This window comes from Myotis yumanensis, unplaced genomic scaffold, assembly GCF_028538775.1.
Source record: "Myotis yumanensis isolate MYYU_CA2020_CCGP unplaced genomic scaffold, mMyoYum1.0.hap1 SCAF_3, whole genome shotgun sequence".
Taxonomy (NCBI): Eukaryota; Metazoa; Chordata; class Mammalia; order Chiroptera; family Vespertilionidae; genus Myotis; species Myotis yumanensis.
The window spans coordinates 91,024,938-91,152,239 of NW_027223754.1; the positions used below are offsets into that span (position 1 = coordinate 91,024,938).

The window sequence follows — 127,302 nt, forward strand, 5'->3', positions numbered from 1 at the left end:
AAAGGAAAGCATCTACAAAATTAAAAGTCAATCCACTGAATGAGAGAACATGTTCACCAATGATGTGTCTGATAAGATGTTAATATCCCAAATTTATAAAAAACTTATAAAATTCAACACCAAAGAGCAAACTATCAGTTAAAAAATAAGCAAAAGAGTTGAATAGACACTCCTCCCAAGAGGACATACAGATGGCCAGTAGACATATGAAAAGATGGTCATCACTAATCATCAGAGAAATGCAAATTAAAACCACAGTTATATATCACCTCATACCTGTCAGAATGGCTATCATCAGTAAATCAACAAACAAGTGTTGGCGAGGACATGGAGAAAAGGAAACCTAGTACACTGCTGGTGGGAATGCAGATTGATGTAGCCACTGTGGAAAACAGTATGGAGTTTCCTAAAAATAATTAAAAATGGAGCTTCCATATGACCCAATGATCCCACTTCTAGGAATATATCCTAAGAAACCTGAAACACCGATCAGAAAGAATATATGCACCCCTATGTTCATTGCAGCATTATTTACAATAGCCAAGATTTGGAAGCAGCCCAAGTGTCCATCAATAGGTAAGTGGATAAAAAAGCAGTGATACATTCACACAACGGCATACTACTCAGCTATAAAAAAGAAGGAAATCTTACCTTTGCAACGCCATGGATGGAGCTGGAGAGTATTATGCTAAGTTAAATAAGGCAATCAGAAAAAGACAAGTACATATTATTTCACTTCTATGTGGAATCTAATGAACAAAATAAACTAAAAAACAAAATAGAAACAGACTCATAGCTACAGAATACAGATCGAAAGTTGTCAGAGGGGAGTATTGGGGGACTGGGTGAAAAAGGTGAAGGGATTAAGAAAAAAACAAACTTATAGACACAGACTACAGTATGGTGATTTCCAGAGGGAAAGTGAGGTGGGGGAAGATAGAAGAGGGTAAAAGGGAGATAAATGGTGATGGAAGGAGACTTGACTTGAGGTGGTAAACACACAATACAATAAACAGATGATGTGTTATAGAATTGAACACATGAGATCTATTTAATTTTATTAGCAAATGTCACCCCCAGCACAAATTCAATAAATAAAAGGAACAAAAACAGAAAGAACAAAAGAAAAAAATTAAAAATGTATATAAAAGAAAAGCTTAGGAGATATTTTAGTAACAATCATGTATGTATTTATGAAATTGAATTCCTTCTCCTATGCCCAGCCTTGTTCTAAAAGCATCCATATGTAAAATCTCACTGATAAAAAAATTCTATTAGCCAAAGTGATCTTTTAAGTGCTTATATTAGTCATGATTTCACTTGTTTTTTCTTACTAAATTCTTTACATTTATCTAGGTTAATGAAGTTTAATTACTATAAGAAATTGACAGAAGCCCTTATAAAATTCTCAAATTTTAAGAAGAGTTTACAAATGGATGCATGTAACTTTTATTCAGCTAATCTGTTCTTGTTTTGGAGTATTGATCTGATGTCTTTATGATGAAAGAACATTATCACATGAAGTGGTTTGGTGGAAATTTTGTTTCCTTAACAACTGTTTCTTTTGGGTGAAAACTGAGTAACTTTTTTTCAGATTCTAAGGCAATGCAGTTCAACTACCACTACAAGTTTAATTTTAAATAATGACATTTTCTTATCAGACTATTGGCCTAAATGTAGTTTAACAAGATAGGTAAAAAAAACACTTTATTTTTATTCTCTTGATTTATTTGTTGTAGAATTTTTGGAATTTTGCTGGTCTTTGTGGATGTGTCCCTCGTCATTGCAGACCTACTTACCACTGATCAAACAATGGCATATCGTTTAATTTCTTTATTGATTGGTTTATATTTTTTCATGGATGTTCTTCTTCAAATATTTGTAGAAGGGTAAGTTTGATTAATTTTTCTAAAAGCACATCAAGCTATTTTGTACTGCTATGAAAAGCATCCCCAAATAATTGTCAGGTCAACCCAACCAGATGTGTCCCTCTTTATTAAAACAAGTCTCCTAGAAGGCATGGTCCACAAGAGAAACAACAATCCAAATCCCAATTTATATTAGACTAGAGGCCCGGTGCACAAAAATTTGTGCACTGGTGGGGGAAGGGGGATGAGGGGGGTGTCCCTCAGCCTCACTTGTGCCCTCTCACAGTCTGGGACCCCTTGGGAGATAACCACCTGCTGGCTTAGGCCCGCTCCCCAGGTGGCAGATGGCAGGCCCGATCCCTTGGTGCCTGACCCACCTCCCTGGGTTGTGCACACAGCAGGGCCGATCTGGGGGTCGGGGCACCGCCCCAGGCGGGTCACACACGGGACGCCCAGGCGGGCCAGTAGATCGCTGCTGCCGTGCTTGGCTGCCCCAGGTTGGGTCCCACACGGGATGCCCAGATGGAGGCCCGGCAGGCTGGCCGATCGCTGCTGCACCTCCCGGCTGCCCTGGGTTGGGTTGCACATGGACCCCCGCTGCCCCAGGTCACAAATAGCAGGCCCGGATGGTGGTGGGGCAGGCAGGATGGCGCTGTCCCGCCCTGCCTGCAGTATGCAAATTAGCCGCCATCTTTGTTGGCGGTTAATTTGCATATCACGCTGACTAGCCAATGGGAGGTGTGGCAAAGGTACGGTCAATTACCATGTTTGTCTATTATTAGATAGGATTGGGCTCTAAAATTATTGTTGCAACTGGTCCTCTAGTCTCTGACAGTGTATTCTAGATGGTTTCTTCAACAAGTAAAGCCCTTTTGGGTTTGCAAAATGGAGCCAGACAGGAATGTGTCTACAAACAAAATATTAAGAGGAACATGTATGTGAAACATTTGTATAAATATTCATATTTCATTAATAACTGAATCTAAATAAAAGCTGACAGTATGTTAAATAGAACAGTTAAAAGAAAAACTTTTGTCAAGGTCACAGGAGATCTGAGGCATGGTTATTCCATCAGCTTGGTACTGAGGCAGCAGCTGATTTTCTCTGCTTTCTGAGAAGGTGCATAGAGTGAGCCGCGCCTTGGAGTTTTATTGCTGTGGGAGTTAGGGACTAAATTCCCCAGCTTCTCCTTTCCTTGTGAACTGTCCTAATGCCTTTGAGTTAAGGACAGCTGCCCACTCCCAGGTCACTCAGAGGCTGAAAGGGCTACCCAGACTTGGGAAAAGCTTTCCCTGGAGCACCAGTGCCATGGCTGAAGTAGCCAATGTTGGGAGGAAGGTTCAGTGGATAGAAGTTCAGCATTGGTTAGGGATTGCTCTGCAGGTGCAAAGCCAGACGAAAAGTTTGCAGGCCAAAGTTGTAGACCCTTCTTCCTCTCATAAGCTCCTGTTGTGCATTCTTCACAGTCCCAGTTGCTCTAAAAGTGTGTCATGTTCAGCTTCTATTGCCCAATAGTACTGCCAAACATCCTACCTTTCTCTTGCACCTATGTGAAGGCAATGCTTGCCTCTTCTTTAATGGTTTGGTTATAGCCCATACTATACTTAAATGGACAAATTGATGCTTTTTACACATATATTAATGAATATTATACCCTTAGTCTAGTTTATAAAATGAATTTTAAATAATTTATTAAAGTAGAATGCTTAATGGGAATGAGTCAAATACTTTGTGTTCTTACAAATATCCCCAACTCTTCTTTGGGGGGCATAAACGTACTTTTTTGTTTTATACTACAGGATACTATCATATTTTTCTGATATACTTAATTCCATGGATGCTGCCATTATTGTAGTGACTCTAATAATTGATTTCAATGATATTTTTTATGACTATGAGATTTTTAAAGATATTCCCAGGTAAGAAACATATGATTCATCTCTCTCAAAGATTTTTTCTTCAATTTCTGTGGCTTTCATTTTGTGTAATCTTTTTAACTTTGAATGTCCTGATTCTGTGCCAGATAAGTTGCTTGAAAATGAAATGTTTAGACTGATTTCCACATACATGGAAACTAAAGACTTGGTAGGTCCAGCAAAGGGTGTACACACTAAGTATCTTTAGTTGAATGAAGAAGATGGAACACCCGAAGAAAAAACTAGGGACTTTACCTCCGTAGTAACTTCAACTTCTCCACATTTTTAAATTCACACTATTAGAATTTGAGCTTCAACCACAAATGACACATGAAATTCCTAGTTTTTTCTACCAGAGAATATTGATTTGAGCATATGCAAAATTTTAATGACTCCAATGATGACTCTCTAAAGAACAGCAAATGGAACATAAAACTAGATGACATGGGTAGCAATACATGGTAGAATTTTCAGGATAGTGTATTTAAAATTAAGAAAGCTGAGACAAAGTTAGAACTGTTAGGGATTAGAAAACTAAAATGTGTATGAGACACTGATGGATTTTTCTTTTTGTTCTTCCTCTTCCTACTCTGGTAATGAGGAAAAGAAGAGCAAATGTGTACTGGGAAGTAAATGTTGGGTTGGCTCACTAGGCTTATTCATTCATCAAATAGCTTGCTTCTTTCTGCTATCCAGCTTCCCAGGACTTCACTTCAGGTTCCGACATTATTTGACATTATCTGATAGGTTTTAGAGTTGTTTGAAAATAACTGGAGCCAGAATGGTCCTCTGACCAGCAACCATAGCATCACCTAAGCGCTAGCTAAAAATGGAAGAAGAAAAACACCTCAGGCCCATTCTAGACCTACGGAATCAGTATGTACACTCAAGTTAGGGAAGCACTAGTCCCCACCATCAGTTCTCTGCCATTGTGTTTCTTTCCGACGGTAGGCGGGACACCAGCTAGCCCATTGCGAAGTATCTCAACCTGCTGCCTGCCTGATGTGTTAGCAGCTGTAGAGAACCTCTGTTACTGATGGAAGTAACAGAGGTGAACAAGAATCCGCAGTTTGTATTGATGGGAAAAAGACTGAAAAATACTCATCTTAAACCACAAAAGTTAAATCTACAAATTCTAAGTGTCTATCATACAACTATTTCCCTAAACCAGTTTCTCAGCTTCAGTGCTATTGCTATTTGGGATCAGATTGTTCTTTATTATGGGGGCTGCCACTAGATGAGGGGCTGTCACACACAATTGTGACGACCAAAAATGTCTCCAGACATTACCAAATGCCCCCTAGGTGGCTGGGTGGGAAAGATGGGGTAGGAGGTGCAAAATGGTCCCTTGTTGAGAACCACTGCTCTATACTTAGATCACATTGAGAAAAACATCGTTTCCAAAGCAAAAATTGATCTTCCTAATTTATTGTTAGATTGGTAATTCTCCTTCGGTCTCTACGCCTTATCATTCTGATGAGAATTTTTCATCTGGCTTACGAAGAAAGACAGCTTGAAAAGTTGACCAGAAGGATGGTAAGTGGGCAAAACATGTTTATGGTTCAGAAAAATGTGTTTTAGGAAATACTGGCAAGGGTTATAGGTATCTATATAATGATCTTTATTTTTATGTTGATTTATGTTTTACAAATTAATGATTCTTTTAAATGCTCAGGTTTCAGGAAACAAACGACGATACAAGAAAGATGGATTTGACTTAGACCTCACTTACGTTACTGGTTTGTGAAATTTAACTGTTGATTTACTTAAATTGATTTCACTTTTTTTTGTGTGTAAGTAATTATGTGGGGTTTTTATTGTTGTTGTTCTTGCCTTCTCTAAGCCATGTTCTTTCAAAGCATTGTTTATCCATGAAGAAGTATGCCACTATGGTAGTGTGACATATTTGTAATTTAACCCTGACAATGTTTTTATTGTCATCTCAAATAAGGTCTACTTGGTTACAATACAGGACGTTGAATGGATTTTCAGATGACTCCATTTGTTTGGTTTAGAATTTATTGAGTAGTTATTCTGGGTCCAAAGGATTCCAGAGAAACCTCTTCTTTTCCTAGAACTCCAGAGAATAAGGTCATTGCTTTATAGATATCAGATTTCTGAGTCAGGATCACTGGAAAGCATCCTGGCAGTTCCCAACATCCCTGGAGCCCGGATCTCTCATTTTCCTTTGGTGTTTAAGTAAAAAATAAATTCCCACTACAGGGGGAGCTCCAGACTGAGGTCAACACAAATCTGTTTGCATATGGCTGGAACCAACTGAGTTGGGAACACAGGGGAGTTTAATGGTCATTGTACTGGATAATTTACTATATTATCTTGATTATCTTGAGGGTTAGTTAGTTTTTTCTATCATTTTCAATCCTGAAAGGTTTTTTTTTTTTCTATAAAAAAGGAGTCTGGTTATTAGTAAATTAAGTTGTCACATATTGTTTGGCATCTATAATGATATTCATAATAGTGACTATTTTGACTTCCAGAACGTATTATTGCCATGTCATTCCCATCTTCTGGAAAGGAGTCTTTCTATAGGAATCCAATTCAGGTAAGGGTATTGATCTAACAAATGCTCATATTTCTCAGTAACCATAGACTGTGGCCCAAAGATGGAAGTATTTTACTAAAAATTTACTCTTTCAGGTAAAAAATTATAATAGATTGACATTAATTAGCTTTTGCTCTGTTGCACACCAACCAAAAAATCAGTGACTTATAATAGCAGCCATTGACTTAGCTCATGATAATGTGGTTTGTGAATTTGCATTGGGCTTAACTGGGTAGTTCTGGTGATCACAGACAGGCTCAATTAATCTCAGTTGAGTTAACTCATTTATCTGTGGGCACCTACTGGGCATCTGAGGATTGGTTAAATGGCTCCATGTGATATTTCATTCTCTAGCAGGCCAGTGTGTGGGCTTTTTCATTGTGGCAGTGGCAAGGATCCCACAAGTAGCAAGCAAAAGATTGTAGAGCCCCTGAAGATCTAGGCTCAAAACTAGTATAATGTGGCTTCTACCTCATTCTATTAGAAAAGCAAATTGCAAATCCAGTGCAGATTCAAGGAGTAAAAAACAAACTCCATTTCTTGATGGCAGGAATTGTAACATATTGTGGCCATATTTTTGTAGTCTATCGTAGGGGGAAAGGGTGGGGATTCTTTAAAGTAAATAAGTAAAACATGTGTTCTTAGGTTGAGATCCAAAATTATAGTAGAGGCATACTGCTTTAGGTTCTGTGGATTAAGTAAACTAATTTCAAAGATAAAATTATGTGTACTATGAAATTTCAATTAAAAGTCATTGTTTAAGAAGCTTGCATAATGTGTGGGTATGTATACATTAGAGCAATTTACAGTATTTATATCTCAATAAAAATATAATATGTAATTATACATAATTATGTGTATGTGTGTTTGTCTATATTCATACATATATAATTATACTTTTATTGAGGCATAAAAAAACTTGTAAGATGTACTGATCTTAAGTGTTTATCTTGATGTAATTTTATATATGTATATGCATGTAACCAACACTTCTATCTAGATATAAAACATTTCATGCTCTTTTTCAGTCAATAGCCCAACACATTAAAAGTAATTCCCATTCTAACTGAGTTAGTTTTACTTCTTATTGAATTTCACATAGTGGAATCATACACTAACTACATCTTTTGTTACTGACTTTTTATGTTCAAAATAAGTTCTGTGAGATTCATCCAATATTGTTATGTGTAAGAAGTTCTTTTAATTTATTGCTTTCTAGAATACTGTATTGAAAGTCCAAGCATTCAGTTCACATGGAGAAATTATAACATTATACAGCACCTCACAAAGGCAGCAAATACATTACAGTTTATAAAAGCTACTTTATAAAATATTTTAAATTTGAATTATCAAAAGGTACAGCTGAAGAAACAGATATAAAACTGGCAACCAGTAATTTTGACTGTAGCTTACATGACTTTACATATGTGAATTTGAAAATACTGAGTTTAGGGTAATCACTATGCTTTGTGTCTATATGAAAACTGTTAAAGGCCCTGTGCATGAATTCATGTACTAGTGGGGTTCACCTGCGCCAATCGGGGCTGATTGGGCCGGGCTTGCCAGGGAAAGGGGATGTGGGTTGGGGGGATCAATTGGGGGTGGGGCCAGCCGAGGGGAGGGGCCAATGGCAGTTGGCCAGCCAACCCCACCCCCTGGTCGAACTCCCGATTGAGGGGACAATTTGCATATTAGCCTTTTATTATATAGGATAATACTGCCTGTTGAAGAATGAACAGTATAATACTGATTGTTAAAGAATCATGTTCAAAATTATTTAATTCACTTCAAAATGTCATACAAATTATTATTTGTTTTATGTGCCATTAAATCTTCACTCATTTAGCTCAAGTACATTACTAAAGTAATATATTAAATTTTCCACTGCAGTGGTCTTTCACACCATTGACATTTGCATACTTTAGTATAAATTAGAAAGAAATGTGTAATATTCACAAATGTTCAGAAAAGCAAGCAAAGGGTCAATGAACCTGCCAGGTTTTTTGAGATAGTGTCATGTCAGCTTCATAAACATTCATTCTGTAAAATAGTTAGCTAATGTTTGAACACCATTTGCAAGATAAAACACATTTTCTCATAAATAATGAAGTCTTTTTATCAAGCACTAAAAAGTATACAAAATAATTTGAATTTGAGCAAGTCCTGGAATGTGTTCAGCCTAATATTTAAACAGACTTGTTTCCAGAGTTTCACAAGGACAAAATTTTAAATTGCTCAGAAGAGTTAGAAACTGCCTTGAGAGAGATGAACACAATCATTACCAATAGAAAAAGTAACCATTGTGTTTATCTCTTAAGAGACAGAAAAATGTAACATTTTCCCCTTAGAATTATATGTATACAACTATATATAATATATAACATGTAATAAAAAATATATTATATATACTTTGGCATAAAACATATAACAGATAATATAGTTATTTAATAATATGTAATTATAAAGTATATAATTATAAAATAAAATATACTATATATTAGAATAATATATTTCCCTGTTAAAATAGCATGCTTAATTATATTACATACTAGTGGCCCAGTGCACAAAATTCGTGCATTGGGGGGGGGGGGTGGTGGTCCCTCAGCCCAGCCTGCACCCTCTCCAACCTGGGAGCCCTTGAGGGATGTTCGACTGCCGGTTTAGGCCTGATCCCACAGGGGACCCTCACCCATGGGGGCGTGGCCAGTGTGGGTAAGGGGCTGAGGGCCATTTTTAGGCTGGCCATGTTCCCCAGCTGGGACCCTCACCCCGATGGTGGTGTGGCCAGCCTGGGTGATGGCTGATGGCCTGGCGACCCAAGCCTCCTGTGCCCAAAGGCCTCTCCTTCAGCCCCCAGCTAGGGCGGGAGAGAATCTTGGGTTGTCCTCGGCAACCCAAGCCTCCCTGCACTCTGGCCTGCTCTGTGGCTGCCACCCACAGGCCCCTCGGCACTGGCCAGGCAGGCGGGAAGCTTGGCTTCCTTTGTTGCCTGGGTGACCCAAGCCTCCTGCCTGCTCTGGCTGGCTCCGTGGCTGCTGCTGTTTTTGTCCCACTAATTTGCATACTCACTCCTGATTGGCTGATGGGCATGGCTTGTGGCCATCGTGAAGGGACAGTTAATTTGCATGTTTCTCTTTTATTAGTGTAGATTATATATAATATATATAATTATGTATCATAATATATAATTATATATCATATGGTTGACTCTTGAACAACATGGGTTTGAACTGTGCAGGTCCACTTATATGCAGATTTTTTTCAATAAATACTGAAAGTGTATTTTCTCTTCTTATGATTTTCTTAATGTACATATCATGAATATGGTACATAATACATATAACATAAAAATATGTGTTAATCAACTGTTTATGTTATTGCAAGGCTTCCAGTCAAACTTAGTAGGTAAGTTTTGAGGGAGTCAAAAATTATATATGGAGGAGATTCTAAGATGGCTATGGATTAAATGAAAGCTACACTGACCTTCTCCCAGCAACAGCAACTAAAACATAGAAAAATCATCCTGAATAAGCAACTGAAGACTAGTTGGAGAGAAGCTTTATAACCAAGGACTTAAAGAGGAGGCCACATTGAGACTGGTATGAAGAGGAGGCCACATTGAGCAGAGGCATGAGAAGGTTGGTGGGAGCAGCTGAAGTTCTACAGGGTATCTCCCTGAGAAGTCTGGGGTCCAAATCCCAAACCTGGCTCCCCAGATCAGAGCACAAGAACTGGGAAAGGTGCCCACAAAACATCTGACTGTGAAAAGCACAGAGGGTTCTGTCCACCAGGGAGAGATGACTAGAAATGCAGGTACGCTCTTAAAGGACCAATGGAGAAAATTTTGCTTGTAGCCACTCCCCTTGGGCTCTGGCAGAGAAAGGGTAGAGTGGACTAGATCTGTGTGAGGAGAGCCTGAGGTTAGTGGCTCTGGGGAGAGAGCTGAGAGGAGAGCTGCCTGGATCCTTGTGCTGAGTCATTCCTCCATACTGCAGAAGCCATCTTTCTTAGGCAGATCTTTCCCATCCATGTAGCTTTAGCTTTGGGGGAAACAATAGCCCCATCTATTGGAATCCCTCTCTCCCCACCCTGTGGAGTTTATGCCCTGCTGAGGACTACAGCCAGAGACTCATTAACTGACTGAGACTAACAGACAGCTGGAGGCAAAGGCAATCCCTGGGTGCTTTGAATCTTTGCCTGACGTACTCCTGAGCTGGGGGCTAGCAAAAGCAGAACTTGGTGTGCAGCTTGGTTCTTTCCACATGAACTCAGGCCTACAAGAGGGAGTCATAAGCTGTGGATTGCTGATAGCTCCGAACAAGTTGCTCAGGGCCAATCACAGACAGTATCAGACACTGGCCTGCACCAGAGTCCCTCCGAAGAGGCCCAGAATCAATACACCCAGTGGCCAGCTTCAGACACAATAGAGCAAAATGCAACAAGCTTCACAAGCAGCATATCCACAGGGAAACATTGGCAGGCACTAAATCCTGCTGAGGTGAATTCTGTTTCATGTGATCAGCACCTAGATAGCAGCCTCCATACTGTGTTGGGGGTTGAGGCTCACTGTCAGCCAGCCTGATGGTAGAGCCCATTCATGAATGGGCCAATAGCAATCAAGACTCAACTACAGCCCTGGCCGGTTTGGCTCAGTGGATGGAGCGTCGGCCTGCGGACTGAGGGGTCCTGGGTTCGGTTCCGGTCAGGGGTGTGTACCTGGGTTGTGGGCATGTCCCTAGTGGTGGGTGTGCAGGAGGCAGCTGATCGGTGTTTCTCTCTCATTGATGTTTCTGACTCTCTGTCCCTCTCCATTCCTCTCTGTGGAAAATCAGTAATATATATATATACACACACACACACACACACACATATATATATATATATATATATATATATATATATATATAGAGAGAGAGAGAGAGAGAGAGAGAGAGAGAGAGAGACTCAACTACAACAGGAAAGCCCATACAATGCACACAAGGGGGCATTCATAGAGCACCCAGTTCTGGTGATCAGGGAGACTATGCCACTGGGTCCCACAGGTCACCTACTATATAAAGCCACCCTATCAAGATGAGGGATCATAGCAGATATACTTAATACATAGAAACAAACACAAACAGGTAGCCAAACTAGGGAAACAAAGAACCAGGCCCCAAATGAAGGAACATGAGAATGCTCTAGAAGGAGAGCTAAATGAAGTAGAGGTAAACAATTGATCAGATATAGAGTTCTGAGTAAGGATTTTAAGGATGCTCAACAGCATAAAAAAGGATATAGAAACCATAAAAAAGGACCAGTTAGAAATGAAGAATACCATATCTGAAATAAAGAATACACTGGAAGGAATAAACAGCAGGCTCTATGAAGCAGAGGATCATATCAGTGATTTGGAAGACAAAGTAAGAAAAAATATCCAATCAGAGCAGCAAAAAGAAAAAAAGATTTAAAAATGAGGATAGTTTCTTGTTGTTTTGTAAATGTTTGTATTGATTTCAGAGAGAGGAGGGGAAAGGGAGAAGGAGAGATAGATAGAAACATCAATGATGAAAGTGAATCATTGATCAGCGCTTCCTGCATGACCTCCACTAAGGATCAAACCTGCAACCCAGGCATGTGCCCTGACTGGGAATTGAACTGTGATGTCCTAATTTATGGGTCAATGCTCAACCACTGAGCCATACCCGTTGGGCAAAATGAGGATAGTTTAAGGGTCCTGTGGGACAACATGAAGTGTAAGAACATCTATGTGATTTGGGTACAAGGAAGAGAAGAAAGAGAGAGCAAGCGATCAAGAACCTATTTGAAGAAATAGTGTCTGAAAACTTCCCTAACATGGTGAAGAAAAAATACATACAAGTCCAAAAAATACAGAGACTCCCAGTAAGATAGAGCTAAAGAGGTCCACACCAAGAACATCATGATTATTAATGACAAATAATCTTAAAAGCTGCAAAAGAAAGGCAGTCAGTTACCTAAATTAACTTTCATAAGACCATCAGCTGATTTCTTAATAGAAACATTTAAGCCAGAAGGGACTGGCATGAAATATTCAAAGTGATGGAAAAGAAGGACATACAGCCAAGACTAGTTTGCCCAGCCAGTTTACATTTAAAATTGAAGGAAAAATAGAGAGCTTTTCAGACAAGAAAAAATTAAAGGTGTTTATTACCACCCAACCAGTAGTATATAATAAATGTTCAAGGGCTTGCTTTAAGAACCAGGAGAAGGAAAAAAAAGGAAAAAGAAAACAAAACAGAAGAATATAGTTAAAAAATAAAATGGCAAGAAATATGTATCTATTAGTAATCACTTTAAATGTAAATGCTTCAATCAAAAGATATAAGGTAGCTGAAGAGATAAGTAAACAAGACTCATAAATATGCTGTCTTCAAGAGACCCACATCAGAATGAAAGATACACACAGACTAAAAGTAAAGGGATAGAAAGTGAGACAGTATCAGACACTGGCCTGCACCAGAGTCCCTCCGAAGAGGCCCAGAATCAATACACCCAGTGGCCAGCTTCAGACACAATAGAGCAAAATGCAACAAGCTTCACAAGCAGCATATCCACAGGGAAACATTGGCAGGCACTAAATCTTGCTGAGGTGAATTCTGTTTCATGTGATCAGCACCTAGATCAGTTTCCTTTCCTTTCATGAAACTGGAAAGGAAAAAAGGCTGGGGTAACAATACTTATATTTGACAAAATAGACTTTAGTAAAAGACAAAGAAGGATACTACAAAATGATAAAGGGAACAATCCAACAAGAGAATATAATCTTTGTAAACCTTTTCTCCCAACATAGGATCATCTAAATATGTAAAGCAAATCTTGGAAATAAAGGGAGATATTAACAATAATACAGTTATAGTTATAACACCCCATTGACATCAATGGATAGATTTTCCAGACAGAAAATCAACAAGGAGATGATAACTTTTTTTTTTTTTAATTTATTTTATTGATTTTTTACAGAGAGGAAGGGAGAGGGATAGAGAGTTAGAAACATCGATGAGAGAGAAACATCGATTCAGCTGCCTCCTGCACACTCCCCATTGGGGATGTGCCCGCAACCAAGGTACATGCCCTTGACCAGAATCGAACCTGGGACCTTTCAGTCCGCAGGCCGACGCTCTATCCACTGAGCCAAACCAGTTAGGGCAGGAGATGATAACTTTAAATGAAACACTAAATCAACAGCATTTAAATGATATCTTCAGATCATTCCACCCATAGGCAGCAGAATAAACAATCTTTTCAAATGCACATGGGATGTTTTCTAGGATAGACCACATGTTAGGACACAAAACAAGTTTCTATAAATTTAAGATTGGAATCATATCAGGCATCTTCGTTGGCCATAATGCTATGAACCTTGAAATCAACCACAAGAAAAAAAAAACTGAAAAAAAAAACCCACAAAAAACACCACACAATGACATGGATACTAAATAACATATTGCTAAACAATGAATGGGTTAACAATGAGATCAAGGAAAAAAATCAAAAGATACCTTGAAACAAATGAAAATGAGGACACAATAACCCCAAATCTGTGGGAAGTTCATAGCATTACAGGCTTATCTCAAGAAATAAGAAAAAGCTCAATAAACAATCTAATTTTACACTTAAAGAAACTTGAAAAAGGGCAACAAAGCCAAGAGTGAGTAGAAGGAAGGAAATAATAACATCAGAGCAGAAATAAGCTAAGTAGAGTAAAAAAAAAAATACAAAAGATCATTGAAACCAAGAGCTGGTTCTTTGAAAAGATAAACAAAATTGGCAAACCTTTAACAAGACTCATTGAAAGAAAGGTAGGAAGAAAGAAAGGAAGAAGAAAGAAAGAAAGAAAGAAAGAAAGAAAGAAAGAAAGAAAGAAAGAAAGAAAGAAAGAAAAAGAAAGCCCAAATAAATAAATCAGAAATAAAAAAGAAGAAGTGCTAATTGACACCAAAGAAACCCAAATGATTATAAGACAATATTATGCCAACCATTTGGACAATATAGAAGAAATGGACAAATTCATAGAAGCCTACAACCTTCCAAATAAGTAAACCAGGAAGAATGAGAGAATCTGAACTGACAGATTACAACTAGTGAAACTGACGGAGTCATAAAAAAAAACTCCCCAAAACAAAAACCCTGATGGCTTTAGAGGTGAATTTTACCAAACATCTAAAGAAGAACTAATTCAGATCCTTCTCAAGCTATTCCAATTTTTTCAAAAGGAGGAAAGACTCCCAAGCTCATTTTCTGAGGCCAGCATTATCCTACTAGTAATTCCAAAACTAGATAAAGACACAACAAAGAAAATTCTAAGCCCATATCCCTGATGAACATAGGTGCTAAAATGCTCAACAAAATATTAGCAAACTAAATCCAGAAATACATTAAAAAGATCATATACCATGATCAACTGGGATTTTTTCCAGGGATGCAATATCTGCAAAACAATAAAGCAAATTCACATAAGCAAATTCAAAGATAAATACCACATGATCATACCAATAGATGCAGAAAAAACATTTGATAAAATCCAGCACCCATTTATGATGAAAACTCTCAGCAAAGTGGGAATAGAGAGAACATACCTCAATATAGTAAAGGCCATATATGACAAGCCCACAACCAACATCATACTCAATGGGCAAATACTACATCTTCCTCTTAAAATCAGGAACAAGACAGGGATGTCCGCTTTTACCTCTTATTTAATATAGTGCTGGAAGTTCTAGCCATAATTATCAGACAAGAAGAATAAATAAAAGGCATCCAAATTGTAAAGGAAGAAGTAAAACTGTCATTATTTGCAGATAATGTGATGTTATATATAGAGAACCCTAAAGATTCCACCAAAGTAATACTAGAACTGATAAGTGAATTCAACAAAGTAGCAGGATACAGAATATCCAGAGATCAGTTGCATATCCAATAACAAAGTGAAAAGACAATCCACTTAGTTGGAGAACATTTTCACCAATGATACATCTGATAAGGCATTAATATCCAAAATTTACAAAGAACTTATACACTAATAATGAACTATCAGAAAGGGAAACTAAAAAACAAATCCCATTCACTATTGCTTCAAAAGGAATAAAATACCTAGGAATAAATGTAACTAAGGATGTAAAGAAGAGCAAAAAAATGATAAGATACTGAAGAAAGAAATTGAGGAAGATACAAATAAGTGGAAGTATACACTGTATTCATGGATAGGAAGAATTAACATCATTAAAATGCCCATACTACCCAAAGCAATCTACAGGTTCAACATGATTCCTGTCAAGATACCAATGGTGTATTTCGCAGAACTAGAACAAATGATTCAAAAATTTGTATGGAACCACAAAAGATCTCTAATAGCAACAGCGATCCTGGGAAAGAAGAACAAAGTTAGAGGAATCACCCTGTCTGATATCAAACTAAACTACAAGGCCACAGTAATCAAAACAGCATGGTACTGGTATAAAAACATACATATAGATAAATGGAACAAAATAGAGAGCCCAGAAATAATTCCATAGCTTTATAGTGAATTAATATTTGACAAAGGAGGCAAAAACATACAATGGACTAAAGATAGACTATTCAATAAATGATGTTGGGAAAACTGGACAGATACATGACAAAAAAAAAAGGGAAATTAGACCACCTTCTTACACCACACACAAGAAAGACTTAAATGTTAGACTCAAAGCCATAAAAATCCTAGAAGAAAACATACACAGGAAAGTCTTAGACATTTCTTGTAGCCATATTTTTTCTGCTATATCTCTTTAGGCTAGGCCGCAGTGGTCAGCAAACTCATTAGTCAACAGAGCCAAATATCAACAATACAACGATTGAAATTTCTTTTGAGAGCCAAATTTTTTAAACTTAAACTATATAGGTAGGTACATTGTTATTAACTTAATTAGGGTACTCCTAAGGCTTAGGAAGAGCCACACTCAAGGGGCCAAAGAGCCACATGTGGCTCGCGAGCCACAGTTTCCCTAGCCGCTAGGGAAACAAAAGAAAAAATAAACAAATGGATCTACATCAAACTAAAAAGTTTTTGCACAGCAAAGGAAACCAATAACAAAATGAAAAGACAACTCATTTAATTGGAGAACATTTTCACCAATGATACATTTGATAAGGTATTAATATCCAAAATTTACAAAGAACTTATAAAACTCAACACACACACACACACACACACACACACACACAACACACAAAAAACAAAAACAAACAATATCATTTTTAAAATGGCAAAAGACCTAAATAGACACTTTTCCAAAGAGGACATAGAGATGGACAATAGACAAATGAAAAGATGCTCAATGTCACTAATCATCCAAGAAATGCAAATTAAAACCACAATGAGATATCACCTCCCACCTGTCAGAATGGCTATCATCAATAAATCAACAAAAACAAGTGTTGGCAAGAATGTGGAGAAAAGGGAACCCTTGTGCACTGTTGGTGGGAAGACAGATTAGTGCAGCCCCTGTGAAAATCAGTATGGAGTTACCTCAAAAAATTAAAAATGGAGTCTCCTATGACACAGCAATTCCACTTCTGGAAATTTATTCAAAAAAATCTGAAACACTAATTTGAAAGAATATGTGTACATCTATGTTCATTGCAGCATTATTTATAATAGCCAAGATTTGGAAGCAGCCAAAATTTCCATCAGTAGATGAGTGGATAAAAAAGCTGTGGTACATTTACACAATGGAATGCTACTCTGCTATAAAAAGGAAGAAAATTTTACCTTTTACCATGCATGGATGGAACTGGAGAGTATTATGCTAAGTGAAATAAACCAGTGAGAGAAAAACAAGTATCATATGATTTCACTCATATGTGGAATTTAATGAGTAAATTGAACTACCAAGCAGAATAGAAACAGACTTACAGATAGCAGCAGACAGCTCTGGTGTGTGTATGTGTGTGTGTGTGGGGGGGGGGGGGGGGGGGAGGGGGTGGGTGGGCGGGGGGGGGGGGAAGGAGGGAAAAGCAAAAAAGTAAAAAAGGAAGAGAACTCATGGACATGGACAATGGTGTGGTAATTGGGGAGTGAGAGGAGGGAGGTAGGTGGAGGTGGAAGAGGGCCATAGAGGGGATAAATGGTGACAGAAAAAATAAAATTAAAAAGAAAGTTATTCATGGATGTTCAACTCTGTGGGGGTTGGCACCATTAACCCTAATGTTGTTCAAGGTTCAAATGTATAATTACATATAAATTATATGTAGTACATAACTATGTATTATTCTATAAATATTTTACATATTGCTGTTATATCTATAACTAGAGGCCTGGTGCACAAAAATTTGTGCACTTCAGGGCGGGGGGGGGGGGGTCCCTCAGCCCGGCCTATGCCCTCCTGCAGTCTGGGACCCCTCTGAGGATGTCCACCTGCTGGCTTAGGACCACTCCCTGGGGGATCGGGCCCAAGCTGGCAGTCAGACATCCCTCTGGCAGCCCAGGAGCCCTCGGGGGATGTCCACTTGCTAGCGGGGAGCAGGCCTAAGCTTCAGTCAGATATCCTTAGCACTGCTGAGGAGGCGGGAGAAGCTCCCACCACCACCACTGTACTGGCAGCTGTCAGCCTGGCTCGTGGCTGAGCAGAGCTCCCCCTGTGGGAGCGCACTGACCACCAGGGGTCAGCTCCTGCATTGAGCGTCTGGCCTCTGGTGGTCAGTGTGTGTCATAGTGACCAGTCATTCCCAGTTGTTCTGCTGTTAGGGTCAATTTGCATGTTACCCTTTTATTATATAGAATAGAGGCCTGGTGCACAGGTGGGGGCCAGCTGGTTTTCCCTGAAGGGTGTCTAGGATCAGGGTGGGGGTCCTGCTGGGGTGCCTGGCCAGCCTGGGTGAGGGGCTGATGGCAGTTTGCAGCTGGTCACACCCCCTTCAGGATGGGGGTCCCCACTGGGGTGCCTGGCCAGCCTGGTTGAGGGGCTGATGGCTGTTTGCAGGCTGGTCAAGCCCTTTCCAGTGGGGACCCTCACCCCATGGAGGTTTGGCCAGCCTGGGTGAGGGGCTGATGGCTGTTTTCAGACTGGTCACACCCCCTTTAGGGTGGGGGGTCCCCACTGGGGTGCCTGGCCAGTCTGGGTGAGTGGCTGAGGGCCATTTTCAGGCTGGCCAAGCCCCCCCGGCGACGGAAGCTCCCAGCCTCTTCTTTTTTTTTTTTTTTAAATTCTGGGATTTATTTACCTTCTATAATTGAAACTTTGTATCCTTGAGAGGAGCTCAGAGCCGGCCAGGGCGGGTGGGAGGGAAGCTTGGCTTCTTCCATCGCCAGGGGAAACCCAAGCCTCCTGCTCGCTCCCGCTCCGTGGCCACAGCTGGCTGAAAGCAGGTATCTGGGGTTTATTTACCTTCTATAATTAAAACTTTGTTGCTTTGAGTGGAGCTCGGAGCCGGCTGCGGCAGGTGGGAAGCTTGGCTTCCTCCATCATTGAGGCAACCAAGCCTCCTGCTTGCTCCAGCTCTGTGGCTGCAGGCTGCTATCTTGGATTGGGTTAATTTGCATATAGTCGCTCTGATTGGCTGGTGGGCGTGGCTTAAGGCATAGTGAAGGTACGGTCAGTTTGCATGTTTGTCTTTTATTAGTGTAGATAATAAAAAGGTAATATGCTAATTGGACCGGACATCTTCTAGGCATCATTCCGGACGTCCTTTATGACAAAGCCAGGGCTGGAAGGAAGCCAGCCTGAGTCCTGGGTGCCTGTGGGTGGCCCAAGGGAAGCCAGCCCATGTCCCTGGTGCCTGCAGGCAGCCTGAGGGAAGTGCCAGTGGCCTGGGTGTTGGAGGGAAGCCGGTGCTGGCAGCTGGGGGAAGGAGGCCTACTCTTGCACAAATTTTCATGCATCGGGCCTCTAGTACTATATAATTACATATATAAATTACATATATATATAGTATAAATTGATTTCTTTTTTAAAATTTAAGTATGGTTGACATATAATATTACCTTAGATTCAGATGTACAATATTGTGATATGACAAATATATCTTATGATGTGATCATCACATTAAGTCTACTAACTGTCACTGCAAAGTATGATGTTAGCTATGGGCTTTTTATATATAACCTTTATCATTTTGAGGTACATTCCTTCTATACCCACTTTGCTGAGAGTTTTCATCATAAATGGATGTTAAATTCTGTCAAATGCTTTTTTTTAACATCTATTGAGATGATCATATGATTTTTGTATTGGTTTTGTTGATGTGATGTTTTACATTAATTATTCTGTGGATATTGAACTTTCCCTGTATCCCTGGTATAAATTCCACTTGATTGAAAGGTATAATATTTTAATGTATTGCTAAATCCAGTTCTCTAGTATTTTATTGAGAATTTTTGCATCTATATTCATCAGGGATATTGGTCTATAATTTTCTTTTCTTTTTTTTTTTTGCAGTGCCTTTGTCTAGTTTTGGTATCCTGGTAGATTGAGTTTGGAAGTGATCTTTCTTCTTCATTTTTTTGGAGTAGTTTGAGAAATATAGCTATTAATTCTTTTAAAAATATTTTCTGTGAAGCTGTGTAGTCCTGGGATTTCATTTGTTGTGGGTTTTTTATTACTGGTTCCATTTTATTCCTAGTAATCAGTTGTTCAGATTTTCTGTTTGTTTTTACCTAGTTCAGTTTTGAAAGATTGTGTGTTTCTAGAAATTTATCAAGTTCTTCTAGGTTGTCCAATTTGTTGGCATATAATTGTTTATAGTATTCTTTAATGATCCCTTATATTCTGTGATGTTGGTTGTAATCTCTTCTCTTTAATTTCTGATTTTATTTATATTGGCTCTCTCTTATTTTTTGCTGAGTCTGGCTAAAGGTTTGTCAACTTTATTTTTTCAAAGAATCAGCTATTAGTTTCATTGTCATTTTTTCTATTTTTTCATCTGTATTTTGTTCATTTCACCTCTGATCTCTATAATTTCCTTGTTCGTATTTATTTGGGGTTCTGTTAAATCTTTTTTTAGTTCCTGTAGGTATAAAATTAGATTGTTTATTTGAGACTTATCTTGTTTCTTGAGGTAGGCCTGTATAAATATGAACTTACCTCTTACAAAGGTTGTTGTTGCATCCCATAAGTTTTGGAAAGTTGTGTTTTCATTTTCATTTGTCAAAAGGTAGGTTTTTTTTAAAAAAAGAAATTTATTAAGATGTAATTCACATGCTATATAGCTTACCCATTTACAGTGTAAAATTCAATGGTATTTACTATATTCACAGAATTGTACAACCAACATCACAGTCAATTCTAGAACATTTTTATCACCTCAAAAAGAAACTCTTTAGCTACTGCCCCCTCCCCCTCCCATTTACCTCAGCCCTAAGAAACCACAAATTTGTTTTATGTCTTTATAGATTTGCCTATTCTTGGCATTTCATATAAAGAATCATATAATGAGTGGTCTTTTATGACTGGCTTCTTTCACTTAACATAATTTTCTCAAGGTTCACCCATGTGGGAGCATTTATATCAGTACCTTTTTCTTTTTTGAGACCAAATAATATTTAGTGTTGGTATACCACATTTTGTCTACCCATTTTTAAGTTAATAGGCATTTGGATTGTTTCCACCTTTTGGGGATTATGGATAATGCTGCTATAGACATTTGTTTCATTTGTCACATTTTTGCATGGACATATGTTTTCCTTTCTCATGAGCATATTAGGAGTAGAACTGCTATAGTATATTGTCATTCTAGATTTAATGATTTAAGAAACTACTGGACTCTTTTCAAGTGGTTGCACCATTTTATATTTCCACCAGCAGTGTTAAGAGTTCTAGTTTCTCATCATCCTCTCCAACATTTTTCTTTGCTTGACTTTTCATTCTAGCCATCCTAGTGGGTATGACATGGTATCTTGTCATTTTGATTTGCATTTCCCTGGTGACTACTGACACTGAGAATCTTTCCATCTGCTTATTGGTCATTTGGCTATCTTCTTTGGAGAACTGTCTACTGAGATAATTTTTTATTTTCAAATTGGGTTATTGGTCTTTTTATTATTGAGTTCTTTATAGGTGACATCAGGGGAATGGTGGTGTGAGAGTGCACTCCCCCCCCCCGCCCCAAATTTCAATAAGTTAACCAACTATAATTCAACAAAGAAATCCCTGCTCAACATAGAGGCACACCTGAGAGACCTGCGCACTGAAACATCGAAAGGCGGGCAACCAGGAATAGACAGGGAGACGACAAGGGAGGAAAGCACAGATGGCCTGCAGACACAGCCCTGCAGCCGGGAGCTTGTGGCTCAGCTGGCTGGAAGAGGGGAGAAAGCCGGAGGTAGCAAGTGCTTCCTTCAACTGGAAGAAACAGAGAGCTGCGGGGGACAGTCCAGCAGGGCCAGCCAAGAGGAGCAAATGGTGACTGAACCAGCGGACGCCTGACAGAGCATGGGGTTCTGCCATGTGGCTTTCTACTGTCAGGCCAGTTGGTGGTATTTCAGACAACAACCCTGTCCCTCCTTGGCCCCCCAAAAAACATGCTTCCTATTGCCATTAGCATCAGGCCTACAAGTATATTATCTTAAACCAACAGCTAATGCAGTAGAACCACTGTTTCCCTCTATGCCTGGTCCCCAGGTGGGGTGTTTGGAGTGGGACCCCACAGAGGTCAGGGGTCTTCATTACAGTGAAGGCAAAACAAACCCCAGCAACAAGCAGCATGCCTGTACTGTCTTATGGAAGCCAGAGGTTCAAGATGGGAGATCACAGAGATAAAAAAATAAAAAAATCTTGCGATTCGGCGCCATCTACTGGAAAATAATAGAAAGATCTCTTCAGAGATAAATGCATAAGCAAAGGAGGACATCAAATACCATGAAGAACCACAGTAACCATGATGACCAGAAAGAAAACAAAAAATCCCCAGAAAGCAAGCTGGAACACATGGAAATATGTGCTATAAATGATAGAGATTTCAAGATTGCAGTTCTGAAAATGCTCAACGAGATGCAAGAAAATACTGACAGACAGTTCAGTGCACTCAGAAAACAAATCAATAAACAAAATGAGTACTTTACCAGAGAGATTGAAACTTAAAAAAAACAACAACAATCAGAAATCCTGGAAATGAAGCATGCAATTAAGAAGACAAAGAATGAACTACTGAGCATAGAAAACAGAGCCAACCAGATGGAGGAAAGAATTAGTGATATCAAAGATAGGAATCAATAAATGACACAGAGGTAGGAAGAGAGAGAGAACTAAGCATAAAAAATGAAACAACTCTATGAGACCTATCTGATTCTATCAGAAAAAGCAATATTAGAATTATAGGCATTATGGAGGAGGAAGAGAGGGAGCAGGGAATGAGAGTCTATTAAAACAAAAAGTAGATAGGTTCTTCCCAAACCTATGGAAAGAACTAGATCCTTGAATCCAAGAAACAAACAGAACAACTAGTTACCTCAATCCAAAGAGTCCCTCTCCAAGGCACTTGGTAGGGATAAATAAAGATTATCCAAGACATACAGAAGCTAAGGAATTTTTTTTCATTTAAGTTTTTTTAAAAATTAAATATTTATTGTTCAGATTATTACATTTGTTCCTCTTTTTCCCCCCTATAACTCCCCTCCTCTCAGTTCCCGCCCCACCCTCCGCCCTCACTCCCCACCCACTGTCCTCATCCATAGGTGCACGATTTTTGTCCAGTCTCTTCCCGCATCTCCCACACCCCTTTCCCCCCCAAGAATAGTCAGTCCATTCCCTTTCTATGTCCCTGGTTCTATTATAATCACCAGTTCATTCTGTACATCATATTATTTATTCACTTGATTCTTAGATTGACTTGTTGATAGATGCATGTTTGTTGTTCATAATTTGTATCTTTACCTTTTTCTTCTTCTTCCTCTTCTTAAAGGATACCTTTCAGCATTTCATATAATACTGGTTTGGTGGTGATGAACTCCTTTAGCTTTTCCTTATCTGTGAAGCTCTTTATCTGACCTTCAATTCTGAATGATAGCTTTGCTGGATAAAGTAATCTTGGTTGTAGGTTCTTGGTATTCATCCCTTTGAATATTTCTTGCCATTCCCTTCTGGCCTGCAAAGTTTCTGTTGAGAAATCATCTGACAGTCGTATGGGTATTCCCTTGTAAGTAACTGAGTTTCTTTCTCTTGCTGCTTTTAAGATTCTCTCTTTGTCTTTTGCTCTTGGCATTTTAATTATGATGTGTCTTGGTGTGGTCCTCTTTGGATTCCTTTTGTTTGGGGTTCTCTGCGCTTCTTGGACCTGTAAGTCCATTTCTTTCACCAGGTGGGGGAAATTTTCTGTCATTATTTCTTCAAATAGGTTTTCAATATCTTGCTGTCTCTCATCTTCTGGCACCCCTATAACTCTGATGTTTGTATGCTTGAAGCTGTCCCAGAGGCTCCTTACACTATCTTTGTATTTTCGGATTCTTTTTTCAGTTTGCTTTTCCAGTTGGGTGTTTTTTGCTTCTTTGCATTTCAAATCTTTGACTTGATTCTTGCGCTCCTCTGGTCTGCTGTTGGGTGTCTGTATAATATTCTTTATTTCAGTCAGTGTATGCTTAATTTCTAGTTGGTTCTTTATCACAACATCGAGGGTCTCATTAGATTTCTTAAGGCTCTCATCAAGTTTATCGGCAGTTTCTAGCAAATTATTGAAAGCCCTTAAAAGTGCGTTTTTTAGCTCTATATCCTCCATTTCTGTCATGTTTATGCTTTCTTGGTGCACCCCCTTGTGGTCTTTGTGCGCAGTCTTGTTGTAGTTAAGCCTTGATTGTTGTTGGCAATAGGGGATGAATTGATCTCCAGGCTAACTGGCTATGAGAGTCAGCTGTGTCTGCAGTGGGAGAGCTTCTGTGCTGAATCTCTAGGGCGGTGCTAATCTAGCCTTTGCCTGAGGCTATCAGGCAAATGCCTCTGTGCAGGGCTTGGGCGGGGCGGGTCCCAGGGCATCTACAGGGCAGGTGGAGCGAGCAGTTATGGCTGCTCTCAGTTCCGACCCCAGCGGCTCTGCATCCCCTGCAAACCTCGGAGAGAAAGCTGCCTTCCCGCTTCTCCCATTTGAGTCTGGGTCCCTAGAGAATCACCCGGATCTGGAGCTCAGAGTCTGAAACTCCCTCCCGATTGAAAACAACAACCACACCCTCCGCCACCAGCCTGCTCAACATGCACTCTGCACCTTAGTATTTCACTTCAGCACTGCGCCTCCTCTGAGTCTCGTATGGTATCCTCTTTCTGCCTAGTTGTAGAACTTCTACTCAGCCAGCCTTCCTGTGGTTCTGGATGATGTCCGTTCCGTCTTTTAGTTGTATTTTTGAAGTGGTTGTTTGAGGCAGCAAACTCCAGAGTTAACCTATGCCGCCATCTTGGTTCTCCCGAAGCTAAGGAATTTTATCACCAGAAAACATTGATTGCAGGAAATACTCAAGGATGTTATTATACCTGAAACAAAGAACATAAGGTCAGAGCACTAAGAGTAAGATCAACAAAAAACTTACAGCATAAGCAGGGATTATTTGTGACAACAAAAAATTTAAAGGGGGAGAAATGAAAGATCTGACCTGGAAAAGGAAGATGAAAATCAGATGCACTCAGAAGAAAAAAAAAACTACAATATATATGCAACTTCTTCATTTGCTATACACCTAATGGTAACTACATACAAACCCCCCCCCCCACCCCCCCACCAGGACATAGCTTAAAAAAATAAGAAACATAGGAAAGATGTATATGGAATACCATCAAACAAAAACAACAGACAGAAACATAAAGGAAAAGAATCAATGGAGATACAGAACTACCAGAAAATAAAAGATAAAATGACTATAGGAAATCCTCATACATCAATAATTACCCTAAATGTAAATGGATTTAACTCACCAATAAAGAGGTACAGAGTGGCAGAGTGGATAAAAAAACAAAACCCAAACATATGCTGCCTACAAGAGAAACATCTAAGCTGCAAAGACAAAGGTAGATTAAAAGTGAAAGAGTGGAAAATGATTCTCCAAGCAAATAACATCCACAAAAAAAGCAGTTGTGGCCATACTTATATCTGACAAAGTAGATTTAAAGATAATAAGAAACAGAGATGGATACTTTATAATGAACACTACATTAAGAAAACATAACACTTATCCTATATAATAAAGAGTAATATGCAAATGGTCGTTATGCCATGACACGTAATGACCAATCAGCAGGAGGGCGGGGCAGTGAACTATGAGCGGGGGGGAGAGCTACAGGAGGGCGGGGCAGGTGGCGGTTGGCAGGGTGGCAGATGAGGCAAGTGGCAGTGAGCTACTTGCACATGGATTCATGCACAGGGCCACTAGTTGATATATATGCACTCAGCCATGAAGCACTGAAATATATAAAGCAACTACTCACAGAACTAAAGGGAGAAACAAATAAAACACAATCATATGTGGGGAATTTAATACTCCATCGACAGTTCGAGATAGATCATTCAAACAGAAAATCAATAAAGAAATGCCAGCCTTAAATGACAAACTAGACCAAATGGACATAATTGACACTTACAGAACCTTACATCCCAGAACATAAGATTATACATTTTTCTCCAGTGCACATGGAACAATCTCAAGGATAGGGCATATGCTGGGTCAAAAACTAACATCAACATCTTCAATAAGATTGAAATTATACCTAGCATATTCTCTGACCATGATGCCATGAAATTAGAAATCAACTGCAAAAAGGAATTAAAGAAACACACAAATACATGAAGATTAAACAACAAACTACTAAAAAATAACTTGGTCAAAGAAGAAATAAGAGATGAAATCAAAAGATATATGAAGACTAATGAAAATTACAATACAGCACATAAAAATTTCTGGGATACAGTGAAAGCAGTAATAAGTGGGAAGTTTATATCATTACTGGCCTATCTCAAGAAACAAGAGAAATCCCAAGTAAACAACATCACATCTTAAAGGACTAGAAAAAGAAGAACAAAAGCAACCCAAAGTCATCATAAAAAAATGAAATAATAAAAATCAGAGGAGAATTTAATAAAATAGAGTACAAAAAGACTATACAAAAAATCAATACAACAAAGAGCTGGTTCTTCGAAAATATTGATAAAACTGGCAAACCCTTGGCTATACTCATTAAGAAAAAAAGGGAAAAGATCCATATAAACAAAATCAGAAATGGGAGAGGAGAAGTCACCATAGACATCACAGATATATTAGAATATAATGAAAGACTATATGCCACCAAATTCAATAATATAAAAGAAATGGGTAAACTCCTAGAAATATATAACCTTCCTAGACTAAATCATGAAGAATTGGAAAATCTAAATAGACAATCAGCAGTAAAGGAAATTGAAACAGCTATCAAAAAACAAAAATCCAGAACCAGATGGCTATACCAGTGAATTCTACCAAATGTTCAAAGAAGATTTAAAACCTGTCCTTCTCAAACTCTCCAAAAAATAGAAGAAGAAGTAACTTTCTAACACATTTTATGAGGCCAATATAGATAGCCCTGATACAAAAACCTGGCAAGGATAACACACAAAAAAGAAATCTACAGAACAATATATCTGATGAATACAGATGCAAAGATAAACAAAATACTAGCAAATTTAATACAACAGTACATCCCAAAAATAATACATTATGATCAAGTCAGCCTCATTCCAGGGGTACAAGGATGGTTCAACATACATAAATCAATCAATGTAATACATCACATTAACAAAACAAAGCATAAAAATCATATGATCTTATCAATAGATGCAGAAAAACATTTGATAAGATACAACATCCATTTATGATTAAAACACTCAATAAAATAGGAATAGAAGGAAAGTACCTCAACATAATAAAGGCCATCTATGATAAACCCTCAGCTAATATAATACTCAATGGTGAAAATTGAAAGCTTTTCCTCTAAGATCAGGATTAGACAAGGATGTCCAGTCTCAACACCCTTATTCAACATAGTGTTGGAAATTCTAGCCAGAGCAATAAGGCAAAAGAAATAAATAAAAGACATCCAAAAAGGGAAGGAAGAAATAAAACTATCACTTTTTGCAGATGACATGATTCTGTATACAGAAAACCCTAAAGACTCCACCAAAATAATTTAGAGAAAATAAACAAATATAGTCAAGTCGAAGGTACAAAATCAATGTGCCAAAATCCATTGCCCTCCTATATGCTAACAACAACACTTCAGAAAAAGAAATGGAACTGCAACCAAAAGAATAAAATACCTAGGAATAAACTTAACAAAGAACTCAAAAGACCTATATTCTGAAAATTACAAAGCATTATTAAAAGAGATTGAAAAAGACACAACAAAATGAAAAAGTATTCTGTGTCCATGGATTGGAAGAATCAGTATAGTTAAGATGGCCATATTGCCCAAAGCAATATACAGATTTAATGCAATTCCTATAAAAACCCCCAATATCATTTTTTAAAGAAATAGAACAAGAAATCATCAGATTTGTATGGAACCACAAAAATCCTGAATAGCCAAAGCTATCCTGAGAAAAAAGAACAAAGCTGGAGCTATCACACAACCTGACTTCAAATTATATAACAGAGCTATGATAATCAAAACAGCATGGTATTGGCCAAGAAACAGACACACAAATCAGTGGAACAAAATAGAGAGCCCAGAAGAAATCTGGGAGGGAGTCAAGATAGCAGCCAGCAGGACAACAGTGAGGGAGAGAGTGTGAGTGAGTGAGGGAGCAAAAGGGGAGTGAGTGGTGTGTGCATGTGTAAGTGAGGGGCAGTTAGATTCTTGCAGGAGTCTCAGAGGGCAGAAGACCAGGCTCTCCTAGATGGGAGATCCCCTGCTCCTCCTGCAAGCACTCCCTGGGTGGCCAGCTCTGGCACAAAAACCATGCTGTCTTGAAGGGGAGAGCTGCTGTGACTAGGAACTCAGCCTCACCACCACCAGACTGGCCTCAGACACCATACCGGACCCTATAGCCACTCTTACCAAAGACCTGAACCTCATCTGCAGACCCACAGACACTGATACTCTAGCCTCCCTGACCACAGGCTCCTGTGAGTACCAGAGGGTACTCACTTTCACTGGCCTGGCTCCAGCCACAGGCCCCACACATCCTGGTGCCTGGACTCTCTGGTGACTCTTGGGGTGCATGACTCTCCCACCAACCCATCGCTTCAGCCTGGGGCCCTGTGAATCCCAGCACCTGGGCCCTCTGGTGACTCTGTGTGTGTGACCTTCCTGCCAAGCCCTCTGCTTCAGCCACAGGCCCTGCAGAACTCGGTGCCTGGACCCTATGGTGAGAGCAAAAATGGGGAAACAAAGAAACAACCCCCAAAGGAAAGAAAAGGAGGATCACCAGGAAAGGAACTAAATGAAACAGAGGCATAAAATATGTCAGAAAAAGAATTCAAAGTAAGGGTCATTCAGTTTATAAACCAGCTGGATGAGAAAATCAACAACTTATGTAAGAATAAAGAGGAAATCAAGAATTACATAGCTACAATAAAGAACACAATTGAAGGTTTCAATAGTAGACTAGAAGAAGCAGAGGACCAAATTAGTGAGTTAAGACAGGGCAGGTAAAACACACCCAATCTGAACAGCGATTAGAGAAAAAATTAGAAAGCAGGAGGAGTGCCTAAGGGAACTTTGGGGCTACATGAAACAAAGTAACATCCGTGTAATAGCAGTGTCAGAAGGACAAGAAGAGGAGCAAGGATTAGAAAATCTATTTGAAGAAATAATGACAGAAAACTTCCCTGATTTGGGGAAGAAAAAAGTCACACAATCACAGAGAGTCCCAAACAAGATGAACCCAAAAAGACCCACACCAAGACATGTCTTAATTACAATGGCAAACATTAACAACAAAGAGGGAATCTTAAAGGTTGCAAGAGAGAGACAGAGAGTAACAAACAAGGGATCTCCATTAGATTATCAAATGATTTCTCAACAGAAACACATCAGGCCAAAAAGGAATGGAATGAAGTACACAAAGTGATGCAAAGTAAGGGACTGAATTCAAGAATACTCTATCCAGCAAGGCTATCATTCAAAATTGAAGGGGAAATTAGGAGCTTCACAGACAAAAAAAGGCTAAGGAGTTTATCACTACCAAGCCAGCAATGCAAGAAATGCTAAAGGGACTGGTGTAAAAAGAAGAAATAGAAAGAGAAGAAGGAACACAGGTGTAAAGAATAAAAATGGCTTCAAACAAATACCTATCAATAATAACCTTAAGCATAAATGGTCTAAATCAGGGGTGGGCAAACTTTTTGACTCGAGGGCCACAATGGGTTCTTAAACTGGACCGGAGGGCCGGAACAAAAGCATGGATGGAGTGTTTGTGTGAACTAATATAAATTCAAAGTAAACATCATTACATAAAAGGGTACGGTCTTTTTTTTTTAGTTTTATTCATTTCAAACGGGCCGGATCTGGCCCGCGGGCCGTAGTTTGCCCACGCTGGTCTAAATTAAGCATGTCAAACTCAAAGACTAACATGGGCCAAATAAACAAGGTTTAAGTTTATGTGGGCCGCAAAAAAAACAAAAGCTTCAATTTTCATAGAAACATAGGTTATTTCAATAGAGACATGTTGAATGCAAAGGGCTGAAATAAATGAGTAACTATTAACATAAAATAATAGAACATTTTAATAAAAATTAACATTTTTTCTTGAACATTAACTTACCAGACACTGAATAACTGCACAACTTAATAAACAAAATGCAAATAAACCTATTTTTCTTGTTCTGAGAAAGCAAAATATTTCCTGTTACACACACCAAAACAAGTCAATACAGACTAATGATGTGGCAATAGGCTGTTAAAATATTCGCTGTTAGTATTAGTGGAGAGAAATGGTGTACCTGTGTGTAAGGTGCATAAGGGAAATGAATGCAACATGATATAGTAACCAGTCATTAGTGAACATTTTAGTTCATTATTAATAATTATGTATAACACGATATTGTAAAAATTATGTTACAAAATTTTTATTAAAACATTTCTTACATACTGTTATATTGCCTGGGCCACAAAAATATTCATTGTGGGCTGCATGCGGCCCACAGGCCACGAGTTTGACATGCTTGGTCTAAATGCTCCACTCAATCAAAAGACATTGAGTGGCTGAATGGAAAATATCTTTCAAGGAAATGGAAATTTTAAAAAAAGTTGGGGTAGCAATACTTATATCTGACAAAAGAGACCTCAAAGTGAAGGCCAAAGCAAGAGATAAGGAAAGCCATTTCATAATACTAAAAGGATCAATACAACAAGAGGATGTAACTCTGGTAAACATATATGCACCCAATGCAGAAGCACCCAAATACATAAAAAAAACTTCTGAACAATATCAAGAGAGAGATCAACACAATATAATCATAGTAGGGGACTTTAGTACCCCATTGACATTACTGGATAAATACCATAGACAAAAAATCAGCAAAGAAATAGCAATCCTAAATGACTCACTAGATCAGATGGAATTAATTGACATCTTCAGACCATTTCACCCCAAAGCTACAGAATATACATTCTTCTCGAGTGCACATGAGACATTTTCAAAGATAGACATCCGTGTAATAGCAGTGTCAGAAGCTGTAATCCACTTTCACAAGCAAAGTCTCTTCAAATTCAAGAAGATAGAAATCATATCAAGCATCTTCTCAAATTATAATGGCATAATATTAGAAATTCAAACACTTGGAGGCTAAATAGCATATTATTAAACAATGATTGGGTTACCAAAGAGATCAAAGAAGAAATAAAAAACATCCTGGAAAAAAATGACAATGAAAACACAACAATCCAAAATCTATGGGACACACTGAAAGCAGTCCTGAGAAAGAAGTTCATATCATTACAGGCCTACCCCCAAAAAACAAGAAAAACTAGTAATAAATTATCTAACTGTACAATTTAAAGAATTAGAAAGAGAGGAGCAAGAAAAGCCCAGAGTGAGCAGAAGGAAAAAAATAATAAAGATCAGAGTGGAAATAAATGACACAGAGACCAAAAAAACAAATAAACAAACAAAACAAAGCAATTCAAAAGATCTATAAAACCTAGAGCTGGTTCTTTGAAAGGATAAACAAGATTGATGAACCTCTAGCCAGACTCACCAAGAAGCAAAGAGAGAGGACCCAAATAAACAAAATCAGAAAAGAGGTGAAATAACAACAGACCGCACAGAAATACAAAGGCTGGTAAAAAAATATATATATATACTGTTCCAACATACTGGTCAACCTAGAAGAAATGGACATATTCCTAGAAAAATACGACCTTCCAAAACTCAATCAGGAAGAATTAAAAAAAATCTAAATAAGCTGATAACTATTGAGGAAATTGAAGCAGTAATCAAAACACTTCTAGAGAGCCTGGCTATAAAACCATAAGTATACGGTCAGATAATTTTCAACAAAGGAGACAGAAACACACAATGGAGTTAAGATAGTATCTTCAATAATTGGTGCTGGGAAAACTGGAAAGCCACATGCAAAAGAATGAAAGTGGATTACAGTTTGTCCCCCATGTACAAAAATTAATTGAAAATGAATCAAAGACTTAAATATAAGACCCAAAACAATGTTACATAGAAGAAAATATAAGTACGAAACTTATGGACCTTGGTTGTAGAGAACAATTTCTGAACTTGACCTCAAAGGCAAGGGAAGTAAAGGCAAGAATATATCAATGGGATTATATAAAACTAAAAGGCTTCTGCACAGCAAAAAAAAAAAAACTGACAGCAAAACAAAGAGTCAGCCATAGATGGGACATGATATTTGCAAACAGTAGCTCTGAGAAAAGTTTAATTTCCAAAATATATAAAGTACTCATAAAACTCAACACCAAACAAACTACCCAATCAAAAAGTGGGCAGAGGACAGCCGGCTTCTCTTCAGCTTCAGCCTGCGCGCTGCCATTGCCATTTCGCTGGGTGCCGCTTTCCGTCGCTGCGCTGTAGCAGCGGCCGCAGCCTCCCGAGCCAGCTCTCGAGGCCTCCTGCACCCCGCACCGGCCCAGGCCCCGCCGTGGGTATCGAGTCAGTTCGCTGCTACTCCCATGGGTCACATGAGACAGATGAGGAATTTGATGCTCGCTGGGTGACATACTTCAACAAGCCAGATATTGATGCCCGGGAATTGCGTAAAGGGATGAACACGCTTGTTGGCTATGATCTGGTTCCAGAACCCAAAATCATTGATGCTGCTTTGCGGGCATGCAGACGGTTAAATGATTTTGCTAGTGCTGTTCGCATCCGATTGGTTGTTAAGGACAAAGCAGGTCCGCATAAGGAAATCTACCCTTATGTCATCCAGGAACTTAGGCCAACTTTAAATGAACTGGGAATCTCCACTCCAGAGGAACGGGGCCTTGACAAAGTATAAACCCTATCGATAGGATTCCCAAGGATTTACTGATAATACTACTTGAGTGTAAACAATCACCTGGAAATACTGATGATAACATATTACCTTATTTGAACAAGTTTTCCTTTATTGAGTACCAAACCATGTAATGGTAACTTGAATTTTAATAAAAAGGAAATGAGTTTGAACTGAAAAAAAAAAAGTGGGCAGAGGAGCTGAAAATACACCTCTCCCAAGAAGACATATGAATCTCCAATAGATATATGAAAAGATGTTCAACCTCACTGACAATTAGGGAGATGCAAATCAAAACTACAATGGGCTACCACCTTACACTTGTTAGAGTGGCAGTTATCAACAAGACAAGCAATAACAAGTGTTGGAGAGGTTGTGGAGAAACCTCACTGCTGATGGGAATGTAGACTGGTGCAGCCACTATGGAAACCAGTCTGATGATTCCTCAAAAATTTAAGAATAGAGTTACCATACAACCCAGCCATCCTCTTCTGGTTATACAGCCGAAAAACTCAAAATCATGTATTTGCAAAGATATATTAGTATGTACCCCTATGTTCAGTGCAGCATTATTCATGGTGGCCAAGACATGGAAGCAACCAAAGTGTCCCGCAATAGAGGATAAGGAAGACGTGGTACATATACACAATGGGATACTATTCAGCCATAAGAAAGGATGAAATAGCGCCATTTGCAACACCATGATGGACCTTGAGAACATTATACTATGTGAAATAAGTCATTCAGAAAAAGCTAAAAGCTATATGATTTCGCTCACATGTGTGATATAAAACTAAAACTCTTGACCACAAACAGCAGTATGGTGATTGCCAGTGGGAAGAGGGTGCGGGTTAAGGGGGTCCTGATACATGGTGACAGAAGATTTCACTTTGGGAGGTGGGCACATGGCAATATATAGATCTTATAACACAGAAACCCACACCTAAAGCCTATATGTACATGTTGACCAATGTCACTCCAATCAATTTAATTAATAAATATTTTTAAAACGTTCTTTATATATTCCACATACAAGTTTCTTCACAGGCATGACTTGAAAATATGATCTCTCATTTTATAGGTTGTCTTTATACTTTGTCTATAGGGTTGTTTGAAGCACTAAAGTTTTTAATTTTGATTAAGTTCAATTTATTTTTTCTTTGGTCGCTAGTGCTTTTGGTGTCATACCTAAGAATGCTTTGCCAAATCTGAGGTCATGAAAATTTAACCTATGTTTTCCTCTAAGAATTTTATAGTTTTAGATCTCCCAATTAGATATTTGATCCATTTTGAGTACATTTTTATATAGTGTGATTCAAAGGTCAATTTTTCTTAATGTGGCTAACCAGTTGTTCCAACACCATTTGTTGAAAGACTAAAATATGATTGTAATGGCCTGTTTGCTACAAAAGATATGGTTCTCAAAGTGTAATCACCATAGCAGTAACCTTACTTGTTAGAAATGCAAAGTCAAGATCCCATCGCAGACCTATTGAATCTGAAACTCAACAGTTGGGCCCAGCAATCTTTGTTGTTTTTTTTTTGTTTGTTTGTTTTTTTAACATATTTTATTGATTTTTTACAGAGAGGAAGGGAGAGGGATAGAGAGTTAGAAACATCAATGAGAGAGAAACATCGATCAGCTGCCTCCTGCACATCCCCCACCGGGGATGTGCCCGCAACCCAGGTACATGCCCTTGACCGGAATTGAACCTGGGACCTTTCAGTCCGCAGGCCGACGCTCTATCCACTGAGCCAAACCGGTTTCGGCCAATCTTTGTTTTTTATTGAATTTATTGGAGTGACATTGGTTCACAAAGCCATAAGGTTTCAAGTGTACAACTCAACAAAACATTATCTGCACGCTGCATTATGCACCCATTGCCCAAAGGAAAGTCTCTTCCGTCCTTATTTACCCCCCTTTGCCCAACTCAAACTACCCCATCCCCTTTTCCCTCTATCACCAAACTATCGTCTGTGTTCATGTGTGTGTATGTATGTATGTATATATATATATATATATGTATATATATATATATATATATCCTTCACCTTCTTTTACCCAACCCCCAACCCCCACCCCTCTGACAGCTGTCAGTCTATTTCATGTATCCATGCCTCTGTTTCTATTTTATTCATCAGTTTATTTTGTTCATTAACTTCCACATATAAGGGAGATCATATGTTATTTATCTTTCTCTGACTGGCTTATTTCACTTAGCATAATAATCTCCAGGTCCAACCATGCTGTTGCAAAAAGTAAGATTTCCTTCTTTCTTATGACCAATTAGTATTCCACTGTGTAAATGAACCACAGCTTTTTTAAAAAAGATTTTTTATGGATTTGAGAGAGAGAGAGAGAGAGAGAGAGAAACATTGATGTGAGAGCAAGACATCATTTGGCTGCCTCCTGCATGGCTCCTACCAGGAATAGAGCCCACAACCTGAGCATGTGTCCTGATGGGGAATTGAACCAGTGACCTTTTGGTACACCGCCCAAGTCACACCAACCAGGGCTGAACCACAGCATTTTTATTCACTCATTTACTGATGGGCACTTGGGCTGTTTCCAGATCATGGATATTGTAAATAACATTTCTATGAACATAGGGGTGCATATATTCTTTCTGATTGGTATTTCAGGATTCTTAGGATATATTCCCAGAAGTGGGATTTCTGGGTCAAAAGGCAGTTCCATTTTAATGTTTTGAGGAAACTCCATACTGTTTTCCACAGTGACTGCACCAGTCTGCAGTCCCACCAACAGTGCATCAGGGTTCCGTTTTCCCCACATCCTTACTAGACTTGTTGTTTATATATTTATTGAGGACAGCCATTCTGACAGGTGTGAGGTGACATCTCACTGTGGTTTTAATTTGCATTTCTCTGATGATTAGTGACATTGAGCATCTTTTCATATGTCTATTGGCCATCTCTATGTCCTCTTTGGATAAGTGTCTATTCAGGTCCTTTGTCCATTTTGTTTGTCTACCTGGTGTTCAGTTATATAAATTCTTTATATATTTTGGAAATTAACTCTTATCAGATGTAACATTGGTTAATATGTTGTCCCATTCAGTGTGCTCCCTTTTCACTTTATTGATGGTTCCTTTTGCTGTGCAAAAGCCTTTTAGTTTAATGTAGTCTCATTTGTTTATTTTTTCCTTTGTTTCCCTTGCTCAAGGAAATACATCAGCAAAAATATTTCTATGAGAGGTGTCTGAGGTTTTAATGCCTGTGTTTTGTTCTAGGATTTTTATGGTTTCATGACTTATGTTTAAGTCTATTATCCATTTTGCGTGTATGTGTATGGTGGTCTAGTTGCACTTTTTTGCATGTACCTGTCCAAATTTCCCAACACCAATTGACCATAAAAATGTGGGTTTATTTCTGAACTCTCTGTTCTATTCCATTGATTTATATGCCTGTTCTTATGCTATTACCAAGCTGTTTTGATTTCAATAGCTTTATAGTATAGTTTGATATCAAGTAGCATGATTTCTCCAACTTTGTTTTTTCTTAAGATTGCTGTGGTGGTTCAAGGTCTTTTTTGGTTCCATATAAATTTTTGAAGTATTTGTTCTAGATCTGTGAAATGTGCCATTGGTAATTTAACAGGAATTGTGTTGAGTCTATAGATTGCTTTGGCTAGGATGGACATCTTAATTATGTCAGTTCTTCCAATCCATGAACCTGGTATATGCTTCCACTTTTTTGTATATTCCTCAATTTCTTTTTTTTAGTATTCTATAATTTTTGGAGTACAGGTCTTTTACCTTTTGGTTTAATTTATTTCTAGGTACCTTATTTTTTTGTTGCAATAATAAATGGGATTGTTTTCTTAATTTCTCTTTCTGATAGTTCATTATTGGTGTACTAGAGGCCTGGTGCATGGATCCGTGCACCAGTGGGGTCCCTCGGCCTGGCCTGCACCGTCTCGCAATCCAGGACCCCTCAGAGGATGTCAGATTGCTGGTTTCAGCCTGATCCCCGCTGGTGCATGAATCTGTGCACTGGGCCTCTAGTATGCATGTAAGATCTTTGGTTAATCTCTTCCCACCCTCCCCCGACTCCCTTCCCTCTGAGATTCATCAGTCTGTTCCATGTTTCCATGCCTTTGCATTGAGCATCTGCCCCCTGGTGATCAGTGTGCATCATAGCTACTGGTTAGAATATAGATAAAAATGCCACTGATTTCTGAATATTAATTTTATATCCTGCTAATTGCTGAATTCTTTTATTAGAACTAGTAGGTTTTTGGTGGAGTCTTTAGGGTTTTCTATATATAATATCATGTCATCTGCAAAGTACAGCCATTTTACTTCCTCCTTTTTCAATTTGGATGCCTTTTCTTTTATCTTTTTGTCTGATTGCTGTAGCTAGAACCTCCAGTACTATGTTGAATAAGAGTGGTGAAAGTGGACATCCCTGACTTGTTCCTGATCTTAGGGAAAATATTTTTATGTTTTGCCCATTGAGTATGATGTTGGCTGTGGGTTTGTCATACATGACCTTTATTGTTTTGAGAAATAATCTCTCTATTCTCACTGTGCTAAGAGTTTTTATCATAAATGGGTGCTGGATTTTATCAAGTACTTTTTCTGTATCTATCGATATCATCATGTGCTTTATCCTTCAATTTGTTTATGTGATGTATAATGTTTATTGATTTGCAAATATTTTACCAACCTTGAATCTTTGGAATAAATCTCACTTGATCATGGTGTATAATCTTTTAATCTATTGCTGGATCTGGTTTGCTAATATTTTGTTAAGGATTTTAGCACCTATACTCATCAGGTATTGGCCTATAATTTTCTTTCTTTGTAATATCCTTATCTAGTTTTGGAATTAGGATAATGCTGGCCTCATAAAAAGAGCTCTTGGTAGTGTTTTCTCCTCTTCAATTTTTGGGCAGTTTGAGAAGGATAGTGTTAGTTCTTCTTTGAATGTTTGGTAAATTCACCTGTAAAACCATCTGGTCTAAGACTTTTATTTGCTGGATGTTTTTTGATGACTGCTTCAATTTCATTAGTTGTAATCTATCTACTCAGATTTGCTGATTCTTCCTGATTCACATTTGGAAGATTGTATGTTTCTAGGAATTTATCTATTTCATCCAGGTTGTCTAGCTTGTTGGCATATCGCAGTTCATAGTATCTATACTAATAATAGAGTAATATGCAAATTGGTTGGGACACCATTATGTAATAACAGATCAGCAGAAGGGCAGGGCAGCAAGCTACGCGTGGTGGAGAGCTACAGGAGGGTAGGGCAGAGAGCTATGAGTGGCAGAGAGCTATGAGCAGTGGTGGGCAGGGCAGCCAACTGAGGCAAGCGGCAGCGAGCTACCTGTGCAAGGATTTGTGCGCAGAGCCACTAGTTTTCTTATAATCCTTTGTATTTCTGCAATGTCAGTTGTTACTCCCCCTCTTTCATTTCTGATTTTATTTATTTTGATCCTCTTTTTCTTTCCTTGATGAGTCTGGTTAAAGATTTGTCTATCTTTTTTTATCTTTTCAAAGAACTAGTTCTTGCTTTCATTGATTTTTTTTGTATATTTTTTAGTCTCTATGTTATTTGTTTCCATTCTAATCTTTATTATTGCCTTTTTTCTACTTACTCTTGGCTTTGTTGTTCTTTTCTAATTCCTTTCAGAGTAGGATTATATTGTTTATTTGAACTCTTTCTTGCTTCTTGAGGTAGCCCTGTAATGCAATAAACTTTCCTCTCAGGACGGCTTTCACTGTCCTCAGAATTTTCACTGTCCAAATCCTCTAGATTTGGAGTTGTGTTTACATTTTCATTTATCCAGATAACTTTTTATTTCTTCCTTGATCTCATTATTAACCCATTCATGTTATTTAGCCTCCCTGTGTATGAATGTTTTTAATTTTTTTTGGAATTGTAGTTGATTTCTAGTTTTATACCATTGTGGTCAGAGAATATGTTTGATATCATTTCAATCTTCTTGAATGTATTAAGACTTATTTTGTGACCTAACATGTGGTCTATCTTTGGGAATGTATCGTGTGCTCTTGAGAAGAATGTATATTCTGATGCTTTGGGATAAAATGTTCTGTAAGTATCAATTAAATCCATCTGATCTAGTGTGTCATTTAAGATCGCTCTTGCCTTGTTGATTTTTTTTGTCTGGAATATCTATCCATTGATTTCAATGGGATGTTAAAATTCCCTGTGACTGCATTACTGTCTATCTCCTCCTTAATGTCCACCAAGATTTTCTTTATTTGTTTTCTTCTATGTTGGGTGCATATATGTTTATAAAGATTATATCCTCTTGCTGGATTGATCCCTTTAGTATTATGTGGTGACCATCTTTGTCTCTTGGTATGTATGTCCTTTGCTTTGCAGTCTATTTTGTCTGATATAAGTATTGCTATCTCAGTTTTTTGTTTCCATTTGCATGGAGCTATTTAAATATGTTTTTATTTATTTTAGAGATAGAGGAAAGGAGAGGGAGAGAGAAAAAAAAAAACATTGATGAGAGAGAAACACAGATCAGCTACCTCCTGCATGCTCCCTAGTAGGGATTGAGCCTACAACGTGGGCATGTGCCCTGACCAGAAATCGAACCAGTGAATTCTTGGTACATGGGACATTGCTTAATCCACTGAGCCACACTGGCCGGACATGCATGGAGTACTTTATTCCATCCCTTCACTTTCATTCTGTTTATCTTTTGTTCTGAAGTGGGTCTCTTGTAGACAGCATATATATGGGTCACATTTTCTTACCCTGTGTCTTTAGGCTGATCCCTTTACCATTTTTAATCAGCATCTCTGAAGAGATAATCATCTGTTTTCATAAAATCTATAAGTCATAAATCACCCCACTGGTATATCTACTATTCATATTCATATTTATTCTTATCATTTGCCAAAGTGCAGGCTCAAGTTTGAGCTATTAGTTCAGCTATCTAGGCAGACTGAGTATTAGGCAATAGAACTTAGGCTTCAGTGGTTGCATGTTCCATTATAACAATATATCCTGGACAGAGAATACCTTTGTCATTTTTAAGATAAGAGCCGTCTACAAGCTATTTTAAGTGAAGGTTGACTACAGGGTGCAAGATTCAGTTCTGGCCATACTTGACTCCTGATAGAATGCTAAGCAGTCAGGTGGTTCCCCTTTATTCTTCAGAGGAAATAAAGTTGTAGAGTTTTATTTTGAAGAACATTGAATAGCAAAATGCAGAGCAAATGGTAGAATTTCATGAGTGGTACAATTGAATATTCTTTATTCTGGCCAAGGACAGAAACTGTCTATCTAGTCACAGATTGTGACCCCAAAAAGGTAGTTTCTTGGCAAAGTTTAAGTTTTCTCTAGGTGTTATATGTATGTCTCCGTTCAGCTCATTTGGGTTAGAGGTGTTTGGAGTCTTCAGGTAAACTCCTTAGACCAGCAAACACAGCAGTAAGTTGTCTACATATTGGTACAAGGATGGACTCATGAAAAAAAGTGAAATCAGTAAGATTATTTTTTAGACATTTAGAGCAGTATAAAGATGATTTTAAATGTCCCTGAACTTTTTGGTACATTAATTTTCCCATTAAAAAGTAAATACTGACTATCCTTATATGATGGTATACTAAAGAAGGCTGCACATATTTTAGTATACATATTATAGTATATATTGCCAAATCCAATGGACTCTTATCAGCAATAAATCAAATGTTTTATTTTCATGCCATATTTGCCAGCATTGGATTTTCTCATTAAAAAGGAAAGGGCTGATTTCATGGGTGAAAGTGGCATTTCATTTCTGCTTTGACTTCTCTATTGGTGAGGGTGAATATTTCTTTATGTAGGTTCTTAGCCAGTGAATTTTCTTTTTTGTGAATTTATTTATGTTTTTGGCCCATTTAGCTATAGGATGATGGCTTACAAGTTAAATTATTGTTAATGAGTTAGTTTATATTAATATCACTAATTTAAAGATTATATTAGGCATAATCCCTAGTCACTCAATTTTACCGAGAAATCTTCTCCCCTGTTCTTTGTTTGTTATACTGAGGCATTTTTAAAACAGAAATTTCAGATTTTTATGAACACAAACTTAAATCTGTTGATTTTTCATTGATTTAACACATAGTTCTTCCTCATCCAAAAATTGACTAATGTTCACTTAAATTTCTTAGAGATATTTGTGGGGTTTTATATTTCATTCCTCGGTCTACCTGGGATCCTATGAATTTTTTATGTAAATAAGACTGTTTATCTCCCTAACCCAGTACTATGCAGACTCAGAATGTTTATCTTTTTTATTTGACAGGGATTAACCAATTAACAAATTCATCACTTTGATACATTAATTTTATTTTTCTCAATATTAATCCAGTAAACATTGTTCTGAGGGTACTATACTAATCAATTTTTGAACTTTTTAATAATAATTTTTGTTGTACAGAGATTTGCATGTTTGTGTGTGTGTGTTTCAGATAGATAAGTTTGCTGAAATGTATTAGTGTGGTAAAGTAACTGTATTTTAAAAATAATCACTACTGCCCAGCCAGCATGGCTCAGTGGTGGCCTATGAACCTGGAGGTCACAGTTTGATTCTGATCAGGGCACATGCCCAGGTTGTGGGCTCAATCCCCAGTAGGAGAAGGAAGATGATCAATGATTCTTTCTCATCGTTGATGTTTCTATCTCTCTTTCCTTCTCCCTTCCTCTCTGAAATAAATTTAAAAAATATTTTTTAAATCACTACTTATTCCTTATTTTAAAAGTTATACATATATGCACATTGTATGTGTATATACATGTACACATATGCACATATATTCATTTTAGAAAATAAGAAAACACAGAGAAGACAAAAAAGTCTCCATATTGCCACCACTTACCTAAAAGTTGATATAATATGTTCATCTTTTTCTATCATACATATACAAGAAATCATACCATATGTTTTCTTTGCATTTATTTATTTAAATAGTGCTTAGGTAGATTGTAATAACCAGATAATTACCTAAAAGATGTGTCGATTCAGAAGTAGATATAGATAAAAACCACATATTACTGTGAATTAATGATTTGGAACAAATTTACTTAAAGTTAATTTATCATCTAATTTCTTTTTCGGGTAGCTTAAGCAATGTCTATTTATAGTATAGGCCAATTAGAGTGGCTAAGTACAACTTTGTGGGTTATTTGAAAACCATCAGTGGGTTAGATATGACTTGGAATGTACATAACCTCCTATTTCCTGACTCCCCTAAAAGGTGCTAAGTGAGATACCAATGAATAAAAGGTAATAACCATTTTTAGGTTATTCCTAGAAAATGGTTTTTGTTGGTGTCATGTGGATATATGTAAGATAGGTGTCCATCTTTCTTAGGAAGTTGTGCGGTTCCTGGATACCAAGCATCGAAACCACTATCAAGTCTACAATCTTTGCAGTATGTACATGACTGGATATGTAACTACTATAGATAGAAAATAGATTACTACATATAAGAAGATTATTCAATTTTTACATTTCATTTAATCATAAGCATGTGGTGGTGGTGGAAAGTGAGTGAAAAAAATCTCCATCTTGTGCTGGGCTGAGTTGGTGGGGCAGGCAGGAGGCTGAAGTGGAGGTGGAGCCATGTAAGGAAGAGTCTACTGTAATGGTGTTAGGTTTAGGAAAATATTTGTTTTTCTTGCCAGTTTGTGTTTTGAAGACAGACAATTCAACCAATGTGTTCTCTAACCCACTAAATGTAGAGTGTGAGAAGAGCAGGGCTCTACACAAAAACCAAAACCTGGTAAAAAACACTATATTCTAGTTTACTACTTTGTTTCTTTTGATTTTTTTCTCTTCCTGCATATTAGACATTTCCAGGAGGCATTTTTGTTGGCCACATTTGCTTCTGCTCTCTGATGTCTAACTACCCTAGCACAATGTAATGAGTAGCCTGTTAGTGAAAGGTTCGGAGTGGGCGGGGGGAGCACCTATGACATGAGGCCATAATGTATCAAAAGCTTTTATTTCAGGCACCTGGGTGCAGGTGGGCTGAGTCCAACAAAGGGATCAGCAGAGACTGAAGGAAGAGAAAGTTTTTTATTAATCACTAGAGGCCCGGTACATGGATTTGTGCACCGGTGGGGTCCCTGGAAGTGGGGGGGTCCGGGAGTGGGGTAAGGGGGAAATCAGGCCAAAATCGGCAGTCCAACATCCCCCGAGTGATGTAGTAGTGCACAAAGTGAGGCTTGCTGCCACTCTGCTGCAGTCTCCACACCTGTCCTAGGGCGATACCAGCACACCCATGACTGAGAAGCAGCCACAGGCTCATGCCAAATCAGTCCTGATGCCGTCCAGGTCCAGATGGGGGAGGGGCATGCAGGGGGAGTGCCTGCGGGAGAGGCTCCTGCCACTGCAGCTGGGCTTGCCAGCCCTGAGCCTGGCGTCTGGCGCCCATCGGTCAGCTGAGCAGTGCTCCCACTGTGGGAGTGCACTGACCACCAGGGGGCAGCTCCTGCATTGAGCATCTGCCTCCTGGTGGTCAGGGTGTATCATAGCTGCTGGTTGAACGGTTGCTTAAGCTTTTATATATACAGATTGCTGGCTGCAAACCGTTCTGCTGATGTAAGGGTCTGGTCCGTCCTTGGTTCCTCCCAATGCCAGGTGTCTTCTGGTTATATAAGCTATGCAGTGCTCAAGGCTGCAAGCTTTCTGCAAGATATCTGCTAAGCACAATAAGTTTTCTCTGCCCCAGTTTATTCTCTTTAACCCTTTCAGTTACAAAATTAAAAGTAAGACCTGTTGAACAAATCAAAATAAGTTGGGCTTAGGTTACTCAAGATGGACAAATCACTCTACTGTCCTTATTTTTTTGAGACTTGTAAGTGTCTTTTAGTATAGCAGGAGCCAGTCAAAAAGCTCCTTTTAAGGTGAATAAATAATTTCTACGAGAAAATTATAACATTCATAACTTGATAATTTACTGTGTTTATTAGGTATAGAGCTATGACCTATGTATAATTTATTTTAGGTGAAAGATCTTATGATCCTAAGTACTTCCATTATAGGGTCCATCGAATCATGATTGATGATCATAATGTCCCCTCTCTGAGGTAAGTTTATGCCAGTTGACTGTCAGAAGAGGGATAAATACATTGGGCTTGATTTTTTGGAAGTCTGTTAATTCAACTAAAAATCTTACATTTGAAATCAGTGAGATGGTGGAATTTTCCAAAGAAGCACAGAATTGGATGGCTCAAGATGACAAAAACATCATAGTGATTCACTGCAAGGGAGGCAAAGGTAAAAATATTTTATCTTTTTCTTTCTCTTTTTCCAAAAAATTAGAAAAATACATTAAAGTACAAGACACATACTTCTATTAATCAGTGTTAATAGTTAACATTTAAAAATATTAACTTCAAGACTAAAGGAAAAAGCCCTTCTTTATACCCCCTGTTAAAATTTCACCCTACTTATATATCTAATTTCCAATCCCCTGCTCTAAGTCCATACACACCTCTCTCTTCTCTTTCTTCACTATCCAAAATTTTTTCTCTCTGTCGTTTTGTCATTGTTTGCTTGATTGTTGATTATATTGGGGGTTTTTTATGCTTGTTTGTGAGATTGTTTCACTTTTTCTTTTTGTTTTTTTGTTTTGTTTTTGGTTATTTTTTTTAAGGGGAGAATGATGATTTCTATTTTTTTTAAATATATTTATTGATTTTTTTTTCAGAGAGGAAGGGAGACGGATAGAGAGTTAGAAACATCGATGAGAGAGAAGCATCAATCAGCTGCCTTGTGCACACTCACTACTGGGGATGTGCCCACAACCAAGGTACATGCCCGTGACTGGAATAGAACCTGGAACCCTTGAGTCCACAGGCTGACGCTCTATCCCAGTGATGGCGAAACTTTTGAGCTCGGCATGTCAGCATTTTGAAAAACCCTAACTTAACTCTGGTGTCGTGTCACGTATAGAAATTTTTTGATATTTGCAACCACAGTAAAACAAAGACTTATATTTTTGATATTTATTTTACATATTTAAATGCCATTTAACAAAGAAAAATCAACCAAAAAAATGAGTTCACCTGTCATCTCTGACACGTGTGTCATAGGTTCGCCATCACTGCTCTATCCACTGAGCCAAACCTGTTAGGGCTGTTTTTGGTTATTTTTTGCTTCTGTTTTCCCTCACCTCGCTTGATATTAGTTGTTGTTTGTAGTTTGCATTCATCTCTAGGTATTTGATGCTGGCTTTTGTTGGGATTAGCGGCTGTTCTATTGGAGTTTTCTCCCCAAATAAATAGTTTTTTCTCCTCTTCTATTTCATTCTCTTTCTTTTCTCTCTTACTTTTTTTCTTTTCCCAATTTCATTTTGCACTCCTTTTTCCCCCTCTCTTTTTTCTTTCTTTCTTTTTCTCTTCTTCTTTCTTTCTTATCCCCTAATTCTCTTTTCTCTGGTGGCCACTTTTATTTGGGGTTATCGATATCGTGAATTCATTTGTGTTCAGTGCCTTGTGTGTTGTGCCTTGTTGTGTTGTATTTTGTACCTTTATTTTTTATTTATTTATTTTTTTATTAAATCTTTATTGTTCAGATTACATTTGTTCCTCTTCCCCCCCCCCCCATAACTCCCCTCCTCCCAGTTCCCGCCCCACCCTCCGCCCTCACTCCCCACCCACTGTCCTCATCCATAGGTGCACGATTTTTGTCCAGTCTCTTCCCGCATCTCCCATTCCCCTTTCCCCCCCAAGAATAGTCAGTCCATTCCCTTTCTATGTCCCTGATTCATTATAATCACCAGTTCATTCTGTACATCAGATTATTTATTCACTTGATTCTTAGATTCACATGTTGATAGATGCATGTTTGTTGTTCACAATTTGTATCTTTACCTTTTTCTTCTTCCTCTTCTCAAAGGATACCTTTCAGCATTTCGTATAATACTGGTTTAGTGGTGATGAACTCCTTTAGCTTTTCTTTATCTGTGAAGTCCTTTATCTGACCTTCAATTCTGAATGACAGCTTTGCTGGATAAAGTAATCTTGGTTGTAGGTTCTTGGCATTCATCACTTTGAATATTTCTTGCCATTCCCTTCTGGCCTGCAAAGTTTCTGTTGAGAAATCAGCTGACAGTCGTATGGGTATTCCCTTGTAAGTAATTGAGTCTCTTTCTCTTGCTGCTTTTAAGATTCTTTCTTTGTCTTTTGCTCCTGGCATTTTAATTATGATGTGTCTTGGTGTGGTCCTCTTTGGATTCCTTTTGTTTGGGGTTCTCTGCACTTCTTGGACCTGTAAGTCCATTTCTTTCACCAGGTGGGGGAAGTTTTCTGCCATTATTTCTTCAAATAGGTTTTCAATATCTTGCTCTCTCTCATCTTCTGGCACCCCTATAATTCTGATATTAGTGTGCTTGAAGCTGTCCCAGAGGCTCCTTACACTATCTTCACACTTTCGAATTCTTTTTTCATTTTGCTTTTCCGGTTGGGTGTTTTTTGCTTCTTCGCATTTCAAATCTTTGACTTGATTCTTGCGCTACTCTGGTCTGCTATTGGGTATAATATTCTTTATTTCAGTCAGTGTATGCTTAATTTCTAGTTGGTTCTTTATCATAGCATCAAGGGTCTCATTAGTTTTCGTGAGGCTCTCATCAAGTTTATTGCAAGCTCTCAAAATTGCATTTTTTAGCTCTATATCCTCCATTTCTGTCATGTTTTTTTGTCTCTGCATTTTTTATGCTTTCTTGGTGCACCCCCTTGTGGTCTTTGTGAGCAGTCTTGTTCTAGTTAAGCCTTGATTGTTGTAGTTAATACTAGAGGGATTTGACCACCAGGCCGACTGGCTGTGAGAATCAACTGTGTCTGCCCAGGAAAACTTCTGTCCTCTGTGGAGGTGCTAATCTAGCCTTTGCCTGAGGCTATCTGGCAAATGGCTCTGCGCAGGGCTTGGACTGGGCGGGATCAACAGGGCGGGCAGAGGGAGCAGTTATGGCTGCTCTCAGTCCGGTTCCCAGAGGCTCTGTTTCTCAGAACCCTGGCAACCGCTGCAAACCTTGGAGAGAAAGCTGCCCTCACGTTCCAACTGTTGCTAGACAATCCCGCTTCTCCCGTTTGAGTCTGAGTCCCTAGAGACTCGCCTGGATCTGGAGCTCAAAGTCTGAGACTCCCTCCTGATGGAAAACAACAACCACGCCTTCAGCCACCAGCCCGCTTTGCGCGCGCACCTCCGCACCTTTAAGTTTTCCACACTGGGCCTCCTCTGAGCCTCGGCATGCTGTTGTTTTTTCTTCTAGTTGAAGAGTCTCTCCTCAGCCAGCCTTCCTGTGGTTCTGGGTGATGTCCATTCCTTCTTTTAGCTGTATTTTTGAAGTGGTTGTTTGTGGCAGCAGTCTCCGGTGTTTACCTATGCCACCATCTTGGTCCAGGGCTCTATTTTGTACCTTTAAATCAACGCAGGAGAGAGAGAACTACATAACCAGACACCTGGAGAAGAGAGATCATGGGGACACAAAGAAACAGCCACATATGAAAGAAAAGCAGGCATCACCAGAAAAGGAAGTAAATGAAATGGAGGGAAACAACCTGTCAGAGAAAGAATTCAGAGAAATGGTCATAAGGTGATGAAAAGATTGGAAGACAAATTTAACAATATGTGTAAGAACCAAGAGGAAATGGAGAAGAACCAAGAAGAAATGAAAAATGACATCACTGCTATAAAGAACTCAATAGAAAGCATCAACAGTAGACTAGAAGAAGCAGAGAACTGCATCAGTGAGCTAGAAGACAAGGTAGGAAAAAATACCCAAGCAGAGCAGCATCTAGAAAAAAAAAATTAAAAAGCAGGAGGGGAGCCTAAGAGAACTTTGGGACAACACAAAATGAAACAACATCCACATAATAGGGGTGCCAGAAGGAGAGGAAACTGAGCAAGGAATAGAAAACCTGTTTGAAAAAATAATGACAAAAAACTTCCTTGATATAGGGAAGAAAAAACTCACACAAATCCAAGAAGCTCACAGAATCCCAAACAAAATGAACCCCAAAAGACCGACGCCAGGGCACATTATAATTAAATTGGCAAACACCAACGACAAAGTATGAATCTTAAAAGCAGCCAGAGAGAGACAGAAAGTTACCTACAAAGGATCCCCCATCAGACAAGTGACTGATTTCTCAACAGAAACACATCGGGCAAGAAGGGAATGGAATTAAATATACAAAACCATGCAAAGCAAGGGTCTGAATCCAAGAAGGATTCAGCAAGGCTATAAATCAAAATTGAGGGTGAAATCAGGAGCTTCACAGACAAAAAAGGACTAAGGGAGTTTATTACCACCAAACCAGCAATGCAAGAAATGCTAGAGGATCTGTTGTAAAAAGAAAAAATAGGAAACAAAGAAGGAACACATGGGTAAAGAATAAAAATGGTGACAAACAAGTACCTATCAATAATAACTTTAAATGTAAATGGATTAAATGCCCCAATCAAAAGACATAGGGTAACTGAGTGGATAAGAAAACATGAAGCATATATCTGCTGTCTACAGGAAACCCACCTCTGAAAAAAAGATGCACACAGACTGATGGTGAAGGGATGGAAAAAGGTTTTTCAGGCAAATGGAAATGAAAAAAAAGCTCGGGTAGCAATACTTATATCTGACAAACTAGATCTCAAAGTGAAGGACATAAAAATAGATAAGGAAGGCCACTTCATAATACTAAATGGAGCAATCCAACAAGAAGAAATAACCCTGGAAAACATATACGCACCCAATATAGGAGCACCCAAATACATAAGAAAACTTCTGGAGGATACCAAGGGAGAGATTGACAGCAATACAATCATAGTAGGGGATATTAATACCCCACTATCACCATTGGACAAATCCTCTAAACAAAAAATCAGCAAAGAAACATTAATCCTAAATGACTCACTAGATCAGATGGAATTAATTGACATCTTCAGAACATTTCATCCCAAAGCCACAGAATATACATTCTTCTCAAGTACACATGGGTCATTTTCAAAGATAGACCATATACTGGGTCACAGGTAAAGTCTCTTCAAATTCAAGAAGATAGATATCATATCAAGCATCTTATCAGATCACAATGGCATACAACTGGAAATCAACTAAAATAAAAACAATCCCAAAAAATCAAACACATGGAGACTAAATGGCATGCTATTAAACAATTACTGGGTTACCAGAGAGATCAAAGAAGAAATAAAAAACATCATGGCAACAAACGACAATGAAAACACAACAATCCAAAACCTATGGGACACAGCGAAAGCAGTCTTGAGCGGGAAATTCATAGCTCTACAAGCTTACTGCAAGAAACAAGAAACAATGGTAATAAATTACCTAACCCTACAACTCAAAGAGTTAAAAAGAGAGCAACAAGAAAAGCCAAGTGTAAGCAGAAGAAAGGAAATAATAAAGATCAGAGCGGAGATAAATGACATAGAGACCAAAAATACAATACAAAAGATCAACAAAACCTAGAGCTGATTCCTTGAAAGGATAAACAAGATTGATGAACCTCTAGCCAGGCTCACCAAGAAGCAAAGAGAGAGGACCCAAATAAACAAAATCAGAAATGAAAGAGGAGGAATAACAACAGACCCCATAGAAATACAAAGAATTGATAAAAAATACTATGAACAACTCTACTCTAACAAACTAGACAACCTGGAGGAAATGGACATTTTCCTAGAAAAATACAACCTTCAAAAATTCAATCAGGAAGAAACTAAAAATCTCAATAGGCCAATAATTATGGAAGAAATTGAAGCAGTAATCAAAAAGCTTCCAGTAAACAAAAGCCTGGGGCCAGATGGCTTCACAGGGAAGTTTTACCAAACATTCAAGGATGAAATAAAACCTATCCTCCTCAGACTATTCCAAAAAATTCAAGAGGAAGGAACACTTCCAAGCTCATTCTATGAAGCCAGCATCACCTTAATACCAAAACCAGATAAAGACAACACAATGAAAGAGAATTACAGGCCAATATCCCTCATGAACATAGATGCCAAAATCCTCAACAAAATCCTAGCAAATCGGATACAGCAGTACATCAGAAGGATCATACACCATGACCAAATAGGATTTATACCAGGGATGCAAGGATGGTACAATATTTGCAAATCAATAAATGTGATACATCACATAAATAGATCGAGACAAAAAAACCACATAGTCATATCAATTGATGCAGAAAAAGTATTTGACAAAATCCAACACTCATTTTTGATAAAAACTCTCAGCAAGGTAGGAATAGAAGGATCATACCTCAACATAATAAAAGCCATATATGACAAACCCACAGCCAGCATCATACTCACTCAATGGGCAAAAACTAAAACCATTTCCCCTAAGAACAGGAACAAGACAGGGATGTCCACTCTCACCAATCCTGTTCGACATAGTGCTGGAAGTATTAGCCATTGCGATTAGACAAGAAGAAGAAATAAAAGGCATCCAAATTGGAAAAGAAGAAGTAAAACTGTCCTTATTCACAGATGACATGATATTGTACATAAAAAACCCTAAAGACTCCATCAAAAAACTATTAGACTTAATAAATGAATTCGGCAATGTAGCAGAATACAAAATTAATGCCAATAAATCTATGGCATTTCTATACACCAATAGTGAACTTACAAAAGGAGAGACTAAAAAAGCAATCCCATTTACCATCACATCAAAAAAAAATTAAGATACCTAGGAATAAACTTAACTAAAGAGTTAAAAGACCTCTACTCAGAAAACTACTGGACATTGAAAAAAGAGATAGAGGAAGACATAAACAGATGGAAGAACATACCATGTTCTTGGATTGGTAGAATCAACATCATTAAAATCTCCATACTACCCAATGCAATCTATAAATTCAACGCACTTCCCATTAAAATACCAAGGGTATATTTCACAGACCTAGAACGAACTCTCCAAAAATTCACCTGGAATAAAAAAAGACCCCGAATAGCTGCAGCGATCCTGAGAAAGAAGAGCAAAGTAGGTGAGATCTCAATACCAGATATCAAGCTGTATTACAAAGCCACTGTTCTCAAAACTGCCTGGTACTGGCACAAGAACAGATATATAGATCAATGGAATAGGATAGAGAACTCAGAAATTGACCCGAACCAATATGCTCAATTAATATTTGATGAAGGCAAGAACATACAATGGAGCCAAGACAGTCTCTTCAATAAATGGTGTTGGGAAAATTGGACAGATACATGCAAAAAAAATGAAACTAGACCACCAACTTACACCATACACAAAAATAAACTCAAAATGGATAAAGGACTTAAATGTAAGACAGAAAACCATAAAAATACTAGAGGAATCCAAAGGCAACAAAATCTCAGACATATGCCGAAGCAATTTCTTCACTGATACAGCTCCTAGGGCACTGGAAACTAAAAAGAAAATAAAGAAATGGGACTATATCAAAATAAAAAGCTTCTGCACAGCAAAAGAACCATCAACAAAACAACAAGAAAGCCCACTGCATGGGAGAACATATTTGCCAATGTTATCACCGATCAGGGTTTGATCTCCAAAATTTATAAGGAACTCATACAACTTAACAAAAGGAAGATAAACAATTCAATCAAAAAATGGGCAAAGGACCTAAATAGACACTTTTCAAAAGAGGATATTCAGAAAGCCAAGAGACATATGAAAACATGCTCAAAGTCACTAGTCATCCAAGAGATGCAAATCAAAACAACAATGAGGTACCATCTCACACCTGTCAGAATGGCTATCATTAACAAATCAACAAACGACAAGTGCTGGAGAGGATGCGGAGAAATAGGAATACTCGTGCACTGCTGGTGGGAAAGCAGACTGGTGCAGCCACTATGGAAGACAGTATGGAGCTTCTTCAAAAAGTTAAAAATGGAACTCCCATTTGACCCAGTGATCCCACTTCTAGGAATACATCCCAAGAAACCAGGAACACCAATCAGAAATGATATATGCATCCCTATGTTCATAGCAGCACAATTTACCATAGCTAAGATTTGGAAACTGCCTAAGTGCCCATCAGCAGATGAATGGATTAGAAAACCATGGTACATCTACACAATGAATACTATGCTGTTGTAAAAAAGAAGGAATTCTTACCATTTGCAATAGCATGGATGGAACTGGAGAGCATTATGCTAAGTGAAATAAGCCAGTCAGTGAAAGAAAAATACCACACGATCTCACTCATTTATGGATAATAAAGACCATTATAAACTGATGAACAAAAATAGATACAGAGGCAGAGAAGCATCGAACGGACTGTCAAACTACAGCGGGAAGGCTGGGGAGAGTTGGAGGGCAGGAAGGGGGGCGGGTAAGAAATCAACCTAAGGACCTATATGCATGCATATAAGCATAACCAATAGACACAAGACACTGGGGGTAAGGGAGGCCGGGGGAAGGTCAAGGGGGAGGGAGGAGACATATGTAATACTCTTTGTAATACTTTAAGCAATAAAACAAAATTTTAAAAAAGACTAAAGGAAAAAGGGAGGTAGGGAGAGAGAAAAGAAGGAAAGAAAACAGGCATAAAAGAACTAAGAAAGATTGAGCATGTTTTCCCTTCTTTACTGACTATCAGTTTTTTCATTTTTAATTTCTCAAAATATCAGTCAAAATGAAAACTGTGTTTAACTTTAGAAATCATCAGACCCTTTAATTTTATTTTAAGATTTTTTTTAACTTTGTAAGAACCTTTTCAGGTTAAAAAAGCCAAAAACAATGATATTTCATAAACCAAAAATTATCTGAAATGTTTATAGTATAATGATACAAAGTTGATTTTGGTGGGGATGAAAATTTTTAAAGCCATTGTAAATCCAGCAAATGAATTCCAGGAAAGCACAATACTTTAATATTGCCTTATTGATTGAGTAGAATCAAGTTTTAATTTTACATGAAAATTAGTTTTAAGCCCGTTAGTAGTTGGCAAGTTCTATTGTTAGTTCCATAGGTTGAAATATTATATATATATATATATATATATATATGCAAATTACAATACCACGGATAAATAGAAAACATAGAAGTTGAATAATATGGAATTGCCAGTTTTTGTTTTGTTTTTACCATTCTTTTACTTACAAAAATGGCCATTTCACACTCATAGTGTAAGCAATTGACTTCAGTTTTCCGATAATTAAAGCTGAGTCTCTGTTTGGAGAAAAAGCATTCATTTAAAAATTAAAATTTGTTGTTGCTGTTGAGAAGGAATTTATATTATTCTGTGTTCACATGTTTTTCAATTGCAGTACAATTTCAAAAGTTGTATCTCATTATGGCTTTCATTTGCCTTTCTAATTACTAATTAGATTACAAATAAGATTGAGAAAATGTTCATAGGTTTATTAGCGACTTGGATATCTTTCTTTGTAAAGTTCTGTTTAATTTTCCTGTCCATTTTTCTCCTAGATTATTTTTTTCCAGTTGACTTATAGGAGTTCTTTATGTTTTCTGGATTTTCAACTCTGCTATTTGTTATACGTATTGCAAGAAACTTTTTCTGCACTGTAATTTTCTTTTTCTTTTTGAATATCACTTGGTTAACAGAAATCTTACTTCTAACATAGTTGATGTACTATATCGTATTTTCTCTTAATAAGGTGTTTTTATGTCCTGATGCATTTCAAAGGCATTCTCCTGTGTTATCTTATGGAAGGTTCATTCCGTTTGAAATTGATCTTTGTGTGTGATATGATGAAAGAATCAAATTTCATATTTTCCCATATGACTATCCAATTGTTTCAGCACACTGATTGGACTTTCATTTCTTTTTTTTTAGAACAAAAAATATCATTAGTTTATTGCAGTTGGTTCTGAGTAAATTAAAACATACAACATATTCTCTTTTAAAATAGGTTATGAAGACCAGAATTGTAAATTGATCCCATTTAAAAACTAGAAATACATTATACTTAGTATAATTAATAGAATGGCTATCAGGAGTTTGTCATTTATATATCAAGCAATGTATTTTACATTCAGCAAACTTAATTTTATCAAATGTCTTTTAATTTCATAGACAACAATATGATACATATTGTATAAGAAGCACACAATAGTTTTGCACTACAATTTCAAAGTGTATAGAAATTGGAAAACAGAAGTTAAACATTGGTATACTGACAGCATTTGTGAACTTTGGAAAAACTGTATATGAAACTTAGAATCCAGATATTAGCCTATGTGAAACTTTACTTTCATAATATAAAAATGATACTTTGAGAGGCAAAATCTTATTTTACTAAACAAACTATATAAACTATATAAACATTTAAAATAATCATTAAAAACTCGACTTTAGAATTTATAAAGATTAGCTATAAAAATATATTGATAATCACTTTTATAAATGTACCATTCACTACATTACAAAATAGTCTCTAGCATAAAATTGCTTTAATAACTGTATTATTTTATTCTGATAAATCTTACATTAAATTGATTATAAAATACTCTTGGGAAACTTTGGTATGCATCTTCAGAAGTTTTTTTTTAAAAAAACACACAACTCTAATATCACTTTAAGGGCCTGTAAACATTCCATTCTATTAAAGCACAACAGAATAAGTAATGTATATTCAACTGCTTACAGAATATAGAATCAAAAAACAATCTGCTATATATTTGTAGAAAACCACCATTCTCAGAATAACTCAAAAAACCAACTATTTAAAAGTGTCAAACTTTTAAACAGTTTTCTTTCCATTCTGATAATAAATGTACAAAAATACTACACCCCATTCATGTACCTTAGATGTCTGTTAAGACAAGGGCTCAAAATTTGTTTTTCCCACTCTTCAAAACGCTCTCAAGTCCAATAAATAAACTTAAGACCCATTTAAAAGACTTGACAATAGAATAAGTATATGTAATCAGAACACATAATTATTTATATTTAGTTATGCATTAGTTTTTCTTTTGTTAATTTAGAATTTATTGGCAGAAATAAAATATTGCTGTGACATATGTCTGCAATTTTGCTGCCTATGGAGTCTTCTAAGATTTTTATGGTTTCCCATCTTACATTTAATTCCTTTAACCATTTTGAGTTTATTTTTGTGTATGGTATAAGTTGGTGATCTAGTTTCATTTTTTTGCATGTTTCTGACCAATTTTCCCAGCAGCATTTATTGAAGAGACTGTCTTGACTCCATTGTATGCTCTTGCCTCCTTTGTCAAATATTAATTGAGTGTAATGGCTTGGGTCTATGGGTTCTCTGTTCTGTTCCATTGGTCCATATGTTTGTTCTTGTGCCAGTACCAAGCAGTTTTGAGAACCATGGATTTGTAATACAGCTTGATATCTGGTATTGTGATCCCTCCCACTTTGTTGTTTTTCTCAAGATTGCTGTGGCTATTCAGGGTTGTTGTTTTTTTTTATTGGAGATGGATTTTTGTAGAATTCGTTCTAGGTGTGTGAAATATGCCATTGGTATTTTAATGGGGATTGCATTAAATGTATAAATTGCTTTGGGTAGCATGGACATTTTAATGATGTTGTTTCTACCAATCCATGAACATGGTATGTTCTTCCATTTGTTTATGTCTTCCTCTATCACTTTTTTCAATATCCTGTAGTTTTCCAAGTACAGGTCTTTTAACTCCTTGGTTAAGTTTATTCCTAGGTATCTTGATTTTTTTGGTGCAATGGTAAATGGGATTGTTTTTTTTAGTTTCTCTCTGTGTGAGTTCATTATTGGTGCATAAAAAGCCATAGATTTCTGAGTGTTAATTTTGTATCCTTCTTTATTGCCAAATTCATTTATTAAGTCTAATAGTTTTTTGATGGAATCTTTGGAGTTTTCTATATACAATATCATGTCATCTGTGAATAATGACAGTTTTACTTCTTTTCCAATTTGGATGCCTTTTATTTCTTCTTGTCTAATCGCAATGGCTAGCACTTTTAGTACTATGTTAAACAGGAGTGGTGAAAGTGGTGTCTCGTTCCTGTTCTTAGGTGAAATGGTTTTAGTTTTTGCCCATTGAGTATTATGTTGGCTGTAGGTTTGTCATATAAGGCTTTTATTATGTTGAGGTATGATCTTTCTATTCCCATTTTGCTGAGAGTTATTATCAAGAAAGGGTGTTGGATTTTGTCAAATGCTTTTTCTGCATCAATTGGTATGACTATGTGATTTTTTCTCAATTTGTTTATGTGATGTATCACTTTTATTGATTTGCAGATATTGTACCATCCTTGCATCCCCAGGATAAATCCTACTTGGTCATGGTGTGTGATCTTTCTGATGTAATGCTGGATCCAATTTGCTAGAATTTTGTTGAGGATTTTAGCATCTATGTTCATCAGGGATATTGGCCTGTAATTCTCTTTCTTTGTGGTGTCTTTATCTGGTTTTTGTATTAGGGTAGTGCTGGCTTCATAGAATGAGCTTGGAAGTGTTCCTTTCTCTTGAATTTTTTGAAATAGTCTGAGCAGGATATGTTTTGGTTCTTCTATGAATTTTTGGTAAAACTCTCCTGTGAGGCCATCTGGCCCTGGGCTTTTGTTTGCTGGAAGCTTTTTGAAGACTGCTTCAATTTTCTCCATAGTTATCTCTATATTGAGATTTTTCCTGATTTAGTTGTTGGAGGTTGTATTTTTCTAGGAAAATGTCCATTTCCTCTAGGTTGTCTAGTTTGTTGGAATAGAGTTGTTCATAGTATTTTTTTTACAATCCTTTGTATTTGTGTGGGGTCTGTTGTTATTTCACCTCTTTATTTTCTCATTTTGTTTATTCAGGTCCTCTCTCTCTGCTTCTTGGCTAGAGGTTCATCAATCTTATTTATCCTTTCAAAGAACCAGCTCTTGGTTTCATTGATCTTTATATTGTTTTGTTTTGTTTGTCTCTATGTCATTTATTTCTACTCTGATCTTTATTATCTCCTTCCTTCTGCTTACTCTGGGCTTTTCTTGTTCCTCTCTTTCTAATTCTTTAAGTTGTAGAGTTAGATGATTTTCTACCATTTTTTCTAGTTTTTTTGTTTATTTGTTTTTTTGAGTGTTTTTGTTTGTTTGTTTGTTTGTTTTGTGGTAGGCCTGTAGAGCTACAAACTTCTCTCTCAAGACTGCTTTCACTATGTCCCATAGATTTTGTATTGTATTTTCATTGTCATTCATTTCCAGGATGTTTTTAATTTCTTCTTTGATCTCTTTGGTAACCCAATCATTGTTTAATAGCATGCTATTCAGCTTCCAAGTGTTTAACACATAATAAATAGTGAATAATGGTAGCTATTATAATGATTAAAGTGGGGTCTAAAGACAGCCAGCACTAGAATCATTGAGGAGGAAGTGGAAATAGCAAGTTTAGACTAGGGATTCAAGAAGCTTGGCTGTGAAAAGATGGAGAGAAATTAGTTATTTAGGCATTTGGGGCCCATAGAGAGTGTTGTTTATAAGGCAAAGTGATGAGACCTGACTATGCTTATTTGTCAAAGGATGAAAGGGGAGAGAGGGGGGTAGAGGGGTAGAGAGGGAGAGAGAGGGAGAGGGAGAGAGAGAGAGAGAGAGAGAGAGAGAGAGGAGAGAGAGATTTTGAAGGTACTGAAAAGTGGAGACTGATAAAGTCAAGACTGAGTTGAGAGAAGGGGATGGGATTCAGAACCCAAGTGGAGCATTTTGCTGAATTAAGAGGAGAAACTTCACAAGTGAGATTCAAAGGAAGGGAAAAGAATGGATGTAATCATGGGAAGCTTGTAGTGGAGACTCAGATAGGCAACAAGTTAAGGGAGGTCTTGCCTCTGTGAAAAAAGAAATGAAGACACAAACTGAGAGTCACTGGGAAGGTGGTTGGGTTGGAGATTTGAGGAATGTAGGGAAAATTTAAATCAGATTCTAGAAGAACTAGGAAAAGGAACTAACTAGCAACATATAGAAGTGTTTTGGCTGCATTGAAGGTCCAGTTTACATGTTAGAACATTAATTTATATTATTAGCAATATGAAAAGTTGTGTGATTTTTCTCCAGCAGTTCTCTGCATCTCTGGTGTCTATGTATTCTGATGTTTTTATATGTAAGAATGGAGGAAGTGGATGCCCAAATTAATCAAGTATTAGGCTTTTACAGAGTGGGTACAACAAAAGGATGCAGAAGTAAGAAAGGCAGTGTTATGTGATATTGGTAAAGCCAATAGTGAAATTATTCATTGTGCATCTAGTTCAATGAGGAAGTGAAAACAAAATGAGAAAAAGGAGTTGTCATGGGACTTGATGTCATGATAAATTGGAAAAGTATAAATGTCCATTCGTTCATGTATTAAACACTAGGTACTGTATAGATGTAGGGTATGTGATAGGTACTTAGCAGACACATGCACTTCTCCCATGGATACCACAGTCTATTGTTTACAAAGAAAAAAATAGTATGTATTAGATGGAGATACATGCAACTTACACACACACACACACACACACACACACATACAATCACACAATCACACCTACCACTCTTGGTGTCTGGGAAATCACTTCATAGATTATAGATCTGCTTATAGATTCAAGAATTTAGCATGTAAGTCTACACAGTGGGGAGGGGTGATGGACATGGCTTGAAAAAGACTAAAGCATAAGTGTTGTAAAAAGTCATATAAGCTGGCATTAAGATAGCTTGCTATTTTGATTATGTGAAAGTTTCTTAAACTTGCAGAACCTCGGTTTCTCCTTCCTTGTGCTACTCACAGAATTGTTGTAAAGATTATATGAGATATGTAAACCCAAATGTTAGTTATCATTATGAAAGCCAAGAATTTTATTACATTTAGAGGTGCAAGATGCTTCTGCCAACTTCAGGATAACAAAAGCTCTCTTACTGACTTTTAACTAACCAGTTTAGTGACTTATATGATGCTCTCCATTCCCTCTATGAACTCACCTGTTGGTGTCCATTGACACATTGACAAATTGCAGCTAGAAAGCTTCTCTGAATTATGCCTATCTGTTTCTACTTCTGCCAGTATCTGCCAGTTCCATTTGTTATTATACTTATATCAAATAATCAAGTGTTACGTAGATCTGTGAAATGTTAGAGTGAACAGAACAAGTTACAGTTTTAGGAAACTTAAATTAAATGTTTTAAGAAGATTCAATAAAGTTAAGTGGCTACAACCATAACTGCAGCCGAGTTAAATACAAGTAAGAATAAAGTAAAACACTGGGAGAAAAATTCCAGTAGTAAAATCTAAAGGGGTTCTGCACCTAGATTGCTTTTTAAAATGGGAAACTAAAAATTATAGATGATGCAATTATTTATGCCATGGACCTAGCCATTCCAAGAAAAAACTCCAAAACCTTTGTCCAAAATCAGAAGTGTAGTTAATAAATGTATATTCGTTTAAAGTGAAAATAGGCAATGTCATTTTTGTGATTCCCTGCTGTACCCGACTTCACTGGATGAGAGGGCATTTACTGTGTATGCCGTTGTACTTATCCACAGGGATATAAATCTGCAAAAGTGCTTTTCAAAGGAAAGATATTAGAGTTATAGAGACCCAGAGATGTCATCCACAATTGAAATGTTAACAGTCTATACACAACTGAAAGCTGGGCTGTTAAAAAGCTTTTATTTATCATAGCATAGGATGGTCCAAAGTCCTCTTTGGAAGTACTTGGCTTAGAATAGTGGTTTTCAAACTATGGGTTGTAAAATAAGTTTAGTGGTTCGTTTTAAAAGGATAGAATAGAAATCAGAGTGTATCTCAAGTTAAAGGGATAAGTTTGGAATTGGATAAAATAAGTTCATCATATACTGATAAGACAAGAGCTACAGATAATTATAGAAATAAAAAGCAACATTTTTAACCCAAATTTTGTTTGGCAGGACAAAAATATGTATTGGAATAAAACATAAGAGACTTTAAGGATGAAATGACATGAAATCAAGGGTTTGTTTTAAACCCAGGTATTAAACATTAGATACTGTATCAGCCATGGGCAAACTACGGCCTGCTGGCCGGATCTGGCCCGTTTGAAATGAATAAAACTAAAAAAAAAAAAAAAAAGACCCTACCCTTTTATGTAATGATGTTTACTTTGAATTTATATTAGTTCACACAAACACTCCATCCATGCTTTTGTTCCGGCCTTCCTGTCCAGTTTAAGAACCCATTGTGGCCCTCGAGTCAAAAAGTTTGCCCACCCCTGGTATAGATGCAGGGTATGTGCATCTAAATGCTATAGAAGTGCATGTGTAAAAGAGGGAAGGAGAGAGGAAACACGAAAGAAAAAAGGAAGAGAGAAATTAAACTACAATAGGCCCTGGTTGCGTAGCTCAGTTGGTTAGAGAATCATCCTGATAAGCCAAGGTTGTGGGTTTGATCCCCTGTCAGGGCACATGCAAGAATCAACCAATGAATGCATAAATAAGTGGGGGAAAAAACAAAATTGATGATTTTTCTTCCTCCATTCCTTTCTCTCTAAAAATAAATTAAAAAAACTAAGTAAACAATATAACTAGAGGCCCAGTGCATGAAATTCATGCATGGGAGGGGGGGTCCCCTCAGCCCTGCCGGCACCCTCTCCAATCCAGAACCCCTCAGGGGATGTTCGACTGCCGGTTTAGGCCCACAGCAGTCAGACATCTCTCTCGAAATCCGGGACCGCTGGCTCCTAACCGCTTGCCTGCCTGCCTGCCTGCCTGCCTGCCTGATCGCCCGTAACCACCTCTGCCTGTTGGCCTGATCGCCCCCTAACTGCTCCCCTGCTGGCTTGATCGCCCCTAACTGCTTCTGCCTGCCTGCCTGATCACCCTCTAACTGCTACCCTGCTGGCCTGATCACCCCCTAACTGCCCTCCCCTGCTGGCCTGATCACCCCCTAATTGTCCTCCCCTGCCAGCCTGATCGCTCCTAACCACCTCTGCCTCAGCCCCCACCACGGTGGCTTTGTCTGGAAGGACGTCCAGAAGATATCTGGTCTTTTATTAGTATAGATAATTATAGAATCTGTGGACCAGGTATATGGGGGTACATTATACTGTTTTCTGCTTTCATATATTTTATAACACACTTAAAAAGTTTAACTAAAATGGAAGGAATAATGGGTATTGTAAATGCTAGATTGTATTTGAGGTTCTAACCACGTTCTTTTATTGATGTTATTCTTAACTGGCGAGTAGCTCTGTAGTGTTAGAATCCTAAGCAGAGCTGGTTGCCTCTGCCCATGACTGCAGTAGTGATTCAAGAACAATGCACACAGCACATGTGCACTCATGCACATGGTTAGGAAGAATTCCTAGGAGAACCTCAGAGCAGTGAAACAGCTTTGGCTGTTTCTGACTTGAAGTTTTCTGAACAAACACTTTCAGAGTGAAAGAAAATCAATTCAAAATGACCTCTGGATATTTCTGAGAGTATTTTTATAGCCACATATTACCATGAATAATGAGCTAACTTCTTTTCTTTTCTAGGAAGAACTGGAACTATGGCTTGTGCGTGCCTTATTGCCTGTGAAATATTTACAACTGCAGAGGTATGAAAGATGTTACTACAAACGTTGTCTTATGCTGACTGCATTTGCTAATTCTGAAATGTCATTGGTAGGGTAGGATGATTATTTGAGTCATGGTACGTAATGAAATTGTAAAGGGAGAGGCTGTTATTAGAAAGCTTGGTTTTAATACTTCTTTGTTTAGCTTGTGGTTATAACTGACCTAGATAGCCCTTACTCTGGGCCAGGACTAGGGTGAGGTCAGTGAGACATTAGTGCGCCATGGGAAAATTTTAATGCCAAAATAGTCATAGTCAAGATAAATAATATCCTAATGCAATATTTTTAAATGAAAATTAATGCCAAAAATCAATGATATATACAATAGCAACATTTTAAATAAAGACAGGACCCAATAGGGGCAAGATTAAGGTGAGGTGAGTAAGGTCAAATTACACAGTGCAAAAAAGCTTAACAATCTAGACGCTTCACCTGTGTCTCCTAGTCCAGCCCTGCTCTTACTCTGACCAATTATGGGGCTTCCTCCTTTCTCACAAGAAAAATATCAAGATTGATTGGGTAAGTTCTCTAAAGGACCTTGATCCTTAGAAGTGCTAGGTAGATAAAAGGTGATGTTTTCCAACTCAGAACAAAGTCTCTCCTGAGTGTTACTTCTGCATAGTCACTCTCTGTGGGGTCTGTGCCCTCTGGAAATTTCTGAGAAGATAGGGTGGGTAGTTTCACTTCCTGAAGCAGGGTTCTCAGTCTTTTTTCTGCCATGATCTTGCTGAGAAGTTACCACTTAGAGGACATACTCCCAGTAGCTCTGCATCTCACTTGGCCCACAGTCGAGTTAAGAGAAACTGTGCATTATGCACCATGCCCAACACTCTAATTCCACTATCTTCTTTTTTCTAATTTGAGGCACACAAATTATGAAAATGAATGTTCTAGGACAGTGGTTTTCAACCAATGTGCCACAAGAATTTTTAAATCATGCAATACCTGAGTATTTAGTCAAGGGTACTGACCTCTTTTCCCTTAGATTGTCATAATAAAATGACAGAAGACACACAAAAATAGCTGTCTGGTGTGAATGAATCAAAATTATACCTATTGTTTATCAGATTGGCAAAAATATTTTTTGGTGTGCTGCAGAATTTTGGTAATTAGTTAATGTGCCATGAAATGGAAAAGGTTGGGAGTCACTGTTCAAGGGCAATGCTTTTTAAACTATGAATGAAAATCTATTAGTGAGTTACAAAATCAACTTATTGGGTTGTGACTCGTATTTTTTTAAATAAAATGGAATAGATTAGTAAATATCAAAAGGTAAGCATTGTTTTATGAAATTGTGTTTCAGGTGTGTGTGTGTGTGTGTGTGTGTGTGTATCTCCTAGGTTTATTAATGTAGATTGTTGCTTTTAAATAAAACAGTTGGAAGCCATTGACCAAAGCCTTAGACAGAGAGCCCCCTGTGTGTTGCTGCATAAGTTGCCATGCCAGTCACCAGCTTTTCTTTCAGTCTTAATCTTCTCCATTTGTAAAATGGAAAGGTAGGAAGACAGACCAGATGACCTCTAAGGCCTTCCCAGCTCTAAAATTCTATGTCTTTATGAATATTGGAATGAGCATGAGCCTTGATGTGGCTTTGCTAATTTTATCATTTTGGGTAGCCTCTGCCCAGAGACTGCTGACTTAGGGGGATGTGTACCCTTAGAAACATTAAGAATACCTTATACAGGAGAGGAAAATACAGATGACCCATGATTGGCTTGTCCCCATTTCTATAGGACAGCCTTTATTATTTTGGAGAACGACGAACAGATAAAACCACCAGCAGTAAATTTCAGGGAGTAGAAACTCCTTCTCAGGTAAGTGTCCTTTTTATTTTTTTTAATATATTTTATTGATTTTTTACAGAGAGGAAGGGAGAGGGATAGAGAGTCAGAAACATCGATGAGAGAGAAGCATCGACCAGCTGCCTCCTGCACACCCTCCACTGGGGATGTGCCCGCAACCAAGGTACATGTCCTTTACTGGAATCGAACCCAGGACTCTTCAGTCCCCAAGCCGATGCTCTATCCAGTGAACCAAACCGGCTAGGGTGGTAAGTGTTCTTTTTAAAAAGGGGGTCCTCACCCAGTCAGTTTTGCTCAGTAGTTGAGTGTCTACCTATGAATCTGGAGGTTGCGGTTCGATTCCCAGTCAGGGCACATGCCTGGTTTGTGGGCTCCATCTGCAGTGTCGAACGTGCACAAGGCAGCCAGTCAATGATTCTCTCTCATCATTGATGTTTCTGTCTCTCTGCCTCTCCTTTCCTCTCTGAAATAAATTTAAAAAATTTTTTTAATAAAAAAAGGTGGGGGGATTGACACCTATTATTTGGTTTCAGTTTAGACTTCTCCTTTGGTGGTCAGGCAGCAGCACTTGGGTGCCTTGATCCCTCCCAGAGGCTGAGAGCTGTGTCTCAGGCACTACCTGAGCTTTGCAAGCTTTGAGTTCTCCCCAGAGCATATTGCTTCCCACTTTATGTTGTTTGTTGTTTACGGAGTTCAGGAGTTGCTTCCCTTCCCAAAGAAAGAAGGTCCCAGACTGCTAAAAACTAACTAAAGTCATCAGCCATTTATTTCCCATAGAGAGGAACTGAGTCTTTCACAATTCTCCACTAGGATAGTTCTACCCTTGAACAATATCATGTGTGTGAGTGTGCGTGTGCGTGGGGAGGGGGGGCGGTATGCATGAGACAGAGACAGAGAGAGAGATGGGGTAAGGGCTGTATTTTGAATGATAAAGAAAAGGGAAAGTAACATTTTTCATAAATCTATTATATCCAGACACTATCATATATTACTAGAGGCCTGGTGCACGAAATTAGTGTACGGGGGGTGGGGGTGGGGGGGGGGGGTCCGGGGGTGTGTCCCTCAGCCTGGCCTGCAACCTCTCCAATCCAGGACCCCTTAGGAGATGTCCAACTGCCGGTTTCCTAACCACTCTCCTGCCAGCCTCATTGCCCCCTAACTGCTCCCATGCCAGCCTCATCGCCCTTAACTGCTCTCCCCTGCTGGCCTCATCACCCCTAACTGCTCTCCCCCACCGGCCTGATTGCTCCCTAACTGCTCTCTCCTGCCAGCCTGATCATCCCTAACCGCCTCTGCCTCGGCCCCCCCCCCCCCCCCCCCACCATGGCTTTGTTCAGAAGGACATCTGGTCTAATTAGCATATTACTCTTTTATTAGTATAGACTAGTAGCCCGGTGCACGAAATTCGTGCACTGGGGTGGGGGGGGTGGAAAGGGTCCCTCAGTCTGGCCTTCACCCTCTCCAATCTGGGACCCCTCAGGGAATGTCCAACTACCTGTTTGTGCCCACACTTTTACAGATAACAGCTCCATTGTTGTTTCTTTCTTATGCTTAAAACCATTGGAATTAGTAGGTATTCAAAGTGTGTATATATTTTTGGGGGACACCCTGTATATCTCTTGTCAGTGGTGAAAGAAACCAACAGCAGATTTGGAACCCCCAGACGGGGAACCTTGCTCATTCCCCACATGTCTCCCCACTTCACTTTCTACCTTCGTGGGCAGCAGGAGAATCAACATTTTCTCTCATTAATTCGGAAAAGCACGTCCTGTCACCTGCTGCCTGGCAGGAGTGCGCTAGGCCCCAAGCAAGCGAGGCTCAGTCAGGGCAGCCTTTGCTCATGGGTGCTGGCACCCAAAGTGCATTCCTCCTCTACAGTTGCCCCGACTATCCCACTGTTTCACTGAGAGGACGGAATTCCTCTCCGCCTCTGGGTTCTTGATCTTGAACGCTGACCAAAGGCACCTCAGAGAGGGCCGCCCGTGCCCACCAGGTGTGTCTATCTGCACCTGCTCCTGCCTCAGCACCTGCATTAACTCCCCAGAGGTGATCTCATAGCTGCACTGGCCTCCGTGGTAACAGGGCATCACCACTCCGCCCTCTCACTGTCATCTCACAGGCGCCCACGCTCAGCACCCAGAACACCCAGACACTCCCCAAAGGACGTGAGCGCATCAGAGGGGATGTGTGCACATCCTGTGGGGGTGTTAGGCATGCCGGGTTGATGGAAGTGCGGTGGAGAGGTGGGGGCAACTTGTGCACGCCTTGGTTTGCAACTGTTGCAGGCGTGGGAGGGTGACAGTGTGCTGGGGGATGTTTGCACGCCAGGGGGGTATGTGCACACCGGAGGCCTCTGGCTTTGCAGATCCGCAAACCCCCGTGGTGCGGCCAGGAGGATGTCAGCCTGGCCTGCCACGGTGGCTGTCCCTGCGATCCTGCACCTTCTGGGCCAGGAGGCGGATCTTGCCCAGTCACTCCTGGGCACTGATGGCTGCCTCCCCACTGTGAAGGGTCACGGATCCGAGTCCCGGGACCGTGCACAGCCTCAAGCGCTGCCCCCCCCCCCCCCCCCCCGCCTGGCAGGGTCACAGATCCGGGTCCCGGACTGTGGACAGCCTCCCATGCTGCCCCCCTGCCCACAAGGTCACGGATCCGGGTTCCGGGACCACAGACAGCCTCAACCACTGCCCCCCGCCCGGCAGGGTCACTGATCCAGGTCCTGGACTGCGGACAGCCTCCCGCGGTGCCCCCCGTCCGGCAGGGTCACAGATCTGGGTCCTGGGACTGGGGACAGCCTCAAGCACTGCTGCCCCGCCCGCAAGGACATGGATCCAGGTCCCAGACTGCGGACAGCCTCAAGCACTGCCCCCCGCCTGGCAGGGTCACAGAGCCGGGTCCCAGACCGCAGACAGCCTTGCCTGCCACCGCCTGCCTTCAGTATGCAAATTAGCCGCCATCTTGTTGCTTCAGGTTGAGGGTCCCCACTGGGATGCCTGGCCAGTCTGGGTGAGGGGCTGAGGGCTGTTTTCAGGCTGGCGGGCGACTGAAGCTCCAAACCTCTCCTTTTTTTCTTTTTTTTTTTTATTCTGGCATTTATTTACCTTCTATGCCTGTCACTGGAGCTGAGAGCCAGCTTTCTCTCTGAGGCTCAGCTGCTGAAAGCAGGTTTCTGGCCTTTGTTTACCTTCTGTATTTGATACAATGTTGCAGTCTTGCTGGCTGAAGCCTGGCTGACTGAAAGCAGGTTTCTGGGGTTTTGTTTAGCTTCTATATTTGTTACAATGTTTCAAACTGCAAGCTCAGAGTGGGCAGCACAGGCGGGGAAGCTTGGCTTCCTCCGTCACTGAAGCAAGCAAGCCTCCCTGTTAGCTTCAAGCTGCCTGGCTGCCAGCCGCCATCTTGGCTGGCAGTTAATTTGCATATGGCCCTGATTAGCCAATGGGAAGGGTAGCGGCCATACGGCTAATTACCATGTTTCTCTTTTATTAGATAGGATTATATTGCACTTTTATTCGTATTATCTTATTTAATACTCAGATAACCTATATGAAATATATGCTATTATCCTTTTTTTCCTTTTAAAAGTATTTTATTATGGAAATTTTAAAACATAAAAAAATTAAGACAGTCATATTGTAAGTCTCCTGATACTCATCACAGCACTTCAGCAATCACTTGATTATGTGGCCAATCATGTTTTATCTATTTATCTCCACTTAAACACACACACACACACTCTACTCTTTAAACCAGGATTATTTTGAAGGAAATCCCAGCCACCAGATTATATTATCCTGAAAGTATATTATTATGAAATCTATCATAAAGACTCTAAAAAACCCTTACAACCATTTATCATATCTAAAAATATAATAATATTTAATAGTATAAAAGGCCTACTTTATCTTTAAATTTCCATAATTACTTTAAAATCTTTTTAAAAACTTAGTTTGTTTCAATCAGGATCCAAATAAGAGCCATATGTTTCATTTGGTTGCTATGTCTCTTAAGTCTCTTATGGTTTATAGGTTTTCCACCTCTTTTTATACCTTGTAATTTGTTTTTTGCAGAAAGTAGGACTTTTATCCTATAGAGTTTATAACATTTTAGACTTGATTGGACCATGCTAAAGGTTTTACATTCATTATCTCATTTCATATTCTCAATAACTATGAGTAGATACTGTCATGATTCCCATTTTATAGCTGGGAACTTGAGGTTTAGGGAAATTAACTTTTTAAACCAAGAATGCAAATCCAGATCTGTCAGACTCTGAAGCCTGTTATTTCGCATCCTGTGCACAGCTTCTCCTCTCTGTTGCCCCTCAGACCAAAGTGAGAACTGGTTGTGAATTCTTGAATAGAATGGATGTGGCTGTGAATGGAAGCTTTTTGGGGTGAAGTGATGTGAGCTGAATAGATACCTTTGGCCTTGGTAGCAGAACACTGCAACTGCTAGTTCAGGGGATAAGAACTCAGCCTTATCCCGTGAAACTTTCTGCCATACCCAAGGGGGGAAAAAAAGATAGCTATAGGCCATACTAGAAGTCACGCTTGAACTTACCAAAGCCCAGTCCAGCTCGAATCATGCCATTTCCATGCTCAAAATCCATAATGGCTTCTGACTGCCAATGGCAGCAAATATAATTTTTTTAACCTTGCCCTCAAGATCTATGATTTGACTTTCCAACCATTTCGTCCACTGTGTGCATTCACATGTCCCACACTCTCACACATTTGGACTGTATGCTGTTTCCCAGCTCATCAGCACTTTACACCCACATGCCATTGCTCACGTGGCCCCTTTTCCTGGAGTTCCTTTCCCTTCCCAGCCTGATAGTCTCCTACTCTTTCAGTTCTTCTACCAGGGGTGGGCAAACTTTTTGACTCAAGGGCCACAATGGGTTCTTAAACTGGACCAGAGGGCCGGAACAAAAGCATGGATGGAGTGTTTATGTGAACTAATATAAATTCAAAGTAAACATCATTACATAAAAGGGTACGGTCTTTTTTTTTTTTTTTTAGTTTTATTCATTTCAAAGGGCCGGATCCGGCCCACGGGCCGTAGTTTGCCACGGCTGTTCTAGCTCTTTGTGTTTCTTTTAGAGGTTACTTTACTTTATATTATTTTCTAGCTATTTTCAATGGTGAGTTCTCTACCCCTTTTGCCTAAAGCCCATATCTTAACCCATCTTTCCACCCTAGGAATTCCCAAGTGCCTCATAGAGTATTTCCCCTGTTTAGAGCAAGTGCTTACTAAATATATGTTGGTGTGGTGCCAGGGAGTTGGCATGAACTCCTGCTGCAGGCCCTGTAGTTTTAGGTTGTAGGAGAAGAGATAGTGACAGCAAAGCAGCTTGAGGGCCATGCTTGATTACAAGCCTTAAGCAAAAGGTAGAGAATCTGGTGGCAAGAGCTAAGGGCGTGTTAGATATAACTCCTTCAATGACTATCCTTGTACACCTTCCCTCCCCCATTTCTTCTGCAGTTTTGCAGTTTCTCTAACTTCAGTCCAGAACTGGCGCACCCTAGCTACAACAGAATCTCTCCTGATGCACTGGGATAGAAATGCAGGGCCTCAGCCTCAGGCTGAGAGCTGTGCTGGCAAGGCCCCAGGACAGAGTTCCTTCTGCGTGGGGTGGTAATTCTCAGATACCATCACATTCTGACCCTATACTGCTGGCCATTCTGTATGGACTACATTTCATCCATCCCTGAGTTAAGGACTTGCACGAGACTTTCTCTTTGCTGGCCCTTTCTGATGGAAAGTATGGCAGTCAATTTTATTAACACTTCCCAGTGGGTGGGGCAGAGTCGATACATTTTTTAGTCCAGTTGATTCAGTACCAGAACTCTTCAAAAAGAGTAAGCAGCCTGCCATAGAGAAGGACTAGGCTAAGAGAATTCCCAGGGCTTCCTTGCAAAAACAAAATTGGAGAAGTGGAAAGTGAAAAAGCTTCAGCTGGCAGAGACAAGAGAATGTGTATCTACCACTGGCCTGTGGAGGGCTTCCTCTTGAGTTTTTACATCTGCTCCCTCATGCCTAGAAGGCTACTCACCACCAAACCACAAACTTTCCTTTAATGCAGTCACAACTAGGTCTCTGACCTCACATAGATTTGTTCTCATTTGTTTCATGCTCAAAATCCATAGTGGCTCCTTAACTGTTTCCTGCTGGGATGCTGCTGTCTTGTTGGTTCTGGTTAGCTGCTCTCTCAATCATAGGAGCCTGTCAGCAGCACCTGGCTCCTTCCTTGTTACTCCTCCACCATGTTTTTTAAGGTAGATATTCAGTCATGAGGCAACCTCCATAAAAATGAAGTTATATAATGGCACCCAATAAATGTTCTCTTAATTAATTACTCTACTTAAATTCTATGTAAAAAAATCAGATATGCTGACTTTAGACTTTTCATCTCCACTTAAATGAAGACTTCTGTGTGTGTTTTTTCCAGAATAGGTATGTTGGATATTTTGAAGATGTGAAAAATATTTATAACTTGACTCTCCCTCCAAGAAAAATACTTAGGATAAAAAAATTTGTTATTTATTCAATTCATGGTAAGTGCTTTAAATATTATTGGAGAATTGGGCAGGTGGGCAGTGTTCTTACTATTTGGGAGGATTTTGCTCACATTTATACATACAGAGAATCCCAACTCTGAACTATCTTGTATATCCTCATACATGAACCTCTCCCCCTGGAATGGCCATAAGCTCACCCTTAGAGGAACTGGGGAAGCAGGGCGTGGTGTGGAAGGGATGTCATTAGGTCTGCACCTCATTCTCCCCTGCAGAGGTGCATCAGGGGCAAGGCTCCCAAATCCTTAAAGCAGCAGCCAGACTGTGGCCCACTAGGAGGGTGGCGTGCTGGGCCTCTCACTCATGGTGTGGTGCCAGGGAGTTGGTATCCACCCAGATGGCTTAGTGTTTAGTCTTCTGAGGAGTCACACAAAATAGGATCTGAAAATAGATATTTTTAACATTTCATCCAATTATTCAGAAATTTAAAAATCCTTAAAAATACATAAAACTGCATGGTCAGAAAATAAATTAAAATTGTTAGTTAAAATATAAAGTACTTTTTTTAGTTTATGTGCATACACGCCGCCGCCCCCCCCCCCCCCCCCCCACACACACACCACCACCACCACTTCTTGTTGGCAGTGAGGAATTTTAATAGATTACCACAAACAGATTACATAGTTTTCTGACTTCTGAAAACAACTTCAACTCAGTACGTTGCCTGTGTGGAACATTTTGGTCTAGATTTCCAAACAAGCATTGTTCAGGCAGACCTGTGAAACACAGCCTGTTGTGACAGGATGCCGCCCGTGTATATAAATGAACAACTGTTGGTGAAAAGGCTTTGTAGATGGCATTCCTCTGCAAAGACCATTGTGACTGGGTCAAGGGATGTGAGGGATTGCGCAGAACAGGGCTGTAGGGGAGCTGAATGGAACTCCAGCCCTGGCCAGGCCTCCCCAGGTAGAGCCAGGCTTGGCCAGCAGGTGCTAGAAGATAGAGGATAGCAGTACCTTGCTTCTTCCTTCCCACACAAAGTGGCGCCCTGCAAATAGAGCTAGACGGCTTTCTTCTGCAGTGAGGAAGGCAGCACATTTGGCTGTTGGAGCAACTACTTCCACTCAGAAATTTAATCCCAAATGTAAAACCAACTTAGTGGCCTGAGAACCGCTATGGTACCTGAATATATACTCAGCCTCAGCTTCCTCTTTGTTTTTTTTGTTTTGTTTTTTTTAATCTTTATTGTTCAGATTATTACATTTGTTCCTCTTTTTCCCCCCATAACTCCCCTCCTTCCAGCTCCCACCCCACCCTCCACCCTCACTCCCCACCCACTGAGTTCATCCATGGGTGCATGATTTTTGTCCAGTCTCTTCCCGAATCTCCCATTCCCCTTTCCCCCCCAAGAATAGTCAGTCCATTCCCTTTCTATGTCCCTGATTCATTATAGTCACCAGTTCATTCTGTACATCAGGTTATTTATTCACTTGATTCTTAGATTCATTTGTTGATAGATGCATATTTGTTGTTCATAATTTGTATCTTTACCTTTTTCTTCTTCTTCCCCTTCTTAAAGGATACCTTTCAGCATTTCATATAATACTGGTTTGGCGGTGATGAACTCCTTTAGTTTTTCCTTATCTGTGAAGCTCTTTATCTGACCTTCAATTCTGAATGATAGCTTTGCTGGATAAAGTAATCTTGGTTGTAGGTTCTTGGTATTCAGCACTTTGAATATTTCTTGCCATTCCCTTCTGGCCTGCAAAGTTTCTGTTGAGAAATCAGCTGACAGTCGTATGGGTATTCCCTTGTAGGTAATTGAGCCTCTTTCTCTTGCTGCTTTTAAGATTTTCTCTTTGTCTTTTGCTCTTGGCATTTTAATGATGATGTGTCTTGGTATGGTCCTCTTTGGATTCCTTTTGTTTGGGGTTCTCTGCGCTTCTTGGACCTGTAAGTCCATTTCTTTCTCCAGGTGGGGGAAGTTTTCTGCCATTATTTCTTGAAATAGGTTTTCAATATCTTGCTGTCTCTCATCTTCTGGGACTCCAATGACTCTGATATTAGTCCGCTTAAAGCTGTCCCAGAGGCTCCTTACACTATCTTCACACTTTCGGATTCTTTTTTCATTATGCTTTTCCAATTGGGTGTTTTTTGTCGAATCTTTGGTTTGATTCTTGCACTCCTCTGGTCTGCTATTGGGTATAATATTCTTTATTTCAGTCCGTGTATGCTTACTTTCTAATTTCTTTATCGTAGCATCGAGGGTCTCATTAGTTTTCGTGAGGCTCTGCACGAATTTATAGCAAGCCCTCAAAATTGCGATTCTTAGCTCCATATCCTCCATTTCTGTCATGTTTTTTTGTCTCCGCATCTTTTATGCTTTCTTGGTGCACCCCCTTGTGGTCTCTGTGCGCAGTCTTGTTCTAGCGAAGCCTTAATTGTTGTAGTTAACACTAGAGGGATTTGACCACCAGGCCGACTGGCTGTGGAAATCAGCTGTGGGAAAACTTCAGTCCTCAGGGGAGGTGCTAGTCCAGCCCTTGCCTGAGGCGGTCGGCAAATGGTTGTGCGCAGGGTTTGGGCGGGGCGGGCTCAACAGGGCGGGGGGGAGGGAGCAGCTATGGCCGCTCTCAGTCCGTCCCCAGGGGCTCTGCCTCTCTGTCCCAGCAATCGCTGCAAACCTCGGAGGGGCCGTAGCCAGACAGTCCCGCTTCTCCCGTTTGAGTCTGGGTCCCTAGAGACTCGCCCGGATCTGTAGCCCAGAGTCTGAGATTCGCTCCTGATTGAAAACGACAATCTCGCCCTCAGCCGCCAGCCCGCTTTGCGCGCGCACCCTCACCACCGCACCGCCGTACCTTTAAATTTTCCACACTGCGCCTCCGCTGAGCGTCGGAATGCTGTTGTTTTTGCTTCTAGTTGAAGAGACTCTCCTCAGCCAGCCTTCCCGTGGTTCTGGTTGATGTCCGCTCCGACTTTTAGTTGTATTTTTGAAGTGGTTGTCCACGGCGGGCAGTCTCCGGTGTTTACCTATGCCGCCATCTTCGATTCTCCTCAGCTTCCTCTTTGTTAACCATGGGAGCAACAGTATCTATACAAAGCTCTGTGAGCATTAAACTATTCCAAACAGGCAAACCAGCATTTAGTCTAAGGAGTTTTAATGCATCGCTTTAATATGAACAATGGGAATAGGAATAGATTCTCAAAATTCTAAGCTTCAAAATGTTTTTAAGTAAGGTCTAGAATGTCACATGTTGCCTTAATCTGATATTATATTTTAAGACCGTCACTTCTCTCTTAATATTTTGAATTTTTCTTAAACTCTGTGGAGACATTGTTTAGTAAAATGTACAGCTCACACCTGGAGGACAGCAGCGCTAACCCAAACGTTTGAGTACTGCGGTGAGAGCTGGTGGAGAGTTCCACGGGGCTGGTTTCCATTCAGGCTAACATAAAATAGCGGATTTTAAAAGTCCTATTTGAGATCCCTCAGGAAGACTTCCAGAGAGCATGTTTTGGCCTCAGCGCTGGTCAGTACAGTTGGGTCTAGGCTTGCAGGGCCAACTTACGAAGGCCGATGTGGTAAGTTAAGATTCTTGCTGCACCCAATTAAACAATCAGGTCAAACTAATGGCCTCAGCCCTCTTTTGAAATAAGATAATTTTTATGATCACAACAGAAAGGTGATGGGGAGAAAAAAGTGTGAAAGACTTTGAAATGGCCAATATCTAGTGCACTTTCTGGGTTGTCTCCACCTCCCATGGTCTTGAAACTATTTTACAACTTTGTAAGTTGTAAAAACCTCATATTAATGAACAACATTTTTACACATAGAAATAGAAATGCAGCCGAAACCGGTTTGGCTCAGTGGATAGAGTGTCAGCCTGCGGACTGAAGGGTCCCAGGTTCGATTCCGGTCAAGGGCATGTACCTGGGTTGTGGGCACATCCCCAGTAGGAGGTGTGCAGGAGGCAGCTGATCGATGTTTCTCTCTCTCATTGATGTTTCTAACTATCTCTCTCCCTTCCTCTCTGTAAAAAATCAATAAAATATATTTTAAAAAAAAGAAATAGAAATGCAAATTAATTGTGCCTGGTGTAATGCAATTGATTATTGACCCATTTAGTGTCTATTTGTAGATTCATTTATTCCTTCCTTATCTGCTATAAATGTGCAGTATTTTGAACTAGCTATAACATCATACTTATTAATGAATATTTCCTTATTAATGAATGAGTTAAATAATTTTTGACATGTATTTCAAAAACGGAAGATACAGGACAATTCTATCATATGCAACAATTTCTGTAAAACAAAAAAGAAAATAAATGTGTTCATATTTGTGTGTGTCTGTATTGGTAAAATGTGTGGGAGGATATATTTTTATACTTAATTATAGAAGCATAAAACAAGATAGTGGTTATCTATTTGGGGGTGGAGAATTAACTAGGTGTGGAATGGGTGAGAGACTTTTCACTTCATGTCTTTTTACCTTTAATTTTTAAATCATGTAATTATTTAAAAAATTCTAAATGTGTTGTAATTCAAACTTTTAAATCAATGCCCTTTTCTTATCATGTGATATTTGACTTAGTTTAAATTTGTATTTCACTGGTTTTTGGTAGGCATCCTTAGAAAGAAGCTCTGCAGCTAGGATGGTACTGAGGGAACTGAGGCAGAGAAACTATGATCCTAATGACAAGTTAATGATATGGTGTTAGAACAAAATGAAATGAAAACAAAGCAAACATAATATAAGGCGAATAGTCAAGAATGATCGAGATATGACTTTATTAGAATATTTGTTTCACTTCTGTACCTTTAGTTCTGTGCATATTTAAGTAAAATGTGCAGGGTTGAGCGAAAGCAATAAAACTTGATTGGAAGCTTGAAAAACTAGCCCTTTGAGGAAATGCTAAAGAAAGTGGATCATTTGAATTGAAAAAAGGATCAAGAAACCATTTGTTTATAAATGTACACTTAACACCACTGGAATCCTATATTTTGTGTATCCTATATTTTCCCAGAAACTGCTCCCTAGGAACTAAAGAAAGAGGAATTTAGACTGTTACTAAGAAACATCATGATTTGAATTCTGAAGAAAGAAACACATTAGCAAGAAAAGTTACAAGTCACTTTCCCTAATTTCTTTTTTTCTAGAAAGACAAATCTCAGAAGCCGAACTATGTCTCTTCTCCAGACTTATAAAGTCTGCTTTAGGAGACAGAATTGGCTTGAAGCCTTGTCTTTCAGAGACAAAATTCATGCACCCAAGTTATTTTATATTGATACTAGAGGCCCGGTACATGAAGATTCGTGAACTGGGGTTGGGTCCCTCAGGCCGACCTGCACCCTCTCCAATCTGGGAGCCCTCAGGGGAGCCCTCTCCAATCCAGGAGTTTTTTTCTGTCTTTGCAATCATATGAGTGAATTGTCTGAGACCCCAACCCAGTTTGGTTTGTTGCTCACAGAATAATAAAGGCATTTTTTTTTCTTTGCTTCATTGGTGGAGATTTCCTGGAAGTTTTAGGATAGCTTCTCTTTAATTTTTCCTAGACACTCTGATTTTACTTATGTCTCTCACCTTTGCTTTCCCTCCATCCCCCACCGCAACAGTAACTTGCTCCAGGCTCACTTTGCTCTAGTACAGGGGTGGGCAAACTTTTTGACTCGAGGCCACAATGGGTTCTTAAACTAGACCGGAGGGCCGGAACAAAAGCATGGATGGAGTGTTTGTGTGAACTAATATAAATTCAAAGTAAACATCATTACATAAAAGGGTACGGTCTTTTTTTTTTTTAGTTTTATTCATTTCAAACTGGCCGGATCCGGCCCACAGGCCGTAGTTTGCCCACAGCTGCTCTAGTATCTAGGAGATCCATCTGCCACCAGAACTACAATTCCCAGCATTCCTGGTGCTCCCCACGCTCTTGGTTTTCCCTTCCTGCTCTGTCTCCATCCCATGGCCTCCCACTATGCCAATTCCTCTAAGCCACCAGCTCTCCCTCTCTGCTCTCTGTCTGGTGGCTTGGGGAGCCAAGTTCCCCAAGCTGCTCCACTCTCTGCCGGCTCTCCCGCTCTGCTCTCCGCCCGGTGGCTTGGGGGAGCGACCAAGGGAGCCATGTCCCCCCAAGCTGCTGGTTCTCCTGCTCTGCTCTCTGCCTGGCACCTGTGGATGCAAATTAACCTGCCATCTTTGTTGGGTTAATTTGCATACTCACCCCTGATTGGCTAGTGAGATCAGCAGAGGGATGGTCAATTTACATATTTCTCTTTTATTATACAGGATATTGTTACCTGGGATTTCCTCTCTTTTTAATTTATAATGTTAATTGTTGAGACTTTTTGATCTTTACTCTAACTTTTTATTTTCATTCAGGTGTTGGAAAAGGCAACGGTGATGATCTAAAAGTGAAAATAATAATGCGTCAAAAGATTGCCTTTTTCTGTTCTGCTTCCAAAAACTGTAGGGTAAGAGAAAGTATGTGAACTGGAAAAGCACTGCTTTACATCGCAATGTTAGATCAGTATGTTGACCTCCCACAGCCCTTGCTCGCCACAAGGAGAGGCCATGATGCTTTTTGATTCCTATGCAACTTGGTGCCCCTGGGTTTGAATGCAGTCAGAGCTAAATTAAACTCACTGTTCAAAATAGATTTTTCAGAGCATGTTCCAGAATATATTTTCAGCTCAGAGTGTTGCCTTGGTTTTCATATTTGCACAATGCCAAGCATGTTACCATGAATCTATCAGAGTTTTAAATTCATGTACCTGTTCTATCTCTAGTCATTTTTAGCCAGACCTTTTTTTCTTGGTCATTTTTATTATATGGCGCTGACTCTGAAATTTTAGTATGCATATCAATCACCTCTGAGCTTATAAAGAAGCAGATTTCTAGGTTGTACACCAAAGTATGATTGAGGAAATTTGGAATGAGACCCGGGAATCTAGATTTAGCAATGTCTCAGGTGATTCTAACTCAGACGTCTCGTGGGACTGCACTATGAGAAAAAAAAATGACATTGCAAAAGACCCAAAGCAATGGGACCTGGTAGTCAGTTTTTATTTTTGGTGAGTACAGTGAACTTGATTGATGGCGCATGACAAGGTGGAGTTCCCTAAGCCCTCCCATTCTTCAGGAAGTCTGGGATGGAAACTATGGAGGTGAGGAGGTTCTCAATGTGTTGGGGGACTGGTTGGGGGCAAGGACTCCCCAGCAGTGAGGGCCTCTCTTTCTCTCGCTGGGGCTCCTGGTCCAGGGGCTCTTACTAGGGAGGTCATGTGGACCATAAGGCTCACCACTCTAATGCTGTAGCCAAATTCATCGTCAAAAGAGGGAATGAGCTTGACAAAGTGAACATTGAGGGCAATGCCAGCTCCAGCAAAAATAAAAGGTGAAGGAGTGGTTGTCACTGTTAAAGTCACAGGTGACAACCAGGTCCTCAGTATCACCCAGGATGCCCTTGAGAGGGCCCTCTGATGCTTGCTTCACTGCTTTTTTGATGTCATCACATTTAGTAGCTTTTCCCAGGTGGCAGGTCAGATCTATATTTTCCTAAATATTGAAAAAATATCTAAGACTACAGACCTTTTCTGAAACAACAAGAAAGCTTCCTTCATGGGTCTAAGAAATACAAACTTTGAAAATTCTCAGGCTTGTCTCTAGTTCCCCTCTTACCTCTCCAACACCATTTCTTTCCGTTCTTTTTGCCCCTCCCCTGACAGAGGGCACTAACCCAGGCCTGATCTTTGGCTTTCTGTTCTAACCTCTGTACATACTCTATTCTTGATTCCGCTCATCCATTTTTCTGCTTTAAACTATACATTTTTTTCTCTCATTCACGCAACACAGCATCCACTGTGTGGTAGATGTAGGAGTTACAACATGGACAGTCTCTGCTCCTATAATTCAAACACATCATATTTCCTCAGGCAAGGGAAACAAAAGAAAAAAATAAACAAATTGGACTACAACAAACTAAAAAGTGTTTGCACAGCAAAGGAAACCATCAACAAAATGAAAAGACAACTTACTGAATGAATGGGAGAACATATTTGCTGATACATCTAATAAGGGGTTACTATCCACAATTTTATAAAGAACTTATAAAACTCAACACACACAAAAAAAAACAATTAAATTTAAAAATGGACAACGGACCTGAATAGACACTTCTCTAAAGAGGACTTACAGATGGCCAATAGACATATGAAAAAGTGATCAATGTCACTAATCATCAGAGAAATGCAAATTAAAACCACAATGACATATCACCTCATATATGCCAGAATGGCTATCATCAATAAATTCACAAACAACAAGTGTTGGCAAGGATGTGGAGAAAAGGGACCCCTTGTGCACTGTTGGTGGGGATGCAGACTGGTGCAGCCACTGTGGAAAGCAGTATGTAGGTTCCTCAAATAATTAAAAGTGGAAGTGCCTTATGAACCAGCAATTCCACTTCTGGAAATTTATCCAAAGAAACCCAAAACATTAATAATTCAAAATAATATACACGCCCCTATGTTTACTGCAGCATTATTTACTAGATAAGATCTGGAAACAGCCCAAGTGCCCATCAATAGATGAGTGGATTAAAAAGCTGTGGTACATTTATTTGTTTAATTAAATCTTTATTGTTCAGATTATTACAGTTGTTCCTTTTTTTCCCCCCATAGCTCCCATCCACCCGGTTCCCACCCCACCCTCTGCCCTTACCCACATCCCCACTGTCCTCATCCATAGGTGTACGATTTTTGTCCAGTCTCTTCCTGCACCCCCACACCCCTTTCCACCCTGAGAATAGTCAGTCCACTCCCTTTCTATGCCCCTGATTTTATTATATTCACCAGTTTACTCTGCTCATCAGATTATTTATTCACTTGATTTTTAGATTCACTTGTTGATAGATGTGTATTTGTTGTTCATAATTTGTATCTTTACCTTTTTCTTCTTCTTCCTCTTCTTAAAGGATACCTTTCAGCATTTCATATAATACTGGTTTGGTGGTGATGAACTCCTTTAGCTTTTTCTTATCTGTGAAGCTCTTTATCTGACTTTCAATTCTGAATGATAGCTTTGCTGGGTAAAGTAATCTTGGTTGTAGGTTCTTGCTATTCATCACTTTGAATATTTCTTGCCACTCCCTTCTGGCCTGCATAGTTTCTGTTGAGAAATCAGCTGACAGTCGTATGGGTACTCCCTTTTAGGTAACTGACTGTTTTTCTCTTGCTGCTTTTGAGATTCTCTCTTTGTCTTTTGCTCTTGGCATTTTAATTATGATGTGTCTTGGTGTGGTCCTCTTTGGATTCCTTTTGTTTGGGGTTCTCTGCACTTCCTGGACTTGTAAGTCTATTTCTTTCACCAGGTAGGGGAAGTTTTCTGTCATTATTTCTTCAAATAGGTTTTCAATATCTTGCTCTCTCTCTTCTTCTGGCACCCCCATAATTCAGATGTTGGTATGCTTGAAGTTGTCCCAGAGGCTCCTTACACTATCTTCATATTTTTGGATTCTTTTTTCTTTTTGCTTTTCCAGTTGGGTGTTTTTTGCTTCTTTGTATTTCAAATCTTTAACTTGATTCTTGCGATCCTCTAGTCTGCTGTTGGAACTCTGTATAATATTCTTTATTTCAGTCAGTGTATGCTTAATTTCTAGTTGGTCCTTTTTCATAACCTCCAGGGTCTCACTAGATTTCTTGAGGGTTCTCACTAAATTTATCGGCGGTTTCTAGAAAGTTCTTGAAAAACCTTAGAAGTGTGGTTTTGAACTCTATATCCAGTAGTTTGCTTTCCTCCATTTCTGTCATTTGTGACCTGTTTCTTTGTCTCCACATTTTGGCTGCTTCCCTGTGTTGATAGAGTGGCTTTGTGTGCTAGGTGTCCTATAGGGCCCAGTGGCTCAGCCTCCCCAATTACCTGAGGTGGACACTCTTGGTGCACCCCTTTGTGGGATGAGTGCACAGTCTTGTTGTAGTTAAGCCTTGATTGTTGTAGGTATCACTGGGAGGAATTGACCTCCAGGCCAATTGGCTGTGAGAATCAGCTGTGTTTACAGTGGGAGAACTTCTGTGCTGGAGACACCCTTCTGGGGCAAGACTTGCTTCAGTGGGGCTTTGGTGCTCACTGAGTCTGCCCCCTGAGTGTGTCCCTTATGGATCTGAGGAGTTGTAATCTGGATGGTCCCACTCTGACCACTGGGTACACTGGCTCTTGGATCTCTAAGGAGGTGCTAATTTAGCCTCTGCCTGAGGCTACCCAGCAGGAGCTATGGAGAGATTTGCAGATTCCTCTTCTTTGGGGTTTGGAGGTGCCCAGATGAGGCCCAGCTGTGAAGCAATGCAAGCTTCTGTGGGGCCTTGAGCCTTCTTTTGGATGTTCTGGGTCTCTCTGACCCAGCTGCAGTTTGTTAGGTAATTTTCAGCTTGCAAAGGGCCAGGCCTTTCATATGCAAAAGCCTCTGGGCACAGCTTGGGTGCGGCGGGGTCTCAGGGAATCAACAGGGTGGAGCAAACAGCTATGGCTGATCCTCAGTCCTACCCTAAGAGGCCTCGCGTCTCAGTGTCCAGGTAATTGCTGCAAGCACCTCTGAGAGAAAGCCGCCCTCAAGTTCTGACTGATGCCAGACAGTCCAGTTTCTCCCCATATGAGTCTGGGTCCCCAGAGACTCAACTGGAACTGGAGTTCAGAGCAGTCTGGGGCTTGTGTCTCCCTCCCGATTGAAAAAGACAACTGTGTCCTCAGTTGCCAGCCCTTTCCATGTGCGCCTCTGTACTTCTGCACTTTACTTCCGCACCTCCTCTGAGTTTCAGTGTGCTTTTCTTTTTCCTTCTAGTTGTAGAATTTCCACTCAGCCAGCCTTCCTGTGGTTCTGGATGATGTCCGTTTTGTCTTTTAGTTGTATTTTTGAAGTGGTTGTGCGAGGCAGCAATTTCCCGTGTTTACCTATGTCGCCATCTTGGTTTCTCAGCTGTGGTACATTTAAACAATGAAATGTTACTTGGCGGTAAAAAAGAAGGAATTCTTGTCTTTTGGGGACAGCATGGATGATCCTAGAGATTATTATGCTAAGTGGAATAAGCCAATGAGAAAAAGGCAAGTACCATATGATTTCACTCGTATGTGGAATCTAATGAACAAACTGAACTAATAAGCAAAGTAGAGACACACTCATGGATAGAGAGCAGGCTGACACCTGTCAGGGGGAGGGGTGGTGGGATTGAGAAAAAAAGGAAAAAAGAGAGAGAAAAACTCATGGACACAGACAACAGTGTGGTGATTGCCTGGGGGAGGAAAAGTGGGGGCAGGTGGAGGAGATTATAGGGAGGATAAATGGTGATGGACAAAGACTTGACTTGGGGTGGTGAACACACAATAGTATATGATAATGTATTGCAGAGTTGTGCACCTGGAACATATATAATTGTTTAACCAGTGTCATCCCAATAAATTCAATAAAAACGAAAAAATATATTTATCAAATGAGTTTTTCTTCTGCTTCTGAAAATGGCACTAGCATTCTCTCACTCAGGCCTTCAAATTTGGTATTATCTTTGATCCTCTCTTTCTCTTGGCCCCCTAAATCCTGCTGATTATACCGTCGAAATCTCTTTTTCTTTCTGTTCCTATTGCCACTACCTAGTCCAGGACCTCATTTGCTCATGCCTAGATTCTATAGTCATCCCTTTACCTTTTTTCCCCCTCCTTATACAGTGCATACATAGAGTCCTACAATATGCATCCTGAAATACTGCTCTCATTGTGAAAAGTTGTAGGTAGAGCAGAAGACACACTGTGTGCCAATAGTCAAAGACAGTTAATATCTCAATATTCTTATCTGTAAAATAAAGATTACGTTTCAAGTATTGTGAGGATTGAATTGGTTAATATATGTGAAACTCCTTTATAAACTATAAATTACTAAGTAAATGTTATCCTACATAATAAAAGCCTAGGTGGCGTCGTATGATGCCTTCATGTGACGTCATCACAAGATGGCCGCCACAAGGTGGCCGGCAGGAGAGGGCAGTTGTGGGCAATCAGGCCAGCAGGGGAGAGCAGTTGGGGGTGAACAGGCCAGCAGGGGAGGGAAGTTGGGGGCGATCAGGCCGACAGGGGAGCAGTTAGGCATCAATCAGGTTGGCAGGGGAGCAGTTGGGGGTGATCAGGCAGGCAGGCAGACGAGCGGTTAGGAGCCAGCAGTCCCCAATTGTGAGAGGGATGTCCCTGCAGAATTGGGCCTAAACTGGCAGTCGGACATCCCCCAAGGGGTCCCAGATTGGAGAGAGTGCAGGTCAGGTTGAGGGACACCCCGACCCCCCCACCCCCCGCATGCATGAATTTCGTGCACCAGGCCTCTAGTGTGTAATAATGATCAGGCCACTGTGTCACATAGGAATTGCCCCACATACTCTTTAATAACTTCTTTCTTATTTTCCTGGCTCTTGAACTCTCAAGATACAACCCTATGATATTTGAGATCATTTCCATTAGTAATTTGGCCTGCAGATTCAAGTAGCCTGGGACCCTTCTGGTCCTTGGAACACAACTCTAATTTCTATTTCATGTTTCTGCAGGTCTTTTCTCCTCCTTCCCCTTCCCCCACCAACCCCCATCCCTACTGGGTTCTCTTTTCATATCTCCTCTACATTTACGTAAATCCTTCCATTCCCAACTCAAGTTCTGCCTCTTCAAAGAAGCTTTCTCATCCTATACCTCCTGTTAACCTCCCCAAGCATGCAACAGCACACTCAGTCTTCATCATACAGCTCAACACATAATTATAATGCCATTCTACTATCATTCCTTATGTGTATAGCTCCCTGAATTTTCAACTGAGTCTGCACCTTCTTTTGTATTTTTCTAAAGCCTAGCATAGACCTTTCTCATTGTGGGTGGCACTATTACACAAGGGTGAATCAATAACAAAGAAATACTTACTATAGCTTCAAAGTTGTTCATTCCAGAGACTTGGCCTATCTTTGGTAACTTCATCTAGCAGTCTGCTATTGGACAAGGCCCATGATCCCATAGGCAAATAACATTTTTAACAAAGCATGACAGTTATTCTTTGCTTTTTGAATGTGAATGCCAGCTTTAAAATTGAGCTTCTTAGTGTATTCCCAACATATGAAAATCAGGTGACACACAGTCAATATTAATGTTTAGTTGGTGAAACTTTAATAGAAAATTGAATACTTTGCTTTTCAACAGTGCCCCATCATAACCCTCAAACATATTGGCTTTTTAAAAAGGTAAACAAGTATTGCAACTTTATAGAAACAATGATTAACATTTATTTATACATGTAGTGATAGGGCTATGAGACCAAGAGTACTTGGTAAATATAGGAAGCCTCAATAAGTAAACATGAACTTCCCTGTTATACTTTCTATCTCATTATCAGCTATCTCATTATTTGAATTCCATGTGTTCATTCACAGGTAGTTCATGATATTGAAAGGGACAGAGTAATAATTCATCTATGCAACTGTCCAATTCTGTATGATGATGTAAAAGTGCAATTTCTGTCTTCTTCAGTGAGTAATCAAGAAACAACCTATGCTGTTATTCTTGTTTGGTTTTTTGAATAATTCTGGCTTCAGATTTCCATTGCTACATATCTCAACAAGGGAGATGATAAATGTCAACTCCTAACCAGGAAGGAAGAAAAAAACAAGTCAGATCCATAACACTTTTTTTAAAGAACATATGTAATTTTAAAATTTTGCTCATTTGTTTTTCTAATTTCTATACAATATGTATGTATTAATTTTCACATAAGTAACACAAAAACTAAGATGTAAAAAAAGACAAAGATATGTTTTACTGCATAGAATTGTCAAATTTTTGTTTTATATTTTATACATTTAAAACACATTGCTCCCCATAATTTTTTAAATACTTGAAAATGAAGATTTTACTTTCTTCTGAATTGTTATATAATACATTATAAATAGTATTTTAATACAATGTTTACTTTATAAAAAATCCAATATTTACTTTATGAAAAATAAGAATTCTGCTGTCATTACTGTGCCATGAGTGTATAATTTATATTGACCAGTCATAAAATGTATGTCTGGGCATTACTCTGTATATAACACATTTCTAATCTCAATAGTTTCAATTAATTTTCCTGTAAAACCAACCAAAGCTTCCAATAAGAAACTATCTCCATCAATTAACAAGTTTTTTTGGTTAATCCTCAGCTGAGGATATTTTTTCCATTGATTTTTTTTTCTTTTAGAGAGAGTGGAAGGGAAGTAGGACAGAGGGAGGGAGCAAGGATGGGGGGAGAAATGTCAATGTGAGAGAGACACATGGTTGCCTCCGACATACACCCCAACTGGGAATGGGAATTGAACCTGCAACCCAGGTACATGCCCTTGATTGGGAATCGAACCTGCAACCCTTCAGTGCTCTGGCAGATACTCTAACCACCCGCCACACCAGCCAGGGTTGTGTCCATTGATTTAAAACATATTTCCTGTGACCTCCTTTAGCCCCTGCTTTCTCCCTGTTAGGGGAGAATCTACTACTAGTAAGTATTGAAATGGTAAATGTGTTAAAGCAAGTGACCTGGATAGTTCCCATATTGGATGGTTACCCCTTGAATAATGGAGCCAGTCTGAATTCTCTCTCAATCATTGACCTCTAAGCTGAAAGACTGGTGAAGAGCACTGGCCCAGAGGATGCTAATACTATCTGGCCTTTATGATTTTCAAGGGCCATGAAGTAAAAGCACTTTCAAAAAATTTAGGTATTTCTATCATCATTAATAATGATAGTTAATTATATAATAGCGGCTCCTTGTAGGAATGGATGATATATTTGTGCATAACTAGGCATAGGTCCTTAATAGATTCTGCTTAGCACTGTCTAAACCAGATAAAATGCATAAATGTCCATCATAGAAAAGATACATGCCTGGCCTGTGTGGCTCAGTGGTTGAGTGCCAACCTATGAACCAGAAGGTCATGGTTCAATTCCCAGGTTGCGGGCTCAGTCTCCAGTGGAGGATGTGAAGGAGGCAGCCCTTCAATGATTCTCTCATCATTGATGTTTCTATCTCTCCCTCTTCCTTCCTCTCTGAAATCAATAAAAACATTTTAAAAAAAGAAAAGATACATTTCCTTGAAAATTTTGATAGAAACAGTGATCCCTGAAAGCCTCCTCCCTTGTGTCCTCGGTGTCATGTAGTAGAGTATAAATGCTGCACATTTAATGGCTGCGATTGTTTGATAAATATATAAATGAATAAAGGAAGGAATTGTAATCCCTGTTGGGTGATTAGTTTTTGGTATCACTTTTATTATGAAGAATAACTTTCTTTTTTAAATCCATGTATTTTTAGGATCTTCCTAAATACTATGACAACTGCCCCTTTTACTTTTGGTTCCACACATCCTTTATAGAAAATAACAGGTATGGTTTATTATATAACCCAGTAGAAATAGCCTTATCTTCAATGTTTGTGTACGGTGTAATAGCAAGTCTTTTGCTGATTGCCATAAACTTGGTTTACAGAAACCAAAAAAATCCTCAAGTCACCATTCTTCATTCACATACTCATTTAATCTGGTTCTTATAAGAATATGGTTATTCTTGAGATTTGCATTATCCTCAAGGCCATGCCATAGGACTGTGTTATAAGTTAAAACATATTATAATCAGATCTTGAATGTGGTAATAAATCCAGCAGTTTGAGTTTGCTCAGTACCTTAAATAGGACAGATCCCCAGTATATGTTCATTTATTGATGACTGACCACCACCAAATTCTGTGCAAAAGTAAGGTGTCACCTGGCGGTGGCGGGGGGGTGGGGGTGGGGATTAGGGGAGGGGCAGCTACAGCTACTTTAAAAGGTAATTGGCACACTTTTTTTCTAGGACAGAAGTCATAAGACATAGTGTCTGTGAAGACAGCTAAAAAAAATCATTCATAGTGTGTGCTCTCTCTCTTTTCCAGAACACAACCTAGCCTCTTCTCCCTTTTTTGTCCCTCAAAGCGAGTATCTTCTCCCTTTTCCTTCTAAGCTCCAAGGGCCCTTCTACTATTACTGTAACTTTCTAAATAAATTTTACCTTATAATTTTTTAAAAATCATTAATAGTCTCACATTTAAACGTGATTTCTAATAACTAAATTGGGAACCACTTTTAAAAAGGTAAATATTAATTGATTTGAAGATTATTATTCCAAAGAAACTTCTGGAAACTCATTCCTGAGTCTAGAAATTCTCCACTTTAAATATTTGTTTCATGGTGCTGAAACAAATTTAAGATTATTGCTATCACAATACCACCCAACACAAAAGAAAAAATAATGTTAAAAAACTCATGCAGATGAGTTTTGAAGCAGTTGTGATTGTATTTGGCATGAATTGATAGTTCTCATTACATAAACCTAGCCTATTCTTCAAATATGAACTGTATCTACTCACACTTGAGTCCAGTAAGGCAACAGGAAATTGAGCATCTAATCTACATACTTATAATGTACACACATTTAATGGATTTGGATAGAGTGAATTTTAGATTGAAAATTTTTTAACCAGTTTCCTTCCCTGGATGTATACAAATAATAAACTTTAACTCACAACAGAGGCAAAATCTCTCAAATAGATATCTGGGTGGAACTTCATTAGGTGGGACGCCTACGAAGTGGTAATTGCTAAATAAGGACACTTTTTTTTTCCTTTTAAAAGACCATGTTCATATTAGAGAGACAACCACAGTCAGACACTTTCCTCCTCATTTTTACATGTTTCTAAAGATTTCTTCAACATTGAAGTGTCCATACTACTTGGTAAAGCTGTTTTTATTAGTTATGAGATTGTTATCAGCTAAAATGCCAACTTAATCATTGAAAAGAAACTCAGTATTTTATTTCTGGTTTTAATACACACCTATTCTTCTCTGGCTGATTTCTGTCACATAAACATTTATTTTATTAAACCCAGATGTCTTTTATTCATTCCATAAAAGGCAATGTTAAAAGAATCAGTGACATATTGTTACTATGTGTTTGTTAGTGAATATTAAGATATTTTGCATCTCAGTAGAGAAAGTGGGAGCATTGGCTCATAAAAAAACTAAGAGAAAAGTGGGCAGAGACTAATCTTGGCCAGCAAATCTTTTTTTAAAGCCTTAAAAAGGGTGCCTTAAATGGCTTTTCTATAAGCCCTAAAATATGTGTGTTTTTTCTATTCTAGGCTTTATCTGTCAAGAAATGAATTGGATAATCCCCATAAACCAAAAGCATGGAAAATTTATCATCCAGAGTTTGCAGTTGAAATTTATTTTGATGAGGTTAAGTTGTGCCTGATATCTGATTAAGTGTAGTTCCCCTTCTAGGATAGAATCATATTCTTCCCAATCCCTGCTATGTATTTATATCTTCAAAACCCTCTTCCTTGCTGGTATACTTATATTTACATATGTGTACATATGTTCTTGAGAATACTATTCAACATATATTAAATATATACAAGAGAAAATGTCAATGGCAATTTTTTTTCCTTTTTGAAGGAATATACTTCACACAAAGTTTTGAGATAAATTTGGAACACAATACACAGGAACATTAGTTATCACTTTTAAAAACTTTAAAGAAAACTTTTATATCAAAATAATTGGAATATTTTTTTAATATTTTAATAATTTTTATTTCTTAAAGTATTACAAAGAGTATTACATATGTCTCCTTTTTTCCCCCCCTTGACATTCCCCCGGCCCCAACCCCCCGCTCCCCCCCCCCCCCCCCCGCCCCGTGTCTTGTGTCCATTGGTTAATCTTATATGCATGCATATAAGTCCTTCAGTTGGTCTCTTGATCCCCCCCCCAACCCTCCCCAGGCTTCCCACTGTAGTTTAACATTCTGTTCAATGTTGCTCTGCTTCTGTATCTACCCCTGTTCATCAGTCCATACTGGTAAAATAATTGGAATATTTAAAAATTGTGATTCCCCCTAATACTGTGGGTTTGTTTCACTTATTTACATATTTTTGGACAAGTATTTATTCCCTTTGTTTCACATTTGTAATTTCAGATTAGAAGGTAATTTCTAGTTTCTTCCTCCATTTGATTTACAAACTAACAAATACCAGATTGACAGCAGAGACTTTTAAACCCAGAGACGTGTTTACACAGCAGCCCCTCACCCCAAACACACGCTTTCCTCTTGCTCTCCAAGCACCTCAGAGCACGACGAGGCTCCTTTAGTCACATGCAGACTGGGGAGACTAGGAGAATCTTGGTCAACATGACGGATAAAGCAGCTCGGGGAACTCTTAGGGAAGGTCGCCTTTTCATTCTAGTCCTGTGTCTGGAGGGAATCATTTTCTCTTTGGTGCCCAGTGCTATTCTAAGTACTTTCACTGCCACTATACCTTAAGGCCATGATTGTGCTTGAAAACAGTTCTATTTTGGCTCTGTTGAAATTATCCTTCCTTGAGTGATTTTTCCTTTATTTGGCAAGACTCTCAACAATCTAGACCAAGTTAAATTCATTGGGAAACACAGCTAGCAATAAGAAACAGTGCTCTGCTAAAACACACTAAGCCCATTCCTGAAAAACCTTTCACTCTGCAAAAAACACAGACTAAAATGGTTTGCTCGGGGGAGACAGGGTTGGGAGTTTAGGGGGTTTGGAGGTTTGGGGCAAACCACTCCAACTAACAAACGCAACCAGCACATTAACCACTAACCACCCAGGTAGCAGCGCAGAATGCCTGGAGGTTGCCACAGTAGGCATTTTTTAAAAGGGGAAACTGGGCAATACCTTATTACAGAAGGGCTGGTGGGTGCCAAAGTGGCACCAGCACAGGTGCTCTCTTCTTGTTTCAAAACAGCCCACAAAGGGTCAGAGCTGCCAGTGCAGAAGGCCAACTGAAGGCTTTTTGTTTTTGACAAAAGTTATTACCCTACTCTCCCTAACCTGGCTCCCCTGAAGGAAGAGATCTTGGAGGACCCTCTCAAGTTCTTTCCAGGTTATGACTGCATTATTCCCTGTAAATTGGTGCTACAGAAACGTGTTGTGGCAGAACAGGCTGTATTGTTTCCAGAATGCACATCAGGGGGCAGGCTTAATTGAATGGGGGAAGTGCTTAGCTGGCTCATGGAGGAGTAAGATCTATCTATTTCAATACAGGCAGACCCCCATTTTTAAGAATCTTGCTCTTTGAAATAAGGAGATACAGTTGGGATTTTTCTTCTCTAATCTGCCAAGATCCATCAGAATTTCTGGCAATGAGTTGCCACAAAAGTCTTCTTCCTCTCCTAGAAAGAGAACTTGCTTAGGGTCTCCCAGGGGGTTGCTGTCTTAGAACCCAATGTGAATAACTCTTTGAACACAAGAAACTTATTTAGAATACATCAGAATGATACTGGTTTTCTTTTGTTCTTTGTTGTTGTTGTTGTTTTTAAATATACATTTTTATTGATTTCAGAGAGAAAGGGAGAGGGAGAGGGAGATAGAAACATCAGTGGTGAGAGAGAATCATTGATCGGCTGCCTCCTGCACACCCTCCACTGGGGATCAAGCCCGCAACTCAGGCATATGCCCTTGACCGGAATCAAACCCGGGCCGACGCTCTATCCACTGAGCCAAACCAGCCAGGGCCTCTTTCTTTTTTTGATATTGGTTTTCTTAAACAGAATTTAATTACCTGGAACAGTATCCATAACTTAATAGAAAGAAGTTTAACTATTAAAAGAAAAAGAATGGTAACCTGCCAAATCAGACACCTCACATCCACAGCCTGGTGGAGGGAGATAGTAACTCTAGTGAACCGAGTTTCATAATTGCAGTGTATATAAAGAACTCCTCATATACTCAAATATTAGGCAAATAATTTAATAATATAGAACACTAGAATTTCTCTAAACACAGTGACTATATTTTTTTCTGGAGTACGGATCTGAAATGGTACAAATTATACATGATGAATTCAATAGAATGAAAAATCAATTCCTCTGACTTTTCCATCCCTTGCTCCCACTCACTCTTCCTTGCCTCAGACTATTTCTATTGAAGATATTTAGTTAAACCTTTAAAGAAGGACATGTGAGGTCTACTGCCAACAGTGTTCACATGCTGACGGGCACCACACAGAGGGACCAGGGACCCTGAGCAATTCGCTTCCTGCTGGAAGCCAGTGCTTCATTTCTAGCCTGTTCAGATGAAGTGCCACTCAGATGGCCAAAGAACAGCTGCCATCTCCAAGTCTGTGGGAATCAGAGGAATGAGTGTTTTGTTGCTATTACTGCATACATGTGGCATAGCTTAATAAAAATTACTTTGTTTCACTGCTTTATAAAGTCACACCCCACATACAGTCATCATTAAAACTCAACGACTGCCAGTACCAGATATAAGGGGTTCCAACAGTATCAAAGCATGATGGAGTTATGGACCCCAAGAAAAACTTGAGACTGGGTCAGCCCTGACGTTACTCACTGCGGAGTGCACACACTACGTTTGGTCTAGTTCTGAAAGGACTCCATCCAGGAGCACTGGCAGTCACCAGACAGGGATCAAGGGCTTCTCTTGGCTTTGGCACTCTACTCCCAGGAAGGGTTTCCAATTGGTGGAGGCAATGAGTGAATGGTCCAAAGTGGTCCAAAGAATACTCTGGAATCCTACCCAGGCCAGGACCCAGAGACCAAAGCTAAGGGCTGTTGTGGGCCACAAGGTCTTCACAAAGCCCCCTCCCCTCAGGCCCTTCCGCAACATAAAGCCCAGCAGAGGGAAGCTCTTTGTGAGAGAAGAATGGAGTTGGCACAGTGAAGGCCAAGCAGCTTTCCAAAGGCTTGATACTCTAGGCCACACCCAACAATATTTCAGAGAGTATATGATCCCACCAAAAAAATGAATGGCACTATTTTATCAGTAGAGCAGCTTGGAAAAATCCAGGATGCCTACTCTGAAAGTTAAATCAGAAACATGGAAACCACATCAGTTTACAGTTAAATTCTTTTCTTTAAGATCCATGGATATACTAGTATTGGTTTCCAAGCACCACAGGAAACCTTTTTAAAAACTTGAGCCACTTGGTATAGTGCATGTGTTAAGCAGATTTTAAGAGACCCTATATCTAGAATGGGTTAAGTAATCATAACCATCTTCATGAAACATGGTTACCTCTGGGTTTTTCTGGTGTGATCTGATTAAACACAGAACAAAATTATGCTTCATTCACAACACACAACCATCCAAACTGCATGTACAATACAAATTTATGCAAAATCCCTGATTATATTTAGATTGTCAGATTAGGTCTGGAGGCCAGAGGCTCACCCGGTATGTCCTACCAAGGACAACAGCAGCGGCTTTTCTATTTCAGTACAATTATGGGCAGAAATCAGATTATGTAAAATTGAGGTCCTTCCATGAAGTTTAAGATTTAGGGTAGAAGAATGGAAGACAACAAAATACTCTGAAATTAAAATAATTCCACGCTGGGCTTGTACTCCATGAAACCCTGAGATGAATTATAGTCCTCAAACACTTGTACTTGGATCCAGGTTCGCTAGAATACTTCAGTCTGCTTCAAGCTGGCTCATCATCAACTTCCTGCTGTATTCATAGGCCAAAAATAGTGCCCCATTGGCGGGGAACGCTCGAATCATAGTAGGTTTCAGTCCAGAATATAAGGCCATTATTCCTAGAAGACAAAAGGGTGATCCAAGACTGAGTCCCTTCCTTAGAGATATTCCATGAAGCTGCATAGCGTACATATTTTACACTTACAAATACAACAGCATTAAAAACCAACACATGATGAAAGACCTTATTTCCAGATTTCCCCTGGACTAATGGAACTAAACAGACTATAGGAAGCCGGACAACGTCAGGACTCTGAGCAAAGCTGGTTGATGCTCATGTAACATACACCAATCCCATGCCTGGTTAACTCCTGGTAGGTGGATCTGGCAGAACTGAGGCCTCACGAGGGCAGACAGAAGGCGAACACAGAGCCACAGGCTGCCGTAATCTTGTAGCTTCGCCTGGGAGGCAAAGACGAGGCATAGGGCACGTGAAAAGAGCATTTCTAGTTTTAGCATTGCCCTATGAAGATCCAATTACATTAGGGAGGTGTAAGTACTTTGTAAAACTATAAAGTATTATGTAAATTTAAAGAGGGGTTACTATTAGTAATATACAAGATATCTGTACTCGGGACACAAATTAAACAATTTCTGTATACTGTTACTGTGCTCTCGCTTTTAAAATCATGATAGAGGAGTTCACATCTCCAGCTTTAAGATGTATAGAGGATGCTGGAAGGACAGACTTCACTCACTATAGTAACATAAAACTGGCTTTATACAAACATTAAGTAGAAAATCTACATCCTCCTACATAACTAAAAATTGATAGAAAATCACCTTCAGAAGTTTCTTAGTGATTCCTACTTCCAGGAGACTAAGGATTAAGCATGGTGCACATTCTTTTAAATCCCTTAGTGGTTCTCTTAGGGTCATCTGAAAATATCTATACGACATAAAACAAGTGGTGCTAACTTCAAAACATCTGTCCCCTTAGACAAAGTCCATATTTTAATAATTCCCTCCAGGCTGTTTAAAACAAAGCATCCTAACAGGTACCTGGCTAAGGGGTTAGAAATAAGAACTTTAAACATTCTTGAGAATAATGAAAGTAAGCTAAAGAAAGGGAATTGGAAACAAATCCACAAACATGAATTAACATACAGTGCTAGACAAGGAATATGAGGTGGGGCAGACACCAATTATACACGATACACTGCAACAAGACCAGCAGTGAAATATGACATACATACGTGCTCTGTTTGTGCAATAGCAGACCCACCTTCATTTTTCACAACACTTATAAAGGTTCCAACAAATCCTGCCTGTTTTCCAGACATGGAAAGAACTTGAATTCTAGACTTGATACAATCCACTGGGTAAACAGCAAGCCAGAGGCAAATTCCACCAACTCCACCACTTAACATCAAAGGGACAGGGCCTAGAGAAGAAAATTAGCAAACAGTGTTTTATCTCAAAAACAGCTGATGTGACATTTCTAGAGGTCTGGCTGCAGGTAGGTGCAAATAAAAATGCTAATGCTGTGGAGCACAGTTCTCTGAGGCAACTGTCAAACTCTAAGAGCACAGGTTCCGTGTGTACCCACACGGTAAACTTTGCCAGGAGGGGAAGCCCTAATGAGGGTCGTATTAGGCTGGTCACTGTGGCTCTGCGGCCCTCCTGCCCCACCCTCCAGCAGGCTGGTCCACACAGAACCAGCAGGCCCCCAGCAGCACAGCAATGCCCTACTAGGAGGAACGAGATGAGAGAGCACTGAAACAGAGGCCTCTTTTCAACTGTCTCATTCTGGAGTACTGTAATATTTTAAAGCCCAGCAGCCCTGATTCTTCCTTTACTGTGGAAAATAAAAGTTGTCTTATTAAACAGAACAGTTAAGCCTGGGAGCTTAGCTAATCCTAGAATAGGTCCAAAACACTGATGGGAGGTTTTAAGGAAAAAGTAATCACACTCATGTGGACCAAACACTGATACATTGTGTCTAGCAGTTAAATAGAGTAAGCTAGAAAGAACTATAATTTCACTTCTCTCAAACACTATCAAGATTTATTACCAAATTTTAAGCTTATTGCAAGATAATTTACAGGTGATTTCCCTATTTATTGATGTTTTCCCATAGGGAAAGGAATTTATGTATTTCCTCACCTCTAAGATGGAGCCAGAACAAATTAATCAGTGTTGTAACAGTACAGAAGTTTGGGATGCACTGCGTCAGCCTGTCCTGAGGAAATTACCAAGCTGAAAGGAAGGTGCCAACAGTCGCCAGCGCCACCTAGAGGAAGGTGCCTGCAATTGCCAGGGTCACATTGCTTCCCAGTATCTGGAAATCCCAGTGCCAGGTGGGCCCCCACAAGGGGGCGCAGAGCACACAGAATCCGCAGCAACCACACCATTGGAAAGCTGACACCGTCAAATCCAAAGTGAATACATTTACCTAGTTCATCTTTTGATCTCCCTGCGGCAAAAAACGATCGACTCTGTTCATAGCCGCCGAAAAAGAAGAAATAGCCCGGTACTTCTCGAAGTAAAGTGCTGGAGAGTCCATGATAGAAGCCCAACGGGCCATCCTTTCTAAGGATACTCTTCACTACAGACCAAACTGTACTGGAAGGAGACAGAGGGAGAGTGTTAAACACAACACCGGCATTAGCACCCAATCAACAGACCTAATTAAGCTCTAGGAAGGAAACAGCTGATTTTATAAAGAGAGGACCCAGAATTCTGAGAATAAAGACTCCTGTGGGAAGGAAATATCTAGAGAAGCACAGATACAATTATGTGATGACAAGTGTTATCACCTAAACTATTCTATGATACAGAAATACATTTCTAGAAGTCATATTATCAACAATGTAAAAGAACTAATGCCATTTATTCAACAGTGAATAAGTGAAGTTATAATAGGAGTATCCAAACTCAGCAAGAACAGATGGTACTCTACTTGCCCAATCCCTTACCTCTTTCAATTCCTATTTCCTTAATCTTTCTTTGGATCTGGTGTTTTGAGGAAATTTGTTCATGTGTTTTAGGGGTTGTTTTGTTTTGTGTTAATACAGAGAAATGAGCAAGGGAGTAAATGTTCCTTGAAGATAAGACCAAAGTAATGCTATACAGTTCCTGTACGGCACACAGCAAGAATTTAGTTCTTAGAAAGGAAGGTATGCAAGAGCTTTTATTTCAAGCAGATCATAGTACTGCAGCAGCCAGAACACAGGGCACTTTCCCACCTGGGCTCCTCCTCTTCCTAATGGTGTGTGCCACAGCAGACTGTGTCCCGCCAAACAGCAAGAAACCAAAAACCACACACTCCTCTAGCTTCTCACTTTGTTATCATCAGGTGACCTGGCTTGGACCAATGCAGGATTAAAGCCCGAGTGAGTAAAGGCCACTGCTTTTAATGGTTCTCTCTCCCTGAGGACTTCCGAAGGCTTCTCAGGCATTACCCTTAGCTAGGTCCTTCTAACACAGCTCTCATTCTGTAATGCACGTGACAAAGTAATCCAATTCAACACAATTAGCCTGCCTTCCAATCCAAGTCAACCTTAAAGCATCACATACCACTGTGCGGACACTACTATGCCTCACTATAGTCACCCGATATTTACTTTCGTGCAAGATGTCTGTTTGCCAAAGTCCTTTGGCTCTAACAATTACTTTCTTTGTTTTTTTAATACTTGCCCGAGAATATTTTTTCTATTGCTTTTCAGCGAGAGTGGAAGGGAGGAAAGGAGAGGGAGTGGGGGCAGGAAGGAAGAGAGAAACATAGATGTGAGAGAGACACATCGATTGGTTGCCTCCCACATGCGCCCCAAATGGGGCGGGGATCAAACCTGCAATCTATATGCCCTTAACCAGGAATCGAATCTGCAACCCTTCAGTGCATGGGCTGATGCTCTAACCACTGAGCACTAGCCAGGGCTTTTTTTTTTTTTTTTTTTTAATCTTCACCAGAGGACATGCTCAGAAAGAGGGGGTTGGGAGAGGAAGACAGGGTAGGAGAGAGCAAGAAACATCCATGTGAGAAACATTTATCAGGTGTCTTCTGTATATGCCCCAACTGGGATGGGAACCTGCAACCTTTTAGTGCACAGGACATGCTCAACCAACTGAGCCACTCGGGCCAATGTTTTTTGTTTTGTTTTTTAAATGGATCCAGTTTAATTTTTTTATCCTTACCCAAAGACATGAGTATTTTTTTGTTGTTTTATTGATTTTTAGAGAGAGAGGAAGGGAGAGAAAAAGAGAAACATCGATCAGTTGTCTCCCATAAGTACCCTGACTGGGGGATTGAACCACAACCCAGGCGTAACAATTACTTTCTTTGAAAATACCTTAAACTACTTTCAAAGGACATGAGGACAACTTTATGGGTGCTGTTCACGTTCTATTTTTTAATCTGGCCACTGGTTACAAAGGCATGTTCATTTTGTGGCTACATATAGAACCACACACTTACGATTTCTGAGTGTACATATTTCAATAAAACGTTTTAAAGTCTTACACATTTGAACCTCTGGTTATGACTAATAGATTCAAATTGGTTGTAATGAATCTCAAGGCTGCAGGAAACAGGGCTCTGTGATGTACCCCACCCTCACTGGGAGGAGATTGAAAATGGTTATCTACTGGTTTTTCCCAGCAGACTTAAGGCTTTGAGTTAGCCACAGCCATACCCACCACCAGAACTTCTGTCAGCCAGATGTTACAATAAAAAAGCAAATTTTGAAGTTAACAAGGATAATCAATTACTTTTCGATTCAAATAAATCATATTGCATACCATTACTCACAGGATAACTAGACTCTGTTTTCAAGACCGAGTTGAAGAGTGATCATTTGATCACTGAAGAAAGCTATGTTTACAGGGGCTTCCGTGGGTTTTCAGACCTTGGGCCCTTTGTAGGTAAATGTAAAGGATTAGGGAGCGGGGTTAAGGAAGTTAGCACTAGGATCTGGGCTGATCAGCCTGAACACCCATGTGAATCCTGGGAACAGGCAGCAAATATTCATCTCCGATTCCAAATGAGCACTTGTGAAGGCTCAGCTCTCAGTACCAAAGCTCCCATCCTGGTTGGAGATCATGCCTTACTTACACAACAGGCCAAAAGGGGATACTCCTGGCTTCTTCACTTGTGGGGTATTACATATCTGTCAGATGGGGTGATGGTCCTACCATCGCCCCATCCATTTAGAAAATTATCCTCTGACTATAGGGGAAAGGGTTCTAGAAACACCATACTTTGGAGTAGATAAATCTGTCTTTCTATCTATTACTTGATTTTAGCACAACATGAAATTACAAAGTACTCAATACAGTAAGGCAACAGAGACCTATTGTTTGTGCCCACGGGTGCTTACTTCTGGCTTTTGGCTATCTTTCCTGAAGTCTCCATTTCGTACATGGTCTGTAGCCGGCACTTCACGAGCTCAGTGGGGCAGAGCACCAGCGCAGCAAACGCAGAGGCAAAGGAACCGGCAGCTGCATTCTGCAGATCACTGAAAGGACACAAGCACAGGCGACCAATTACCTGCCCCGTTCTTCATTCACTTGGCACTCACCATGCTGAAACTCTCTGGTGGTAGAGCAGAGCGTGCATAAGAGAAAACAGTTCCTGAGTACCCACCAGGAATCTGCACAGGCTGTTTTCTCTAAGGATTCCACAACCCTGTGAGGTTGACAGCAATACACCAGTCTCCATATGGGGGAAATAACGTGCCTAGTCACACAGCTTCCACGTGGCAGTGCTAGGATTCAAACCCAGGTCCGCCTGACGGTAAAATCCATGCTCTTTTTATTGGTCACATGCTATGGACTGAATGTTTGTCTCCCATCCCCAAACTCTACGTGGAAGCCGAACCACAATGTGATGGCATTTGAAGGGGTTCCTTTGGGAGGTAATTAGGTTTAGATGAGATCATGAGGGTGGAGACCTTCTCGTGAGATTAGTACCCTTATCAGAAGAGACCAGAGAGCTAGTTTGCATGCGCTCTCTCTTCCATGCAGAACACAACAAGAAGGCATCCCTCTGCAAGCCGGGAAGAGGGCCCTCACTAGACACCGAATCAGCCAGCACCTTGACCTTGGACTTCCCAGTCTGAAGAACTATGAGAAACAAATGTTTGTTGTTTAAGCCTGCAAGTCAATGGTATTTAGTTATAGCAGCCAGAACTAAGACACACCGTGACATAAAAAAGCAAAACATGGAGAGGAAGAAAAAAATTACCCGTAGTCCTACCACCCTAACACATGCACTGTTAATATTCCAGTGTGTTTTGCTCACTAAGCTTTACATAAAACTAGGTTCTGAGGCCATCCCTACACACCCAAAACCCAACCTGGAGCAAACATGTATTACAACTGCCACAGATGAAAATCCAAGATAAATTTTTAACTCAAAAGTTGTTCATTCCAAAAAGATTTCCCAGTTCAGCTAATAACCTCCTGACTGCAGCAACACAGAGGGCATGTAGGGAGGGCAAAGCCAGTGTGAGTCTGCAAGTTCAGTGGCTGCAGGTAAAATGGCTAAGCTGGAAATAGAAATGGAGGAATGAATGCAAATAAATACAAAAACAGAAGTTTTCAACTCCTCGTCTCATATCCGTTTAGTGCCACCAGCCAGTCACCAGCAGCATTGTGAAACTGAAATCCAGTAGAGTTCAAGACTATGGTGGAAAGTCTAAGAAACAAACTGTCAGGAAGGCTTCTCTGAGAGTTCACGGGGGTCAGAAAAGATGACCCTTCCATCCCTCGGGCAGTGTTTCATCAAGGGGGCACGACTGGCACATGGGGTGGAACAATCTCCACTGGGCAGGAAGGACCGAGCTGCTCACAGCAGGACAGCTGGCTCCCAGACACTCCCCTGTTAAATGCCAGCATCCTGCTGTCACTGGACAACCAGCAGCACTCACAGATCCAAAAGCCCCCGGGGAGTAATCCCCTCAGTTTACTGCCCCAGGTACAGAGAGCCCCTTACAATTTTTCTCCAAACTGTGAGCAAAAGCTTAACAGACCTACCACATTCAGTTATCCTAAAGTTACAGTAAACTAATAGCTAAATAAACTGATGTCAAACAGCAGTGTCAAATCAAGGGCCACTTCCAATCCCAGCTCTGGTATCCTCTCTCCTGGTAGCCTGGCCTCAGTGCCTCAGAAGGATGTACCGCTGGTGTTAGGTCTCAAAAGGTTGGCTCGGAGCAGCTTACTCTCAAGAGGAAGACACTGCTTACAGTATGGACTCCCTTTTGATGTTAGAGAACTGAACATCATACCATTCTGGAGCAGAGCCAGACACACAACTATGCTGGCACTCAGCTCTCCAGAGTGTGGAAACTGCCTGTCGCTCAACTCCACTCCTACCCACTCCATTCCTACTGCGCTCGGTTCTCAAAACCAAAGCTTAAAATGGTTTCTGCTGTCTTTCAGCCAGCCTGCAGATCCATACTTGGCCTCCCTTGGGGACTCTCTGTCAATCTGCTGACAGGCAACAGTCAATCAGGGTCATTAACCAGTTTGCCAAGTTTGCAGGAACAAAGGTGGCATCAGTAAATGGAGCCGCCCATTCAATATAAGATGTAATGGTTTGGACACCTGAACAAACACCTAGCATGTTGTTAAAATGCAACAGCAAGGCCAGATCAGACCTGCCTGGACTTTGCTTTTCTAATAAATACTTTAATCTACCAAGGCACTAAATGAGGTCCATGGGCCCCAGGCTGGGCCTAACTTATAAGCGTTGAGAGCTGGCACTGAAATGGCGACAGGCATAGGATGGGATTTTGCAAGAATTGGCTGTTTATCACCCATTTAACAAATATGTACCTGAACAATCCTGCCATGTAAGATCTTGTCCAGCCAAAGGTCAAAAGAAGATACCACTCGGGGCAGGGTTCAAACCAAGAACAGACAAATATTTACAATATTACTGCAGAAATTCACAACAGGTTTTCTCAAGCGGTTTCTTCTTTTCACTGCTCTGCTTATTCATCTTTTATCAGGATTTGACCCCTACAAAATACTCTAACTATGGTCTTATGGAGAATGCTGGATGGGGCTGGAGCCCTGGCTTACTCAGCCATTACTATGTGACTTTTGAACATGCCAGTACCTGCACTCCATTTCCTCTTTGAAACATAACACCCACTTTGCTCGTTCCACAGGACCATTAGGGCTAAAAAACACAGCATACACGTCAGAGCTCTGTAAACTCTAAGGCAGCATTTCCCCAACAGGTGACAAGCAAACTATGTTCTGCAAGATGAAAAAGAATCTGAGTTCAAAAGATAATTGAGTGCTGGCTTAGGCCAAGGGAAATAGGAAGGTGTCTTTCTTGCAGGACTCCTCCAGAATCCCATGTGGTTGCTGTTTCCCATCTTCTCTAAGGATGTTGGAGGCCCAGACTCCTCAGTCCAGAGTCTCTTCCTCTAATGGGGTGAGCTGCAGTCATAACAGGTTCTTCCTGCCAGTCTCTACTCTGGGAAATCTCACTCTCCTGGTTTGTCTCCTGCTTTTCTTTACTTCCTCTCCTTTTCCTGGCCCTCTATACTGGAGGTTCAGTACTCAGCCCTCCACAGACGTTGTCTCCATGAGTGAGCTCATCCAGCCCCGAGCTTTTAAAAAACAGGTTCCATCCATCAAGACAGAATTCCTTCATATAAAAGGGAGCATGCTTAGACCTCTAGGCACCTCCAAGGGGACATTTCTGTACAAAAGGAACCTAACTTCAGTCATGTAGGACCTTAATTGCAATGGGATTCCAAATTCCTACCAAAATAACCAATAAGCCTGACCTTTGCAACCATGAGGCTGATAGAATAGTTTTAAGTTATTTCAAGTATGGCAATACTCAAAGGGGGCATGGATAAACATTCCAGGGGCTTTCAAATTCTTTTTAGTCTATGTATAATAAATGCCCAAGAATGACAGGACACAAGCCAAAGTTTGATGTTTGGGGAAGACTTGGCCAAAGAAGATTCACCAATAATTTCTCAGATGCTTCTGACCCTTCCTAAAATTCCAAGTCTCTCCTCAAAGTTATTTGGTTCAGGCAATCTTTTCCAAGACTTTTTATTTTGCTGATGAAATAGAACCTAAAGTTTGGGTCACAAGTTGCACCTATGGTTTTAGTCTAGCACCTCTGACCACAAGAGAAGCAGCCCCACCATCAGCATCTTAAAAGCATTCTCCTGAAGAATACCAATGCCTAAGGGTGGGCTGGCAATTCTCCCTTTGTGTAATGCAAATGTGCATTACAACACAATCACTATATATCCTATCTAATAATAGACAAACGTGGTAATTGATCATACCTTCGCTATGCCTCCCATTGGCTAATCAGCGTGGTATGCAAATTAACTGCCAACAAAGATGGCGGCTAATTTGCATACTGCAGGCAGGCAGGGCAGGTCAGCGCCATCCCGCCTGCCCTGCCGCCATCCGGGCCTGCTATCTGCGACCTGGGGCGGCCGGACGGGGCAGCAGCGATCGGCTGGCATGCTCGGGCGTCCCGTGTGCGACCCGACCCAGGGCGGCGGGGCAGGACAGCGTGGCTCCTCTGTCACCCCAGCTTCCTCATCACAGCTCCCTTGGGGGACTAAGCCTTTAGTTGGACATCCCCTGAGGGCTCCCTGGCTGCCAGAAGGATGTCTGACTGCAAGCTTAGGCCTGTTCCCCGGGGGTGTGGGCCTAAGTCAACAGGTGGACATCCCCCAGGGGTCCTGGACTGCAAATGGGCGCAGGCTGGGCTAACGGACCCCCCCCTCCCCCGAGTGCACAAATTTTTGTGCACCAGACCTCTAGATATATAAAAGCCTAAGTGACCTTTTGACCGGTAGATATGATGCGCACTGACCACCAGGGGGCAGACACTCAATGCACAGGCATGGAAACATGGAACAGACTGATGAATCTCAGGGAAGGGGGGAAGGGGGAGGGTGGGAAGAAATTAACCAAAGATCTTATATGCATACTAGAGGCCCAGTGCACAAATTCATGTACTGGTGGGGTCCCTCAGACTGGCCTGCAGGGACCAGGCCGAAACCGGCAGGCTGACATCCCCCAAGGGGTCCTAGATTGCAAGAGACCACAGGCCAGGCTGAGGAACCCCACAGGCACGAATCCATGCACTGGGCCTCTAGTGTATTCATAATCAGAAAGAAAGTAGTTATTTTTAAAAAGGAAACATTTTCTCCATAAAGTATCATAAAATCTTGACTATACAACAGTGTTGCTTTTTTACAAATCAAAAAAGTGTCAGTGTCTTCAATCACCTCAGCTTTGCCTGCTTGTCCAATCCCACCACTTTCCGCACCACCTGCTGGCAGAAGCCGTAGCACATGAAGAGGACAGAGTTCTCGGCGATGTTGGCGATGAGCGCTGGGCTGGTCCCCTTGTAGAAACCCCGGAAGCCCACCTGTGAGTAGGTCTTTAGGCAGCAGTCAGTGAGGCCCCTGTACAGGTCAGGGAATGTCTGCATCTTCACTTTCATCGTGTCGAAGGGCTGCCCAGTCAGCACACATGCTGTGCCCCCTGCAAACAGGACAGAAGTCTTCTGTAGCACAAGTCTATGGCTACGTTTTAGAGTGAAGACTCAATCACCCATGGAAACGAGGGACAGGCAGCCTACCCCAGCACTGACTCCTGCTTCAGCTCATTTAGACCTCTTGCTCCCCCAAACCTTCTCACCCAGTCCAATAAACAACATGTGTGCCGGGCCCCCAGCTCCCGCCCTGAAAGAGCTCACATAGTAGAGACACTGATGTGGACTCAACAGTCCGAAGCCACTGATACAAAGGTGTGGCATGTGTTAGCAGCATCGGCAATGGGGTCAGAGGGATCTGGGCTTGAAGCCTGGCTGTGCTGTGAGATCCCGAACAAGTGAGACAAGTGATGTAACTTCCCAGCCTCAATTCCTATCAGGGTTAGTGTAAGTATCGAATATAACAATGGATGAGAAGGCTTAACATATGGTGGCTACATTACAAGTGGTTAATAAATAGCAGTTGCACCCTGGCCAGTGTGGCTCAATTGGTTGGAGCATCGTCCTGTGTGTGCACCAAAGGGTTGTGGGTTCAGCTCCCGGTCAGGATGCATGTGGGAGGCAAACAATTGATGTTTCTCTTTCCCTCTCTCTTTAAAATCAATTTTTAAAAAAATATATCCTCAGGAGAGAATTTTTTTTAAAAAGTAGTTGCTGTGAGTGAATGTGTGTGTGTGTGTGCGTGTGCGCTATGCAGGTAGCTATATAAAAGGAAGGGGAGGGAAGTCTGGAAAGAGTTAATCACTTTTCTTTGCCTAATGCCTGGTGCTGGTGACTACCAGAGAAATAATAAAGGAATAGGCAACAGATAAAGAAAAAAGAGTGGCTAATTAATCCCTGAAAAGTTAAATATCTGAGCCTACAAGAAAGTCTCTATTTGGACTCTACCAATACATGATTTGTATTCAGATAGGCAATGAACTAAAACGTACCTTTGCTTAGCAAAAATCATATATTTATTTGATTTTATACAGTAAGAGTATTAAATACAGAAAATCCAAAGATCACTTCAAGAAAAATTCTGAAGGTAAGGAAAAGAAAGACCTAAAATGACCCTATTATATCCCCAAATCCTGAATTGAATCTGCATTTTGGGAACTGCCACTGGCTAATGTTTCTACTTTCCCTTGGGCCTGCAAGGCCACCTTATCTCAGATGTCTCCTGCTTGTGTTATAAAACATAACCACTGATAAGGTTATTAAAGCCTAATCAAAACTGAAGAGAAGGATTTCATAAATTATTTAAGAAACAAACTCAGAGACACAGACAACGGTACAAAGGTTTACCAGAGGGAAGGGGGAGGGGGAGGATGAAGAGGATAAAGGAGGTCAAATATATGGTGATGGAGGGAGACTATACTATAGGGTGGTGGTGGTGAGCACACAATGCAATATACAGATGATGTCTTATAGAATCGTACACCTGAAACCTATATAATGTTATTAACCAATGTCTCCCCAATACATTTTGTTTTTAGTTTAAGAAATGCAATTTCATAATTTTAACATTATGCATAGTTATTCCAACTCAGTTGTAGAAAGTAGAGGTTGTGGAGGGGCTGCTAAGAATAGCTCCCAATTAATTACTGGGAAATAAACAGGCATTTCCAAAGAATGTGAAAACTGTTTGATCTCTTCTCTTAAGCAATCACAAGTATGATCTTTGTGGTCCTATCACTACTGATTGCTTCTTTTAGGAGAGTAGTAATATATTTCTGTCTTATCTAATTATCCCTAATTCTGAATTACAATTTAATAAAACATCACTATTATTAGAGTTATTCTCTCCCAGGTACCAATGGGCCAAAATAAAATAAGATCCTAATTATCTCACAATAATTTAATTATTCCAAAAGAAGAGGTGAATGTCAGAATTTTTAAACTTGGTACATAATTTAGATGACTTAGATGCAGATAAACTGAATAAAGCATTTAATTCAGAGCATTAATGTTTTAACTGGAAGCTTTCCATATTCTTACAATTATCCTGAATGGTCCAGACATCATAGGTTACTAGACTAGTAATATGCATTTGTTGCATATCTGTAACAGTTTCCTGTTTCTAACAGGAAAAAGGTAGGAGGCTAATGAATTTTCAAATGCTAGCTATAATTCTCTCCTTTAATCCGTGAAGGTAAGCTAATCCCGCAGGTAACTTACCACACACAAATGATACTGTCCAGGCACTCATCGTGCCCATCAAGTGGGTGACCACTATTCTGAACACCAGCACCAACCAACGGGGCCAGGTCCTCAATACCTACCAACTCAATGAATATGAATAATTTACAGGAACTAAACATTTCTCCGCGTGCTTAGCCCTCAGACCTCTGATCATCTCATTCTCCTTAAACACATGGAAATAGCCTCTGCATTCTCTCATAGGTATCACAGTGGGCCCTGCATTTTATTCTGCAAGAGGCACTCAAACCGTCTTGTACTCTATGCTTTACCAAGGTTGCTGTTGGTGGATTTTCAGTCCTTGATGTAGTTGAGTCAGCAAACATCAAGGTGCTGAGGAAGTCTATCAGGCACAGACAGTGTCACGGTGAAGGACAGCTCACAGGGAGAGCAGAGGTGAGAAGCAGAATTACTTGGTGCACCCACAAAGAGGTGAGAACCGCAACCCCCTCTGGAGGCAGTAATAAATGTTCAGTTTAACAACACAGAGAGCTATATCACTGTCAAAGAATTCCCATTTAAAAATACTGGCATTTGAGAGGATAAACTTGGAAGACCTAAAGTGCCATATCCCTCAACTATGCTGGTTGAACAAGCACACTGCGTCAGAGCAGCGGAGCGGGGTGCATAACCTCCTAGCTCTTCACCTAGTCCAGTGCTGCCACAGGTTTCCCCTGTGAGGTTACACTGTTGAGATCCACGCTGCCTCATTTCAACAATGCAGTTACCTATCTTCTTCAACTCCTTCCGCATTCTAGCTGCCGGGGCTCTCGATCCTCTCCTAGACTCCTACAGTAGCTGCACAGTCAGTGACAGCTTCCCGTCAGATAAGCTGCAGTAAAAATCTGCTTGGTGGGGAGGTTTGCTTAAAAGAAAAAGGAGAGATACAGAAGAACCTGTGTGTGTTACACCATCACCGCGGCTCGTTCTTACATGCTAATCACTTCCATGGGTGGGCTGTGTCCACAAAGCACTCAGGTCCCTCTGCTCCTGGCCAGCAAAAAAACCCCAATGCCCAACAGTTTCCCCCTGCAGAGAGCTGGGGCAGTGAAGGCTCCAAACTAACCCCACCTCCAGGAGTGCTATTGGCCCATTACAAACTATTAAAACAAGGAGGACAACAGAACTAGACAAGGAACCAAGCAGCCAAGGTCCTAGCCTTGTCTGTGCACCATCAAGCTGTGCAAGCTTGAACAAATCCATCTGGGCCCCTTTTCTATGTTTAGAATGAGCATTAGAGCCAATGGTCTCTAAAGGCCCGACTAGCTCCATCACTTGAAGAGTGAGATCCTCCAATATGGAATGGCTGCTTCCCCTTTGCATTCCACATACAGGGAGCTCTTAGGTCACTGCCAGGAACCTCTTCTGCTCAGTGCTCACAAGTCCCTCGCCAGGTTGAAAACATAGACCCCTGAAGAGAAGCCTGTTGTTCTTGGAAGTTAAATGACCCAGAGCAGTGCTGTATCAGAGAAGGGTGACCCTGTGTTTCCAGGGCAGGAAGAAACACCTGCTCTCAGTTTTCAGGAAAAGTTCATGTTAGCATGTGTAGGAGCCCCTACATGTTCGGTCACCAGCAAATGCTTTACACACCAGACTCCCAACAATACGGTTGCAATTTACAGCTTTAAAATTCACTGTAAATTATAAATGTGGCATACAAATGCCTTTCTTGGAAAAGGTAAGCTCTTCAACTCTATCACAACAGATTTGACATCTTTGATAAAGTGACTGAAGGACATTAAATTCCAGAAGCTGAGAATCTCTCATGTGGTTAAATATCCACCTATTGCAGAGACCAAATGGTTCCACTGTTTTGTGTCAGTGTCCAAATGTGGCATGGACAGGCAGGTGGGCAGGGCACAAGGTCTGAGGGGCTGCAGTTGGACTGCACAGCAGGGTGAGGGGCTGACCCAAAGTCACACAGCAGGCAAACGTTTCCCCAGCTCCTGGGTTGGGACACGCCCTGTGGTCTCTAACCTGGGAGCTGGTGCCCTTGCCCTGCACTTATCAGTGTCTGCAGTGGGCTGTTTCTAGCCTTCCTCATTAGCTTACCTTGGCCGACCTTTGGTTCACGGGAAAATACTTTGTTCTTCTCTGAAATGCAATTTCTTTTTTACAATGAAGCAAACAACAGGATGAGAGTAGGTGACCATGTGGATCTGTTGAGCCACAAAGCGCCACTGGATAATAGGACAGTGGGCAGCCCACCCCTCTAGCCTCTCCATTCTTCGTCATCAGAGCTGCAACCCATTATAAGAATTGGTGTAAGAGGCAAGGATAAACCCAGGTTTTCATCTGGGAAGTCGGATCATTAGAGTGCTCCCCCAGGCCTAACATAACACAGGAATCTGGAGGACAAGTTACCAACCATCCACTTCCCACTCCGTCCTTTGCATCAGGCTGAGCCAAGGTGACCTTTGTAAAGAATAGCCTGTGTGTTAGAAGCTGGCTGGGGAGTACTTACTTGTACCCCAGGGGGCCACAGTCTGCACTGGGGCTCAGGCCCAGGCCCAGGCCCAGCCCACCATTCCCCAGCAACTCCTAGGGCCTCACCTTACCTTTCAGGGCTTTAAGATACAGTGAATGTCAGTCTCATTTACCAAAGATATTTCTAAAGGGTGTCCTCCTTTCCTTCCCTGGCAGTAGTAAGGACAGTAATTGGGATTCCCCGGAGACATGGCTTCGTGTTATTTTTACACTGCAAGGGCTCTGAAGACTGCTGGGCTTGGAGTGGATCCCAAGTAACCTGCACATCCAGCCAGGGACAAAGAACAGGGACTTCAGCTTGGAGGTGCAATGTTTTCCAGCTGTAAACCGGACACCTTCCCACCCTGCACCTTGACTCATACTTTGTTAATCCTCACCCAATGATATTTTTCCCATTGGTTTTTAGAGAAAGTGGAAGGGAGGGGAGGGAGTAGAGGTTGGGGAGGGAAGGAGAGGAGGGGGAGAGAGGGGGAGAGGAGAGGAAGAAGGGGATAGAGAGGGGAAAGAGAGAAACATCAATGTAGTAAGAGAGATACATCAATTGGCTGCCTCTGGCACACACCTCAACTGGGACTGGGGATCGAACTTGCAACCCAGATACGTACCCTTGACTGGGAATCAAACCAGTGACCCTTTGGTGCATGGGCTGGTGATCTAACCACTGACCTACACTACTCAGGGCCTGACTCATACAGTTTTAATATAATGGGAACTAGTCTACCTTCTGCTGTGCTCAGAACTCAATATTACACTTCCGTTAAATGGATTCATTCTGAGTTAAACCATATTGGTTTTGGGGTGACAAAGTAATATTTTCACGATGCTTTCCCTGGATCTCACTTATAGAAAGTACTCGAGGAGGAGAGGATGGCGTTTTCTCTGGGATTACCTGCGGCCCCTGCTGTGAGGTCGATGGCAGCTTGGATGGCAGGATTGGACTTCATGCTTGCCCACTCCTCTGCTGGGCTCCGTAGAAGGCAACTCTCTGAGGCTTACAATGGGCACCTCATATCCCTGGGAGGAGGCAAGAGTTCACCATGAGACAGGCCTTTGCAACCTCCCTTTCTCTAAACCTGCTGCCTGGTTACTGGACCTGAACTTCTGGGAGCTGGGAAGTCAGCTCCAAAGGAAGTGGGCTCAAGATGTCAGTGCTGTTTAGTGACTGGCCTCCCTTTTTACCTGCCCACCACCTCCTCACAAAAAGCTCACAGATCAAAAACCGTCCTTGGGTATCAATGTTACAGCCCTGGCGAGGGGCACTTCAATCCCACCATTCTGAAACCCTGAGAAACAAATGCCAAATAACTGAGTTAGCCACTGACATCCTAAGTCACATCAAATAAGTTTTGTAGAGACTTAAGTTGAACCATCACTCCACTAGGCTCAGTTCTAAATTCAGACAGCAGCCTGTGCTGGGTCCCTTAGAGAAGGTCACAAAACAGCTGGGCTGGGGGAAAAACAACAGGTTAGGAGCTGTGCCAGTGACACATGCCAAAGTCTGAATGCCTGTCTACTCTGCCACCAGCAGGATGGCGCCTTGGACCCCTAAAGCTGGGGGTCCCCATCTGTACAAGGCAAATAATAAAAGTATTATTGTTGTAATACAAAGGCAATCACAAATAGCCACGTGGGACAGATAATGAACTGTGACCATGCATCAGTTCTTAGAACCAGCAAGACACAGCACTGAACATCAGTCATCACAATCACAGTCCCCACCAGTGCCTCTCAACCATGTGTGCACACAAATCACCTGGGGACCTTGTTGAACTGCAGATTTTGATTGACAGGCCTCAGGTGAGACCAGAAATGCTGCCAGCCCTGATAATGCCTGACCACCAACCACACTTTGAGAAAAACCTGCTCCATTGTGTCCCAAATATGTTTGACAAGAACCACTTCTGGGGCACCTGTTAAATATTCAAATAACAGGCCTCTCTCCTGGAAATCTTGATTCTGTGTAAAAACCAGAGCTTACTCCTCTACCTTTAGACAAAATTCAACTATTGCTGAGGTATAGATTTAATATAGAGTACAAAAAGCAATGGTGGCTCATTAACATAGAATATCCAAATAACCAATTTAGCAACCAACTCTGTATGATTTCCAAACTATGTAAGTGACTTCTCTAACAACAAGGAACAGTTTTATCCTCATTGCACTGAAGGCCTGTGTGATCCATCAGGCCACCATTCAGGAGGGGGCTGAGGGGTGGGCAGGATCAGTGACAAGCACCATCTCCTAAAGGTCAGAAGAAAATAATTTTAACCACTTGAAGAAGGTTGCCAATAACCACAGACCAAGAATCTAACTTTTTTTACAAAAATATTTAAAACCAGCAACAATAAAATCACAGTACTTAAAGCAAATGGCAATGATGTAACGTTATTGACAGGCCTGGAGAGGCAGTACCAATGGTTGATAAGGTGGTGGCCATCCAGTTTCTGGAGAAGGATGTCAAGATCATAATCTAATCTCCCCCCTTTCCAGATGGAAAATTGAGGCCAGAGGAAGATGAACTGTGAACGTGCATCAAGGAGTCATACATAGGGGCTGGGCGGAGGGAGGAAAAGGGGTGGGGGGCATTGGAGACATCTGTAATACTATCAACAGTTGAAAAAGAATTTTTTTTTAAAGGAGTCACACAAACAGGGCACATCCAATGTGGCCTCTCAGTGTCTTCATTCCTTTTGGAATGGACATTTCTTTCTTAGAAGGAAAAGAAAGGCACACCGGATTATACGATGCCATCACTGTGGATTCGGCCCCCTTAGGTAAGCCGAACTTATTAAACACGTCAAATCCTACAAATAACTACTTGTAGAATTATTAGGATAGTAAACAGTGATGGGAACATTAAGTCAGAAAGTGTGGGCAATTGGTTCAAATTATGAGTGGCTTTGGCTTGAAGGAGACATAGGGCTTGCAAGACTGATCAGCGTGAGTTAAACTGATTGATAAGCCTCAGTACCACCTGAAATATAAAAACTGAACCCTTTCAGCGTCCCTTTTCCCCCCTTTAAAACGACACCAGGGTTGGACTTCAGGACAGACAACAGCGCTGGTCATACATCTTAACTGATTCCTAAGGAAATTAATTTCTCTAACGGGAGAACCTAGAGGCCTCATTCGACGCGCAAGTTCCAGCTAAACCTGCACAGCAGGCGGCCGCCGGCCAGCAGGTCCGGGAGCTGGGGCAGAGCTGCGCGGGGAGGCGACCCAGCCTCACCACCGAGCGGCCCACGAGGCACTCCTCCCGGGGCCTCGGGATCCGCGCCCGCACGAGGGGCACCTCAGGGAGCCCAGGTACAACTTCCCCGACTCTGCCCGGCAACCTGCAGGCGTCTCCCATTCATAAGCGCCCGGTCCTCCGCCGCTCGGCACACAGGGCGCTCCGCGCGCTCCGCACACACCGCACACCGCGCGGAGCCTCCCGCAGGTGAGCGCGCAGGCGGAGGCCGCGCGGCCCGAGTCCCCGCCGAGCCCGGGCAGCACGCGGACGAGGGGCCACACGCGGGTCCCTGGGCACGCGTGCGGCGCCTTGGCCACCTCGCCGGCTGCTCGGGAAGGTCACGCCGCCCGGGCGCGGAGGCCCGCCCGCCCCGCTCCCGGCCGGCTCCCTGCAGCCGCGAGCGCCAGGCCGGGGCTGCGCTCACCGCCGCGCCGAAGGGCCGGTCCTGCTCGGGCTCGGGGGCCTGCAGTCCTCTCCCTCCGCGGCGGGGCGGCCGCTTAACCCCCACGTGGGCCACGGCCGGCCCTCCGCCCCGCCCCGCGCCCGGGCCCGGGCGGGCGGCCCCCGCGGCTGCGGAGCCCAACGGCGGGGCGGGCTGAGCCGCCGGGAAGCGGAAGTGGGCGCGGGGCGGCGGCGTTCCTCCCGCACCGGCCGGGGAAGGGTGCGGGGCGGCGCTGACCGCCACCGGGGCCGGAGGGGTTGAGGGTGGCCGGGCGCCGCTCTGCCTTTCGTTGCTTCCCTTCCCTGGGCTCCCGGAGGGTTTCCGTGAGGCTCTGCTCTAGTAACCTCAGGGCGGGGGCGGGGGCGGGCTGGCTGGCGGGGAAGGGTCGGCGAGGCTGCTGGGTGACCTTGCTGGGATCGGGCTCAAGGCCTTAATTATAAATTATAATTTAGTACGAAAGTAATGGAAAAGAAAAGATGAAATATAAGTTTGTTATTGCAGGAAAAAAAGAACAAAAACCATTTCCCATTCTGCCTTCCCCAAGGAAATCCATTTCCACTGATGAAAACTGAACCTCTAAGTCGGCCTCTCTGATCTTTTAGGCTATTTCTATAGCTCCGCCAATTTATTAAAAAGCACTACTCAGGCATGTGTTGTGTAAAGGAATTTTCTCTCCCTAAGACACAGCTAAGACCTACTCAGCATATGTGACACTCAGGGCCTTAGAGTGCTTGGTTCAGGCTTCATTTCTACATAGCATTTTCTTCCTTGAAACATGGTATTTTCTTTTACAGCTTTCTGCCCTGTTTGTGTGTGGTGTTGGACTATTGCCAATGTAACCGTGGTCCGCAGTTAGACATGAGCAGAGCAAGGGCGATGGGCCAGGTACAGGAGGTCACCAGGACAGAAAGCCCTGGGTCCCTAGCACTGGACCAGTGTAGGGTGGGACCTTACCCCAGGGTGACCTTTCCTCCCCAAGCATATCCCTCCCTCCCGGTCATGTGGTTTGGACACCTGGCCTTTTCTCCCTAGAGGTTGCATCTAGGCCTCAGTTTTATTTCAGCTCCAGGCCCAGAAAACCAGACAAGTGACCCCACAGCTGACCCCAGGACCAGCTGCATTGAATAATAACCCCTGCCCTGGTGCTGGCCAGTCAATCAGTGGAGACCTAGACCCTGAAAGAACATACCTAGAAAGCTACTATTCTACTAAGACCTTCCCCTGGAACCTCCCCAAAAATCTCCACCTCCCAGGACCATGCCTGTGCCTTTTCCCTCCTCTCTCCCCCACCTGCTAGGTGCTTTACCATTCATTCCTCACTCCCAAGCTCCAAGCGCCCGTCCTTTACCTCTATAACTTATTTCCAAGCCTATTTCTTAAGCCTATTTCTTTACAAATTACTTCTTCTACCTCTGTGATTTTATAAATAAACTAGAGGCCCAGTGCATGAATTCGTACATGGGTGGGGTCCGGCTGGCCCACCCCGACCTTGCTGGGTGGGGGCGTAGACTTCCATGGGCAGTTGGCCAGCTGGCCCCGCCCCCAACCTGGCCTGGCTGGGGGGAGGGGGCGCCCCCCCAATCGGCTGGTTGGCCAGCTGCAGTGCACGTCATAGTGACCGATCTGATGGTCACTTGGCTTTTATATATATAGATCTTCTCTTATAACTTGAGTCTTGACTCTGAATTCTTTCCTAGCCAGAACTCAAGTACCGAGGTTGCTGAACCCAGGTCCAGTCTGACCCCACCAGTCTAACACCTGGTGCTGTTTTCTCTGCCTACAACATAATTAAGTGATTTTGTGTGTGTGTGTGTGTGCCAGCCAGTGACTTAAATTTTACATGCTTCACAACTGAATAGACCTCCCCGAGGGAGGAGGTGCTATGAAGGACTCAGAACTCTTGATAAGTGGAGACTTACATCAACATAGGATAAAACTGTCTTCATAGGATCAGTTCACTTTTGAGAACTCAAGCTTCTGGAACAAAATTTAATTACAGAAACAAGCCAGGGAGTTCCAAAGAACTGCCCAAAGTACCATATAACACAACCAGTAGGAAGCAGAACCAGGAGCATAACTCCCATTACAACATCCTAGACCATCAGTCACCAACTTTTCGGATGTCCTGGACCACCAGCGGTCCATGGAATTCCGGTTGGCGACCACTGTCCTAGAGAACCAAGAGACTTTCAGTATCACCTGGCCTGGTGGCTTTTGCAAACTAGAAACATGAGGCCCAAAGGAAAGCTTATGAAGGGTAGTCCCAGATCTCCTGTTATAGATTAGAAGGAGCTCTGTACTTGGAGCCAGGATATTTTAAAAAAATCTGTGTGACCTCTAGTGAGTCATTTAACCTTTGAAAACTCTAGTCATCATGTGACTGCATCTCTAATTCACCATGTGCTGCCTCTACTGCAGGTCACCACTGGCACCCTTGCTGAGCCCTCATCCCTTGGCCCATACTTTGCTTGTCTCTCTTTAGCCCCTTCCTTTTCATCCCTCAAAAGGGAACTGTCATCACTTCCCCCAAAACTTCTATATTTCCTCTCTTCCTCACCTTTCTTTAACAACCATCAGCTGCTGGGGTCCAATCCCAGCGGGTCCAGGGGTCCCCAAAGGTGTGGACGGAGTTGGCGAAGAAGGAATGACACGAAGACAGCCTTCAGTTGATCAGCAGCCTAGTCAGGACCTATAGCCAGGATCTCCAGCCAAAGTTCTGGTCGGAGTTCTGGTTAGGAACTGATGAGGATCTGATGTTTATTGTCTTGTTACATCCGTATTTATACCAGCCGATTTTAATCCTGTCAATTTCTATTACCAAGGTTAGGGCGTTTCTTATCTCCATTCCAGGGAGTAAAGATGATGTAGCTTAACTACCCACCTGACACTTAATTAAGGGGTTGTATCCCCTCCCTAACCTCAGGGAAAAATCCCTACCTGGGGAAACAACCTTTCCCAGAGAGGTGACCTTGGTTAAAACACATGGCACTAAGGAGAGCAAACATATTAAGAACAATATGCTATATGCCAGGTCCCTTGAAACATATGCTGTGCAGATGTTTCTTTCCTGCAGTGACTGTGTCAAGCAGCAAGGATGGACCGGCTTCCGGCAATCAGCCTCAATTTACTCTGTAAACTAAGAAGCAAGCAGGAAACTTTCCTGCAAAATTTTAACCCCTATTCTACAGGGGTTGCCTTTTTGGCACAAACTCTCATTCATTTTTCCTCTGCTTGCTGTTTTGCTTGCTGTCCCATGAATAATGCTGGTGAAGAAACAGGCTTAGAGGAGTCAAGTCACTTGCCCAGTGTTGTACAAGTACTCAGGGAAGAGTTGAGACTCATCAAAGTTCTTTCCAACTCTATTTCTTGTTCAATTCTAGTTGTTCAACAAAGTTCATGTTCTTAACCACCACACTATACAGTAATACCTTCCAGAAGGCTTCCTCTGAAAAGCAACAAGGTTGCAGAAACTAGTTCTTTCTGTTGGAATAGGTCTTCCTCCAAAATACTTTAAAGTTCTTTACAGCAGTGGATCTTTCTGCTATCTTTGTTTTAGGAATAAGGAAACATATGCAGAACTCAAAAAGCTTTACATCTCACGGGAGCTCAGAGAACTGATTGGTTGGCATTGAATTGTGAACTGTTCAAGCAAACTTTGTCCTAAGGGTATTTCCTCAGGAATCTGATGTTCTCTTGAGAACAGAATTTTAGATTAATTACTCCTCTCAATGTAGGTAGGTCAAATAGTATTTCAAACCTGGGTTAAAAACAGCAAACAGATCAATACACTGACCTCTTTGCTCCAGGTAGCTGTTTGCTGCACTTGGGATTGCACAATCCAGGGACATTAGAGCAGCTGACTCTGTGATGGAGGGGCAGATGTGACGTAGGTCAGAGGTAAGGGGACAGATAGAGTGGCTACATGGAAGAGAGAATCTTGACGATTTCAACAGAATTTCACAATGCACAGGTTAATGATCCCAAAAGGAGAAATAATTTCATGATTTGAAGGATTTTGGCCCTGAAACCATGTGGGTGTGTTTTAACAGAGTGTTAATTGGAGTCACAGATAATTTAAAAACATAAATCATTTCCAATTCAATGGTACTTTTAATTAATAAAAAAGAAGGGAAAATGCTTTGATTACACAATTTCAACTCTCATCAAATATTCTTGGCAGTTGATGTAACTTTCATTGAAAACTCCCTCAAAATTTTTTTTTTAGCCAGGGGAAGTTTGTATTAGAAATAAATACAGATTTGGATTTCTGTCTATGTGGAATAAGGGGGTACAATAATTTGTAATCCATGAAAGAGTTGGTAGTACAGTATTTTAAAAGGTGGCAGTTTATGTTTGTTTGCCAGTTTCATTGAGAAATAATTGACATACATCACTGTATCAAGTTTAAGGCATACAGCATGATGGTTTGATTTATATATACTGTGAAATGATTACCACAGTAGGTTCCACTACCACCCATCTTTTCACATAAATACAATGAAAAAAGGGGAAAAAAACTTTTCTCCTTATGATGAGATTTCTTTGTACTCTTTTAACAACTTTTATTTTATACAGCAACTAGAGGCCCGGTGCACGAAAATCATGCATGGGGGAGGGGGGCCCTCAGCCCAGCCTGCACCGTCTCCAATCCGGGACCCCTCAGACATCCCTCTCACAATCCTGGACTGCTGGCTCCTAAACACTCACCTGCCTGCCTGCCTGGTCGCCCCCAACTGCCCCACCTGTCGGCCTGGTTGCCCTCAACTGCCCCCCTGCCAGCCTGGTCACCCCTCACTGGCCCCCCTGCCAGCCTGGTCACCCCTAACTGCTGCCCCCTACCAGCCTGGTTGCCCCCAACTGCCCCCCCCCTCCCCCCCCGCCAGCCTGGTCAACCCTCACTGCTCCCCCTGCTGGCCTGGTTGCTCCTAACTGCCCCCCTGCCAGCTTGGTTGCCCCCAACTGCCCCCGCCCCCCGCTGGCCTGGTTGCCCCACACAGCCTGCTGTTCAGTCATTTGGTCATCCCTCACTGCCCCCCCTGCCTGCCTGGTTGCCCCACGCAGCCTGCTGTTCAGTCATTTGGTCATCCCTCACTGCCCCCTCCCCCCGCCGCTGGCCTGGTCGCCCCACACAGCCTGCTGTTCAGTCGTCTGTCCGGTTGTTTCGGTCATGATGGCCCCTGGCTTTTTATATATTAGGATGTTAACTATAGCCATCATGTTGTACATTACATCCCTAGTATTTATTTAGTTTATTCCTTTTGACTGCCTTCTTTATTTTCTTAATTGGTTTTAGAGAGTGTTAAGGAGGGAGAAAGAGAGAAAAATCAACATGAGAGAAATATCAATCAATTGCCTCCACACACACCCTGACTAGGGATCAAACCCGCTACCTTTTGGTACACAGGACTGTACTCTAAGCAACTGAGCCACAATGGCCAGGGCTTGACTACCTTCTTCTATTTGACTTTTTCTTGGCAGCTTTTTAATAGCTAATGTGACTATTTCATGAGCCACAGGTTTGAATTCATAAAATATATGTTTTTTATTTGATTTTTTCCTTTTTATTGAATTTATTAGGGTGAAAGTAGTTAACAAAATTATACAGGTTCCAGGTACCCAATCCCACAAAACATCATTTGTACACTGTATTGTGTGTTCACCAATATATGTGTTTTTTTAAAGACATAATTTATAATAGCAAAGAATTAGGATAAATGCCCATAAATTGTAAAAATTTAATGTGTCTTCAATAAGAGGAATTACTATGCCATAATTTAAAAAATAATTTCCTTGGAGTTCCAAAATGGTGAAGTAAGTGGAAGCTATACTGACACTCTCCAGGACCACACTGGAATTACAACTAAAATACAGAAAAACCATCTAGAATAACCAACTGAAGTCTAGGTGGAGAGAATCCTGATAACCAAGTATAGAAAATAAAAACCACATGGAGACTTGTAGGAAGTGCAGAAGCGCAAGAGGGCTGGCCAGGCACCTGGCCACAGTCAGTAGCTGAAGGTCCGGAAGAATATCCCAGCTGTGGGGGGTTCCCATTGAGAACTCTGGGGTCTAAACCTCAAGTTGGGCTCCCCAGCACAGAGCACCAGAACTGGGAAAGGTGCCCATATAACATCTGGTTGTAAAAAACAGCAGGGTTCCTGTCTGCCAGAGAGAGACAGCTGGAAATGCAGGCACCTTCTTAAAGGGCCAATGCACAAAATTTCATGTGCAACCATTCACATTGGGCTCTGGCAGAGGGAGGGCAGAGTGAACTAGAGCTGTGTGAAAAAAATCCAGGGTTGGGGGCTCTAGGGTTAGAGCTCAAAAGTCAGCTGCCCCTGGTTTCCTGTGCTGGGTCATTCCCATGTACTGCAGAGGATATCATTCTCAGGCAGACCATTACAGCACTTGCATGTAAGAATATATTAAAACTAGAGACCCGGTGCACGAATTTGTGCACAGGTGGGATCCAGCCCACCCCAATGGGGGCCGATCGGGGCCAGGCTGGCGGGGGTGGGGGAGGCAGAGAAGGGCTGTGGGCCGTTGGCCAGCCAGCCCTGCCCCGATCGGGGTTGTGGGGGGTCGATCAGGGGCTGGGCCAGCTGGGGGGGGGGGGGGAGAGGCCATGGGAGGTTGGGGGGCTGATCGGGGCCCTGACCCTGCCGGTTGGCCACCGCAGTACACATCATAGTGACCGGTCATTCTGGTCGCTTAGCTTTTATATATATATATATATATATATATATATATATATATATATATATATATTCTTAACAACAACAAGAATATATTCTTCCTGGGCTTTCTGCTAAGAGTAGACTGATGAAGGTTCACTACTAGGTCCAGTAGTAATTGCTAAAAATTTTGGCTTTGATGTCCTCCAGAAGTGCTACATTTGAAATCAGAAGACACCTTACAGAAAACAGTGTTTGAGTGATATCAGAATCATAGCAGAGTGAGACAACCTCTTGGTCTTGCCCCTAAAAGTTCCAAGTCAGACAAAGAATTCCCTGCTCAACACAAACATGTCTGAAAGATCTGTGCATTAAGACATCTGAAGAAGGGCATGTGAGAATAAGGAGGAATGATAGGATGGAGAAAGAACAGAGATGGGAGCTCCAGGCATAATCAAGCTCTTCTGTGAGCACCACCTGAAGCAACAGCAGTGGAAGTGTCAGATTGCAGCCTCACTGGGCCCCCCAAAGGTAGTCAGAGGGGCAGAAGCAAGCTTGCAGCCTGAGTGGCCTCTATACATTGCTGCTAAACCCAGTGAAAAAAACAAAGCCACAGGCCTGGGACCCTGCCTCCCTCTCTCACTGACCCCCCATCCCTCACAGTGGAACCCAGTAGAGGCAGCTGGGATACTTCAGATAGTACAGTGCAGCTGGCAGCCTCTGGTTATAAGGAGGCAGCCCTAGGAACTCACAGGCCCAGAACCCCATTACCTACCACATCCCACCACACAGGTGGTGCTTTGAGACCAAAGTGACCTGGTCATAGACGGGTAAGCCCAACTCCTCAGAGTATTTTCTATAGCCCAGGTGACATTGCCCCACTAAGATCCCAGAAGTCCCATGTAAGAGAAAACAAAAACTTGCGCAATAGCACCACCTAATGGGGAAAAAAGAAAGACCTTACCTTGCTAAATTGTTAAAAGCAATAGTCCTTTAAGATTTCAAGTCCCTGGCAGAGTAGCTCATCTGGTTAGAGCATCATCTGGATATGCCAAGGTTGCGGGTTCCATCACCTGTCAGAACACATACAAGAATCAACCAATAAATGCATAAATAAGTGGGACAACAAATCTCTCTTTCTCTTCCCCTTCCTCTCATTCTAAAACAGATACATAAATTTTAGGCCCGGCTGTCATGGTTCAATTCCCAGTTGGGACACATGTCTGGGTTGCATGCTCAATCCCCAGTGGGGGGAGGTTGTGTGTGCAGGAGGCAGCCAATCAATGATTCTCTCTCATCATTGATGTTTCTATCTCTCTCTCTCCCCCTCTCCCTTCCTCTCTGAAATCAATAAAAATATATTTTTAAAATAATAAATAAATAAATAGATTTTGTATATATGTAAAGATTTCAATACATCAAATTCCCAGGCAAAGAAATAATCCATCAAGTACAATGAGTAGCCAAGATAACGAGTTCACAAAGAAAATGAAAATTATGATTTAAATGACAAACATTCAAGATTTCAGTTCTGAAAAAACTCAATAAGATACAAGAAAACTCAGAAAAGCAGTTCAATTACCTTAGAAATAACATCAACAAACAAAAGGACTTTAAGTAATAAGATTTAAATTATAAGAAAGAACCAAACAAAAATTCTGGAGGTGAAGAATTCAATAAATGAGATAAAGAATGAACTAGCAAGCTTAGGAAATATTACAGACCAGAACACCAAAGAATTGGTGATATTGGAAATAGAAACCTATGAATGACTCAGGTGGAAGAAAGGAGAGAATTGAGAGTAAAAAATAAATAAAAGAACTCCATGAGAATCATATGGCTCTAATAGAAAGAGCAATATAAGGATAATGGATATATGAGGAAGAAAAGAGAGGGAGAAAAGAACAGATAGCTTATTTAAACAAGTAATTGATGAGAACATCTCAACTCTATAGAAAGAACTGGACTGTCTCATCCAAAAAGCTAATAGAACACCTCATTATTCAAATCCAAAAGGCCTTCTCCAAGGCACATTATATAAAAGCTGTCAAAAATTAACAATAAAAATAGAATTATTAAGGCAGCCAGGGAAAAGAAGATGGTAACCTATCAAAGAAACCCCATTAAATTATCATTGGATTTGTCAGAAGAAACTCTACAACTAGAGTAAAGTGTAATTAAAATATGAAAAGAGAAAAATGACCAGGAAAGAATAATATATCCAGCAAAGTTATCCTTTAGAAATAAAGAAGAAATAAAGGCTTTTCCAGACAAACAAAAGCTGAAAGAATTTACCATCACAAGACTTGCATGACAAGAAATGCTAAAAGGTGCTCTTCTGCCTGAAACAAAAAGACAGAATGATACAAAATTGTGAGTAAGATGAATAACAGACAGAAGCAGGAATTGCAGCTCTTGTTCAGAATAGGACTGAATTCCTAATTAAAAGGCACAGAGTAACAGGATGAATTAAAAAACAAGTTCCTGCACATCCAGTGTGGCTTAGTGGTTGAATATCTACTATGAACCAAGAGGTCATTGTTTGATTCCTGGTCAGAGCACATGCCCAAGCTGTGACTCGATCCCCAGTGTGGGGCATGCAGGAGGCAGTCAATCAATGATTCTCAAACCTCAGAGGGAAGGCAGGGGAGGGTGGATGGGAAGAGATCAATCAATGAACTTGTATGCATATACGTATAACGTGTGGACACAGACAATGGGGTGGTGAGGGCCTGGGGCGGAAAGGGGAGGAGGCTGGGAACAGGCTGGAAGAGGTTAATGGGGGAAAAAGGAGGACCTATGTAATGCTTTCAACAATAAAGATTTTTTAAAAAATCATTTTCTCTATTCATTGATGTTTCTATCTCTCCCTCTCACTTCCTCTCTGAAATAAATTAAAACACACACACATATATAAAGTTTTAAAAAATAAATAACAAATTCCAACTATAATCTTGTTATATTAGGAAACGCTTCTCAGCTACAAAGACAAACATAGACTCAAAGTAAGGGGGAAAGATAATATTAAAAGCAAATGTTATCCAGAGAAAAGTGGGTATAGCCATACTCTGTCAGACAAAATAGATTTCAAGATAAATAAGAGACAAAAATGGGCATTTTATGACAAAAGAGACAATTCATCAAGAAGACATAACACTTATCAATACATATATATATATGTACATATATATCTCTCCAACCTGGGAACACCAAAATATGTAAAACAAATACTAACAGACCTAAAGGGAGAAATTGACAAAAATGCAATTATAGTGGGGTACCTAAATATACCACTGACAGCAATGCATAGATTATCCAAACAGAAAGTCAGTAAGGAAATAACAGCCATAAATGACACATTAGACCAAATGGGCATAATTTATATCAACAGAGCTTTGCATCCCCAAACAATATAATTCTTCTCAAGTGCACATGGAACATTTTCCAGGATAGACCACATATTGGGGCACAAAACTAGTCTCAATAAATTTACGAACACAAAAGTCATACCAAGTATATTTTTCAATCACAACAATATGAAACTGAAAATTAGCTACAAAAAGAAATTTGGAGGCTCTGGTCAGGCAGCTCAGTTGGCTAAAGCATTGTCCTGATATGCCAGGGTTGGGGGTTCCAACCTTATCAGGGCACATACAAGAATCAACCAATGAATGCATAAATAAGAGGAACAACAAATTGATCTCTCTCTCTCTCTCTCCCTCCCTCTCCCCTCTCCTCTCTCCAGCTAGATTTTTTTTTCTTTTAATATATTTTATTGATTTTTTACAGAGAGGAAGGGAGAGGGATAGAGAATCAGAAACATCGATGAGAGAGAAACAACGATCAGCTGCATCCTGCACGCTCCACACTGGGGATGTGTCCGCAACCAAGGTACATGCCCTTGACTGGAATCGAACCTGGGACCCTTGAGTCCGCAGGCTGATGCTCTATCCGCTGAGCCAAACCAGTTAGGGCTCCAGCTAAATTTTAAAAAACAAGAAGAAAGCTGGGAAAACCACAAATATGTACAATTTAAACAACATCTACTGAACAACTACTAGGTCAAAGAAAAAATAAAAGATATCAAAAGATGATACATAGAGACACATGAAAATGATAATACAACATATCAAAATTTGGGGGAATGCAGCAAAAGTAGTACAAAGAGAAGTTTATACCATTACAGGCCTACCTGAAGAAACAAAAATCTCAAGTAAACAATTTAACATTTCATCTTAAAGAACTAGAAAAAGAAGAACAAATAAAACACCAAGGCAATAGAAGAAAGGATATAATAACAATTAGAGTAGAATTAAACAAAATACATAATAAAAAGACAATAAAAAATATTAATGAAACAAAGAGCTGTTCTTTGAAAAGTTAAATAAAATTGGCAGTTCTCTGGCTGGAGTCACAAAGGAAAAAAGAGATAAGACTCAAGTAAATAAAATCACAAAAAAGAGAAGTTACAGTAGACACCACAGAAGTACAAGGACTATAATAATATTATGAAAAGCTATAAACCACAAAATTCTATAACCTAGAAAAAAAATGAACAAATTCTTAGAAATATATAACCTTACCAGACTGAACCATGAGGAACTGGAAAACCTAAATAGATTGATCAACAATAAAGAAATTAAAACAGTAATCAGAAAGCTCTCCCCCCTAAAAAAGTCCAGGACCAAATGACTTCACTGGTGAATTATACTAAACATTCAAAGAAGACTTACTACCTACCCTTCTCAAGCTCTTCCAAAAAATTAAAGAGGGAATATTTCCTAACTCATTGTATGAGGCCAACATTACCTTGATACCAAAACAAGGCAAGAACAACACACACACACACACACACACACACACACACACACACACACAACCTTACAGGCTGATATTCCTGATGAACATAGATTCAAAAATCTTAAACAAAATACTAACAAATCAAATATAATAATACTTTAAAAGGATAATACATCATTATCTAGTTGGGTTCATTCCAGAGACACAAGGATAGTTCAACATGTGCAAATCTATCAATGTGATATACCACATTGACAGAAAAAAAGATAAAAATCATCTGATCATATCAACAGATGCAAAAAAAGCATTTGACAAGATACAACATCCATTTATGGTTAAAACACTCAATAACAGGTATGCAAGGGAAGTATCTGAGCACAGTAAAGGAAATATATGAGAAACTAATCATATTCAATAGTGAAAAGCCTAAAGCTTTTCCTCTAAGTTCAGGAACAAGACAAGGATGCCCACTCTTTCCACTGTTATTCAACATAGTATTGAAAGTCCTAGCCAGAACAACTAGGCAAGAGAAAGAAATAAAAAGGCATGCAAATTGCAAATAAAGAAGTAAAACTGTCACTATTTGTAGATTACATGATTTTATATGTGGAAAACCCCAAAGAGTCCACCAAAAGACTATTAGAAACAATAAAAAATTATAGTAAAGTTGCAGGATACAAAATCAGTGTACTAAAAATCCATTGTATTTCTATATACTAACAGTGAAATATCAGAAAAAGAAATGAAGAAAACAATCCCATTTACAGTTGCAACAAAAAAGAAAAAATACCTGGAATAAACTTAACAAAGGAAGTAAAGAACCTATATACTGAAAACTGTAAGACATTGTTGAGAGAAATTGAAGTACATACAAAGAAATGGACAGATATTCTATGTTCATGGATAGGAATAATCAGCATAGTTAAGATCACCATACTACCTAAAGCAATATACAGATTCAATGCACTCCTCATCAAAATCCCAAAGACATTTTCCAAAGAGATAGAACAAAAATTTATCAAATTTGTGTGGAACTACAGAGAAATCCTGAATAACCAAAGCAATCCTGAGAAGAAAAAACTGCCGGGGTTCTTGTCCCAGCATCAAGAAGGGTTCAGGAATCTGGAGAAGGGGCTGTGTGTAGATGACATAGGAATCCAGAGACTAATAAAGAGTCTGGAGATGAAATATAATTTTGAAAGGCATTTTGGGGATCAGAGGAGCTTAGCTAAAGGAGCTAAGTTCTAAGGTCTTAAGTCTAAGGCCTTAGGTTCTCTCCGTCCCCAGGACCCCATGCTTTTTATTAACACAACTTGTCCTGAGGCGAGGTGGAGATATACACTTCAAAGGGTCAGGGTTTGGTACAGAGTCCATTGTCAGAATGGGGGAATTAGCCTACGCTGTTCAGGTGTTTGGCCAGTAGGAAGCAATAACATGTAGATTAAGAAGCCTTTTAGCTGTTTGGCAGCCAAAATCAGTTTCCTATTCAGGTTTGGGGAAATGCCTTTAGCCATTCCCAGATGCAGTTGACTACTCAACCCTGTTGAGTCCCCAAGTCTCATCAACCTTTTGATGAAACTCTTGAAATTATCACATGCTGGAATTGGTCGCTGGCAAAAAAAACAAAGCTGGAGATAGCACCCTCCCTGACTTCAAATTATCCTACAGAGCTACAATAATCAAAACAGCATGGTATGGGGGATTTCAAGATGGCAGCAGAGTAGATGGAAGTTACAACACTCACTTCTTCATAGGACCAAACTGGAATTGCAACTAAATTAAACAATAATCATATTGAATAATCAACCAAAGCTAGCAAAGAGGAGTCTTTAAACAGGATTTATAGAAAAAAACACATTGCAACTGGTAGGAAAGGTGGAGACATGAAAAGGGCTGGCCCACTCCCATAGGCAGTGGCTGAGGTTCCAGAAGGATAACTCAGCTGTGGAGGAAGGTCCCTCTGAGAAGCATGAGGTCTAAACCCAAGCCAGGCTCCACAGCCCAGAGTACCAGAGACAGGAAGAGACACCCACATAACATCTGGCTGTGAAAATCAGTGGGATTTCTGTAGGCCAGGGGAAGGTAACAGGAGACACAGACATTATCTTGAAGGGCCAACACACAAAATCTTGTTCACAGCTACTCTCCCTGGACTCTAGCAGAGGAAGGGTGGAATGAACTAGAGTCACATGAGTAGAGTCTGGGGTTTGTGGCTCTGGGGAGAGACCTGGGAGGACAGCCACCAGATCCCTATGCTGAGACATTTTCTCATACCACAGTTGACATCTTTCTTGGGTGGAGTACTCCCTCCATGCATCGTCAGCCTGGGGTAAAGCAATTGCTCCACCCTCTGGACTCCTTCTTGCCCCACCCTGCTAAACTTAAACCCTGCTGAGGAGGCAGCTTCCTTGGCCAGGGTATAGAGGTCTGGGCAGACTCAGGGGATGACTGAGTTATTTGGCTTTGGGACAGGGGCCATTCCCTCCACTTTCTAGTAAACTTGACAGGCACTTCCCCCTCATGGGAGATCTGATAGAACCATCCTCCCAGCTTCTGGCAGACCCACCCTCTGGGCTCCAGAGGCCCCACCTGCTTGACTCCTAGTGCCTCTGCCCTACTGAGGTCATGGCAAAATCTTGGACAGACTGAGTCATGTAACTCTGTGGCAGAGGACACACCCATCACCTTCCCTGAAAGATGACTGCACCTCCCCCTCAAGGGAGATCTTCTAGCCCCATCCTCTTGACACTGCCAGGGCCTCTGACCATAACAGGCAGCTGGCAGGCAGAGGCAGCTGGAGGCAGATATTGGGGTGCTTTGGGTCTTTTGCTGGCCTGCCCCCACGCCAGGTGGTGTTAAAAGCCCACTTTGTTGTGCAGCTTGGTCCTTCCTATGTACCCAAGCTTAGCAGAACAAACTGTGGATCACTAGTAGCTCCAAACAGATTGCCGAGGGTCGGGTACAGAGAGCATCTGACATTGGTCTGCAACAGAGTCCCTCCCAAGATTCCCCAGTGACCAGATTCAGACAACATCAGGATCCAATAAACTTCACAAGAAAAATCTTGACAAGCATCAAACCCTGCTGAGGTGAATTCTGCTTCGTATCGTAAGCACCTGAACAGCAGCTAACATGCCATGGTTGGGGTTGAGCCTCATAGTCAGCCAGCCTGAAGGTTGATCACACACACAAACAAGTCAATAGCAATCGATACTCAATTACAACAGGAGGGCCCACATAAACCACACAAGGGACATTCCTGGAGTACCTACCTCAGGTGATCAAGGTGACTGTGCCACTGGGTCCCACAGGACACCTACTTCATAAGGCCACCTTGAAGACAGTAGTCATAGCAATCTATCTAATACAAAGAGGCAGGACCCAAAGGAAAGAACAGGAGAAATCTCCAGAAAAGGAGCTAAATGAAATGGAGACAAACAATGTATCAGATATAGAGTTCAAAACAATGGTTATAAGAATGGTCAAGGAACTGAGAGAACTACAACAGCATGAAAATGGCCATAGAAACCATAAAAAAGGACCAGTGAGACATGAAGAACACAAAATCTGACATCAAGAATGCAAGGGAAGGAATAACAGTAGGTTAGATGAAGCAGAGGATTGAATCAGCAATTTGGAAGACAAGGTAGAAAAAAACACCCAGTCAGAGCAGAAAAAAGAAAAAACAATAAAGCCCTGGCTGGTGTGGCTTGATTGGTTGAGCATCGTCCCATGCACTAAAAGGTCAGTAGTTTGATTCCTAGTCAGGGCACATGCCCGGATGCAGGCTTGATCCCCTGTAAGGGCCATGCACGAGGCAGCCAGTCAAAGATTCTCTCTCATCATTGATGTTTCTACCTCTCTCTCCCTCTTCCTTCCTCTCTGAAATCAATAAAAATATATTTTAGCCGAACCGGTTTGGCTCAGTGGATAGAGCGTCGGCCTGCGGACTCAAGGGTCCCAGGTTCGATTCCGGTCAAGGGCATGTACCTTGGTTGCGGGCACATCCCCAGTAGGGGCGTGCAGGAGGCAGCTGATCGATCTCTCTCATCGATGTTTCTAACTCTCTGTCCCTCTTCCTTCTTCTCTGTAAAAAATCAATAAAATATATTAAAAAAAAAAAATATATATATATATATATTTTAACAACAACAATAACAACTCAGCCCCCTAACCTGGCTGGCCCCACCCCAATTGGGGGTGGGGCTGGCCAGCCAACCTCCCATGTTCCCTCCCCCCGCCGGCCTGGCCCCATCAGCCGCATCGGGCCGGCTGGACCCCACCCATGCACAAATTTGTGCACCAGGCCTCTAGTTTTTACTATAATAGTAAGAAACGTATAGTACTTACTATGTGCTAGGCTCTGTTATAAATACAGATATATATTGTAACCCACTTAATCCCCACAACAACCCTGTAAGGTAGGTACTATCTTTACTTCCTTTTCTACAAATAAGGCACCTGAGACCCAGAAAGGGTAAGAAAACTTGCCCAAGTCCCACAGAAGGGGGTGGAACCTGGTCCTTGCCTCTGCCTGCCACGGAAGAGCCAAGTTCTGCTATGTCTACTGTAACACTGGAGCTGAGGAGTTTTAATGTGACTGCTTTATTCTCCTTTTGCTTCTATTTTCTTGGGGAAAATTTTAAATAGTTTAAAAAACATATTAGAATTTATTTTTCTCTAATTATGGGAATTTTGTGAGTGGTCTATGCTACATGGCACGCTTCCAATAGCTTTAATATCTGCTAATGGTGTGAGGCCCTGTCTCCTGTCTCCATATAGTAGAATATGCTTTTGCTGTTGAATTCTGTTGTTGACTGACATTTGCTTGGCATTGTATATCACCAACTCTAAACAATGTCAGCAATAAATATTTGTGACCTGAAAAGGCAGAATCTCTTGTTCACAGTCCGTTGAGCATTGGTGACTTGTCTATGTACTGTTTTAGATTCCCTTGTGATCAGCTCTGGCATTAGTGCATGATGGTAAGTGTATTGCTGCACTTTCCAAAAAGGGTTATCTCCTATTTCACAAACTTAAAATCAAGCTTGAAAGTTAGAGGGCTTAAGTGATCTTTGAATCACTTTTTTAAAATAGCAGAGTTTGTCCAGCCAGTGTGGCTCAGTGGTTGAGCATTGACCTATGAACCAGGAGGTCAAGGTTCGATTCCCCTTCAGGGCACATGTCTGAGTTTCCAATTGATTCAGCCCATCTCTCTCATCAATGTTTCTATCTCTCCCTCTTTCTCCTTTCCTCTCTCTCTAGAAATCAATAAAAACATATTTAAAAAATAAAATATCGGAGTTGTTTAAAAGTTATTATTAGAAACACTTGACCCATGCCACCTAAAGCTGGTGGGACCCTCTGCCTCGCCGCCTGCTCACAGCCGCGCTTGCCATGCCATTGGAGAAGGCCTTCAGCCCCACACCTTCCAACAAAGAGTAAAAGATCTCTGACTTATCTGAGAGCAGCATCCGACCAAACTCCCAGTGATAATAGAATGATACAAGGGTGGGAAGCAGCCCTAGCCGGTTTGGTTCAGTGGATAGAGCATCGGCCTGCAGACTCAAGGGTCCCGGGTTCAATTCCAGTCAAGGGCATATGCCTGGGTTGCAGGCTCGGTCCCCAGTGCGGGGTGTGCAGGAGGCAGCCAATCAATGATTCCCTCTCATCATTGATGTTTCTATCTCTCTCTTCCTTTCCCTTACTCTCTGAAATCAATAAAAATATATTTAAAACAAGAAAAAAGAGTGGGAAGCAGCTTCCTGTCCTGGATAAAATCAAGTATCTTGTGAC

At 40.7% G+C, this 127,302-nt stretch overlaps 2 protein-coding genes and 1 pseudogene across 2 annotated transcripts; 2 read left to right on the top strand and 1 right to left on the bottom strand.

The window, feature by feature from the left end:
• The first annotated feature begins 1,743 nt into the window (after positions 1–1,743).
• Positions 1,744–86,926, top strand: LOC139006242 (phosphatidylinositol 3,4,5-trisphosphate 3-phosphatase TPTE2-like). The gene is made up of 15 exons (XM_070408732.1): positions 1,744–1,889; positions 3,668–3,787; positions 5,221–5,320; positions 5,460–5,523; positions 6,283–6,347; positions 42,119–42,179; positions 43,758–43,839; positions 43,941–44,029; positions 61,188–61,249; positions 63,001–63,081; positions 69,524–69,629; positions 75,970–76,061; positions 83,031–83,126; positions 84,944–85,014; positions 86,803–86,926. Exons 1-15 carry the CDS (start codon positions 1,813–1,815, stop codon positions 86,924–86,926), a joined length of 1,290 nt encoding a protein of 429 aa, XP_070264833.1. The 5' UTR covers positions 1,744–1,812.
• Positions 28,748–32,941, top strand: LOC139005065 (cytochrome c oxidase subunit 5A, mitochondrial-like; annotated as a pseudogene).
• A 2,504-nt stretch (positions 86,927–89,430) lies between the features above and the next one.
• SLC25A15 (solute carrier family 25 member 15) lies at positions 89,431–110,178 on the bottom strand. Its single transcript, XM_070409131.1, has 7 exons — positions 110,015–110,178; positions 107,248–107,372; positions 101,422–101,680; positions 96,514–96,651; positions 93,591–93,760; positions 92,421–92,579; positions 89,431–91,254 (listed from the first exon to the last, which is right to left on the bottom strand). The coding sequence occupies exons 2-7, from the start codon at positions 107,300–107,302 to the stop codon at positions 91,130–91,132; spliced, it is 906 nt and encodes a 301-aa protein (XP_070265232.1). The 5' UTR covers positions 107,303–107,372; positions 110,015–110,178; the 3' UTR covers positions 89,431–91,129.
• Between the last annotated feature and the right edge of the window lie 17,124 nt (positions 110,179–127,302).

Excerpts from the sequence above, each read along its gene's own strand:
- LOC139006242 (XM_070408732.1), top strand. The coding sequence starts at position 1,813 with ATGGCATATCGTTTAATTTCTTTATTGATTGGTTTATATTTTTTCATG. Across the intron at positions 5,321-5,459 it reads AAAAGTTGACCAGAAGGATG|GTTTCAGGAAACAAACGACG; the intron begins GTAAGTGGGCAA and ends TTAAATGCTCAG. Across the intron at positions 44,030-61,187 it reads TCACTGCAAGGGAGGCAAAG|GAAGAACTGGAACTATGGCT; the intron begins GTAAAAATATTT and ends TTTCTTTTCTAG.
- SLC25A15 (XM_070409131.1), bottom strand. The coding sequence starts at position 107,302 with ATGAAGTCCAATCCTGCCATCCAAGCTGCCATCGACCTCACAGCAGGG. Across the intron at positions 101,681-107,247 it reads CCTCACAGCAGGGGCCGCAG|GGGGCACAGCATGTGTGCTG; the intron begins GTAATCCCAGAG and ends TCCTGTTTGCAG. Across the intron at positions 96,652-101,421 it reads GACAAGCAGGCAAAGCTGAG|TGATCTGCAGAATGCAGCTG; the intron begins GTGATTGAAGAC and ends GTGTCCTTTCAG.